Source organism: Heterodontus francisci, chromosome 11 (genome assembly GCF_036365525.1).
Source record: "Heterodontus francisci isolate sHetFra1 chromosome 11, sHetFra1.hap1, whole genome shotgun sequence".
Taxonomy (NCBI): domain Eukaryota; kingdom Metazoa; phylum Chordata; class Chondrichthyes; order Heterodontiformes; family Heterodontidae; genus Heterodontus; species Heterodontus francisci.
Genome location: NC_090381.1, coordinates 45,176,694 through 45,320,872, shown reverse-complemented (window position 1 = coordinate 45,320,872; position 144,179 = coordinate 45,176,694). Strand labels below are relative to the sequence as shown.

Sequence of the window (144,179 nt, the reverse complement as noted above, 5' to 3'; positions counted from 1 at the left end):
ACCCCACTATTCACTGCCTGCTATTCGGAAAAAGACCCATTTATCCCTACTCTTTGTTTCCTGTGTGCCAACCAATTTTCTATCCATCGCAGTACACTACCCCCAATCACATGCGCTTTAATTTTACATGTTAATCTCTTATGTGAGACTTTCTCGGAAGCCTTCTGAAAGTCCAAATAAACCACATCCACTGGCTGTCCCTCATCAACTCTACCAGTTACATCCTCAAAGAATTCTAGTAGATTTGTCAAGCATGATTTCCCTTTCATAAATCCATGTTGACTCTGTCCGATTCTACCACTGTTCTCCAAGTGCTCTGCTATAAAATCTTTGATAATGGACTCTAATCAACGGACAAAACTAAAGGCTCTGTATCTGAATGCACGTAGCATTTGAAACAGAACAGATGAACTGAAAGCACAAATAGTACGAGTACGATCTGATAGCCTTCACAGCGACATGGCTGCAGGAATACATAGATTGGAACCTGAATATTGAAGGATACATGACACTTAGGAAGGACAGGAAGCTCGGAAAAGGTGGAGGGATGGCTCTGTTAATTAATGATGGTATTAGCACAAGAGAGGGATGACCTAAGTTAAGGAAAACAGAATGTAGAAGTAGTTTGGGTCGAAATGAGAAATGATAAAGGCAAGAAGTCACTTGTGGGAGTGGTGTACAGGCCACCTAACAGTAACCACATGGTAGGACGGGGTATAAAAGAAGAAATAATGGGAGCTCGTCAGAAAGGTACAGCAATAATCATGGGGATTTTAATCTACATATGGACTGGTAAAATCAGATGGGTAAAGGTAGCCTAGATGAGGAGTTCATAGAATGTTTTCGGGATAGTTTCTTATAACAGCTCCTTTTGGAGCCAACCAGAGAGCAGGCTATACTAGACCTGGTATTGTGCAATGAGATAGGAGTAATTCATGACCTCATAGTGAAGGCGCCCCTAGACAGAAGTGATCATAATATGATTGAACTTTACATTCAGTTTGAGGGAGAGAAGAGTGGGTCTGAGACTAGTATTTTAAACTTAAATAAGGGCAATTATGAGGGCATGAAAGCAGAGCTAGCAAAAGTGAACTGGCAAAGTAGGTTAAGGGATAGGTCAATAGAGATAGACATTTCAGGGGATATTTCAGAATACACAGAATCGATACATTCCAATGGGAAAGAAAAATTCCAAAGGGAGGACCTACCATCCATGGTGAACTAAAAAAGTTAGAGATAGTATCAAACATAGGTTGAGTATGTTTAAAGTAGAGATTGACAGATTTCTAAATACCATTGACATAAAGGGATATGGGGATAGTGTGGGAAAAAGGCATTGGAGTGGATGATCAGCCATGATGGTATTGAATGGCGGAGCAGGCTCGATGGGCTGAATGGCCGACTCCTGCTCCTGTGTTTCTAAAGAAAAAGCACATAATTGTGCAAAGTTGCAGGTCAGAAGATTGGACAGAATATAAAAAGCAGCAAAGAACGACTAAAAGATTAATAAGGAGGGAAAAATTGGGTACGAGAGAAAGCTGGCTAGGAATATAAAAACAGATAGTAAGATTTTCTATATATATTTAAAAAAGAAAACAGTTAACAATGTGAGCGCTGGTCCTATAGAAAGTTAGTCTGGAGAATTAATAAGGGAAAATAAAGAGAAGGCAGATGAATTGAACAGGTATTTTACATTGGTCTTCACCATAGAGGAGACAAGTAACATCGCAGAAATATCTGTAAATCAGGAAATGGAAGGGAGGGAGGAACTCAATAAAATTACAATCACCAGGGAAGTCGTACTGAACAAATTGTTGGCGCTGCGGGCTGACAAGTCCCCAGGTGCTGATAGACTTCATCCTAGGGTCTTAAAAGAAGTGGCAAGTTGATGTGTTGATTTTAATTTTCCAAAGTCCCTTAGATTCGGGGAAGGTTCCATTAGATTGGAAAATAGCGAATGTAACTGCTTTATTCAAAAAGGCAGGGAGACAGAAAGCAGGAAACTACAGGCCAGTTAGCTTAACATCTGTCTTAGGGAAAATGGTAAAAGCTATTATTGAAGATGTTATAGCGAGGCACTTAGAAAAATTCAAGGTAATTAGGCAGAGTTAACAAGTTTTTGTGAAAAGGAAATCGTGTTTAACCAATTTTTTGGCGTTGTTTGAAGAAGTAATATGTGCTGTGGATAAAGGGGAACCAGTCGATGTACGGTACTTAGATTTCCATAAGGCATTTGATAAGATGTCACATCAAAGGCTATTGCGTAAAATAAAAACTCATGGTGTAGGGGGTAACATATTGGCATGGATAGAAGATTGGCTTACTAACAGCCAACAGAGAATAGGCATAAATGGGTCATTTTCTGGTTGGCAAGATGTAACCAGTGGTGTGCCGCAGGGATCAGTGTTGGGCCTCAACATTTTAAAATTTATATAAATGAATTAGATGAAGGGACTGAAGGTATGGTTGCTAAATTTGCTGATGACACAAGATAGGTAGGAAAGTAAGTTGTGAAGAGGACATAGGAGGCTACAAAAGGATATAGATAGGTTAAGTGAGTGGGCAAAGATCTGGAAAATGGAGTATAATGTGGTAAAATGTGGAATTGTCCATTTTAGTAGGAAGAGTAAAAAAGAAGTATATTATCTAAATGGTAAGAGATTGCAGAGCTCGGGGATGCAGAGAGATCTAGGTGTCCTAGTTTTTTTTAATTCGATCATGGGATGTGGGTGTAGCTGGCTAGGCCAGCATTTATTACCCATCCCTCATTGCCTTTGAGAATATGGTGGTGAGCTATCTTCTTGAACCGCTGCAGTCCATGTGGGGTAGGTACACCAACAGTGCTGTTAGGAAGGGAGTTCTAGGATTTTGATCCAGTGACAGTGAAGGAACAGCGATGTAGTTCCAAGTCAGGATGGTGTGTGGCTTGGAGGGGAACTTGCAGGTGGTGGTATTCCCATGCATCTGCTGTCCTTGTCCTTCTAGGTAGTAGAGGTTGCAAATTTAGAAGGTACTGTCTAAGTAGCCTTGGTATGTTGCTGCAGTGCATCTTGTAGATGGTACATACTGTTGCCACTGTGCGTTGGTGATGGAGGGAGCGAATGTTTATGGATGGGGTGCAAATCAAGTGGGCTACTTTGTCCTGGATGGTGTCTTTCTTGGAGTGTTGTTGGAGCTGCACCCATCCAGGCAAGTGGAAAGTATTCCATCACACTCCTGAATTGTGCCCTGTTGATGGTGGACAGGCTTTGGGGAGTCAAGAGGTGAGTTACTCGCCGCAGGACTCCGAGCCTCTGACCTGCTCTTGTAGCCACGGTATTTATATGGCTACTCCAGTTCAGTTTCTGGTCAATGGTAACCCCCAGGATGTTGATAGTGGGGAATTCAGCGATCGTAATGCCATTGAATGTCAAGGGGAGATGGTTAGATTCTCCCTTGTTGGAGATGGTCATTGCCTGGCACTTGTGTGGCGCGAATGTTACTTGCCACTTATCAGCCCAAGCCTGGATATTGTTCAGGTCTTGCTGCATTTCTACCTGGACTGCTTCAGTATCTGAGGAGTCGTGAATCGTGCTGAACATTGTGCAATCATCAGCGAACAGCCCCACTTCTGACCTTATGATTGAAGGAAGGTCATTGATGAAGCAGCTGAAGATGGTTGGACCTAGGACAGTACCCTGAGGAACGCCTGCAGGTGATGTCCTGGAGCTCAGATGATTGACCTCCAACAATTAAAACCATCTTCCTTTGCGCTAGGTATGACTTCAACCAGCGGAGAGTTTTCCCTCCAATTCCCATTGACTCCAGTTTTGCCAGGGCTCCTTGATGCCATACTCGGTCAAATGCTGCCTTGATGTGAAGGGCAGTCACTCTCACCTCACCTCTTGAGTTCAGCTCTTTTGTCCATGTTTGAACCAAGGCTGTAATGCAGTCAGGAGCTTAGTAGCCCTGGCAGAACTCAAACTGAGCATCTTTGAGCAGGTTATTGCTAAGCAATTGCCGTTTGATAGCACTGTTGATAACCCCTTCCATCACTTTGCTGATGATTGAGAGTAGACTGATGGGGGAGTAATTGGCTGGGTTGGACTTGTCCTGCTTTTTGTGTGCAGCACATACCTGGGCAATTTTCCACATTGCCGGGTAGATGCCAGTGTTGTAACTGTACTGGAACAGCTTGGCTAGAAATGTGGCAAGTTTTGGAGCACAGGTCTTCAGTACTATTGCCAGAATATTGTCAGGACCCATAGCCTTTGCAGTATCCAGTGCCTTCAGTCATTTCTTGAAATCATGTGGAGTGAATTGAATTGACTGATGACTGGAATCTGTGATGTTGGGGACTTCAGGAGGAGACCGGGATGGATCATCCACTTGGCACTTCTGGCTGAAGATTGTTGCAAATTCTTCAGCCTTGTCTTTTGCACTGATGTGCTGGGCTCCCTCATCATTGAAGATGGGGATATTTGTGGAGCTATCTCCTCCTGTTAATTGTTTAATTGTCCACCACCATTCATGGCTGGATGTGGCAGGACTGCAGAGCTTAGATCTGATCCGTTGGTTATGGGATTGCTTAGCTCTGTCTATCGAATGCTGCCTACACTGTTTGGCACACAAGTAGTCCTAGGCTGTAGCTTCACCAGGTTGACACCTCATTTTGAGATATGCCTGGTGCTGCTTGTGGCATGCCCTCCTGCACTCTTCATTGAACCAGAGTTGGTCCCCTGGCTTGATTGTAATAGTAGAGTGGGGAATATGCCAGGCCATAAGGTTACAGATTGTGGTTGAGCACAATTCTGCTCCTGCTGATGGCCCACAGCGCCTCATAGATGCCCAGTCTTCCATTGCTAGATCTGTTCAAAATCTATCCCATTTATCACAGTGGTAGTGCCACACAACACGATGGAGGGTATCCTCAATGTGAAGACAGTCATTGACAGATGCATCTGTGGCAGGCAGATTGTTGAGGACGAGGTCAAGTATGTTTTTCCTTCGTGTTGGTTCCCTCACCACCTGCCGCAGACCCAGTCCAGCAGCTATGTCCTTTAGGACTCGGCCAGCTCGGTCAGTAGTGGTGCTACCAAGCCACTCTTGGTGATGGACATGGTCCTAGTGCATGAATCACAGAAGGTTAGTACGCAGGTACAGCAAGTAATTAGGGAAGCTAATAGAATGTTATCATTTATTGCGAGGGGAATTGAATACAAAAGTAGAGAGGTTATGTTTCAGTTACGCAGGGCATTGGTGAGACCACATCTGGAGTACTGTGTACAGTGTTGCCTCCTTACTTAAGGAAGGATGTAAATGTGTTGGAAGCTGTTAAGAGAAGGTTTACAAGACTAATACCTGGAATGGGCAGGTTGCCTTGTGAGGAAAATTTCGACAGGCTAGGCTTACATCTGCTGGAGTTTAAGAAGATAAGAACATAAGAAATAGGAGCAGGAGTAGTCCATGTAGTCCATTCAGCCCCTCAAGCCTGCCCCGCCATTCAATAAGATCATGGCTGATCTGTCCCAGGCCTCAACTCCTCTTTTGGGCCTGCTCCGCATAACCCTCGACTCCCCGAGATTTCAAAAATGTATCTACCTCCTCCTTAAATACATTTAGTGGCCTAGCTTTCACAACTCTCTGAGGTAGAGAATTCCAGAGATTCACCACCCTCTGAGAGAAGAAATTCCTTTGCATCTCAGTTTTAAATGTGTGCCCCCTTATTCTGTCACAATGTCCCCTAGTTCGAGATTCCCCCACCAGTGGAAACATATTCTCAACATCTACCCTGTCAAGCCCCCTTAGAATCTTATATGTTTCAATAAGTTCACCTCTCATTCTTCTGAACTCCCATGAATAAAGTCCTAACCTGTTTAGCCGTTCTTGATAAGACAACCCCTTCATCCCAGGAATCAGCCTAGTGAACCTTTTCTGAACTGCCTCCAATGCTAGTATATCCTTCCTTAAATATGGGGACCAAAACTGTATGCAGTACTCCAGGTGTGGCCTCACCAACACCCTGTACAGTTGTAACAAAACTTCCCTCTTTTTAAACTCTCACCCCCTAGCAATAAAAGCCAAAATTCCATAGGCTTTCCTAATTACCTGCTGCACCTGCATGCTAACTTTTTGTGTTTCATCTACAAGAACCCTCTGTACTGCAGTATTTTGTAGTTGTCCTCCATCTAAATAATAATCTGCCTTTTTATTCTTCCTACCAAAGTGGATGACCTCACACTTTCCCACATTGAACTCCAACTGCCAAGTTTTTGCCCACTCACTAAACCTATCTATGCCCCTTTGCAGATTCTTTAGAAGAGGAAGAGGTGATTTGATTGAAACATATAAGACTCTGAGGGGTCTTGACAAAGGATATGTGGAAAGGATGTTTCCTCTTGTGGGAGAATCTGGAACTAGGGGTCAATGTTTAAAAATAAGGGCTCGCCCATTTAAGACAGAGATGAGGAGAAATTTCTTCTCTCAGGAGGCCGTGAGTCTTTGCAACTCTCTTCAAAAGGCAGTAGAAGCAGAGTCTTTGAATATTATTAAGGCAAAGGTAGAGAGAATCTTGATAAGCAAGGGGGTGTAAGGTTATTGGGGGTAGGTGGGAATGTGGAGTTGAGGTTACTGTCATGCTAGTTCCCCCACCTGCCAAGAATGAGGCACATTAATTTTCTCATGAACATTGATTTTAAACTATTGCTGAATCAAGGAAATTATTTGTTAAACAGAGGTGGTGGAAGCAGGTACGATAGAGACGTTTAAGAGGCATCTTGACAAATACATAAATAGGATGGGAGTAGAGGGATACGATCCCCAGAAGTGCAGAAGGTTTTAGTTTAGGCAGGCATCAAGATTGGCGCAGGCTTGGAGGGCCGAATGGCCTGTTCCTGTGCTGTACTGTTCTTTGTTCTTGTTCTAGATCAGCCGTGGCTGGAAAAGACATTTGCATATTAACAGACAGTGCTTGGAAGGACAAAGGACCATTCCCTGACACATTCAACCCACAATGGACCTTGATCACCAGGTATTGTTTGTAAGAGGAGCATTCCAGAGACTGCTAAAGTGATACAATCCAGGACTAGTTAGGCCAGCTGGTCACATGACTAACTGGCTGCTCCAGGGTCTTTTGAACTAGCCACAGAGTTTGGACTGAGAAAGACTGTTTGCTCCTGGACTGAGAAGATCTCTCCTGTCTACTCCCATCTCTTTCTCACAAGCCTCTGAATCCACTCAAGACACATGAACCCCAAGAGAGAAAAGTCTCCAACAGCAAACAAGGTTTAAAGAAGAATACTGGGCCCCAATGAAAAGCAAGATCTACCTACAATCGTGATTCTATAATGAGCTCGAAGAACCATAACAAAAACTCTTCAGATATTGCCTCAAACTTTTCCACTTTTTTTCTTCTGATGTTTTCAGTCTCTATTTGCATGTGTGTATCGCATATGCACACGTGGGTGTGTCGTGTATCCTTAGGCGTTAACCAAATTGGAGTTCAAGTTTAAGTTGGATAAATTTCAACTTTTCTACTTTAAACCTAAGAAAGCCTATTTGTGCTGGTTTCTTTGCTTTATAATTGGAAAGCGGTGAACAAAGATTCACCAAGGAGGAGCTAAAAACACGGTGTGTTTAAAATTAAACCCTGTTACGGTAAGACCAGGTGAAGGCTGAGAGGGACCCCTAGGCACCTTTCTGACCTGGTTGTAACATTACAGTCAGATCAACCATGATCTTGTTGAATGGCTGAGCCGGCTCGAGGGGCCGAGTGGCCTACTCTGCCTCCTAATTCGTACATTCATATGTAATGAGCAAAAGAATCAGATGCATGATGAGAATTTTCTATGTGCAGTGCGTTGTTATCTTCAATGTGCTGCCGAAAGGATGGTGAAACCAGATTCAATAATAACTTTGAAAAGGGGAGTGGATAAATACTTGAATGGAAAATATTTCCAGGACTATGGGGAAAGAGCAGGGGAGTGTGATCTAGTGCAGGCACAATGGGCTGAATAACCTCCTTCTGTACTGTATCATCCTCGGTGATTTCAATCTCCATCTCAATTCATCATGCTCTCTTCTGAGTTCACTGCCTTCTTATCCTCATAAATTTCACTTTCCATGTAAATTCCCCAACCCATATTCATGGCCATCCCTTTGACCTTGCCCTCTCACATAGTCTTGCGACTCCCATTGTTTCAAATCATAGATAAGGCCTTCTCTGACTTCTTCCTTGTATCACTCTCCATCCACATTCCCCCTTCCCCTCCCAACCTTACTTTCTTTTCTGTCCACCTCTGGAAAAAACTCTCACCTACTTCATTTACATCTGCACTTTCATAATCCCAACTTTCTTGCCTTTGGCCCTTTGTTTGCCACAAATTTTCTACAACTACTGATCTGCACAACCTCACCCTTACCTGAACCTTTAATGCCATAGTCCCATTAAAACTATTAAGCTTTTTCATGCTGGCCATTCCCTCTGGTACGGCCATCATCTCCGTTCCCTTAAGTCCAAGTGGCGCAGGCTTGAACAGATATGGTGGACAACTAGTTTAGCCATCCACTGCCAGATCTGGCTGGACCACATAAAGCACTGTCACATCCTGTTCTTGTCTGCTAAACAGTTCACTATTCCAGGATCATCCTGGAAAGTAAAGATAACCTCCGGACTTCATTTCTCCACTGCAAACCGTCTTTTTAAACACCTCTCCCCTGTCTCCTCCACGCTCACCTCCAACAACAAGTGGAAGGAGCTCATGGACTTCTTTGTCACTGAGAATGAGACCATCTAATAAGCTGCCTTTGCCAGGTCCCCTCCTCTCACATTCTGGGTCAAACTTCCTCTAAAGTTCCCCCTCACCACCCCCCCTTCCCGTCCTGCCCTGGTATTGAAGTCGCATCTTTCTCTAGTTTCTCTCCTATCTCCTCTCATGCTCTCTCAGAGCTCATTTTGTCCATTACCTGCCTCCTATTCCCTCGACCGTACTGCTGATGACCCAACTTCCATTCCTGGCTTCCATGTTAACTGATATTTTACTGGTTCTCTGTTTAGGTACTGTCATCCTCTCCTTCAAATCTGCCGTCATCATTTCTCTCCTCAAAAGTTTGAACCTTGACTCCTGCGTCCTTGCAACAACTGTCGCATCTCCAACTTCCCTTTCCTCTTCAAAATCCTTGAATATGTTGCCATCTCCCAAATTCATGCCCGTCTTTCCCAGAACACCATTTCTGAATCCCTCCAAGCAGGTTTCTGCCCCTTCTGCAGTACTAGAACAGCTCTTATCACAGTCACGCATGACATCCTATGTGACTATGACAAAGGTAAACTATCCCTGCTCATCCTTCTCAACCTGCCTGCAGCTTTTCACACAGCTGACCATACCATCCTCCTCCAATGCCGCTCCACCTTCGTCCAGTTAAGTGGAACTGTAAACACTTGATACCATTCTTATCTATTTAATCGTAGCCAGAGAATCATCAGCAATGACTTCTCTTCCCACCCTGCTACCGCTGGTGTCCCCCAAGGACCTATCTTAGTCCCTTCCTATTTCTCATCCACAGTCAGCCCCTCAGCAACATCATTCGAAAGCACAGTTTCCACATGTATGCTGACGACACCCCGCTCTAGCTTACCACCACTTGTTTCAACCCCTCCACTGATTCTAAATTGTCAGACTCCTTGTCCAACATCCAGTACTGGATGAGCAGATTTTTTTAATTTGTTCATGGTATGTGGGTGCCACTGGCAAGGCCAGTTTTATTGCCTCTGACCTGCTCTTGTAGCCACTCATCCAGTTAAGTTTCTGGTCAATAGTAACCCCTAAGATGTTGATGGTGTGGGATTCAGGTCAATTGATTGTCAAGGGGAGGTGGTCAGATTCTCTCTTGTTGTAGAGGTCATTGCCTGGCACAAATGTTGCTTGCACTTATCATCCCAAGCTGAATGTCATCCAGGTCTTGCTACCTATGGGTACAAACATCTTCATTATGAGGAGTTACAAATGGAACCGAACACTGTGCAATCATCAGTGAACATCCACGCTTCTGCCCTGATGCAGAAGGTGGAAGGTCATTGATGAAGCAGCTGAAGATGGTTGGGCCGAGGACAGTACCCTGAGGAAATCCTGCAGTGATGTCCTGGGGCTGAGATGGTTGTCCCCCTGCAACCACAACCATCTTCCTTTGTGTGAGGGAGGACTCCAGCCAGTGGAAAGTCCTTGATTCCCATTGACTTCAATTTTTATCGGGCTCCTTGATGCCACATTTGATTAAACACTGCCTTGTTATCAAGGATAGTCACTCTCACCTCAGCTCAGGAATCCATGTTTGGACCAAGACTGTAGTGACATCAAGAGCCAAGTGGTCCTGACCGAACCCAAACTGACTATCGGTGAGCAGGTTATAGGTATGTAGGTGCTGCTAGATAACACTGTTGATGACACCTTCTATCACTTTGCTGATGACTGAGAGTAGACTGATGTAATTGACTGCATTGTATTAATCCTGCTTTTTGTGAACAGGACATACCAGTGCAATTTTTCATTTTGTCCGGTTGATACCAGTGTTGCAGTTGTACTGTAACAGCTTGGCTAGAGGTATAGCTAGTTCTGGAGCACAAGTCTTCAGCACTATTGCCGGGATGTTTTCGGGACACATAGCCTTTGCACTATCCAGTTTGTTCAGCATTTCTTGATTTCACTGCATGTGATTTGATTTGGCTTAAGACTGGCTTCTGTGATGCTGGGAACCTCAGAAAGAGGCTGAGATGGACCATCCAATCGGCACTTCTGTCTGAACATGGTTGCAAATGCTTCAGCCCTGTCTTTTGCACTCATGTCCTGGGCTCTGCCATCATTGTGGATGAGGATGTTCATACAGCCTCTTCCACCACCATTCACGACTGGACTACAGAGCTTTGATCTGGTCCATTGGATGTGGGATCACTTAGCTCTGTCTAAAGCATGCTGCTTCCACTGTTTATTTTGCATGTAGTTCTGATTCCCAATTAAATATTGGGAAGACCGAATCCATTGTCTTCAGTCCCACTACAAACTCTGTTCCCGAGCCACTGACTCTATCTCTGTCCCTGACAACTGTCTGAGGCTGAACCAGACTGCTCGCAACTTTGGTGTCATACTTGACCCTAAGATGAGCTTACGACTACATATTCATGCAATCACAAAGACTGCCTATTTTCACCTCCATAACATTGCCGGCTCCCCCACTTCCTCAGCTCATCTGCTGCTGAAACCCTAATCCATGCCTTTGTTAACTATTTCAAATCTCTCCTGGCTGGTCTCCAAGTTTTTACCTTCCATAAACTTGAAGTCATCCAAAACTCTGCTGCCCGTGTTCTAACTCGCACCAAATCCAGTTTGCCTATCACCCTTGTGCTCGTTGACCTGCATTGGCTCCAGTTAAGTAACACCTTGATTTTTGAAACTCAAATCCCTCCATGGCTTTGTCCCTCCCGACCTATGTAGTCTCCTCCAGCTGCACAACACTCAGAGATATCTGTGCACTCTAATCCTGACCTTTTGAACACACTGATTTTAATTTCTCCACCACTGGTGGCTGTCCTTCAACTGCCAAGGCCCTAAGTTCTGGAATTCCCTCCATAAACCTCTCTGCCTCTCTACCAATCTTTTTTCCTTGAAGGCACTCCTTCAAAACTACTTCTTTGATCAAGGATTTGGTCATCTGCCCTGATATCTCCTTATCTGACTCAGTGTCAAATTTTGCTTTATAATGCTCCTGTGCAGCACCTTGGGACGTTTTACTAAGTGAAAGGCAGCATATAAATACACATTGTTGTTGTTGTTGATTCTATGATTGAGAGAACAATCTTCTTTCCTTGGAATATTGCCAGGGCATTATCAGTGAACAGAACACTCAGAACAGAATGTTCCAAACCCTCAGGTATGGCGAACTGAAACATCTAAAACCAACAGTATAAGCAAAAATTAGCACAAATGAAATAGAGTGGATTACATTAGGACGAATCACATGGGTTCACACGTCAGAGCCAGAACACAAATGTCCCCGGGCCAAAATTTGAAGAGCCCATGCATACATTGCCAGAGAAAATACATGTTTATTTGTTCCCACTTTGATACACTACTCTCTATAAGAACAAGGGTGACCGCGGTGACTGCAACAACTACCGTGGAATCTCCCTGCTCACCATAGTGGGGAAAGTCTTCGCTCGAGTCGCTTTAAACAGGCTCCAGAAGCTGGCTGAGCGTGTCTACCCTGAGGCACAGTGTGGCTTTCGAGCAGAGAGATCTACCATTGACATGCTGTTCTCCCTTCGCCAGCAACAGGAGAAATGCCGTGAACAACAGATGCCCCTCTACGTTGCTTTCATTGATCTCACCAAAGCCTTTGACCTCGTCAGCAGACGTGGTCTCTTCAGACTACGAGAAAAGATTGGAAGTCCACCAAAGCTACTAAGTATCATCACCTCATTCCATGACAATATGAAAGGCACAATTCAGCATAGCGGCGCCTCATCAGACCCCTTTCCTATCCTGAGTGGCGTGCAACAGGGCTGTGTTCTCGCACCTACAATGTTTGGGATCTTCTTCTCCCTGCTGCTCTCACATGCGTTCAAGTCTTCACAAGAAGGAATTTTCCTCCACACAAGATCAGGTGGCAGGTTGTTCAACCTTGCCCATCTTAGAGCGAAGTCCAAAGTACGGAAAGTCCCCCTCATGGAACTCCTCTTTGCTGACGATGCTGCATTAACATCTCACACTGAAGAGTGTCTGCAGAGACTCATCGACAAGTTTGCGGCTGCCTGCAATGAATTTGTCCTAACCATCAGTCTCAAGAAAACGAACATCATGGGACAGGACGTCAGAAATGCTCCATCCATCAATATTGGCGACCAGGCTCTGGAAGTGGTTCAAGAATTCACCTACCTAGGCTCAACAATCACCAGTAACCTGTCTCTAGATGCAGAATTCAACAAGCGCATGGGAAAGGCTTCCTCTGCTATGTCCAGACTGGCCAAGACAGTGTAGGCAAATGGCGCACTGACACAGAACACAAAAGTCCAAGTGTATCACGCCTGTGTCCTCAGTGCCTTGCTCTACGGCAGCGAGGCCTGGACAACGTATCAGTCAAGAGCGACGTCTCAATTCATTCCATCTTCGCTGCCTCCGGAGAATCCTTGGCATAAGGTGGCAGGACCGTATCTCCAACACAGAAGTCCTCGAGGCAGCCAACATCCCCAGCATATACACCCTACTAAGCCAGCGGCGCCTGAGATGGCTTGGCCATGTGAGCCGCATGGAAGATGGCAGAATCCCCAAGGACACATTGTTCAGCGAGCTCGTTACTGGTATCAGACCCAACGGCCGTCCTTGTCTCCGCTTTAAAGACGTCTGCAAACGCGACATGAAGTCCTGTGACATTGATCACGTCGTGGGAGTCAGTTGCCAGCAATCGCCAGAGCTGGCGGGCAACCATAAAGGCGGGGCGAAAGCGTGGCGAGTCGAAGAGACTTAGCAGTTGGCAGGAAAAAAGACAGAAGCGCAAGGGGAGAGCCAACTGTAACAGCCCAGACAACCAATTTTATCTGTAGCACCTGTGGAAGAGTCTGTCACTCTAGAATTGGTCTTTATAGCCACTCCAGGCGCTGCTTCACAAACCACTGACCACCTCCAGGCGCTTACCCATTGTCTCTCGAGACAAGGAGGCCAAAGATATTGTACAATAGCATAGGTACCAACTAACAAACCTTGAAAAAGCTGAACAACAGCTTCAAAAAAACTGAAATAAACCCAAAAAATGTAGAACTGTAAACTGGCCCTGAATAAAGACTTACGGCAAGGTCCCTACCTCTAGGCAACTGCGCAAGTTAAATTTCATTGAATTTCAGGATTTTATGTTTTGGGACTGTATTGCATAAAGGATGGTTCTAGCTGACTAAGAAGTGGGCTCGTGCTCTATACTGGTAAGCTACTTGGCTTTATCTAATTCTATCTATACTCCAGTAATATCCCTGCACAAACTTGTGGGGATTTTAAGCCTGTGCTCTATTAATCTGTGCCTAAGCTCTCTGGATTTAGGTAAGTGGAATGTGTCCTGTATCAGGCAAACAGAAATTTTAGCAAGACTAGAATTTCTCAATTGCTTTGTTCAGCTTCTGAAACAGGTTAATGCATTTCCACACTTAGGAGATATTCGATGGACTCCCAAAAATTATTCCATCTAACAAAACTGTCTTGGCACTACATTTCACAGGTAGGAGTGGAGTATGTATATATATACATTTATATAGAACAGATATATATCATCTGAGCCACTCAATATATTACTGCCTTGTGGCATATCCTAGCTGACACTGTCTTGAAACGCATTCTGGGTATCTATTCTGTACATAAAATTATTTGTTTACTTCTGACAGTCTTTACTAATGAACTGACACACGTGCTGAGTTACAAGTCAAGCCGATATATTATTAAAACTCATATAATTGATATTTCTATCCCAGATGAGGGCCGATGTTATGGAGAGTAAATTTTACTACACTTTACAGGAGCACAGGGATCATGATTTTCTGAGGATTCATTTTAGTTAATTGATTTGGTTCTATTAATCTTAATCACCAGAAAATTGAGAGTGTTGTGAATTGGATGTAATGTGTGGAGCAGAGCCTTGCAGAATTTATCCTTAATAACTCACAAAGAAGTCACTCGTAATTTTGTCGTGCTTAAAAGATTAAACATACAATCACATGGCAAACGCCTAGGCTAAGAGAACAAAATGTTAAAAATAGAACAATGCAACCTTTTCCCATTACAGATTACTTGAAAACCTGCTCATTAACATCCAAGAAGCATCTTGGATCTATGTTCAACATGAAGCTGTAATTTGCTTTGACTTGATGGTTTAATTACATCATTGAGCCACTCTATGTTATTGCCTTATGGCACATCATAACTAACATGCTTTGTAATGCATTCTAGATATCTATTCTGTACATAAAATTGTTTGTACAGTGATATTTCCATAAGAACACAAGAATTAGGCCCCTCAAGCCTGCTCTGCCTTCAATAAGATCACATCTGATCTGATTGTGGCCTCAACTCCACTTTCCTGTCTGCACCCACCACCCCCCCCCCCCCCCCCCCATAACCCTTGACTCCTTTGTTGATCAATAATCTGTCTAACTCAGCCTTGAATATATTCAATGACCCAGCTTCCACTGCTCTCTGGGGAAGAGAATTCCATAGACTAATGACCCTTTGAGAGAAAAAAATTCTCATCTCAGCCTTAAATGGGACACCCCTAATTTTTAAACTGTGTCCCCTAGTTCCAGGCTCCCCCACAAGCAGAAACAACCTCTCAGCATCCACCCTGTCAAGTCCTCTCAGGATCTTATATGTTTCAATAAGATCACCTCTCATTCTTCTAAACTTCAATGGGTATAGGCTCAACCTGCTCAACCTTTCCTCATAACACCTTCATCCCAGGAATCAGTCAAGTGAACCTTCTCTGAACTGCTTCCAATGCAATTCTATCCCTTCTTAATTAAGGAGACCAAAACTGTTCACAGTATTCCAGATGTGGTCTAACTAAGGTACTATACAGCTACAGCAACACTTCCCTATTTTTATAGTCGATTCCCCTTGCAATAAACGCCAACATTCCATTTGCTTTCCCAATCACTTGCTCTACCTGCATGCTAACTTTTGTGATTCATGTACCAGGACACCCAGATCCCTCTGTACCGTAGAATTCTACAATCTCTCTCCATTTAAATAATATGCTGCTTTTCTATTCTTCCTGCCAAACTGGACAAATTCACATTTTCCCACATTATAATCCAAATTTTTGCCCACTCATTTAACCTATGTAAATCTCTTTGTAGACTATTTACGTCCTCTTGACAGCTTACTTTCCTTCCTATCTTTGTGTCATCAGTAAATTTAGCTACCATACATCCGGTCCCTTCATCCAAGTCATTGATATAGATTGTAAATAGTTGAGGCCCCAGCACTGATTCCCAGTGGCACTCCACTAGTAACAGCTTACCAACCCAAAAATGACCAATTTATCCCGAGTCTCTGCTTCCTGTTAGCTAATATGTTACCCCCTGCGCCATGAGTTCTTATTTTGAGGAGTAACCTCTGATGTGGCACCTTATCGAATGCCTTTTGGAAATACCTGCATCTGTGCAGGGGCAGACTTGACCATACTCAGTAGTGGCTGAATGATCAGGGCGGGGGTTCGGGACCGGTGGGAGGCAGCTGCAATGGATGAGAAGTTAGAGCCCTTTGACAAGAGTTTCACTTTCATGTCCCTTTTCACATCATTCCTCTCCATGGCCAGTGTCATATCATTCCTACCACTCTGCTTCAGACCAGCTTGATGAAGATCAGTGATGGGTTGTAAGGCCACAGATAAGGTATGTGTAATTTTGTCTCAGGCAGCAGACAAAGTCTTGAATGCCTGTGGACCCATTTGAGAATGTTGCTTGAAACTTCATGGAGGTCACCACTCTCTCAATGACAGCTATTCTTACAATTCCCTGTTCTGCCAATCCACCCGCAATCAAGTTGGTCTCCTCAAGCTTCTGCCCTAATAGAAACATAGATACACTTTCAGCACAGAAGAGGCCATTTTACCCATCACATCCATGCTAGCCGAAAAAGAGCTATTCAGCCTAACCCCACCTTCCAGCTCTTAGTCCGTAGCCCTCTAGATTACTGCACCTCAAGTGTATATCCGAGTTCTTTCAGAGTGATGAGGGTTTCTACCTCTACCACCCTTTCAGGCAGTGCATTCCGCACCATCACCACCCTCAAGGTGAAAACATTACTTTTGACTTCTCCTCTAATCCTTCTACCAATTACTTTAAATCCATGCCTCCTGGTTACTGACCTTTCTGCTAACGGAAATAAGTCCTTCCTATCCACTCAATCTAGGCCCTCATAATTCTAGATGTTGTGTTATTGAGTTCTCAACACAAATATACCAAACACCATGAGGATGAACTGTAAGTTGAATGAAGGGTTCTTTATTGCAGAATAACAGAATTACAGGAGAGCTCTGAGATACACATGCTGACTAACACTGCTCCAACACTGTATCACAAATTGGGTTGCATCACTTCCTGTGATGATGCATACTAATCTATTTATCCAGCAGTATGTTAACTAGTATTCAAACAGTTAAAGCAATATCACATCCCCTTACCTGAAATGGAAATTTACATGAATTATAAGCTATGTACATAATGGAATAGGGTAATTGTGAAAAATACTTACACATGTATTGACTCTCGTATTCATTAATCAAGTGTCTCTGAAATGTACAGGTGGTCTGCTGATTTGGCCTGATCTAGTAACTGTGAAACCTTGCAGAGATATGGAGTTGTCAATTCTTTTCTCTTGACTCGTAAGTTCAGACTGACAATTATCTTGTACTTATCTTGTATTATCTGTATGTGTCGTTTTTCTTAACTCCTCTCTCAGAATTTGAATGTGACCATGTTCTTCACGCTACAGGAGTATTAGGTACGATGCTGTTGGATAATTCTCTCAGCTGACATCTATTCCTTTTCAATGTCGCTCCATTCAGGGTGGTTACCTTGTCTGACTGTGGCTCATTACAGATCTTTGGCACTTTCGCAGGGAACCATGTCTTCTCTTGACCTGATCAGGTGATGACGAGTTATCCTGTCTTGCCTTCTGAACACGATATCTGATGGGGATGGTAATCCTCTATCGAGGGGTGTAGCTTGCTGGTGCAACGTTGCCATTTGAATGTCTTGGTTAGTTTCTTTACATTTCAGAATTAGTGACTACAATGTCTGTATTGTCCTTTCTACTAGTCCATTTGACCTTAGATAGCGTGGGGATGATGTAATGTGATTTACAGCAAACTTTGAACACATGCGTTGGAATGGTTTACTGGTGTACTGTGGACCATTATCCAACACTATCTCCTCTCGGGAACTGAAAATTGCACTCATCATGTTTGCTACCGATTGCACTTGATGTATCCCTCAATTGGCGAAGTATAGGAAATTTGGAGAAGTAATCAGTGATGAGTAGAAAGTCATCATTAAGTCAGTAGCTATTCTTGACCGTGGATGTGATGGAACATCATGAGGATGAAGTGGCTGTCTGTGCTGACATGCACATCCTCACTGCTCACTCTATGTCACTATTGATTCCTGGCCAATAAACTGACTTACAATGATCTTTCAATGCTCATGTGATCTTGATGTAATTGCATAAGGAAGAAGCATTTTGGGTATCACCTGTCTACCTTTAAAAATGCACACCGGTTTCATTCCTTATTGACTTCATAGCGGTTAGATGTAGGCCAGATCAGGTAAGAACAGCAGATTTCCTTCCCTGAAGGACATCAGTAAACCAGATGGGTTTTTACAACAATCGACAATGGTTTCATGGCTATCATTAAACTAGCTTTTAATTCTAGATTTATTAATTGAATTCAAATCCCACCTTCTGATATCTCTAATTAGTCACGATATGGCTAAAAGGTTCTGAGGTCAGTGGGAACCTCTTGCAATGCACCTGGTAATCCACTGATGATAAAGGGGAGGCGGTGGCGTAATGGTATTGTCACTGGACTAGTAACCCAGAGATCCAGGCTCTGGGGACATGGGTTCAAATCCCACCACAACAGAAGGTGGGATTTGAATTCAATTAATAAATCTAGAATTAAAAGCTAGTCTAATGATGGCCATGAAACCATTGTCGATTGTTGTAAAAACCCATCTGGTTTACTGATGTCCTTCAGGGAAGGAAATCTGCTGTCCTTACCTGATCTGGCCTACATCTAACCGCTATGAAGTCAATAAGGAATGAAACCGGATTGACCTAGGCACCGGAAACGACAATGACCCAGCCCTGCAAAGTCTTCCTTATTAACATCTGCGGGCTTGTGCCAAAGTTGGGAGAGCTGTCCCTCAAACTAGTCAAGCAACAGCCTGACATAGTCACACTCACGGAATCATACCTTACAGACAATGTCGCAGGCACCGCCATCAGTATCCCCGGGTATGTCTTGTCCCATGGGCAGAACAGACCCAGCAGAGGTGGTGGCACAATGGTATACAGTTGGGAGGGAGTTGCCCTGGGAGTCCTCAACATCGACTCCAGACCCCATGAGATCTCATGGCATCAGGCCAAACATGGGCAAGGAAACCTCCAGCTGATTACCACCTATCGCCCCCCCCTAAGCTGATGAATCAGTCCTCCTCCATGTTGAACAGCACTCGAGGAAGCACTGAGGGTGGCAAAGGTGCAGAATGTACTCTGGGTGGGGGACTTCAATGTCCATCACCAAGGGTGGCTCGGTAGCACGATTACTGACTCAGCTGGTCGAGTCCTAAAGGACATAGCTGCTAGACTGGGTCTGTGGCAGGTGGTGAGGAAACCAACAAGAGGGAAAAAATACTTGACCTCGTCCTCACTAGACAGATGCATCTGTCCATGACAGTATTGGTAGAAGTGACCAACACACAGTCCTTGTGGAGACAAAGTCCCATCTACACATTGAGGAATACCCTCCATCGTGTTGTGTGGCACTATCACCATGCTAAATGGGATAGGTTTCTAACAGATCTAGCAATGCAAAACTGGGCATCCATGCGGTGCTGTGGGCCATCAGCAGCAGCAGAATTGTACTCAACCACAATCTGTAACCTTATGGCCCAGCATAGCCCCCACTCTAGCATTACCATCAAGCCTCGTTCAATGAAGAGTGCAGGAGGGCCTGCCAGGAACAGCACCAGGTACACCTCAAAATGAGGTGTCAACCTGGTGAAGCTACAACCTCGGACTACTTGCATGCCAAACTGCATAACCAGCATGCGATAGATAGAGCTAAGCGATCCCATAACCAACGGATCAGATCTATACTCTGCAGTCCGGCCACATCCAGTCATGAATGGTGATGGACAATTAAACAACTAACAGGAGGCGGTGGGTCCACAAATATCCCCATCCTCAATGATGGGGGAGCCCAGCACATCAGTGCAAAAGATAAGACTGAAGCATTTGCAACAATCTTCAGCCAGAAGTGCCGAGTTATGATCCATCTTGGCCTCCTCCTGAAGTCCCCAGCATCACAGATGCCAGTCTTCAGCCAATTCAATTCATTCCATGTGATATCAAGAAACAACTGAAGGCAATGGATACTGCAAAGGCTATGGGCCCTGACATTAGTCCAGCAATAGGACTGAAGACCTGTGCTCCAAAACTTGCCGCACCCCTGGCCAAGCTGTTCCAGTCCAGCTACAACACTGGCATCTACCCGGCAATGTGGAAAATTGCCCAGGTATAGCTTGTACACAAAAAGCAGGACAAGTCCAACTCGGCCAATTACCGCCCCATCAGTCTACTCTCGATCATCAGTAAGATTATGGAAGGTGTCATTGACAGTGCTATCAAGCAGCACTTGCTTAGCAATAACCTGCTCAGTGAGGCTCAGTTTGAGTTCCGCCAGGGCCACTCAGCTCCTGACCTCATTACAGCCTTGGTTCAAACATGGACGAAAGAGCTGAACTCAAGAGGTGAGGTGAGAATGACTGCCCTTGACATCAAGGCAGCATTTGACTGAGTATGGCATCAAGGAGCCCTAGCAAAACTGGAGTCAATGGGAATCAGGGGGAAAACTCTCTGCTGGTTGGAGTTATACCTAGCGCAAAGGAAGTGGTTGTTGGAGGTTGATCATCTCAGTTACAGGACATCACTGCAGGAGTTCCTCAGGGTAGTGTCCTAGGCCCAACCATCTTCACCTGCTTCATCAATGACCATCCTTCCATCATAAGGACAGAGGTGGGGATGTTCACTGATGTTTGCACAATGTTCAGCACCATTCGCAACTCCTCAGATACTGAAGTAGTCCATGTAGAAATGCAGCAAGAACTGGACAATATCCAGGCTTGGGCTGATAAGTGGCAAGTAACATTCGCGCCACACACGTGCCAGGCATTGACCATCTCCAACAAGAGAGAATCTAACCATCTCTCCTTGACATTCAATGGCGTTACAATCACTGACTCCCCACTATCAAGATCCTGGGGGTTACCATTGACCAGAAACTGAACTGGAGTAGCCATATAAATACCACGGCTACAACAGCAGGTCAGAGGCTAGGAATCCTGCATCAGAAGGCTAGAACTCATCTCCTGACTCCCCAAAGCCTGTCCACCATCTACAAGGCAGAAGTCAGGAATGTGATGGAATACTCTTCACTTGCCTGGATGGGTGCAGCTCCAACAACACTCAGGAAGCTCGATACCACCCAGGATGAAGCAGCCCGCTTGATTGGCACCCCATCTACAAACATTCACACCCTCCACCACCGACGCACAGTGGCAGCAATGTGTACCATCTACAAAATGCGCTGCAGCAATGCACCAAGGCTCCTTAGACAGCACCTTCCAAACCCACGACCTCTACCTAGAAGGACAAGGGCAGCAGAAGCATGGGAATACCACCACCTGCAAGTTCCCCTCCAAGCCACACACCATCCTGACATGGAACTATATCACCATTTCTTCACTGTCACTGGGTCAAAATTCTGGAACTCTCTTCCTAACAGCACTGTGGATGTACCTACCCCACATGGACAACAGCAGTTCAAGAAGGCAGCTCACCTCCACCTTTTCAAGGGCAATTAGAGATGGACAATAAATGCTGGCCTAGCCAGTGATACCCACATCCCATGAATGAATACAAAAAATAATAAACTGCCATAAAATGCCCTTTCGGACAGGATCTCTGGAAGTATCTTCTTGGAGCTCTTGGCGTTTTTTTCTGTCCAAATCACATTAGGTCAATATTGCACATATCTTCTAGTTCGACATCTATTTCGTCTTCTGGCACATCTAATGGTATATCGTCTTGTTTCTTGGGGTTGGATAGCCTGTTCAATGTGCCAGATGTAACCATGAGTTTTCCAGGTTTAGATCGAACTCAAAATCCTCCCCCGTACCTTATTTAATAGCCTTTGGAGTTGAAGTGGTGCACTGGTGAATATGCTGATGATCTTCATGCCACAAGAATGGCATATCTGAACAGTCCATGATCCCAGATCCATGGAAGTCTCTATCTCAAAGCAGACAAGATCAAAGACAATGGTCCCCGGCAGAGTCTACACATGCCACTTCAATAAAGCCGAGTCTACGTCTGCTCCGGATTACAAGAATTGTCATCCTGGGATGACTCTTCAGTGCTGCCACCGATGTCAACGGCAGGCGACAAAAACGTGTGGGTCGCATGTCGCGGAGCCACTGCAATCGTATAACTAGGGTTGCAGATAGGACTTTAAACTAATTAGTGGGGGAAAGGTTCAATTGAAGGGAAGTTTAAAAAATCAAAAAGAAACAAGAGAGCAGAGGTACACGGTAGTGAAGAGGCGAACGGTAATCAAAGTGTGACAGGAAGGGGCAGAAAATATAAGCAGAAGAGTGCAGCAGAAATTAGAACCAGAATGAGTAATAATGGTAAAAAGTCAAAGCTTAAGGCTCTTTATCTGAATGCACGCAGCATTTGTAACAAGATAGATGAGTTGACGGCACAAATAGAAATAAATGAATATGACTTGATAGCTATTACAGAGATGTGGTTGAAGGTGACCAAGACTGTTCAAGAAGGGTGGGAGTCAAAAAGCAGGAAACTGTAGGCCAGTCAGCCTAACATCAGTCGATGGGAAAATGCTAGAGTCCATTATTAAGGAAGAAATAGCAGGACATTTAGAAAAGTTTAATGCAATCAAACAGAGTCAACATGATTTTGTGAAAGGGAAATCATGTTTGACAAATTTGCTCGAGCTCTTTGAGGATATAATAAGCAGAGTTGATAAAAAAGGAACCAGTAGATGTTGTGCGTTTGGATTTCCAGAAGGCATTCAGTAAGATGCCACATAAAAGATTATTGCACAAGAAAGGAACTCACGGTATTGGGGGTAATGTATTAGCATGGACTGAGGATTGGTTAACACACAGAAGACAGAGAGTCGGTATTAATGGGTCTTTTTCAGGTTGGAAAGACATAACTAGTGGAGTGCCACAAGGATCAGTCCTAGTGCCTCAATTATTTACTATCAATATTAATCACTTGGTGTAGGGGGAAGAGTGTAATATATCCAAATCTGCTGACGATACAAATAGGTGGGAAGGCATGTTGTGATGAGGACATAAGGAATCTGCAAGCGGATATAGATAGGTTGAGTGAGTAGGCAAAAACTTGGCAGATGGAGTTTAATGTAGGAAAGTGTGAGGTCATGTACTTTGGAAGGAAGAATCAAAAGGCAGACTATTATTTAAATGGAGAGAGAATCCAAAAAAGTACAGCACAGAGGGATCTGGGTGTTCTTGTGCATGAAACACAAAAGGTTAGCATGCAGGTTCAGCAAGTAATTAAGAAGGCAAATGGAATTTTGGCCTTTATTGCTAAGGGGTTGGAGTTTAAAAATAGGGAAGTCTTGTTACAACTCTACAGGATGTTGGTGAGGCCGCACCTGGAGTACTGTGTACAGTTTTGGTCCACATATTTTAGAAAGGATATACTGGCATTGGAGGCAGTTCAAAAGAGATTCACGAGGCTGATTCCTGGTATGAGGGGGATGACTTATCAAGAATGGCTAAACAGGTTAGGCCTTTATTTATTAGAGTTTAGAAGAATGAGGGGTGATCTTATTGAAAGGTACAAGATTCTGAGGGGGCTTGACAGGGTAGATGTTGAGAAGATGTTTCCACTAGCGTTATAGAGTCATTGAGTTATACAGCACAGAAACAGGCCCTTTGGCCCATCGTGTCTGTGCCGGCTGTCAAGCACCTATCTATTCTAATCCCATTTTCCAGCACTTGGCCCATAGCCTTGCATACTATGGCGTTCCAAGTGCTCATTTAAGTAATTCTTAAATGTTGTGCGGGTTCCTGTCTCTACCACCCCTTCAGGCAGTGTGTTCCAGATTCCAACCACACTCTGGGTGAAATAATTTTTCCTCAAATCCCCTCTAACATCATGCCCCTTTCCTTAAATCTATGCCCCCTGGTTATCTATCCTTCCGCTAATGGAAAATGTTTCTTCCTATCTATCCTATCAATGTCTCTCATAACTTTGTATACCTCAATCAAGTCCCCCATCAGCCTTCTCTGCTCCAAGGAAAACAACCCTGGCCTTTTCAGTCTCTCTTCCTAGCTGAAATGCTCCAGCCCAGGCAACATCCTGGTGAATCTCCTCTGCACCCTCTCCAGTGCAATCACATCCTTGCTATGGTGCGATGACCAGAACTGTACACAGTACTCCAGCTGTGGACTAACTAACGTTTTATACAGCTCCAACATAACCTCCCTGCTCTTATATTCTATGCCTCAGCTAATAAAGGCAAGTATCCCATATGCCTTCCTAACCACCTTATCAACCTGTGCTGCTGCCTTCAGTGATCTATGGATAAGTACACCAAGGTCCCTCTGACCCTCTGTACTTCCTAGGGTCCTACCATCCATTGTATATTCCCTTGCTTTGTTAGTCCTCCCAAAATGCATCACCTCACAGTTCTCAGGAATAAATTCCATTTGCCACTGCTCTGCCCATCTTACCAGCCCATCTATATCGTCCTGTAATCTCAGGCTTTCTTCCGCACTATTTACAACACCACCAATTTTCCCGTCATCTGCAAACTTACTGAGCATACCACCTATATTCACGTTGAAATCATTAATGTACACTACAAACAGCAAGGGTCCCAGCAATGATCCCTGTGGTACACCACTGGTCACAGGCTTCCACTCGCAAAAACAACCTCGACCATCACCCTCTGCTTCCTGCCATGAAGCCAATTTTGGATCCAATTTGCCAAATTGCCCTAGATCCCATGGGATCCTACCTTCTTAACCAATCTCCCATGCGGGACCTTATCAAAAGCCTTACTGAAGTCCATGTAGATTACATCAACCACCTTAACCTCATCTAAACCTCTAGTCACCTCCTCAAAAAATTCAGTCAAGTTTGTTAGACACGAGCTCCCCCTGACAAAGCCATGCTGATTATCCCTGATTAATCCCTGCCTCTCCAAGTGGAGATTATTCCTGTCCCTCAGAATGTTTTCAAATAGTTTCCCTACCACTGATGTTAGACTCACTGGCCTGTTATTATCTGGTTTATCCCTGCTACCCTTCTTGAATAATGGTACCACATTCACTTCTCTCCAGTCCTCTGGTACCTCTTCTGTAGCCACAGAGGATTTGAAAATTTGTGTCAGAGCCCCTGCTATCTCCTCCCTTGCCTCACATAACAGCCTGGGATACATTTCATTTGGGCCTGGAGATTTATCCACTTTTAGGTCTGCTAAAACAGCTAATACTTCCTCCCTTTCAATGCTAATATGTTCAAGTATATCACAATCCCCCTCCCTGATCTCTAAACCTACATCGCCCTTCTCCATAGTGAACACAGCTGAAAAGTAATCATTTAAAACCTCACCCATGTCCTCTGGCTCCACACGCAAATTGCCACTTTGGTCCCTAATGGGCCCTACTCTTACCCTGGTTATCCTCGCCCTTAATATACTTATAAAACACCTTTGGATTTTCCTTTATCTTGCCCACCAGTGTTTTTTCATGTCCCCTCTTCACTCTCCTAATTACTTTTTTAAGTACCCATCATACACTTTCTATACTCCTCCAGGGCCTCTGCTGTTTTCAGCCCCCTGAATCTGCCATAAGCCTCCTTTTTTTTCCTTATCCAACCCTCTATATCCCTTGACATCCAGGGTTCCCTGGACTTGTTGGTCCTACCCTTCACCTTTATGGGAACATGTTGGCCCTGAACTCTCACTATTTCCTTTTTGAATGACTACCACTGGTCTGATGTAGACTTCCCTACAAGTAGCTGCTCCCATTCCACTTTGGCCAGATCCTGTTTTATCATATTGAAATCGGCCTTCCCCCAATTCAGTACTTTTATTTCCGGTCTATCTTTGTCCTTTTCCATAACTACCTTAAATCTTACAGAGTTATGGTCACTATCCCCCACTGAAATGCTCCCCCACTGACATTTCTACCACTTGTCCAGCTTCATTCCATAGGATTAGGTCCAGTACCACCCTTCTCTTGTAGGACTTTCTACGTGCTGCCTCAAAAAGCTCTCCTGTATGCACTTTAAGAATTCCACCCCCTTGAAGTCTTTTGCACTAAGACTATTACAGTTGATATTGGGGAAGTTGAAATCCCCTACTATTATTACCCTACTATTTTTACACCTCTCTGAGATTTGCCTACATATCTGCTGCTCTAACTCTCCATGACTATTTGGAGGCCTGTAGTACACTCCCAGTCAAGTAATTGCTCCTGTTTTGTTTTTAAGTTCTACCCGTATGGCCTCATTTGAGGATCCTTCTAAGATATCATCCCTCCTTACTGCAGTAATTGACTCCTTGATCAACAGTGCAATACCACCTCCTTTTTTACACCCTCCCCTGTCACGCCTGAAGACTCTATATCCTGAAATATTGAGCTTCTAGTCCTGCCCTTCCCTCAACCATGTCTTTGTGATAGCAATAATATCATATTCCCATGTGTTAATCAATGCCCTCAATTCATCTGCCTTACTTTCAAGACTCCTTGTCAAAAAGAGGGAGGGGAACAGAGAGAAAGAGGGGAAAGGAGAGAGAGAGGGGAAAGGAGAGAGAGAGTGAAAAGGACAGAGAGAGAGAAAGGTGCACAGAGAGAGAGAAAGGGAGGGGGAGAGAGAAAGGAGGGAGACTGAGAGACAGAGCACAGAATAGAGAGCAAAAGGAAAGGGGAAAGAGGGAGAAAGGGGGAGACAGAGAGGGGGAACAAAGAGAGAGTGGGGGGAATGAGAGAGAGACAGAGAGAGAGAGAGAGAAAGGGAGGGGGAGGGGGATAAAGGTAGGAGACAGAGAGAGGGGGACAGAAAGGAGCTGGAGCGAGAAAAGAGGGAGACAGATAGGGGGTGAATGAGAAAGAGAGAGGGACAGAGAGAGAGGGGCACACGGAGAGTAATGGGGGGGCAGAGAGAGAGAGGAGGGGGACAGAGAGAGTGGGGAGCAGGGAACACTAAGCGGGAAACAGGGAAGACAGAGCGGGGAACACTGATTGGGGAGCAGGGAACTCTGGAGACATGGGGGGGTAGAGGGGGGAGGGAGAGGGACAGAGAGAGGGGGAGAGGGAGACAGAGAGGATGAAGAGGGAGACAGAGAGACCGACAGAGAGGGGAGAGAGAGACAGACAGACAGAGAGGGGATAGAAGGGGGAGAGAGAGAGATACAGTCATTTACTTATGGCACAGAAGGAGAACATTCGGCTCGTCGAGTTCTTGCTGGCTCTCCACGGAGCTGTGCAGTCGATCCCCATAGCCCTGCAAGTCTATTTCTCGCAGGTGGTCATCCAACTTCTTCTTGAAGTCATTGATGGTCTCAACCTCCACCATCCTTGTGGGCAGCGTGTTCCAGGTCATTACCAAACACTGTGTAAAAAAGTGCTTCCTCATATTCCCCCTGCATCTTTTGCACAAAACTTTCAATCCGTGTCCCCTAGTCCTAGAGTTGACAGAGCATGGGAGGAAGAGAGACAGAGACACACACAGAGCGCAGGGGGAGGGGTGAAGAGAGATCAAGGTCTCTCCTGACAGATGGAAATCTATCCAGACTACTCTGCATTGCTGCATCAAGTGTGTGGGCAGAGATTGACTACTTATGCAAGCAAACACAATGGCAGGTATGTCACTAAATCAGTTTTCAATATAGCAACGAGAAAGTAAGTCAATGTCAATAAATTAGTCTCCTCATTTAAAGCTTCTTCACAAAAATGCACATTTGTTGTTTTTATTAGCTCACCAGCACCCACCCCGGCTGAGCAAAAATCGTAATGCGGTCCTCCAACTGAAAAGGTTGAACAACTCTGATTTAGGTGCTGATGAGGAAGTGGAGACCTTCTCAAAAAGCTGCGGATGAATAGTGTACAGGGGTTCACCAGATAATGGTGCCGCCAAAGTACCAATGGCTGGACATGTTGGTATATGAAAAACCAAAACCCGCACAAGACTGCATTTTGTCTGGCCAAATCACAAAGATTTGGTGGAGTTCTGTCAAACTTGGCACATGGGCCAGGTTGTTGAAAGGCCCCAACTTGCAATAAAACCTGAACCCCTAATTCCCACACTGACTTTTGGGGAACCCTTCAGCAGAGTGCCGGTGAATTGGGTGGGACCAATGCCGAAAACAAAAGTGGACAGACAAGCACAGGTCTGTCAAACAGTGGGGGAGGAAGGGGACAAACAGGACAGTAAGGACAGGTTAGAGGAGGGCCGGGAGGATTCCCAACTGGAACCCCATAGGGTCCGGTTGCCCAACCCTGAAATGTTGGAAAAATTAGACCCGACAATCTCCTAAAAAATGCAGGCCAAAGAGGCACCCTACCAAGGCTGCTAAGAGCATTTACAGAAACCTGTAGGGACGCAGAAAGTTCCCAAGAAGGCAAATCTACAGTGAGGTGATGCCTCACCTTGTCAAAGTGCACTGGAAGCTGGACAAACACCTGCAAGCAGGAATGTTCCAAGGAACATGGAGCAGATTAGCAAAGAGGCCCTCCCCACTATGAAGGGATAGGGAAGGAAAAATGCCCTAAAGTAAACAGCAGTTGTGTGACTCACCAGAAAACTAAAAGTGAGGTTACTGTGGATCTACCCACAGAAGAACCCAATGATCAAACCCAAAGCTAACCAAACCCAGCAATTTAAATTCAGAATTCGGCAAGGACAAGAGCCCAGAGGAAATCTCAGACGCCTCACAGGGGCGAAAAACCAATTTATTACCCGCTACCATTATAGAGAGAAAAATTATCAAGGTGCTGGAACCTGAATGGTTAAAGCCACATGTTGCAGAAACAGCAGTTGAAGGATTAAAGCTTGTACATATAAGAGAACTTGCCTTAAACAACAATGGAAATTTGCAGACCCCATGCTTCACCAACAACCAAATGTTTGTTGAGATGCACATCCACAGGGTATTACAAATTGATACTAGTGAAATTTTAACCCCATTTGGCAACACATGACCATCCCAGACAAAGCTCCCAAAAAAAGAAAATTAAATCAGCATTGCTGTTGCAGACAAAGCCGGCTGCAGATGTTCTAAGATTAATGAGTGAATTTGGGGAGTGAGTGAGACTGAATGTCTGTTTTCTTCTTTTTCTTTTTTACTCCTTTGATGAAATGCTCCTATCGTCACATTTCATTCCGTGTGTTACGTAAGTGTCAAGAAAACACCATATGCCAAATGAAGTTAATGTTTCTCATCAGTCGGAAACTTACATTAGAGTTTTAATAGAAAAAATCCTACAGTAACTCTTTAAAAACTAGCAGCCAAGTTGGCCACTGCAATTTACATCTGAAATACCAGGAGTCTGAACAGGAGACAGAAGTCTAACAAGAAGCCCAGCCAGGACAATGGCTTGCTCTCTAAAATGACTTCATTAGCATGGCAGTCAAGGCAATCCTCACATATTGACTTTGAAAGAGCAAACCCCCTTCAAGTGTAAATTGACATCCTGGGACATGTGGAACCTTGAATGTCAAGTACCCATGTGACTGTCTGTCCATCTCTGAAGAAACTGGGAATTGTTACATAGACATATGACAAGCAGTAACTGAGTGTGTAGCAGCAGAGAAGGCTGCAGGCCTCCCTTTCTTTCTCTCTACCCAGAAAACCATCTGTGACTGTGACCAAGCCTACAGACGACTACAGACAGTGACCAGGGGAAGAGCGCCAACTATAAATTCTACCTTCAAGAAAACCCTGAGCAAAGCAGGCCAACCACAACGTGTACTTTGACAAGCAAAAGACTTCAAGAATATAGCTTCAGTCAGAGGACTACCAGATCATCCACTTCACAGATTGTGTATTTAAGCTTCATTTATTCTGGACTTTAATCCAACCACCAAATCTATTTTCCCTCTGTAATCTATTTGTGTGTGTGTGTGATTCTCAAGTTAGTGTGTGTGTGTGAATGTGTAGCATTTTTTTTGTATTTTTACATCTTCTTAAACTTTCTGTTTGACCATGAGGAGAGCTTGGGAGAAATTTACAAAACTAAATCCTTCAACAAAATAGTTCAAAACCCATTAACATAGAAATCCTGTGAGGGGAATTTAAGTTATTATTGAGAACTCTGCTGCTGGAACTTCATTGGACAGCAGAGAAATCGGGTGAAGGTGATGAGTAAATCGACACCAGAGAACAAGTCAACATTAAAACTGGATCAACTCTTGTGAAGATCAATCAGTAAAAGCTGAGAACTCTGTGCTCTCGTAGATCATCAGTTCAAGTGGAAATATTGTCTGGAGAAAGCAATCTGTTTAGAACAGATGTTATTGTACTGAATTAACTAGACAAATCCTTGAAGAACAAAGAAATAAAATGGAGCAATTAAATCACAAACAAGAACTCAAGTGAACTGAGAGGCTCAATCACAGAACTGCTAAACAGAGTGAACTGTAAATTGAGTGAGGACTTTAAAATGTGGATTTGTTGAGAGTGGGAATTAGGTTGGACCGGGGTGGTGGCGGCAGTCAGCAGATGGGAGGAGGCAGATCCGGAGCGGGACCGGCATAAGAAAGGGCAAGGCTCGAGGCCTACTCTTACGTTGGACTGAAGCAATAGCGGCAGTCGGCAGGCTCTCCCTCTCTCTCTCTCTTTGTTCTGGTGCGCGCTGAGTTTCAAAGGAGGGAAATCTGTAAGCTGATTGGTTGGGTAAGTTAGAGCTATTAGTGCCTGTAAATAGCTTAAAAAAATCAGGGGAGAGAAAGTTCTCTTTTTGTTAAAACCTCAAAACCTACCTTATAAGTGATAAAGTTCGTAATACTAAAGTGTGTTTTTTGTTTTTAATTAGTGTAATTTATTAATAATTACGTGTAATTATTACTTTTTTTATAGAGTAAGTAGTGGTTTTTCATGAATCAAGGTCCCCAGCGTAAATAATCCAAATTTTTTGAGTAAATTAAGGGTAAGTCATTGCAGGCAGCTCAGCAATGTGGAGTGCTCCTCCTGTGCAATGTGGGAAGTTAGAGACACTTCCAGTGTCCAGGGCGAAAACAAGTGCAGGAAGTGTCTCCAGCTGCAGCTACTCAAAATCCACGTTTCGGATCTGGAGCAGCGGCTGGGGACACTGTGGAGCATCTGCGAGGCTGCGATCATTGTGCATACCATGTACAGGGATGTGGTCACTCCGCAGGTAAAGACTGCTCAGACAGAAAGGGAATAGGTGACCGCCAGGCAGAGTAGAAGAACCAGGCAGGTAGTGCAGGAGTCCCCCGGGTCCATCCCACTTTCCAACAGATATTCTGCTTTGAATACTGTTGGGGGAGATAGCTTCTCAGGGGAATGCAGCAAGAGCTAAGTCTGTGGCACCACAGGTAGCTCAGCTGCACAGGAGGGGAGGAAAAAGAGTGGGAGAGCTATCGTGATAGGGGATTCTATCATAAGGGCTAGAGATATGCATTTCGGTGGCTGCAAACGTGACTCCAGGATGGTATGTTGCGTCCCTGGTGCTCGGATCAAGAATGTCACGGAGCGGCTGCAGGAAATTCTGAAGGGGGAGGGTGAACAGTCAGAGGTCGTGGTTCACATTGATACCAATGACATAGGCAGAAAGAGGGATGAGGTACTGCAAAAAGTATTTAGGGAGCTAGAGAGCAGATTAAAAAGCAGGGCCTTAAAGGTTGTAATTTCTGGATTACTCCCGGTGCCACATGCTAGTGAGCATAGGAATAGGAGGATAAAGCAAATGAATGCTGGGCTGAAGACATGGTACAGGAGGGAGGGCTTTAGTTTCCTGGATCACTGGGACTGTTTCTGGCAAAGGTGGGACCTGTACAAGTTGGACGGGTTGCACCTGAACCGGAACGGGACCAACATCCTTGCTGGGAGGTTTGCTAGTTCTGTTGGGGGGATGGGGGCGTTTAAACTAATTTGGCAGGGGAATGGGATACAGAGTGGAGGTACTTGGAGGGTGATGCACAGCCAAATATAGAAGAGAAATTAAGTCAGTCTGGAAAGCAGAGGATCAAGGAGTCAATTACTGCAGTAAAGAGGGATGATATCTTAGAACGTTCCTCAAATGAGGCCATATGGGTAGAACCTAAAAACAAAAAGGGGGCAATTACTTGGCTGGGAGTGTACTACAGGCCTCCAAATAGTCATGGAGAGTTAGAGCAGCAGATATGTAGGCAAATCTCAGAGAGGTGTAAAAATAATAATGTCATCATAGTAGGGGATTTCAACTTCCCCAATATTAACTGGGATAGTCTTAGTGCAAAAGGCTTAAAGGGGGCAGAATTTTTAAAGTGCATACTGGAGAGCTTTTTGAGCTGGCACGTAGAAAGTCCTACAAGAGAAGGGGCAGTACTGGACCTAATCTGAGGGAATGAAGCCAGACAGGTGGTAGAAGTGTCAGTGGGGGAGCATTTCGGGGATAGTGACTATAACTCTGTAAGATTTAAGGTAGTTATGGAAAAGGACAAAGATAGACCGGAAATAAAAGTACTGAATTGGGGAAAGGCCGATTTCAATATGATAAAACAGGATCTGGCCAAAGTGGACTGGAAGCAGCTACTTGTAGGGAAGTCTACATCAGACCAGTGGTAGTCATTCAAAAAGGAAATAGTGAGAGTTCAGGGCCAACATGTTCCCGTAAAGGTGAAGGGTAGGACCAACAAGTCCAGGGAACCCTGGATGTCAAGGGATATAGAGGATTGGATAAGGGGAAAAAAAGGCAGTTTATGGCAGGTTCAGGGGGCTGAAAACAGCAGAGGCCCTAGAGGAGTACAGAAAATGTAGGGGGGTACTTAAAAAAGTAAGTAGGAGAGCGAAGAGGGGACATGAAAAAACACTGGCGGGCAAGATAAAGGAAAATCCCAAGGCGTTTTATAAGTATGTTAAGGGAAAGAGGATAACCAGGGTAAGAGTAGGGCCCATTAGGGACCAAAGTGGCAATCTGTGTGTGGAGCCGGAGGGTGTCAGTGAGGTTTTAAATGATTACTTTTCATCTGTGTTCACCATGAAGAAGGACGATGTAGGTGTAGAGATCAGGGAGGGGGTTTATGATATACTTGAACAAAATAGCATTGAAAGGGAGGAAGTATTAGCTGTTTTAGCGGGCTTAAAAGTGGATAAATCCCCAGGCCCAGATGAGATGTATCCCAGGCTGTTATGTGAGGCAAAGTAGGAGATTACAGGGGCTTTGACACAAATTTTCAAATTCTTTCTGGCCACAGGAGAGGTACCAGAGGACTGGAGGACAGTGAATGTGGTACCATTATTCAAGAAGGGTAGCAGGGATAAACCAGATAATAACAGGCCAGTGAGTCTAACGTCAGTGGTAGGGAAACGATTGCAAAAAATTCTGAGGGACAGGATTAATCTCCACTTGGAGATGCAGGGATTAATCAAGGATAGTCAACATGGCTTTGTCAGGGGATTATCGTGTCTAACAAATTTGATTGAATTATTTGAGGAGGTGACTTGATGTGTAGATGAGGGTAAAACAGTTGATGTAGTCTACATGGAATTCAGTAAGGCTTTTGATAAGGACCCTCATGGGAGATTAGTTAAGACGGTATCCAGGGCAATTTGGCAAATTGGATCCAAAATTGGCTTCGTGGCAGGAGGCAGAGGGTGATGGTCGTGGGTTGTTTTTGCGAGTGGAAGCCTGTGACCAGTGGTGTACCGCAAGGATCGGTGCTGGGACCCTTGCTGTTTGTAGTGTACATTAATGATTTAGACATGAATACAGGAGGTATGCTCAGTAAGTTTGCAGATGACAGGAAAATTGGTGGTGTCATAAATAGTGCGGAGGAAAGCCTTAGATTACAGGACGATATAGATGGGCTGGTAAGATGGGCAGAGCAGTGGCAAATAGAATTTAATCCTGAGAAGTGTGAAGTGATGCATTTGGGAGGACTAACAAGGCAAGGGAAGATACAATGGGTGGTAGGACCCTGGGAAGTACAGAGGGTCAGAGGGACCTTGGTGTACTTGTCCATAGATCACTGAAGGCAGCAGCACAGGTTGATAAGGTGGTTAGGAAGGCAGATGGGATACTTGCCTTTACCAGCCGAGGCATAGATTATAAGAGCAGGGAGGTTATGATGGAGCTGTATAAAACTCTTGTTAGGCCACAGCTGGAGTACTGTGTACAGTTCTGGGCACCACACTATAGGAAGGATGTGATTGAACCGGAGAGGGTGCAATCACCAGAATGTTGCCTAGGCTGGAGCATTTCAGCTATGAAGAGGGACTGGATAGGCTAGGGTTATTTTCCTTAGAGCAGCGAAGGCTGAGGGGAGACTTGATTAAGGTATATAATATTATGAGGGGTATAGATAGGGTAGACAGGAAGAAACTTTTTCCCTTTGCGGATGGATAGATAACCGGGGGGACATAGATTTAAGGTAAGGGGCAGGAGGGTTAGAGGGGTTTTGAGAAAAAGTTTTTTCACCCAGAGGGTGGTTAGAATCTGGAACACACTGCCTGAAGGGGTGGGAGAGGCAGGAATCCTGGCAACATTTAGGAAGTATCTAGATGAGCAGTTGAAATGCCATAGCATACAAGGCTACGGGCTAAATGCTGGAAAATGGGATTAGAATAGATAGGTGCTTGATGGCCAACACAGACACGATGGACCAAAGGGCCTGTTTCTATGCTGTATAACTCTTTGACTCTATGACTCTAGAATGTTAAGTCTAATAAACTTTCCACTTTTTTGTTTAAACTTAAGAAAACCCGGCCGATTGGTTCTTTCACAATCACAGTAAAGGTAAAAGGTAAAACACTCACTCAAGTGGTAAGCACAACCACTGTTTAAAATGAATAAACCTTGTTGTGGTCAAACAAGAGGAAGGGAAAGAGGGGAGCCAGAGACCCCTTCCTCACCTGGCTGTAACATTGCATTCATGTGGTGTGTGACTGTCACTGTGTGGAAAGCTTGTTCATTGTCCCGCCTTTCCTACCTCATGTACATGCCTGTGCTTAAATATTTTTCTGGTGAACTCTTTGTTAGGCAATGTTTGTTTCTTGTTGAGCTGTGGCTTCTGACCACTTATTCACTTCCAGATTTTCCACACAGACTTGCCCAGTGGACCACAGGCTTTGCAGGTATTTCTGAATGCAGGACAGCTACATGGCTGATGCATGAGACCACATTTGTCGCACATCTTGCCCTCTCAAAGCCCTTGGCTGCCTCACCTATGCTTTTCACTGCTCCACGCACGTATGTATTGCCTGCTCAAAGCTATAGCTTTATATTTTCTGCCATCTTTGAGGAAACTGTCAATATCATATAGTTGTCTCTTGTCAAGCAGGTACTAATGGAATGCCTCTATTGGAATTGATGTGACTACCTGCTCCATTATCCTCTCAGAGAGTTCTGCATCTGAGAAATTAGTCTTTCCTTTTTCCCAGCATCTACTGACAAACTGGTCACAAGTTTCTATGGGCCATTATCTATAGGCCAAGAGTTCAAGTCATGGATCCTGAAGTTGAACTTGACCTTGAGTGGGTCTTCTAGCATTGTCCAGAGTTTAGGTGGTCTTTTCTGGTCTGCTTCTGACAGTCCAGAAGTATTGACTCAATGCAGACCTTCATTGCCAATTGCAATCCTTATTTTAATTGCTTGCTTGTCAGGTTCTGTGACAGCAAGATCTAAAACTCCATACACTGTCCAAAGAGTTGGAATTCGTGAAGGATATCCGAAACCTTCCAATTCATCACTGGGTAATTTGTGGTCATGGTGTCAAAGCTTCTTGCTGATAAGACTTCTTGCCAGAGATTTCCCCTTTAATTCTTTTATTTTTAATAGCTTTCCTTGAAGGAAAAAAAACAATGCAGATCTGCTGTGCCTGCAGCATTGGACCTCTGCCAGACCCTGAGCTCTGTGGCTGCAGAACAGGCTTTTAGCTTCTGCTCAAGGAGCTCCACCCACGAAGCTATATTGGCGGGAATATCACAACACATGATGGCAGAGCACTCTCACAGTCCCACCTCGAACCGACTCCTTCCTTTTTGAGCCCAATTCTATCCGAATATTTTCTTTCGAATAAACTACCTTCTTCATTTACTCACACTCTCCCGAAATACTGATTTTGAGGATGGTCTTTGAAACTGGCCCTATGTCACGCCACCGCCGCTTCCTCTAGTGATTTTCAGTGTTGTCTTAGGCTTTTATGGCTTTACACAGGAGAAGCCACTGTCCATGATGTTGCTCTTGCGAACGCCATCACCGTGTCGAACACAGTTACTAGTAGGTTGAGCACCTCTGCATCGCTGCTACCCTATTGTGTTCCACTGCCACCGCATTGTTTTATTGAATTCTCAACACAAATGTACCAAACACTCTGAGGATGAATGGTAAGTTAAATGAAGGGTTCTTTATTACAGGCGAGTTCTGAGATACATGTGCTGCCTGTTGACTAACATTGCTCCAACACTGTATCACATGTTGGCTTGCATCACTTCCTGTGATGATGTATATAAAACTATTTACATATTCAGCAGTATGTTAACTAGTACTCAAACAGTTAAAGCAATATCACAACACTGTACACCTCAAGTAAATCTCCCGTCAGCTCCTCTAGTCCAAAGAAAGCAATCTCAGCCTATCCAGTGTTACGACCGACCGCTCCTGTCAAAGCCCCCAATCAAAATATACCATTCTGATTGTGGTGGGACTAACACACTGTTAATTCAATCCCGTTGTTCCACAGATCGGCTAACATATCATTTAAAAACTTTCCAAATTAAAGAAAGACCCACCAAATTGTACCATCTATTAACCCCCAAATGAGGCTAACCAAATCAGGTGTCTTCAAATCAACAATTAACTCTTTAATTAAATGAACTAAATTCTTAAACACTATGAACATTTAAAAATAGAAAAATTGGAGTCCTTGCAAATTTACAATCCAATGTTGTTCGAAGTCCTCGCAGAATGTGGTTCGAAGTCCCTCGCAGTTGTCTGATGCGGGAAAAAAGGTTCTTCCACAGTAGAACAGTCCATAGTCTAACTTCAGTCGGTGATGTTTTCCTACTCTAGCGAATTTCAATAATTAACAACTTGCAAACACTTTCAATGGAATCAATCTGACTTTAGAGTTTTTTTAAGAGATAAAAGATTGTCACAGTCTAACTTCCCTTTCTTCAATTTAAAGTACCAGAGATCTCTGTCTTGACTTGACATTTTAGAATTTCGAGAGATAATAATTAAACAGACAAAAATCCTCTTTCCTTCAGGTTAAACGGTTGAGAGCTTTTTCAGTGCTGACACTACAGCTGTTTCTGTGTCTTCTGTCTGTGTTCAAACTGTCTTACTAACTGCTAGTTCAAACTGAATTGTAACAAATGTATGGCATCAGACTCATTCCCAGTGGCTGTTTCCATGGTATCGAGAATGCACTCTTTGAATCACAGTCTCCAAATGGCCGTTTCTAAGGCAACGAAAATGCACCTTCCTATCACTCCTAAGGCTTGCTGGCTCTTAAAGCAATACTGATCCCTTACAAGCCTTAAAGGCAAAACGCATTTTCTGAAAAGAAAGTACAGGATCATGACACCAGTCTTTCCTCATAGCTAAAATTCGTCATTCCTGGCAAATCTCTATACCCTCTCCAGTGCGATCTATTGTGGAGAGTGTGCCTGGCTACATTGCTAATGCACCTCTAGATTCTCCTTCTCAATGATAGTTCCTGGGGTTCAGCATCTGTATCCAGCTGACCAAAGCTGGGAGAGGATTATGTCCTCCAATGCGGAATCTCCACAACTGTCCCTGCCACCAGTGTCCGCTCATGCTCACTTGTATGGTGTGAATCAACAGCTGAAAACCCAACTAACTCCCTAAGTAGACCCACTGAAGTGCAAGCATTTGTTCTGGTGCATGGTTGTACATCCTGTGATGGTACATGCTCAGAAGCAATGAGGTCCTCTGAGGAAAGTCCTGCAATATTTGCTGTGTGCATGCAGGCCCTGGAGGACAAAAGAAAGGGATATGATTTAGTTCTGGAAAAGTCACAATCTTGGCAATCGCAATACTCAGTCTTCTCACAGTTCAGTCATTGATGAAATGAAGTCAGCATATGTATGGTAGAGATATTTGTAACTCTCTCGCCAGCTATCTGCGAGCTTCCCATCTTTCCATCTCAGACCGAGAGGGATGCAAATATGTCACTTACCTCCAAGGCTTCCTCCTCTGCTTCTGTGAGCTGGACTATTAGTGGCAGGCTTATTCCGGTCAACTCCCTTTCCTTTGTGTTTTGTGCTCCCCTGCAAAGGCCAAAGTAACAGACCTATGAGTGAATGAAGGTGAGGGTTTTTCACCTGATGGATGCATTGCATTCAGTGAGGGTAACTATGATGCATCACATTGCATAAGGATTGGGGTGAGTGGCAATGGTGGATGGATAAAAGGGTGTGTGATGAAAATGAAGGCTGAAAGTGAAGCTACAACACAGCACTAACGCATGCTAAACAGCAGAAGCAACATGCTATAGCCAGAGCTAAGTGAGCCTTAAACCAATGGATCAGATCAAAGCTTTGCAGTCCTGTCCATTAAGTCACGAGTATTGGTGGAGGAACAGGCTCAATGAACATCCCCATCCCCATCTTCAATGATGGCAGAGTCCAGCAAGTGAGTACAAAAGACAAGGCTGAATTGTTTGCAATCATCTTCAGCCAGAAGTGCAGAGCAGATGATTCATTTTGGCCTCCTCCTAAAGTCCCATCACAGAAGCCAGTCTTCAGCCAATTTGATTCAATCCATGTGATACAGAAATGGCTGAATGAACTGAACACGGCAAAGGCTATGAGCCCAAACAGCATCTCAGCAGTCGTGCTGAAGACTTGTGCTCTAGAACTAGCTGTGCCTCGTGGCGAACTGTTCCAGTACAGCTACAACACTCGCACCTACCGGACAAACTGCCCAGGTATTTCCTGCCTACCAGCTTTCTCTCAATGATCAGCAAAGTGATGGAAGGCGTAATTTACAGCAAGATCAAGCAGCACTTACCAATAATCTGCTCACCAACGCTTAGTTTGGGTTCCGTCAGAATCACTTGACTCCAGACTTTTGTCCAAACATAGAGAAAGGAGCTGAATTCCCAGGTGATGTGAGAGTCACTGCGCTTCTCATCAAGGCAGCACTTGACCGAGTGTATTATCAATGAGGCTTTGTAAAATTGAAGTCAATGGAAATCAGGAGAAGACTCTCCACTGGTTGGAATTATACCTAACAAAAAAGATGTTTAAGGTTGCAGGATGCCAATCATCTCTATCCCAGAACATTGCTGTAGGAGCTCCTCAGGGCAGTGTCATAGTCCCAGCCATCTTCAACTGCTTCATTAATGAGCTTCCCTCCATCATAAGGTCAGAAGTAGGGAATTTTGCTGATGATTGCACAGTGTTCAGTTCCATTTGTAACTCCTCAGATAATGAAACAGTACTTGCCTGCATGCAGCAAGGCCTGGACAACATTCAAGCTTGGGTTGATAGTGGCAAGTTAGATTTGTACCACACAAATGCCAGGCAATGACCATCTCCAACAAGAGAGTCTAACCACCTTCCTTGACAGTCAACAGAATTACCATTGCTGAATGTCCCATCATCAACATCCTGGAGGTGGGCGGGGTGAGGAGGATGTCACCATTGACCAAAATCTTAACTGAATCAGCCACATAAGTATTGTAGCTACAAGAGTCGGTCAGGGGCTGAGTATTCTGTGATGATTAACTCACCTTCTGACTCCCAAAAGCCTTTCCACCATCTTCAAGTCACAAGTCAGGAATGCAATGGAAGACTCTTCATTTCTCTGGATGAGTGCAGCTTCAACAACACTCAGGAAGTTCGATGCCATCCAGGACGAAGCAACCTGCTTGACTGGCATCCCACTCACCACCTTAAAACATCCACTCCCTCCACCACTGGTGCAATATCACTGCAGTGTATACCATACCACTCCAGAGCTTGAGCACAAAAATCAAGGCTGACATTCCAGTGCAGGACTGAGGGAGTGCTGCACTGTTGGAGGTGCTGCTTTTGGATGAGACATTAAACCGAGGCACCATCTGCTTGTTCAGGGTGATGATACTATTTCAAAGAAAAGCAGGAGAGTTATCCCCAGTGTCCTGAACAATATTTATCGCTCAATTAAATCACAAAAAAAATGATCCAGTCATTATCATATTGCTGTTTGTGGGAGTTTGCTGTGCGCATACTGTTTGCTGCATTTCCTGTGTTACAATTGTGACTACACTTCAAAAAGTACTTCATTGGCTATAAAGTGCTTTGAGACATCAGGTGGTCGTAAATACAAGTCTTTCTTTTCTTTTTATCTACAAGATGCTCTGCAACAACCTGCCAAAGCTTCTTTAACAGCAACTCCCAAACCTGCAACTCCTATTGCCTAGAAGGACAAGGGCAATAGGCGCATGGGAAAACAAGCACCTGCAAGTTCCTCTCCAAATCACACATCATCCAGTCTTATAATTATATCCTTCATGGTCACTGGGTCAAAATCCTGGAACTCCCTACCTAACAGCACTGTAGGAGTACCTTCACCTCACGAACTGCAATAGATCAAGGCGGCGGCTCCCCACCAACATCTCAAGGGTGATTATGGGTGGACAATAAATGTTGGCTTTGCCAATGACACTCATGAATGAATAAAAAGAGAAACTCACTTTTCCGGTAAATCAGTTCCTACATTTCGTCCAAGTTCTGGGAACAATGTTCCTGTGGCTAACCTCCTCAACTCCATCGAACATCTTCTTGATAAGACCTGCAAGTTTTTTCACACATTGCTGGGGAAAAATATTTCCTTCCTGCTCCTAACTACACCTAGCAGTAATTCCAGTGATGTGTTACTGAATCTGTCTGTTTCCCTTGCTCTATGTCCATCATCCATTCAGAAGATCTCCTATTTCCATTTGGGCATTGTACCTTAATGAACTTGTCAACATTAATAGGTAAAATTGAGTTGAGATTGCAGATTCCAACTTCACTGGGTTTTGCCGTAATTCTACCACCCACCCTCGGTCTCTCACTCAGAAGTTGCCATCATATTAATATCAGGGCCTCTGAAGTGGTTAGGTCACTTCCAGTTTTTCTCCAGGTTCTCCAGTCACTATACCTTCAATAATCAAAAGCATAGGGAACCCAATCCCAATTCTTCATTTGTGTTGTCCTTGAAAAAGCTGCAAGGATACATTCAATAGGAATTCAATTAATCATCCCTCTCACCTGCAAGGAGGCATGTGGCCTCCACTTGGTGTTTATCCACAGCTTTGTAGCCGAGGTCAGAAACTTAGCAAAGCATAGACCTTAAAACTACTTTTCACAACCTCAGCATCCTGTTTGACCTGAAGTTGAGCTTTCAACCCCATATCCTAACCATCAAAAAGACCACATACTTCTGTTGCTGTAACATCACCTGCTTCTGCCCCTATTCTGAAATATTTAACTGTGCCTTTGTCACCTCCAGACTCCATTATTCCAATCCTCTCTAGGCCAGCCTCCCATCCTTCATGTTCTGTAAACTTCAACACATCAAAAACTCTGCTGCCTGTATCCTATCCCACTCACTCCTGATTCCTGTTCTTGCTGCCCTACATTGGCTCCTGGTCCCCAATACTTTCAAGATAAAGCTCTCATCACTGTGTTTAAATCCCTTCATTCCTCATTCCCTTCCTGACACTAGAACTTCCAGCCTCACAATTCTACATGGTCATGTGTGTGTCCTTCCCTTTGCCCCACCATTAACAGTCATGCCTTCAGCAGCCTAGGCCCCACACTCTGTAATTCCTTCACTTCATTCGTTCTGTTTTCTGCATCTCCCTCTACTTCTTTTAGACTCATCAATTTGACCAAGTTTTTGGCAACTCCACCTAATATCGCCCTCTCTGGCTTGACATTCATTTTTGTCCAATTACATCTCTGTGATGCACCTTGGAACTTTTTTTTTATACACTAAAGCCTCCCTATAAGTGCAAGTTGATATTGTTGACAAAGTTAACCTGCTTTAATACCCAAATGTTAACCTGTCTTTTATCTTTTTTAATTGTTGACATCTTCAAAAGCACTATATCTAATATTATACCATGCACAGCTCTAGGATCCATCTGTGCTTTGAACATTAGTGTTCATTGACTTTCATGTGCTGTAAAAGTCTGTCCATAACTATTTTAAATTGCCATAAAGCCACCTCACAGAAAAAATGTTGAAAGGAAGTTAGTTCTTTTAGGGACTAAAACATGGTTGGCAAGTGGACTCAATCAGCACTCTCTTCTCATATAAAGCTGTTGCTTTCCCTTACATTGGTATTCTGGCGATTGTTCAGAATAAGTGCAAGACGAAAAGCTTCGGCAACATGTCTCTATTTTCAGCAATACTCAAGTTCTGTACTACCAAACAATTATTTGAAACTGATCTAATTCAAACTAAAATATCATTTCCGATGGTGATGATGCACTTAGTCCCGCTGGTGCCCACTGGTTGTGAAGGCCTCAAGCATACTGGTGGTCACCCCGTGCTCCCTCTCCAAAGACACCCGGGCTTCGACGTAGCCGTGGAAGAGAGGCAGATGGTCAGGCTGGACTGCCCCCTCAACCGCCCCCTGCCTGGACCTATTAATTACCACCTTGGCGAGGAGCACAAGTGAATCCTCAGTTAATGCTCACCACCTGCATACAACTAAATACTCAATTATTACAAAATTAACCACTTGTCCCAATTATTCATCTGACTCACTGACATTGTTTATTCTGCAATGGGATTCACATCTCAACTAATCTCAAGTGCCCAAACTTGATTAACCTAGCTGCCAGCATTATCAACTCAAAACTCCCCATTCATTTAACCTGCAGGCCCCATATTAATAATACTACTACTAGTACTGAACATCTCCTGCTTGCTATCTCACTTCTACTTTAGTAACAGCCTCTTAACTCTCTCCACTATCCCCATGAAAATGTTAATTGTTTGGTGGAACCCATTCATTTGGGCCTTATCTGGTTTCTACAAAAGTCTTAATATCTCCAATCTATTGGGACTCCATTCTTCCCTAAACCCTACAGTGCTGTTTTTCATCTGCTTCACATGTAATAATGTAACTTTAGAATTAACTTTTGTGCAGATGAATGAAATCATTTTGGCTTTCTCCATATAAAAATTAAAAATGAAGTGTGTAAATTCAGTTCTGAAGAAGACGTGCAGGGGATTCTCTCGATTGCCACAACTTTGTCAGAAAAGTCATGAAAGTCCTAGGGAAATGGTGTAAACATCATTTATGCGATTTTCCTAGTGTTTCCGTAACTCTTCCAACAAAGTTATGACAGACAGGTGGGAAAACTTGCACAAATTTCACCAGCTCAACATTTAAGGTTTCACCACTCATAAGATCTCCTACTTAAGGGGCAAACAGCTTGAATGATATACATCATCAGTCCTCTCAACATTCCTGGACTCAGTAAAAGTAAAGTACATAAGATTGCACTCCTCTACTTTCGGTGCAACATTCCCACAACAGTGAATGACCTGCTTTTCCAAAGGTCAAAATGACATATAAATTCCCGATCAATAACATGGGTGAACTTTTTCTGGCCATCATCAGCAGGACTGCACACACAGCAGGTAACTTACTGAAAAATTGCAGGTGCACTGCCAATGGATGAAAAATCATAGCCAGATCACCTGCAATTTTCTGATAAGTTGCTGCCCACCCATGTAATGGGATCTCCAAAAATGTACTCCATTATACTTTTTCTTTCTCTTTTCTAATGAAAGATGATATATAGGAGAGTGTGTTCCAGCCTCCACAGTGGAAGTCAAGATTTCTCTTTCTCTCAAGTGTTTTTCTTCTCTTGCCACGTGTGCAAGCAGCCTTCAGGTTTTCTGCCCCCCTCCACCCACCCCCCCAACACCACCTTTAGGGAAATGCCTGAGCTCCACATTGTACTTCCTCACTGCTGAGATCACAAACCTGGCAGCATGGTGCATTGGTGTGAACCAACATTTCACCACTATATCATATCAAGCGGTGCAGCATTGACCTTAGATTGCATTGTATTTTTGAGGAGTCTGTTAAATAATAGGTAATTTATCCAGTCATTACATGAACTATATTAGCTAGTTTCAAAATTTGTATATTATTAATTTGTCTTTTATGGACATTTTTTCATATTTAATATAAATTGTTTAAATGTGTATCTGTACAGTAAAAGTTGTACTGTGTATTTTCTTATAGGGATTGAGTCACTGATAATCATCCGCCCTCATATCAGCTTCTCCTACACACATCAGTGATTTGGCTAAAACTGAATTCGTAAATTGAGAAATCAGAAAAATGGATTCTGAAGCTTTAAGTTTACTTTAAATTAAATTCCTAGTATTATTTCTCCTTATGCAGATGACATTTTAATCATTAGCACATTTCCTGGAAAACAAGTAGTGACTGAAAAGTATAATTAAGGATCTCCACTTCTGCTGATAAATCAAATATTATGCTTGTTATTTTTAGTTGCAGGTTTTCATTAATTGTCATGAAGACCCCACCTGCCAAGAATGTGGCAAATTAATTTCATCATATGAACATTAATTTTAAACTGTTGCTGGAAGGAAGAGATGACTTGTTTAAAGAGATCAGCGGCGGCTGGAAAACATTTGCATACTAAGAGACAGTGCCTGGAGACAATAGAACGGCCCCCTGATCCAATTAACCCAAATGGATTTTGTTCACCAGACATTGAATGTGTAAGAAAGCCAGCATTCCAGGGTGTCTGCTCAGATGGAGAATCCACAAACCCAGGAGTTTGTTAAAACAGCTCATCACATGACTAACCTGCTGGCCCAAGTTTGGGTTGAACTGCTCACAGCACAGTTTGGGTCAGATTGCAACTGAACTTGGAAGAAGACAGCCTCTTTCCTGGCTAGCTGTCTCTCTCTCTCATGAATTTTCGAATGCACTGAAGTCACTTAAACCTCGATACAGAAAAGACTCCTACATCGAAACAAGTTTTAAAGTGTGCACTGGGCCCAACGAAACGGCAAGACTTACCAGCAATCAATGCGTCGCGCATTCGTGGTTGTTAACCAAATTAGAGTTTAAGGTTAATAAACTTCCATCTTTCTTGTTTAAATCTAAGAAAATCTATCTGGTTGATTTCTTTGCCTTACAATTGGAGAGCGGTGAACAAGGATTCACTGAGGGGGGAGCTAAAACACGGTGTTTTTTTAAAGTTAAAACCTGTTACAGTTAAACCAGGCAAAGGCTGAGAGGAAACCCCTAGACCCCTTTCTTACCTGGTCATAACTAATAAATAAGCCAATGTACCATACATTAAACTTAATTAAAAATGAGAGACATTGAATAATTATTTTAAACTCTGATTACTACCTTAATAAACAAATGCACAGAAGACAAGGAAGCTAAGCTAAAATGGTTGAGTTTCAAAGTTTGAATACCAAATGGCAATTTGTCCTCTTAATGAGGTTTTTCCACTAATATGAATAAAGCTAATGAAATCAATGTTTAATGTAAAAATGCCACTGTAAAAGATAGAGTATTATATATCAGTAAAGATCACTTCTTTGTAATACCGCTTTTTAAATTCAACGGTTATTATTTACTTTGTGATTGAAGCCTGGAAATAAAGAACATATATAATTTCTATAAGAATCAACAAGCTAATGAGCATTCTGGCCAGGGAAGCTTCAGTTCTTGGACCCAGAATGCTAGAAAGGCAATTCATAGGAAGGTGAAAAAAGAAAACACAGATAAATTAACATAAACTGTGCAAGCAATTACAATCTGGTTGAGATTTATGTAAAAAAAAGTGAAAAATGGGGATTTTAATGTTTTTCCATATGGTGTAAATACTTTTTTCTTGTATTCATAAAGCAAAGGCAGTTTCCATTTGTAGATCATGTCCGACAATCTGAAACATGTGCTATGTATGAAACAGAATGTTTGTGATTAACAATTGCCCCTTAATTATGTATATAGTACACCAGAGATCAGTTGAGTTTCCTCTGCATTCTTCTGCTTCTCCCAAAAGGCAGAAAATACCACACCAGGAGAACACTGTGTACCTGCAAAAGATAATTAGTCAGATTTACTTACAGATTAAATGTCAGATAATATGGCAAGCTTTCAAATCACAATACGTTAATACAATGAGACTAGAAGAGATTAAAATACGTTTCTTACAGAAGCTGATAAAAATAGAATGTTTGGATGGAAGTTGAGTTTATCGTTGATAGATCTTGCAGATGCAAGGTTGTACATGAAAATACAGAACTTAATTCAATTCATGGCATTCAGATTTCCTGCCAGAACTAAATCCTGTACAAAATTCTCCAGTATTTAATCAGCCCTGAAGCCTGTAAACTCTGCCCTGTGTTGCAAACTACCTCATTGAATACTGATGATCAGATACTCACACATCTTTTGGTTTTCAAGGACCTGTTAATGCTTTTACCAAGTGCAATTTATCTAGAACCGGAAAAGTGAGCGATGTGCGAGATGGTAAAATAATTGGAAGGACAATCTTGTTTTTCTTTCTATTTATGATTTTTTAAAAAGTGTCTCAGTTTATTTTTGGGTAAAGCAGTTAAGCAGAAAGATTTTTCTTCAACTGAGAAGTAAATTGGTCAATGGGACATCTCGGATCTTGTGAACCACAGAAGCGATAGTCTATCTCCTTAAAAAATTAAGGATTAAAAAACAGAGCAAACGTCAGAAAAGGCAACAGGGCAATTAGGGTCAAATTGAATACAGAGGGAAATAGAGGGAAAGAAAAGAATGTGTGCAGAGAAAATAAAGTCAGAAAAGAAAACTAAGAAGAAAATGCAAAATTTGGGGGGAAAAACCCTCGGAGCAATTTACCAACTGCAGGTTTCAATTGTTATAAAAGCAAAATACTGCGGATGCTGGAAATCTGAAATAAAAACAAGAAATGCTGGAACCATTCAGCAGGTCTGGCAGCATCTGTGGAAAGAGAAGCAGAGTTAACGTTTCGGGTCAGTGACCCTTCTTCAGAACTGGCAAATATTAGAAATGTCACAGGTTCTAAGCAAGTGAGGTGGGGGTGGGGCAAGAGATAACAAAGGAGAAGGTACAGATTGGACAAGGCCACATAGCTGACCAAAAGGTCATGGAGCAAAGGCAAACAATATGTTAGTGGTGTGTTGAAAGACAAAGCATTAGTACAGATAGAGTGTTAACGGACTGAAGATTAAACAGCAGCAAGTACAAACATGAAAAAAACAGTGGGTAAGCAAACTGAACAAACTAAGATGAAATGAAATAAACTTTAAAAAAATTTGTAAAAAATGTAAAAAAGAAAAAAATAACTAAAAATAAAAGTAAAATGGGGGGCCCGTCATGCTCTGAAATTATTGAACTCAATGTTCAGTCCGGCAGGCAGTAGTGTGCCTAATCGGTAAATGAGATGCTGTTCCTCGAGCTTGCATTGATGTTCACTGGAACACTGCAGCAATCCCAGGACAGAGATGTGAGCATTAGAGCAGGGTGGAGTGTTGAAATGGCAAGCAACCGGAAGCTCAGGGTCCTGCTTGCAGACTGAGCGGAGGTGTTCCGCAAAGTGGTCACCCAGTCTGCGCTTGGTCTCCCCAATGTAGAGGAGACCACATAGTGAGCAGCGAATACAGTATACTACTTTGAAAGAAGTACAAGTAAATCGCTGCTTCACCTGAAAGGAGTGTTTGGGGCCTGGGATAGTGAGGAGAGAGGAGGTAAATGGGCAGGTGTTACACCTCCTGCGATTGCAGGGGAAGGTGCCATGGGACGGGGACGAGGTGGTGGAGGTAATGGAGGAGTGGACCAGGGTGTCGCGGAGGGAACGATCCCTTCGGAATGCTGACAGGGGAATGGCATCACGCTGGAGGTGGCGGAAATGGTGGAGGATGATCCTTTGGATATGGAGGCTGATGGGGTGGAAAGTGAGGACAAGGGGAACCCTGTCACGGTTCTGGGAGGGAGGGGAAGGGGTGAGGGTAGAGGTGCGGGAAATGGGCCGGACACGGTTGAGGGCCCTGTCAACAACAGTGGGGGGAATTCTCGGTTGAGGAAAAAGGTCATATCAGAAGCATCGTCATGGAAGGTAGCATCATCAGAGCAGATGCATCGGAGACGGAGAAACTGGGAAAATGGAATGGAGTCCTTACAGGAGGTAGGGTGTGAAGAAGTGTAGTCGAGGTAGCTGTGGGAGTCTGTGGGCTTATAATGGATATTAGTAGACAACCTATCCCCAGAGGTTTCAGTTGTTCCCTTTAACATCTCACACTGAAGAGAGTCTGCAGAGTCTCATCGACAGGTTTGCGGCTGCCTGCAACGAATTTGGTCTCACCGTCAGCCTCAAGAAAACGAACATCATGGGACAGGGATTCAGAAATGCTCCATCCATCAATATTGGCGACCACGCTCTGGAAGTGGTTCAAGAGTTCACCTACCCAGGCTCAACAATCACCAGTAACCTGTCTCACGATGCAGAAATCAACAAGCGCATGGGAAAGGCTTCCACTGCTATGTCCAGACTGGTCAAGAGAGTGTGGGAAAATGGCGCACTGACACAGAACACAAAAGTCCGAGTGTATCAAGCCTGTGTCCTCAGTACCTTGCTCTACAGCAGCGAGGTCTGGACAACATATGTCAGCCAAGAGTGACGTCTCAATTCATTCCATCTTCGCTGCCTCCGGAGAATACTTGGCATCAGGTGGCAGGACCGTATCTCCAACACAAAAGTCCTCAAGGCGGCCAACATCCCCAGCTTATACACACTACTGAGTCAGCGGCGCTTGAGATGGCTTGGCCATGTGAGCCGCATGGAAGATGGCAGGATCCCCAAAGACACATTGTACAGCGAGCTCGCCACTGGTATCAGACCCACTGGCCGTCCATGTCTCCGCTTTAAAGACGTCTGCAAACGTGACATGATGTCCTGTGACATTGATCACAAGTCGTGGGAGTCAATTGTCAGCGATCGCCAGAGCTGGCGGGCAACCATAAAGGTGGCGAGTCGAAGAGACTTAGCAGTTGGCAGGAAAAAAGACAGAAGCGCAAGGGGAGAGCCAACTGTGTAACAGCCCCAACAAACAAATTCTTCTGCAGCACCTGTGGAAGAGTCTGTCACTCTGGAATTGGCCTTTATAGCCACTCCAGGCACTTCTCCCCAAACCACTGACAACCTCCAGGTGCTTACCCATTGTCTCTCGAGACAAGGAGGCTAAAGAAGAATAGACAATCTTTCCCCAGAGGTTTCAATTGTTCCCTTTCTGAGTTTCCAAGGATGAGTGGCATCTCAAGACCTTATAACCAGGGTCTTTATGCCCTGAACTCTATATGGTGAGTTTAATTCGTTTTTACAGCGCAAATGCAGCAGAATCTTGACACTCATGCATAGGTTGGTGGGCGATTTTGCGAGGTCAAGGCCAACACGGTGCTAACTATGGCGATTCCTACTTCACGGTGTATCACTTGCTTGCTACAAATTGCTGGCTGTTTTTCTTTAACAATGCATCAGTAGAAATCGTCATTCTGCTGCAAGTTCAGTTATTGTTTTGCTGTGCAACGGCACCTTTCATGCCACCTGACATAAGCCACACCTTCTGCAAGTCACGCTTGCACAAAGCATGCTATTGCAGAGCCAATGCCACAGCGCCGGAGCAAAATCAATTAGTGCAGATGACGAATCGCCATAGCTTTGGCTCTAACGAGCGCCTTTCTGGCCAGTGAGGCTTTGGAACGCTGCGCAGTCCGAAAACAACACATTGGATTCCACGTGAGTGCTGTATAGCGAGAGTGGCAGATTGACAGGCTGAGAGGCCAATGGTAACGCGCCGACGGCCAGCGTTCGACGTAACAATGGTCTGGCCCACTCGACATGGAGGCTGCCGGCCAATGAGAAAAGAGGGGGGGGTGGCCTGACTTGTCACGTTCCCTGATGTGTGCAGTCGCGCCAACCAAGTGCAATCGGGCAGGCAGTGTGGATTGCTAGTGTTGGCAGCGGTGCAATCGAAGCTGAAAGGGTAAGTTTGTTATATTTTACCTTGGCATGAAGTTCTTCAGAAAGGTAGGGAAAATATTATTAGTTGTTCCTCTTTCCTGCACTCTGGATCGTTGAATTAAACGTGTACCTGATGATTCTGCTTTTGCTTCGGTGCAGCTAGACTGATTTCGGGTGGCTTCAATGTGTTTTATAGAGCAGTTACATAATCCCACCGGTGCCGGGGAAATGTGTTGATGTGGGCCAACGCCAACCGTGTTCCCAAATAAGATTATCTATTCATTGTGAGGTTGCATTTATTCGTCGTGAAGCAGTGCACACGCACCCAGGTAAACAAGCTACAGTGTAGGTAGTTGCAAATGTAATGCTGTATTGACTTGTTTTGATTAGTTTCGTTCCCTAAGTTTTTTTTTAACTAATGTTAAAGTTACGGTTTCGTAATTCCAACCGGTGGCAGAGAGACTGTGTGTTCGGCAAAAATTTCTTTCACTTAATAGAAGAAATACAGGGGACGCTTGTTTACAGTTGTTTAAACCTCATCCTGATTACTGTCACGCAGCTTAATTTTTAACTTCCTGATATACTTTGTTGTGCAGCTGTTAGATTGTAACCAGTGTTTTTTGTTGTTTCTGTGTTCTACTTGGAACCAATGAAATAGAGGAAATGTACAAGTACAGTATTTTTCAGCAAGCTTTCTGAACAGACTCTCAGTTTGACCATTACACAGAATCTAATAGCACAAAAGGCGGCCATTTGGCCCGTTGTGCCTGTGCAGAGCTAGCCAGTAGTCTCACTCCCCTCTCCCCCAATTGGGTGCAAGAACAAGAGTGAATTTGACCAATAACATTTTGGGATCCCTTGTGCTAAAAGTTGATGGGTGGTTTATTTCTGACTACTAGATCACATAGTGGCACATGTGTGATGTGTGTTGATTACATACTTCTGGATAGTTGCAGTCATTGTGGTTATCTATCTTCCTACCACTCTCATACTGTGTAACTAAGGCACTGATGGCTCTATTTTTCACAGTAATGCTAGTGAAAATTTATTTCACTTAATAAAAGAAATACAAGGGACTCTTGTTTACAGTTGTTTAAACCTCATCCTGATTACTGTTACGCAGCTTAATTTTTAACTTCCTGATATACTTTGTTGTGCAGCTCACTTCTCTTAAAACGAGGGTAATTAGAGCTGTATGTGATTATAATCCAATGGATGCTTGTAGGTGGTCATATTCATGGGACTGTTCATGATGGTCATGACCAGAAAGAACTGGCTTTTTTGTCAGCTCTTCCTAATTTTTAATGTGAATGGCAGTACAATTTCAGGTTTTTTTTTAAAAAGTTAAAATTTTGATTTTCTTTTCCATCTGGACTTTATATGAGGTGGTGTTATATCATTGTTAGTGCACATCATTATGCGAGTAAGTTCACCTCTTCCAAATGCCAGCTGACCAATGCTCATTTGCATGTCTTTTACTGCAACTTTGATAGTGGGTCAACACCCAAGTGTTCTATCACCGTAAGAATTATTTTCAGAAATAACAATCTCATTACTGGATAAAGCACTACAGTGATGTGGAAAATCTGAGTGCTCACATTTCCATAATAGAATTGTAATTACAGGTTTGCATCAGCAGCTTTTCTGTTTTAGATTAGAGATACAGCACTGAAACAGGCCCTTCGGCCCACCGAGTCTGTGCCGAACATCAACCACCCATTTATACTAATCCTACACTAATCCCATATTCCTACCAAACATCCCCACCTGTCCCTATATTTCCCTACCACCTACCTATACTAGTGACAATTTATAATGGCCAATTTACCTATCAACCTGCAAGTCTTTTGGCTTGTGGGAGGAAACCGGAGCACCCGGAGAAAACCCACGCAGGCACAGGGAGAACTTGCAAACTCCACACAGGGCAGTACCCGGAATCGAACCCGGGTCCCTGGAGCTGTGAGGCTGCGGTGCTAACCACTGCGCCACTGTGCTCTCCCTTTATTTCTCTTTATATCTGAGGATCAGGGCATCTTGATATATACTATGTTGTATATGTATTGTTTTAGGAACTTCAGAGTGTAACAACTTATTTCTATAAATTGGTTAAATTAAAGATGAGGTATGATTAATAGCAAGATCCACAGCAAAGTGGAAATTAAATTAATTTAACAGGATCAGATAATCTCCTTGGAATAGCTTTTAATCCTTGTGATTGGATGGCTGTGTGTGCTATACTTGGCTTGTTCTATTTTAGTTTGAGTTATACCTATACAGTTGACTGGTATTGTCATGGTAATTTTCTCTGTGGTTATATTATAAATTGCTGTTAGTATTAGAAGTTTCACACAATACACTTTTTTGTTGCCAAAACAGAATATGTCGCTAGGTCTTGTTCACAGTAGCCTTTTTCTGTGTTTCATAAATTAGTCACTGTTAGAAGTTACACATAGTCCAGTTTCCTGTTGACCAAATTTGTGTGTTACATGTTGTCCCAATAGTATTTTTGTGGTTGTATTCTAAACTATCAAGGCCAAAAATTAATGTTGATCTTGGTGTCTGAAAGTGTTATACCTGTAGAAAATGTTATGTGCAAAAGGGGTCTGCTTTGATTTGTAAAATACTGTGTTTGAATATGACAGCAGTTACTGCCATGTGAGGGGAGTAAAGATTTTGTTGAAACTGATGCTAGACCCAAATTGCCATGTATTTTATTAAAGGCAAAATAATCCCAGGTTACAAAAATACAAAAAAAAAAGACATACGCAACAGGACAGTCTGCATCTGTAAAGAGAAAAGACAGACCATGACATTTCACATGTAATGCTTAATCGAACCATTCGTTCTGATGAAAGGTTACGCATCCAAAATGTCAAACTGTCTTTTATCTTTACAGTTACTGTTACCTACTGTGACTGTCCTGAAGTCTACTGATATACTATGATTTTTCTTTATATTGTTGTAATGTTAATCTTCATCTGTTGCTGGTTAAGCAGTGAAGAATGAATTAATTGAAAATACCACTGGGTCGTTGGGCCAGAAAAAATCCTGCAGCAATGATCAGTTTCAAGATGAAATAATAGACTTGCCAATACATACTGCTTCATAAGTTTGAGAGCTTTAATCATTTGATAACGAATGCTGGAAAATAAGTTTGTTCAGCAAAGGAAAACATCTGGGAATATGTAATTGGTATGATTCGGTATATGTAGCAGTTCTTGTGTGTCATGCGTGCCTCAAACAGCTGTGAGATGAACTTCCCAGCTAATCTGTTTGATTCCTTTTGGATACAGACAAATGGACTCAGAACAGTCGTTTTACAATTTAGATTACATTTAGTTCTTGTGACTAAAATAATTTTAAAGGGAAATTGGTTAAATTTTCTTGTCAAAATATACTTTATTAAAATTTTGCAAAAGTACATTACATAACAGTTCTAATTTGACATTACCTAAAGTGCAGTATGACGTGTGGCACTCTGAGCTTCCTCACTGCACTTACCATTACATGTTATATTTACAATATACATTTACATTTCATGTCAAACATTCTCTGGTTCATACTGCCCAAGGGGGCTTTACATGTATTCCAATCCCTCGGAGTTCTATGGCGGGATGGCCTTAGACTGTGGCCTTTACCCATTGAGGCTGAATAAATATTTGAAACAGAAGAGTGCAAGCCACAAAGGCAATGGGGTAGAGAAATGCAGATTGAGCAGATAGTTCCACCAGCACAGGTATTATGGACTGAGAGGTACTTCCTGGGTGGTATTTAATGGAGGCGTCGGGGATCTCGCTCACTGGCTGAAGAGCCAGTGGGAGTTGCTGATCACCTCCTTGCGTGATGTAATGCGGCGGCCATCCCAATCAGGCTCATAACTGGGCAGCGGTGTGCCTTCCCTGGATTACGGACCACGGGGGTAGAAGTCCGACCTGCTAAGAGCTGACAGCCAATCAGTGGAGGAGTTGGTTTCGGCTGGTAATGCACCCACCCGCGGACCAGGATCATTGGACCCAGGCCACAGTTGAGTGATCGGGGGAAGATAGCTGTCAGCGGCCCCCCACCCCTTCCCGATGGCGGGTCCTTCAATCCGTCATTAAGTGCCTTTGAATGTGGGACTCCCTTGGGAGCCAGCAAGCAACCCCACATGGATTTGTTCGTTGTGCTTCCTGTGTGGCGACAGGCTTGCCTGCCACTGGGCCAATACCAGTGGTGGTGGGAAGAGGCCCTTAATTGGGCTTTAATTGCCCATGTTGGGCCTCGATTGGCAGCCGGGTGATAAGGTCATCAACGGGCCCTCCCACCACAGACTTAATTGAGATGGAGGTAGGAGGGTAGTGGTGTCCCCACCTGCCACCATCCCACCTGATTAAATTCCCTCCCTGCCTCCCAACCCGCCATGGCGGAGAACATAAAATCCAGCCCCCTGAATGCACTTTCCATGTGGAACACCCTTGTCTTGAATTAATCTGTTGAATTCCAAGAACATTTGCTGCTGGATGTACATTTTAAGTTTTAAAATTGTATTGTGGACTTGCAGTCCTTTCCTTTTATGTTTTACCTATGTTTCTATTAAGTGAAAATCCTGTGCATAGCTGAGATAGGCTGAAAATTCTGTCTGATGTGAAATGTGTTGGGTAGTTTCAAACCTGTTCCGAGCGAGTGAAAATTCGCAACTTGCAAGCTTCCCTAACGTGGTACAAATATTGGCACTTAAACCACAGAGATGGCCAATGTAGGAAATTGGGAAAGTGTCACACTGGTTGAGGAACTAGGCACACCTCTGCAGTTGGAGTTGAAGCATAGTGTTGAGGTAGAGTAGAAGGCATTTTCTCTGATCTGGTCATGTTTGACACCGGATACCCAGGTTATTCCATTGCCCACTATTGATTGACATGTTCTCACTTCATTGAGCACAAGTGCTATCCCATTCCAGGCTGATGTCACAGAACTGGAAATGGGTTTCTCCCCATTCACCACTATTACTGTTTCCAGACTTGGTGTCTAAAACTCTACCTATTCTGAAATTAATAAAACTAATTACTTCAGAAAGCAGAAGAACATGATTTTGGTTCTAAGGGGGGTTTACTTTGATGAATGAAAAGCTGCAGAATATACAGATTTCTTTGGGAATGGATTAAAATTGGGGTAATGTGGTTTGAAGGTTGATTTTGTGGTCAAGTATAGATCATTTTCTGTCTTAAAAGTAATCTTTGGTTCTTCCTATTTTTACTCCTGGAGAAGAATGTACACTGAACTTTTGTTAAGTCTCCAAGAGAACAGGATTGAACAGTATATTTTCTGATCTCCACCTTGGTTACCGTAACAAGATGTTTTGTTCTTCCTCCTTAGACTGACATCAGAAAATGGCCACTTTTTCTGAATCTGGGTTCCAGGAGGCTGAGTTGGTCCTGCATTCAAGTAGTGGCAATATTCAGAATCAAGCACAAGATGGGGAAGTGCAGCAGTTGCATGATGATGTGGAGATGAAAAGCAATGGATCAAGTGGAACTGATTCAAATGTGAATGAATTTTCAGAGAACTCGAGCAGTAGTGCCAGCCAAAATGGAAAAGATTCAGCTTTACTCTTGGATTCATTAGAGAGCAGTAAAAGGTAGGAGACTGTACAATTGTATTTAAAGCAATAGAAAGTATGATTGCTGCTCGAGTTCTTAAAGAGCTGTGCTACCAGCAGTGGGGGATTTAGTTGTGTTGTGGTACAACATGTTTGCCTGTCAATCCAACTGTAAACCCACTTGATATTGTCACCAGTTTATACTGGGCTTTTATTTTGAAATTAGGCTTGTTGGTTGTTTCATATGTGGAATTACATTTCAAAAAAATGTGATTTGACTAGTGACTTTGACCATTTTGTTTGACACTTTTGTTGATCTCTGAGCTGAACAACTAACATTGAAAGAGTCATAAGTAGTAAGAACTGGTTTTCTGCCACTGGAGTATTTTTCCTTTATTTTATCAATTAGAAGTATCTCGGAGTGTCAAGCCTGGCAACCCGACCCAAACCCAGCTACATGTATCGGGGTCGGGTTGGGTCTGTACTCTGTGTCCAGCATTTGGGCTTGGGTCAGGTCAGGCTGGACTGTGCTGTTTTGTTTCGTATTGTTTTCGTTTTAATCTGATATATTATTTACGCGTGGAGTAGGGCATTTAAAAAAAAAATGAAAGGACTCTGGCCCGGGTCGTGTTCAGGTTGACTGTTCCCGGGTCAGGTTTTAATTTTATGCCCGAGCCAGGCTTTATCGGAGTGTTCTAAAATAAATGTGGGAAAAGTGTTTGAAAAATTTACCCACCACTGTTTCCTTTCTTCTTCCTCATTCTCCTTCTGGTCTCTTGCCCCCCTTAGAAAAAGCTCTAATTTTGAATTAAAACTGGTGACAAGCTACTTTTTTTTTTTTCCTTACTACATTCATTATGGATGGATCAAAATAGGATTCTTATTTGAAGGCAATTGTAAAACTAAGTCTGGCAGAATATCATGGGTAACGATACAGACTGGTAATTGCATTATAATGGAGCAATATCCACATTGAAATTCATGTCTTTTTGGAAATTTCTCTTACTTAGTGTGTTTTTGCTGCATGCATCAAAATATGTGGCCTCGAACCACCTGCAATATTCTGATGCATGCTCAATGTGTTGGACAATAGTAGTGTGCATTTTTATGGCACTTGCCTACTACTCTATGCATAATGTACAATGCAATTATCAAAGCCAATAAATATGAAAATTCAAGTTGTCGCTTGTAAAATCAATATAGATGCACTTTCACACATCAACTATATGATCTGCAAATGACAGTGTTGTCAAGCTCCATCTGATGATGCTTGTTGATCGAATATTTGATGTATTGCTGTAGTTATGTTGCTTTTGAATTTCATAGTGAGCTTGACCAGAGTAGTTGGATGTGGCTTTTCACTACTCTAGCTTTCCCACCTCCCCTTCCTGACGAACATGCAGTTGCCTGATGAGCTTTTGATCTATGCTGATGGAGGTCATGCACTTTCCCACCTCAAGGAAAACTGTAAGGTAGAGCCAGTCCAATTGATAGTGCATACTTCCGAATGGCAGGTTTCATAGCAGCATTGTTGGAGAAGGAGGAAGTATAGGTGGTCCACCAGCTCGACAGCATGTGATGTAAGGGAGACAAAGGAAGAAAGAAACTCTTCTTACTCTTAACCTACTCCTTGTGCTGTTTGACTATTTTATGTTGCATCACTGTAGTTTTTAACTTGAGTTCAGTGCTGAAATATTGATCATCCAGTACTTTCTATTAGTCACTTGGAACCAAGTTGTATTTTTTTTTTAATGTTTCAGATGTGTAAATCCAAGTAGTTTGGAGCACAATCTTTAACTGTCTTTTCCAATATTGCTTGAGCAATAAAATTAACATGTTTGGTAGTGTTGAACATGTTGCATGTATCGGAGATAAATGTGAATTGAATTGTCATTTGAAAAATCCATATTCATAACTTGAGGAAATAACTTGTACAAACTAAATGTTTAACCTTGTTTTAATTTTCTATAAACTGACTGGTGCATGACTATGCTGAAGTTATCAAATTATAGTTAATATGATTTGTTTTATGTATCACATTATAAAATATGACATTCTTATGTTTGCTGTGTAATTTTTGAAGTACTAATACAAAGAAAAGAAAACGAAGATTTGATGAAGTATATATCCGAAATAAGAGGCTTCCTTTCATGCCTCTCTCATTTGAAAAATTTAAACCTACTACCAGGTTGGTTCCAAGTAATTTCTCCTCTTGTATTTAAAGTAATATGGTGTACAGTATTGAGGTTTGGCATTTCCTTTTTCAGCTGATACATTCTTATCAGCATTTAAGATGTTAACACCAATAATGAGGGGCAATTGTAGGAGATTAAGTTTTGGGAAAACATTTTTCAGTTCCGATAAAATGCACATGTTCTAAGGAGTTACCTATTTGACTCAGCATTATAATTTTATTATAAATATGCCATTTGATTTATTTGCTTTAGTGATTGGTACCTTTTTTAGAGACTTGTATAGTGACATCTAGTAGCTCACTATTCCTCTTTAGGTTATTGAGCCATGTCTTCAATTCTAGATTTGTATGCAAAATTAATTGTTTTTACAAGATACATGCACTTAAAAACATAATTTTTAATATTCTCCCTTCCTTGTCTGAAACTATTTGATTAGTTTTGGGGGTGGGGAAGGGGACCTTTTCCTCATGTGTACCCAGCACCTCATCCAAGTGGCTGTGCACCCATGAGTCTCAATAAAGAGTGTCAGCAAGCTATTCAGTTGCAGGGCAAGGATCACAATCGAGCCTCATTTAACATCCCCCACAAACATTAGTTAATGGATGAAGATTAGGAGCAAGAACCCTGACTGACCTTCTACTCCCTAACCCGCTGATGAGCTCTTCAACCACTGCCTGCTGTATTCCTAAGTGAGCATAGATTGTGAACTGAAAGTGGGACCTTCCTGGTGTGGATGGCTACTTTCACCCGCCTTTTTTAATTGTAGTTTTAAAATAGGTATTCTGAAATAAGACTCAATCCTTTCATTAATACCTGTATAGAGGATCTCAAACAGGAACCAAATGGCTAACTAATTAGACATTGTTGTATAGTGAATCAGCGTATTGCAGTGAAGCTGACTATCCTGGAGGAAAGTAGGGAGTGGGATGCTATAGGTCTTGCATAGATGACAATTACCCTCTTGCTTAATTTTTTCTTTAGAAAATGTTGTTGAATTTTCTTCTGCTTTGCAAAGTGCTACTGCTTTAAAATGGCCCATCAAGTGGAAAACTGTTACAGGCTTTGTGTCTTTGTGCCTTCTAAAGTCTGTTAGATTGACGAAGTATTGGTCTTGAAACATTCAAAAGATCACACAACTGATTGTATAACACAGACTGCTGCTCATATGTGCTTATGTGGTTTCAAGGCTGGATATGTACTGCAGCAATATTACATAACTGCTGGAAGAGTCTGCAGTCACAACCACTTCAAGAATATTTTAAGTGTTTTGAGAGTAGAAATTGCTGTTAGTAATTGGTGCACAAAAGTTGATATGATATGCTTGTACCTGATTCCTCTGCCACTATTTACTGGAGGTAAATCATCTAAAATAAATGAGCTAATGCTGCTTTTAAAATAAGTGGGCAGTTTGGTACCAGCACGTTTAAAATGCTGAGTGGATAATGTTGCTTACAGTGATCCTATCCTGCATACTTCAGGTGTTCTTAGAATATGCATACACAATTCCTGGATAAATATACAGTTCTAATGCTGTAGAAAGTACCTTCCCTGGAGTATTTTCCATAGCATTCGAACTTTGTATTCCAGTGCACATTCCCTACATGGCAGAAAGATATTTTCCATTGGCATTCCCAGACCCATCGCCCTGTCCTAATGGGATTTACTGCTTTGGTTTTTGCAGAAGGATGTTCTAAATGAGTGGTGGGGGAAAAAGCTCATGAAAGAAGATAACAATGGCTAACTATACAAGACCACAAAATAAATGACAAAATATTGGGAGATAGAAATAAACCTGAGGAAAACTCCTCTGCTCTTTGAAGCAAGATCATGAATTTCCAGAAGCCTCCTCACCACTTCATTGCAAGTAGTGCACAGAAAGGATCTATCCCAAAATGGGTATTTTGTTTTATCCCCTGCTTTTAGGATAAGGATGGATGGATTTTTAAGTTCAGCAAAGCTATTCCCTGAACTACTTAGCAGGCAGTTCATAATGTAGCATTTTAAAACAAAATCTCACGGTGCTCTTAAGGCATTCTGGTGAGGGCCCCTTTTAAGTTCTGTTATATCTTTTTTTTTAGTAGGTATTGTTTGCTCTGTATGCTTATTAGTCTTGAATGAACTAGATCCCAATTAAGGAACAACCACTTGCTTCTATTGTATTGTGTTTCTGGATATGTTTGCAAAATTTGTATTGACAGCCCTAATGTAACTCAAGGTGATGGTGATTTATACTGGGTCCCTGAGTTGTCCTATATTTTGACTTACAAGATAGAAAATGTGTGGAAACTCCTATGTTGAACGTAGACAGCATCAATATGTATGATGTATATATGTATAGAGAGTAGGCTCAACTTCTGGCTTTACTTCACCACTAGTGGCATGTTCTAGAACAGCAAAGTCAATTTCCATCATGTTAATACTATCACTTGATGAAACAAAAGGTCCAGTTTTAGCTCCCTCCTCTCAGTGAATCAGGAAATAGTGGAGTTAAAATCGTAGCAGTGGACTTGGTGCCTTGGTTCCATTCAGCTGCCATATTTTCTGGGCTTTTGCCTCATGACTTGGTGCAAATGAGGGTTTGATGATACATGTAGGTCCTAGATGCCTTTTTAATGATGCTTTGCTCAGTGAAACCTGGCAGTACAGCGGAACAGGCCTAAAAAGGTAAATGTTGAAATTATTTTTGTGGGGCCCAGAGGAGCGGGAGTGCTTCTTTGTGCTCTACATGAATATGGGCCACTCCTGCCTGAGGTCACTCCTCACCCCCACCTACCTTTTTCCCAGCTGGGTCAGCTCTGGGCCATGCGATTATTCTGCTGGTCTGGAACTGGTGAATTGCACCGATATGCCCCTTGAGAGTGTGCAGTTCACTCACTACATATTAATGAGGTTAAGGAATTGCGCCTCCCACCACAGCTCTATAGCAGTTAGTCCATGTGTTCCAGGTGCCTGGTAGTTAAAATTATTTCGTCACCCCCCACCCCACCCAACCAGTACATTCCCTTCTGAGCTTTGGACATTGCAACTTGGTCAGTAGTAAGTTAAAGTTAATGCTCAGTGTGAAGCTTGTTAAATGGGTAAAATTAATGAATAGGTTTTAGGATTGCTGTTGATTTGGACATTTATTACAGGGATAATGGCTGTCGGAGAGGATAAAGGTAACACTTTTTTTTTTATTATGCAGTTCCAACTCCCAGAGCCTGTCACTTCGCAGCAGCTCAAATGGATTCAGCCTCATTAGTGCCAGTTCGGAACAAGATAATCCCTCAACAAGTGGTTGTAGGTAGGTGTTCATTTTAACTTGGGAAATTTTTGTGCTCCTCAAAGTGAGGAGTATTCGTCATAGAGTCCTTTACAACACAGATGGAGGCCATTCAGCCCATCATATCCATGCCAGCTCTCCACTGAGCTATGCTGTCAGTCTCACTCCACAGCTTGATCCCCGTAGCCCTGCAAGTTCATTTCGCTCAGGTTGCCATCCAACTTCCTCTTGAAGTCATTGATCGTCTTCATGTCCACCACCCTTGTGGGCAGCGAGTTCCATGTCATTACCACCCGTTGTGTAACAAAGTGCTTCCTCATATTCCCCCTGCATCTTTTGCTCAAAATTTCAGTCTGTGTCCCCTAGTCCTTTACTGTTAGTTATGGTAAATGGGAACAGATGTTCCTTGTCTAACTTATCTAAGCTTGTCATAATCTTATACACTTCTATTAAATCTCCCCTCAATCTCCTTTGTTCTAAGGAGAACAAATGCAGCTTTTCCAACCTAACCTTCCAACTAAAATTCTCCATCCCTGGAACCATCCTGGTAAATCACTGCACCCTCTCAAGGGCTCTCACATCCTTCCTGAACTATGGTGACCAGAGCTGGATGCGGTACTCCAAGCTGGGGCCTAACCAGAGCTTTATAAAGGTTCAGCGTAACTTCCTTGCTTTTGTACTCCATGCCTCTATTTATGAATCCCAAGATCCCATATGCTTTACTAAACCCAACTGTCTACCATCCTCCAATTTGAAAAGCAACCATTTACTATGACTCACTGTTGTCTGTCCATAAACCAATTTTTTATCCAATTGGACACTGACCCTCCTATTCCATGAGCTTCAATTTTCTTAACCAGCCTTTTATGTAGGACCTTATCAAATACTTCCTTAAAATCCATACAAACAACATCCACTGCATTCCCTTCATCAACTTTCTCTCTCTGTTACTTCATTAAAAAAATTCAATTAGGTTTGTCAAGCATGATCTGTCTTTACAAATCCATGCTGACTATCCTTTATTAACTCGAACCTAAGTGTCTGTTAATATTTTTCCTGATAGTTTCTAAAACAATACCCACCACTGTAGTTGCTAGGACTGTCCTTACACCCTTTCTTGAATGAGGGGGTCACATTTGCTGCCCTCCAATCCTCTGGCACCTCCCGTATATCCAGGGAAAATTGGAAGATTATGGGAAGCCCTTCTGATATCTCCACCACCACTTCCTTGAGCAACCTGGGATGCAAGCCATCGGACCAGGTGACTTGTCTACCCTAAGCATCTTCTTTCTTCTTCTTCTTTGGCCTCCTTGGCTCGTGAGACAATGGGTAAGCACCTGGAGGTGGTCAGTGGTTTGTGAAGCAACGCTTGGAGTGGCTATAAAGGCCAATTCTAGAGTGACAGACTTTTCCACAGGTGCTGCAGATAAAATTGGTTGTCGGGGCTGTTACACAGTTGGCTCTCCCCTTGTGCTTCTGTCTTTTTTCCTGCCAACTGCTAAGTCTCTTCGACACGCCACACTTTAGCCCCACCTTTATGGCTGCCCGCCAGCTCTGGCGATCATTGGCAACTGACTCCCACGACTAGTGATCAATGTCACAGGACTTCATGTCGCGTTTGCAGACGTCTTTAAAGCGGAGACATGGACGGCCGGTGGGTCTAATACCAGTTGCGAGCTCGCTGTACAATGTATCCTTGGGGATCCTGCCATCTTCCATGCGGCTCACATGGCCAAGCCATCTCAAGCGCCGCTGGCTCAGTAGGATGTATATGCTGGGGATGTTGTTCCGCCTCGAGGACTCCTGCATTGGAGATATGGTCCTTCCAGCTGATGCCAAGGATTCTCCGGAGGCAGCGAAGGTGGAACGAATTGAGACGTCGCTCTTGGCTGACATACGTTGTCCAGGCCTCGCTGCCGTAGTGCAAGGTTCTGAGGACACAGGCTTTATACACTCGGACTTTTGTGTTCCATGTCAGTGCACCATTTTTCCACACTCTCTTGGCCAGTCTGGACAAAGCAGTGGAAGCCTTTCCCATGCGCTTGTTGATTTTCTGCATCGAGAGACAGGTTACTGGTTGGCCATGTGCAATGCCAATATTATCACCCTCTATAAGAACAAGGGTGACCGCGGTGACTGCAACAACTACCGTGGAATCTCCCTGCTCAGCATTGTGGGGAAAGTCTTCGCTCGAGTCGCTTTAAACAGGCTGCAGAAGCTGGCTGAGCATGTCTACCCTGAGGCACAGTGTGGCTTTAGAGCAGAGCGATCCACCATTGACATGCTGTTCTCCCATTTGCCAGCTACAGGAGAAATGCCGCGAACAACCGATGCCCCTCTACATTGCTTTCATTGATCTCACCAAAGCCTTTGACCTCGTCAGCAGACGTGGTCTCTTCAGACTACTAGCAAAGATCGATGTCCACCAAAGCTACTAAGTATCATCACCTCATTCCATGACAATATGAAAGGCACAATTCAGCATAGCGGCACCTCATCAGAGCCCTTTCCTATCCTGAGTGGTGTGAAACAGGGCTGTGTTCTCGCACCTACACTGTTTGGGATCTTCTCCCTGCTGCTCTCACATGCGTTCAAGTCTTCAGAAGAAGGAATTTTCCTCCACACAAGATCAGATGGCAGATTGTTCAACCTTGCCCGTCTAAGAGCAAAGACCAAAGTACAGAAAGTCCTCATCAGGGATCTCCTCTTTGCTGACGATGCTGCATTAACAACCCACACAGAAGAGTGTCTGCAGAGACTCATCGACAGGTTTGCAGCTGCCTGCAACAAATTTGGCCTCGCCATCAGCCTCAAGAAAATGAACATCATGGAACAGGAAGTCAGAAATGCTCTATCCATCAAATATAGTGGTTCAAGAGTTCACCTACCTAGGCTCAACTATCACCAGTAACCTGTCACCCTAAGCATAGCCTGCCTTTTTAGTACCATACTCACTAAGTATATTAGCCTTACCCTGTGCCTCTAAGCATATATTGCCATCTCTGTCCCTAATGGGCCCCACTCCTCCCCTTACTACTTGCTTACTATCTATATGCTGGTGGAAGATCTTTGTGTTCCCTTTTATGTTGACAGCCAGTCTTATTTTCCACTTCACCTCCCTCTCAACTTATTTTATTTGGCCTGGTTCTTGCCTGATGCATTCACCTGACATACATGGGCGGCACAGTGGCGCAGTGGTTAGCACTGCAGCCTCACAGCTCCAGCGACCCGGGTTCAATTCTGGGTACGGCCTGTGAGGAGTTTGCAAGTTCTCCCTGTGTCTGCGTGGGTTTTCTCCGGGTGCTCCGGTTTCCTCCCACAAGCCAAAAGACTTGCAGGTTGGTAGGTAAATTGGCCATTATAAATTGCCACTAGTATAGGTAGGTGGTAGGGAAATATAGGAAGAGGTGGGGATGTTTGGTAGGAATATGGGATTAGTGTAGGATTAGTATAAATGGGTGGTTGATGGTCGGCACAGACTCGGTGGGCCGAAGGGCCTGTTTCAGTGCTGTATCTCTAAACTAAACATCACACACCCTCTTTTTGTTTTGTTTCATCATAATCTCCCTCGTCAACCAAGGAGCCCTGTTCTTGCTTCCCCAGCTTTCACCCTTGTTGGAATGTACCTAGCCTGCACCTGAAGCATTTCTTCCTTAAAGATAACCCATTGTTCTGATGCAGCTCTTCCTGCCAGTCTTTGTTTCCATTACACCCTGGCTAGATCCCTTATGTTGAAATGAGCCCTTTTCCAATCTAGACATTCTACCTTATTTTGTTCCTTGATTTTCTGTATTATGAGTTTAAACCTTATGACATAATGATTACCCTTACCCAAGTGCTCCCCCACAGACGCTTGGCTCACCTCTGGCTGGATTTTGTTCCCAGCCTGACATCGGGTTCTGTGGTCGGGGTGGGGGCCGGGAAATCGGGGCAGCAGCGGTCCCGATGGAACCCGATGCTGGGATTGTCGGGCTAAATGTTCCCAGAAGCTCCATGGTGGCTCCTCCGCTGCCCTGTGACAGGACCTGACTTAACTATATTTAAATAACATATTTTGCATGAATTAAAATATAAACCAATCTTGCCTTCTGTTCCAGATCTTCAGCACGATGAATGGCACTTGCGCTTTCACCTTTCCTGTCCAGGGAGGGCTGACGCCACCGAGGTGGGGAAGGGTGAACTCTGCACTTTGTGTATAGGGAAGGACAGGGATAGGGGCAACTCTGTACTTTGTTGAACTGTCTGCAGGGCTGGCAGCCTTTTAAAAATGATGCCAGCACCTGCTTCAGCATCAGTGACCCTGTGAACAGCGTTGCCAATGCCGTCCTGGCTATGTGACTTGGGGGGCGGCCTTCATGTATATGTAAAGTGGCCGCCCGCCTCAAAATCGCAGAGGTGTCGGTCCCGTGGGCGACAGCTGCCATTTTACACATCCGGTGCTGCTTCCTGTGGCAGGACTAAAAAGTCCAGCCCCTCATTTTCTAGTACCAGATCCAGCAATGCTTCTTTTCTAGTTGGGCTGAGAACATACTGATCAAGGAAGTTCTCCTGAACATATTTCAGAAATTCCTCCCCCTCCTTACCCTTCGCTCTAAAATTATCCCAGTTGTTATTTGGGTAATTAAAGTCCCCCAATATCACCACTCTAGTTCTTGCACATCTGTATGATTTCTCTGCAGATTTGCTCTTCTATCCTCTCTCACTATTTGGGGACCTATAGCGTAATCATACCCTCTTTGCACCTCAAATCTAACCAAATGGATTCTGTCATAGGAACATAGGAGCAGTAGGCCATTCAGCCCTTCGAGCCTGCTTCGCCATTCTAGATCATGGCTGATTGTCTACCTCAATGCCAATGCCTGTACTGTCCCCATTTCCCTTGATGTCACTGGCAACTAGAAATATAGATCTCTGTCTTGAACTTACTCAGTGACTGAGCTTCCACCACCATCTGGGGAAGAGAATTCCAAAGATTCACCACCACCACCTGAGTTCTTCCTTATCTCAGTCCTAAATGGCTTGCACTTTATTCTGAGATTGTATCCCCTGGTTCTAACCCCCACAGCCAGGGGAAACATCCTTTCTGCATCGATCCTGTCTATCCCTTTAAGAATTTTGTAATTTTCTATGAGATCACCTCTCGTTTTTCTAAACTCCAGAGAATATAGGCCCAGTCTCTTCATTCTCTCCTCCTGGGACAATCCCACCATCCCAAGAATCAGTCTGGTGAACCTCTGCTGCACTCACTCTATGACAAGTATATCCTTCCTTGGGCATGGGAACCAGAACTGCACACAATATTCCAGGTGTGGCCTCACCGATGCTCTATACAAATGCTTGATGCCAACAGAGTAGCTAAAATGGAAAAAGTGCTACTGGGGAGGGTTTAAACTAACTTGACAGGGGTGTGGGAACCAGGAGATAATATAAGAGGGGTACACAAGAGCTGGAAGGGATAGATAGCACTAAGTAGGAAATAAGGTATTACGTGGGGTCAGAGTAAGAGTGTTAGACAGTACTAGAGAAGGGAGTAGTTCTGTATTAGATGGGAGTGGACTGAGAAGGACTATGAGGAATGCAAAGACAGAATTACAATGCATGTGTGTAAATGCATAAAGCCAATGGGGAATAAAGGTAAGTGAGCTACAAGCACAAATAGCAGTATGGGAATATGATGTAGTGGCAATAACAGAAATGTGGCTTAAAAATAGCAAGGACTGGGCGCTTAATATACAAGGATATAAAGTTTTCAGAAAAGATAGGAGGAAAAATAAAAGGAGGTGGGATTGCAGTCCTGAATTGGGAAGGCATTACAGTGCTGGAAAGGGAGGATGTCCTTGAAGGGACAGGGGTCTAGTGAGAATGAGGAACTGAAAGAAATTAGGATTAGTTAAAAATTAGTATTGGAGAAATTAATGGGACTGAAAGTTGATAAATCCCCAGGACCCTCACGGTGTTGAAAGAGATGGCTAGAGAGATAGTGGATGCACTGATCATCTTTCAAAATTCTGAAAATTCTGCAATGGTGCCTGCAGATTGGAAGGTTGCAAATGTAACCCCACTGTTTAAGAAAGGAGGGGGAGAGAAAACAGGGAACTGCAGACCTGTTAGCCTGACATCAGTAGCAGGGAAAAGAGAATCTATTATAACAGATGTAGTTACTGGACATGCAGAAAATGTGATTTTTTTTTTTTGGAGGATGTTACTAGAAGAGTGGATAAGGGGGAAACCAGTGGATGTGGTGTATTTGACTTTCAGAAGGCTTTTGATAAAGTCCCATATAGGAGGTTGCTAAGCAAAATTAAAGTGCATGGGATTGGGGGCAATATACTAGCATGGATTGAGTAACAGGCTGAAATTGAGAGTAGGAATAAATGGGTCATTCTCAGGTTGGCAGGCTGTGACTAGTGGGGTACCGCAAGGGTCAGTGCTTGGGCCCCCAGCTGTTCACAATCTGTATCAATTATTTAAATATGGGGACCAACTATAAGATTCCCAAGTTTGCAGAGGACATAAAACTCGGTGGGAATGTGTGCCATGGCAGGCTGTTGGAAGCAGTTTGTGTCAGTCACTTTTTTTTTCCTACTCATCCCTTTCCTGAAGATCTTTACCTGTTGCTAGATATGGTTTTACAACCTCCAATTCTTCTATAGGAACTCATCCAAATGTCTACTTTTCATAGTGAGCCTTGATACTGAGTGTAAACTGCATAATCGTGCATGTGGACTGATATGGTCACCTGATACCCACACTTCCAGCAAATGTCACTAGATAGTGATGAGGAGTGGGAGCCCCAGCCTTCCTTACACCCCACCATCCCCCCCACCCATCACCTTTCAAACCCGCTGGAACTATGCTGAGCTGTAGTGCTAGTGCTGCCTGGCTTCAGTTTACTCAGACAGGGGAACAAAAGTGAGACATTAGAAGGCTTAGGTTGGATATGGAAAAGGACAAAGAACAATCTAGAGCAAGAATAATTAACTGGGGGAAAGTCAACTTCAATGGGGTAAGAATGGATTTGGTCTGAATAAATTGGAATCAAAGGTTGGAAGGAAAAACAGTAGCTGAACAATGGGCTACCTTCAAAGAAGAGATAGTTTGGGTACAGTCATGATGTTCCCTTGAAGGGGAAAGGTGGGGCAAATAAATCCAGAGCTCCCTGGATGACAAAAGAGATCAAGATGACGATGAAGAAAAAGTGTGCTTATGACATATGTCTGGTAGATAATACAATGGAGAACCAGGCTGAATATAGAAGGTTGAGAGGGGAAGTGAAAAGGCAAGAAAGAGTATGAAGAGAGTCTGGCAGCTAACATAAAAGGGAATCCCAATGTTTACTATAGGCATATAAATAGTAGAAGGGTGGCAAAAGGTGGAGTAGGGCCGATTTAGGGACCAAAAGGGAGATTTACGCATGGAGGCAGGGGAAATATCTGAGGTATTAAATGAATACTTTGCATCTGTCTTTACTAAGGAAGAAGATGCTACCCAGGCCACAGTGAAAGAGGAGGTAATTCATACAGTAGAAGGATTTAAAACTGATGAGGAGGAGGTTTTAGATAGGCTAACTACATTTAAAGTTGATAAAGAACCAGGGTCGGATGAGATACATCCAAGGATACTGAGGGAAGTGAGAGTGGAAATTGCAGAGGCACTGGCCATGATTTTCCAGTCTTCGTTAGACTCCGGGATGGTGCCAGAGGAATGTAGAACTGCAAATGTTACACCCTTCAAAAAAAGATGTAAAGATAAGCCCAGCAACTACAGGCCAGTCAGTTTAACTTCAGTGGTACAGTATATAAAATGGTCCATTTTATGCAGTAAATGGAAAAGTCCTGGGGAAAATTGATGTACAGAGAGATTTGGGTGTTCAGGTCCATTGTTCCCTGAAGGTGGCAACACAGGTCAATAGAGTGGTCAAGAAGGCATACGGCATGCTTTCCTTCATCGGACGGGGTATTGAGTACAAGAGTTGGCAGGTCATGTTACAGTTGTATAGGACTTTGGTTCGGCCACATTTGGAATACTGCGTGCAGTTCTGGTCGCCACATTACCAAAAGGATGTGGATGCTTTGGAGAGGGTGCAGAGGAGGTTCACCAGGATGTTGCCTGGTATGGAGGGCACTAGCTATGAAGAGAGGTTGAGTAGATTAGGATTATTTTCATTAGAAGGACGGAGGTTGAGGGGGGACCTGATTGAGGTGTACAAAATCATGAGAGGTATAGACAGGGTGGATAGCAAGAAGCTTTTTCCCAGAGTGGGGGATTCAATTACAAGGGGATACGAGTTCAAAGTGAAAGGGGAAAAGTTTAGGGGGGGATATCCGTGGAAAGTTCTTTACGCAGAGGGTGGTGGGTGCATGGAACGCATTGCCAGCGGAGGTGGTAGACGCGGGCACAATAGCGTCTTTTAAGATGTATCTAGACAGATACATGAATGGGCAGGAAGTAAAGAGATACAGACCCTTAGAAAATAGGCGACAGGTTTAGATAGAGGATTTGGATCGGCGTAGGCTTGGAGGGCCGAAGGGCCTGTTCCTGTGCTGTAATTTTCTTTGTTCTTTGTTTTGTTCTTTGTTGGGGAACTTGTGGAAACAATAATTCAGAACCAAATTGATAGTCAATTGGACAAATGCAGGTTAATTAAGGAAAGTCAGCATAGATTTGTCAAGGGAAAATCATGTGTATCTAACTTTCTGGAGTCTTTTGAAGAGGCAACACAGAGGGTTGATAAAGGCAATGCTGTTGATGTGATGTACATGGACTTCCCTAAAGGCATTTGATAGTGCCGCACAACAGACTTGTGAGCAAAATTATAGCTCATAGAGTAAAAGGGACAGTAACAACATGGGTACAGAATTGGCTGAGTCACTGGATACAGAGTAGTAGTTAATGGATTTTCCTCGGGGCCGGAGGAGGGTTTGTAGTGGAGTTCCCCAGGGTTCAGTGTTGGGATCCTTGCTGTTCCTGATATATATTAATGACCTAGACCTTAGTGTACAGGACACAATTTCAAAATTTGCAGATGATACGAAACTTGGAACAATTGTAAACTATATAGTGCAGAACTTCAAAAGGATATAGACAAGTTGCTGGAATGGGCAAACAAATGGCAAATGAAGTTCAATGCAGACAAATGTGAATTCGTTCATTTTGGTAGGAAAAACATGGAGAGACGATATAACATAAAGGGTGCAACTCTAAAGGGGGTGCAGGAGCAGAGGGACCTGGGAGTATATGTGCATAAGTCATTGAAGGTGGTAGGACAGATTGAGAGAGTGTTTAATAAAGCATACATTATCCTGGGCTTTATTAATACGAGTATAGAGTACAGGAGCAAGGAGGTTATGTTAAACTTGTATAAGACACTAGTTCAGCCTCAGCTGGAGTATTGCGTCTAATTCTGGGAGCTGCACTTTAGGCAGGATGTAAAGGCATTGGAGAGAAAAGATTCACGAGAATGGTTCCAGGGGTGAGAAACTTCAGTTATAAAGACAGATTGGAGAAATTAGGACTGTTTTCCTTGTCGAAGGGAAGAGATCTGAAAGAGTTATTCAAAATCTTGAGGGGCCTGGACAGAGTGTCTAGGGAGAAACTGTTCGACTTGTGAAAGGATCGAGTACAAAGGGGCACAGATTTAAAGTGATGGGCAAAAGCAACATGAAAAACTTCTTCATGCAGCAAGTGATTAGGATCTGGAATGCACTGCCTGAGAGCGTGGTGAAGTCGGGTTCAATCGAAGCATTCAAAAGGGAATTAGACTATTACCCGAAAAGGAACAATGTGCAGGGTTACAGGGAAAAGGCGAGGGCATTAGGCGAATTGTTTATTTGGAGAGTCGGTGCAGACACGATGGGCCAAATGGCCTCCCTCTTCGCTGTGACGATTCTGTGCATTTGAGGGGAAGCTAGATAAATACATGAGTGAAAAGGCAGAGAAGGATATGTTAATAGGGTGAGATGAAGAACGATGGGAGGAGGCTTGTGTGGAGCATAAACAATGGACCGGTTTTGCCCAATGGCCTGATTCTGTGCTGTATATTTTATGTAATTCTGGTCTCCCCTCATAACTAAAACCTCTCATCCCAGTTATCATCTCCGTGAATATATTCCATGTTGTCTAGAACTGAACACTGTTCTCTCACTGCAGCCTAACCAATGATTTGTAAAGAATCATATGTCCTCTTTTCCTTTGTAATTCATGGCTCTGTTTATAAAACCTGTTGTTTCTTTTTATTGCTTGATCAGTTTGTCCTCCAGCTTTTAAAGATTTGATTCTTACTTGCTAAGTCATTGTTCTTCTGTCATTTAGTATGTACATCCTCTCTTCCTCATTTCTTTCCATAAAGTTCCATCTGACATCTGTATGCCCTGTCTTACGGCTTTCGGAAGTTTCTTATAGTCCTTTGCATAGTTAACCGTATTCCCTATTTTGTGTCATTTGCGAATTGGGACCTTTTGCCTCTTTTACCAAGTCCAGCTCGTTTATTCTTCAAAATATTTTATATAAATATAATGGTCCTTGGGGAGCACCATTGTTCACATCTCTCCAGCCTGAAAAATATCCATCAACCACTAGGCTGGGGAATGGGACTGACTACATAGCTCCGTGGAGAGCCAGCATAGACTCTCTGGGCTGAATGGCTGCTTGTGTTTTAAGTAACTGAGTGGGGGTTAGACTAGAGTACTGTAAATTTCTCATTTCATCCATTTTATATTTAATGTACTGAAGCAGCTTATGAAATGACCACCTCAAGAAGAATTGATGAAGTCATTTTTCTTTTTGCTTTCAGATTGCTTACTTCAATCCACAAAACTTACTTGGTTATAGCTTGTGATGGTGATGAGCATTGTCTATAATTATATCTTTAAATATGGGGTTAAAGCTGTGAATTTGTATTTGCATTGCAGTAGCGATCAATCTGCGAAAGCAAAGACACAGAAAGAGTTGATAAAAGCATTCAGTGTCTTAAAAAGGCACCTGCCATCTGAGAAGATGACTAAAGGAAAATCCAGGACGCTTTCCACACTGAAGTATGCACTGCGATGTGTAAAACAAGTCAGAGGTAGGTTTGCAGTGCTATATTAAGAGACTAACATTTTTGAGCATGGTCAATAGAGAAGTACTTCCATCAATATCATACCTCCGTAGACTGACAAGAATATGAGGATATATGGAATAAGAAAAGCTGGTTGTCACTATATGGAGAGAGGTTTTGGGGGTGGAAAATCAAACCAGTGACTTCCTGGACCTCAGGCTGGCGAGTTAAAATTGTAGCCCACTCCCAATGATGCAAGCTGATTTGATTTGCGTATATTAAGGCGGCCAATTTTGGCTGCGTTTTCCTGCTGCCTGCTTAGTAGAGCAGATTGAAGGCAGGTCATCTCCCAACAGCCTGAGGGTGGGTTAGTAACCTGGGCGAATTTTAACTGCATGCTTGCCTGCTTTCCGTTGTGCAGATAGGGTTCCATTCTCTTATCAGCTGTTGCATCCCTAAAAGAAAGCATTGACATGACAATAATTGTAGTTACAGTTTTCATTTCACGATCATAATTTGACTAGATTCTCCTATATGTCCAGCAGTTTTGTTTTAAAATTTTTAGGGACCTTTTTATGCTGAATCAGTAAGCGCAAGACACCTTTGTCTTGCGGCATTTTGAGATGTAACTGGTCGTTTAAAATAGTTTGAGTATTACACTTTTAATTTTGTAAGTGTTTAAATGTAACTAATGTTTTACTGTTTACTTTTGCTGCAGCTAATGAAGAATACTACAAGTTCCTAATGAAGGATGACTCTGAACCAAGTAGCTTAAATATGAACTCCTTTACAGTTGAAGAGGTAGAGAGCATCACTTCTGAGTACACCTTGAAAAATGCTGTAAGTACTGAAAACTATCAAAATATTGTATATAAATGTTCGTGATCGCTTTGCACAGGAAGGACTTCATATGAACATTGAGTCAAATGCTAGTCTTGTCAAATATTTGTATTCCTTAAAAGAAAACCAAGCAACTTCCAGTTTGTCCAAAGTTAGCATATTGAGCGATTATGGAACTAAGATGTATAATTGGAGATGCGATTTATAGATCAGCTATGATCTAATTGGCAGTACTGAATAGCATACTGCTGTTCCAGTGTAACACTTCATTCTCTACCGTTGGCAGGTGCTCTGGTAAGTTGTGCCTCTTCAGTTTAACATCAAGAATTTATTACATTTCATAAGTTAGCCCTTTTTTGTACCTAGTAGCTATTGCTTGCTGTTGATGGTTTTGAAACCCAGAAGAGCTTCAAAGCTGTGCACACAAGACTCTTGTCACACCATTTTGACCTGAGTAGAGTCATTTACAGCACAGAAGGTGGCTATTCAGCCCATTGATCAGTCCAGTCAGTCCCACTCTCCCGCTTGATTCCTGTAGCCCTGCAGGTTTGTTTCCTTCAAGTGCCCAGCCAATTTCTTTTTGGAATCATTGATTGTTTCAGCTTCCATCTTTCTCATGCGCAGTGAGTTCCAGGCCATTACCACTTCTTGTGTTTTTAAAAAAAAAAAGTTCTTCCTCACATTCCCCCAGCATTTCTTGCCTAAAACCTTCAATCTGTTTTCCCTTGTCCTTGTACCATCAATTAATTGGGAATAGTTTTTCATTGTCTACTGTATCTCATCCTGAGTCGTGCTTTCTATTCTGTTGTTGTACCCTTTGGTACAAGCATATGTTCTCAGCTTCCTTATGGTACTGTATTGTAGTCCAAAATTTTATAAAATTATAGTAACTTATCCATGCAGAACAGGTAAAACTTGCATTACAACCAACAGATGAAAGCATATGCCTCTTCCTTTGAAATGTTCTTTTTCCAGTGCTATGCTTATAATGAGTAAACTAACCAAAGTTATCAAAACAGATTGTAAGAACTTATGCAAGTATGTAAAAAGGAAGAGAGTAGTGAAAGTATACGTGGGACCCTTAGAGGCCAAGACAGGAGATATTGTAGAGGGGAATAAGGAAATGGTAGAGACATGAAATACATATGTTGTCTGTCTTCATAGTGCAAGACACAAAAACATACCAGAAATATGGAGGAACCAAGGGCTGAATTTTACCAGCTGCAGGACGACCACATAGGAGGTGTAACACATTGGAACGGAACCCCGCTGCCAGCCAGTTTTTCCAAATGCAGTCGGGCAGCAGGGTTGAGAGTACACATTGTGATGGTGTGCAGGCAATTCAATCTATTGAGCCAATTGAAAGCTATTTTGAGGAGGTTTTTAAGTTTTACCGGGGTCTCATGGGAGCCACAGAGCTTCAGCAGCTTGCCAGCTATAAGGAGGCAAGAGCTTTGTGGCAAGTGAGTGGTGGCTGGAGGTGGAAGCCATTGAGACCAGCAGCATTTCAAAACATGAAGGGTGAGCAGCTTTAAAGAACTGGAGGGAGAAGCTGGAGGTACTGCTGAGTGGGCGCACACGTTGGAGGCAGATTATTGGAATGTTGTCTCTTGTGCAACTTATGCATGCAGAATTAGGGATTGAGAGAAAATAAAAACAAAGAAAATTCTGGAAATACTTGGCAGCTCAGGCAGCATCTGTGGAAAGGAAAAAAAGAGTTAACATTTCAGGTCTGCAATCTTTCATCAGAACTGGTAAAAGTTGGAAATGTAAAGGTTTTGAGCAAGTGCGAGTTTTGATAGTTACCTAATCAAACATAAGAAGGGAGATAGAAAGCAAGGTGAACAAGGTAGAAGAGACAAATGAAAATCTCACTTGAGAGAAGAGCAGAACTTCAAGGTTGTAGGGGATTGAGAGGCTTTGCGCCATGAGCGCATCAGTTAGCATTGGGTCTTGTGCACTTAGATTTTTAACTTGTCCAGTGAAGAGGAGAGCGAGGCAGGTGCTGACACAGGGAGCAGGGCTGCAACACCCAGAGGATCAGCAGGCTCCAGAGGGCGAAAAGAGACGTGCGCCAAGGCGGTGGAGACGGCCATTGTTGAAGGCGCATGGGAGTTTACCCACAGAGACTCGGCTACATGGAGATATCTTTTGATATCTGTGTTGAGTTTTTTGAGAATGTAACTAGTAGGGTAGGTAAAAGGGAGACAATGGATGTAGTGTGTTTGGATTTTCAAAAAGCGTTGGATAAGGTTACCACACAAGATTGTTGCACAAGATAAAGGGTTCATGGAGTTAGGAGTAATATCTTAGCATGGATAGAGAATTGGTTAAAGGGCAGAAAACAGACTGGAAATGAACAGCAAATTTTCAGGGTGTCACAAGGATCCATGCTGGGGCCTTAGCTATTTACAACCTATATGAATGATTTAGATGAAGGGACTGAGTGTAATGTGCACAAGTTTGCTGACAGAATAAAGCTTGGTGGGAAAGTAAGCTGTGAAGTGGACAAAGGGATGTAGATAGGAAGAGTGAGTGGGCAACAAAGTGGCAGATGGAATATAGTGTTGGGAAATGTGAGGTTATTCAGTTTGGTAGGAAGCATAGAAAACAAAATATTTTTTACATAAGTGCGAAAGCTTAAATGTTGGTGTTCAGACAGATTTGGGTGTCCTTGTACATAAACCATAGAAAATTAACATGCAGGTACAGCAAGCAATTATGAAGACAAATGTCATGTTGGCCTTTATTGCAAGGGGGTTGGAGTGCAAGAGTAAAGAAGTCTTGCTGCAATTGTACAGGGTTTTTGCAAGACCACAGCTGGAATACTGTGTGCAGTTTTGGTCTCTGTACCTAAGGAAGGATGTATTTGCCTTAGAGGGAGTGCAACAAAGGTTCACTGGTTTGACTGCTGGAATGAGAGGGTTATCCTTTTGATGAGAGGCTGAGTAGGTTGAGTCTGTACTCTCTGGAGTTTAGAAGAATGGGGAGTGATCTCATTGAATGTTGCAAGATTCTGAAGGGGCTTGACTGATAGAAACTGAGAGGTTGTTTCCCCTGTCTAGGGAATCTAGAACGTGGGGGCAGAGTCTCAGGATAAGGGGTCGAGCATTTAGGACTGAGATGAGGAGATACTTCTTCACTCAAAGGGTTGTGAATCCTTGGAATTCTCTTGCTGAGTTCTTGTTTTTTAACTGGATGTATTTTTGTTGAACATTTTGAATTGTTTCTTTAAATGTTTCCCACTGTTTATTTACCACCATACCTTTTGGTCTATTTACCCAATGGATAAGGGAGTTGGGTGAGAAGATGTTGTTGAGGTTGTGGATCAGCCATGATCTTGTTAAATGGTGAAGCAGGTTGTGGGGTCACATGGCCCACTCCTGCTCCTATTTCTTGCGTTCTTAAAGGTAGGATTTCTTTTTTAAGCTGTTAATCTTGACAAATTTATTTGATGCTTTTCCTCTTCCATCTCCATATCAGCGGCAGAAATTAGTTACATGTGAATGGGCTTTCCAATGAAATTCAGCTGAAATTATGGTGGAGTGGGAAAAGCTCTGAGGAAGTTGACCCCTCAAGGCCATTGTGAAACTATATTGAATTCTACAGTTTTATAATTCACCGTTGCAACACAAAGGTTGACGAAGGGAAAGCGATAGAGGTTGTCTATATGGATTTTAAGAAAACCTTTGACAAAGTACCACGTAAGAGGCTGGTTAACAAAATTGAGGCTCATGGAATAGGAGGGTTAATGTCCAATTGGATTAAAAGTTGGCTTAAGAACTGAAAACAGCGGGCAAATGGTTGTTATTCAGACTGGTAGATAGTGGTATTCCCCAAGGGTCAGTGCTGGGACCACTGCTTTTTTTTGCTATATATAAATGACTTGGATCTTGGAATACAGTAGAATTTCAAAATTCATTGGTACCAAACTTGGAGAGTGACAAACAATGAGGATAATACAAATAGCCTGTGTCCTGTTGTAGGTGATCAGAATGGGCAGGCAAGTAGCAGATGGAATTTAACACCGTGTGAAGTGATGCATTTTGGCAGAATGGATAGGGTGAGGCAATATAGACTTAATGGCACAGTTCTAAAGAGTATGAGGGGCAGGGACCCGGGTGCATGTGCATTGCTGTTTGAAGGTGGGAGGACATATTGAGAGAGCGGTTAGCAAAGCGTATGGGATATTGGGCTTCATAAATAGAGGTATTGAGTACAAAAGCAGGAAGTTATGCTGAACCTTTTATAAAGCTCTGGTTAGGCCTCAACTAGAATACTGCGTCTAGTTCTGGTCACTACACTTCAGGAAGGATGTGGGGGGGTGCACAGGAGATTTACCAGAATGGTTCTGGGGATGAGGGATTTTAATTACAAGGTTAGGTTGGAAAAGCCAGGGTTGTTTTCCATGGAGCAAAGGAGATTGAGGGGAGATTTGATAGACTTAGATAAGTTAGACAAAGAAAAACTTTTCACATTAACTGTTGGTACATGGACTAGGGGATACAGATTGACGGTTTGGGGGAATGTGGGGAAGAACTTTTTTTATGTAGCAGTGAGTGATAATGACCTGGAACTCGCTGCCCATGAGGGTGATGGAAGTGGAAGCAATCAATGATTTCAAAGAGATTGAATGGGTACTTGAAGGAAATAAACTTGTAAGGCTGTGATGATGGAGCAGGGGAGTGGGACTGACTGGATTGCTCTGTGGAGAACCAGCATGGACTCGATGGGCTGAATGACTTCTTGTGTTGTAAATGACTCTGTGACTTCAGTTTCTTTACAACTTAGTGTTGTCTCCAAATTGTAAATTGAGACTTCATAAGAGTTACCTGGTTTTGTATATGTACCTACTGAATGTCGTAATACCTATTTGCTTTGACTTATATGACCCTCAACTTGCTGGTTTCGGTCTTTTCCAGGATATCTTTGCTGTAACAGTTTCTCTGATCACGGGGCAGATTGTATACATCTCTGACCAAGCCTCCTCCATTCTTAATTGTAATAAGGATGTCTTCAAAAATGTAAAGTTCACAGAGCTCCTTGCCCCACAAGATGTTGGTGTTTTCTACAGCTTTACAAAGCCGTCTCAACTGCCTCTTTGGAGTGTGTGCACAGCTGCTGGTGAGTGTGCATTATTATATTAACAGATCCTTTTGCAGCTCTTGAGATATAGTTTGTTATATAATGGTTGCCGTTGACAAATGCTACTCTTCTAGCAGCTGCTTGGTACACAGATTTGGAAACCACAGCTGTCCAATTATGTAATCCAGCAATCAGTTTTTCAAATGACCTTACAACATAAAACACAATCAGAACGGGTCATTCAGCACCACACTTTTTCCTTAGAAATACAGTGTGGACTTTATCTTAGCCATTTATTCTCCTCAGAGAATTCATGTACAAGTTCTCCCCTGTTCCCAAAAGTAATTCAGCAGAGTTCCAAATTAATTATCAATCTTCCCATCTCCACTATTCAGTCATGGTAATCTGTCTACCCTCTACAGACAACACGTATTTTCTTCCTCTCACGCAACTCCCCCTCCCCAAGCAACCCATGTTAGCAGCATAGGAACCACTGTGTCCTATGAAGTATCAAATTACAAGATAACAAACTTGCAGAATAGGTCTGTAATTGGTAGACTAATTTCGATATAGGCTAAGTGCGAGGTGGTACATTTTGGTAGGAAGAATAAGGAGACCACAGACATCTAAATTGGGTTTAATTAAATCCAGTAGGGAATTCAATACATCTAGTGGGGAATTTGGGAGTAACCTCTCCACCCAGAGGGTGGTTAGAACGTGGAATTTCCTGCCACTTGAAGTAGTTGAGGTCAATAGCTTAGATATATTTAAGGAGAAACTAGGTAAGTACATGAGGGAGAAATGCTAGAAGGCTATGCTGATAGGGTTAGATGAAGAGTGGTGGGTGGAGATTCATGTGGAGCATGGACCAGTTGGGCCCATTGGCCTGTTTCTGTGCTGTACATCCTAAGTGATTCTATCTATTTCAGATGTCCTTGCTCTTGTAATCTTCAACGTCATTCCCAAAAGACTATGTTTATCCACTTTTTATTAAGGAGTTACTCTTAAAGCTGCTAATGCTAAATTTATGTTCTGTGTATTCACTTGTATGGGGAGGGGGAGGTTCCTTCTAATCACTTGTCTTGCTTGATTATTTTTAACCCCTGTCTTCTAAATGCTGTACTGACGCAGATACATAGGCTGCTTTTGTCTGCTTTAGCTGTAATCATGCCCTAAATTTCCTTGGCTTAGATTCCTAAATCTGATAATCCTAGTCACCCTTTGAATCTTATCCATGCCTTCTTGCAGGTGGGTGCCCAAAATTGCGCACACTTTTATTCCAAATATAATACCATCCAAGGTCCAACTGTATAAATTAGAGTTATGCGTGATTAATTCATGCTTGCGTCATTCAATAAGATCCACTTAATGCTTTATACTTGAGGCCTGAGTTGTTCTGTCTAATGCAGTTCATTTCTCTGGAGACTGGACATAACTGCACCCGGTAGAGTAGATTTTCAATTGACAGCTTCCATCAAGCAGGAGATAGGCAGAGTACGCCTGCTGCCCACTCAACATAAGCAATCTGAGGCCAAACCATTATCACAGTCAGGCCTTGTTAGTATTCCTCTGGCTAGCTGATTTCACAACTTGTCCGATTGGCAGTCTGGCAGCTTCACTGTGCAGACTAGCCACTGCAGGTTTGTTGGAAGGGTGGGTCGGCCATCTGGGGCAGGCTCCTTCTGGCCCCACAATAATTGTTTGCATACTTCTGTTTTGCATGTCTTTTGAGTGGCCTGCGTTGGTCCCTTCAAGAATAGTTGGTCAATGCCAAATACCAACAGGGGTTTGTGTGTTGTGCACAGTCGTCCAATAGTTTTTTAAAAATAGCAATGAGGTCCTTTTTGTTGGCATATGGTACTAATTTTAATAAGTTGAGGCTCTGACCTATTTCCATTGAGCGCTTGGGCTCCCATTTCAAGATCCTCGCTGAAATGGCGGAGACCCAGATGCTAGCGGGAACGGGCGGTATGTGCTGGACTGCTATTTAGATTTCATGACTGCCCCATTAGCATCAGCCAGTGGGGATGAATTTTAGCCCCTATATTTCGTAACAGTGAATGGTATTAGCCTCTGATGTTTCACCTGCTCATCATCTGATAGAGTATCACTGTCCCACACATGCCTCATCTCTACAGCCATGGAACTTTTCAGGGAATTTGTTCCTGTAAAAGAAATTCTTTGCAGCAAAACAGGAAGAAAATGTGATATGGGTTGTGAAATTTTGATGACTGGAGTAGGAGAGGCAGTGGCACTATTGCATTTAGCTTAATACAGAAATCTTGTTCCTAGTCTTGTATTACTCCCATATTAACTAAAAGATGCAATGTAACAGTGCCAGTGTTTTTGTCTCTCCATTCCTATAAACTGTGGGATCTCTGCACTCTTAGCTCAACTGGAAAATGTTCGTTTTCCTTTTTTTATTTGGAAGTTTTTTTTTTATTCATTCGTGGGATGTGGGCGTGGCTGGCTAGGCCGTCATTTATTACCCATCCCTAATTGCCCTTGAGAAGGTGATGGTGAGCTGCCTTCTTGAACCGCTACAGTCCTTGGGCTGAAGGTACACCCACAGTGCTGTTAGGAAGGGAAGTCATTAGCAACGTGTTATTTTTCAAATTTGGAAAACTTGGTTCTATGAAAAAAATACACAGGAACAATATTGTATTCGTTGATAATTATTGCCAAATGTGACTATTTTAGATGTGATTTTATTTTATTGTGCTGGGTCATTGAAACCTTCACAAAAGACTTCATTGCAATGAACATTATGTGCAGCTTCATTATACCAGCACAGTTTTCACATTTCCTTCCTGTCTCCCCTTCCAATATTCTGTAATTTATTACTATAACTGTCTTTCAGATTCATTAGCTCCAGACTGTATGCAAGAGAAGTCCTTCTTCTGCCGTATTAGGTGAGTACTGGAAGGACGGGGGTTTTGTGAACTGAGGAATGTGTGCAAAGGAAGAGTAGGAATAAATTGGAGAGACAATGATGTGATTTGAGTGGAGAAAGGGAAAATCAAATTTATCATAAACCTGTGAGAATATTCCAGGATGATGCTTTTGGAAACATTCTTTCGATTTGCTTTTTAAATACTCACTATGCTGATGTGTGGCTTTTTGGGTTTGAGGAGTTTGAAATTGGTAGGTCACAATGGTTCAGTGCTAAAACTCCCTCTGCTACCTGCTGACAAGTACAAGTGCCTTTACCCACAACGTTTTCTAAAACACTTGTATGCTGAAGCACTTGCATTTATAATACTAGAGCACCTTGAACCTGAAAGATTAGGAATCCTCACTAAGGTGGAGGTGGTGTTTTATTATCTTGTATTCACAAGAAGTGGATCATCCATTAAGCAGAACACTTCAGTGACCTTGCAGTAGTAAATGAGCAATGTGATCTTTTTTCAGTTCTTTGTGCTGTTAGCAGTTCATTCATCTCAAAATTAACAATAAACTTAATTAAGGGATTCTTTTGTTCGTGTTCGTTCTTTGAGCGCTGAATATACTCTGGAGTCATCTAATTCATTTATACAAATTCTACACATTTTGTGTTTCTAACACTTAGTTAAAATTAAGAAGTGCATGAGTGTCTGCTTTTTTATTTTATTTTGAACCTGATGAGGTAGGCTTCAGGGTTTAGTAGATGAGTCAAAGTTCTGTATTCATTCTCTTCTGTCCTTGGTCCCTCTGCCTCACCCCCAGGTGTTGTATTGTCCTGCTGGACTGTAACCCCATTGCCCATTTATTGCAGTGGTACGTTCATTTACCAGACCTGTGGACTATTTTTTTTTTTAGTCAGCGGGAACAGTTCAACCAGTGTTTGTCATGGCTCAGTTGGTAGCACACTTGCCTCTGAGTCAGAAGGTTGTAGTCCAGTCCCATTCCAGAGCCTTGAGCACAAAAATCTAGGCTGACACTCTGATGCATTAGAAGGGAGTGCTGCATTAGAAGGGAGTGCTGCATTATGAGAAATGTTGTCTTTTGGATGACACATTAAACTGAAGTCCCGTCTGCTCCCTCAGGTGGACGTAAAAGATCTCATGGAACTATTTTGAAGAACAGCAAGGGAGTTATCCCCAGTGTCATGGCCAATATTTATCTTTTGAATCAAAATCACAAAAAACAGATTATTGGTCATTATCACATTGATGTTTGAGAGTTTGCTGTGTGTAATTTGGCTGCTGTGTTTCCTACAACAGTGACTGCACTTCAAAAGTACTGCACTGGCTGTAAAGCACTCTGAGACATCGTGAGGTCATGAAGTGCGCGATGTAAATTATTTTTTTCCTTTTTCAATTGCCTTTCTAGATCAACATAAGTACTATTACGATATATTTTTCAAGTTGCAGTACAGCCATATTGGTGCCAAAAAAGTATTTGGCTAGTGACATAATACAGTGAGGATTTGCAACGAGATAACCATTCAACATTAGTGTAAATTAAGTAAAACTGTTTTAGGTATATATTATTGGACTATATGTACAAGAGAATTGTTGCAATGAAAATTGAAAGACACTGTTTTGCAATTGAGATGGCAAGCCACTTGAACTTTGTTTTTATAGGTTTTAAACATGTTTCAACCCCTTGTCACTCTTAAGCATATGCTCAGAAGTTGGTGGGAGTGATTTGTTTCCCCTTTTTCTCTGTCTCACTGATCTGGTTATAATCTCGTTCAAAGGCTAGGTGTTGACCAAGGTACACCATGTAGTTGGTTTATCATGTAACATGATATCTGCATTAAAAGTGACCTGACATAAATCAAATTAATCCACAGTTCACTAGCAATAATATGATGTGTATGATGGTACATATTTTAACATTAATACTGTAGTCTGCTGATGAAGAAGAACCTGGCTTCCATGCATACTCGAGTATGTTACACCATTGAGAAATTGTTTTGTGCTACATATATTTTGTATTGGTATTGGTTGCCTCGCTTTGTATTTATTACTGGCGTCTGTTTCACAGTGGAGACCTGCAGCGAGACCGTGGCATCCACTACTACCCTTTTCGTATGACTACTTATCTCACAAAGGTGCGATCGTCTGAAGATGATGATGACCAACTGTGCTGTCTATTGCTTGCTGAAAGAGTGCACTCAGGATATGAAGGTAAGAACTTTCTGATCTAATGTAACATGCTGTACATAAGAGCCAGTTTCCCCCCCTCCTAATTAATTTCCTGAGATAAGTGAATATTTAGTAGCTATCAGTTTACATTTTATAACTTCTTTTGTTCAATTTGGACCAGTTACTTTTCACATGGCATATACATATCTGACTTGTGCTCTTAGGGTTATGTCATGTAGTATTTGTCATGTAGCTACATTCATCATCTCACTGTTGGCTCTGTACCACATGCAATTTGAACATTCATAGCTTTGTTTACAAGTATGTGGAACAGGGTGGAAAAACATCTTTTCTATATAAAAAAAGGTATCTACAGTATGTATTTGCAATATATTAAAGTCCATGGAAACACCAATTTTGTATTGAGATATCTACTCTCTGCCTGGTCTCCTACAACCCATGCTCGCCACATTGTTACTCTCTTATTGATGAATAAACCCATCAGTAAGTGACCCTTTTTGGAATCTGATCTTTTGTATGCTGCTGGGCATATCTTTTTCCAGTCAACTACCTCGTGATAGTTAAGAACATTGCTCGCTGTTCTGACTCCCACATTGACCATCTGCCACTGACTTGAGAGTCAGTAAGTAGCAGACCAGAGTTGGTGAGTAATAAGGGAGACAACCACCGAACTCTGAGTCAGACCAGTTTTAAATACAATACAGATATGTGCAGCAATCTAGAACATTAGGGAGATCAACTAGATACCCCAAGAGAATGGGATCAGCTGAGAAGCAGAGCAGTGCAGTTGAGTGAAGCCACGAATGACTTGGATATATTGAGGTTTTACTTCGACATATCAGTAAAATTCAGTGCAATTATATTCTAGAAACTGGGACTAGGCCGCAACTTGGCTTTATAGCAAGATCATTGATCTCTAAGTTCGATATTAGCAAGACTGTATAATGTAAATATACCTGTTACCGGTCAGGATTGTAGAGAACATTATTCTATTCAAAATGATAGGTAAACCTCTATAATTTGTAAATATTTGTCAGAGATTATTTTTAATTCAAAGTAAATTAATAATATTTTGGATTTTAAGGAGTTTTAGTCGGATCTGGTTCTAAATGGGTGGCGCAGTGGTTAGCACCGCAGCCTCACAGCTCCAGTGACCCGGGTTCGGTTCTGAGTACTGCCTGTGCGGAGTTTGCAAGTTCTCCCTGTGACCGTGTGTGTTTCCTCCGGGTGCTCCGGTTTCCTCCCAAAGACTTGCAGGTTGATGGGTAAATTGGCCATTGTAAATTGCCCCTAGTGTAGGTAGGTGGTATGATAATTGAGGGAAGGTGGGGATGTGAGAGGGAAATGGGATTAATGTAGGATTAGTATAAATGGGTGGTTGATGGTCGGCACAGACTCGTTGGGCCGAAGGGCCTGTTTCAGTGCTCTATCTCTCTCTGACTCTAAATTTTGTATGAAAATTTTTTTTATACATGAGATTCATTTGATATGTCTGTTAACTATGAATTAAGGGGGTTTGAGTAAAACCTTGGAGATGTGAATTGTTGGATTGAGCGTTTTTTTTTAAAGTTTTATTTCATAGATGCCATTTGAAAGCTGTTTTACAATAATGAAGTTCTGATTCCAGGCTAATTTCATCGCTCTAAAATAAGAAAATTTGTGTACTTTTTTACAGTTAGTGTTTTTATGTCTGCTAATTTCATTGAAAAAAATCTTTTTTTCAGCACCAAGAATTCCTCATGATAAGAGAGTTTTTACCACGACTCACACACCCAGCTGTGTGTTCCAGGATGTTGATGAGAGGTGAGAGTCTACTATTGTAGATTTTTTTAATATGCATATTCATTGGAAAACCATTCACAGCAACTTAAGGAGAGCTTTTTGCTTTCTTTTACTGAAATTCCAACTTTTTTAAAGTGCCAATGAACTATTTGAAATTTAGTTCCACCTAAGTAGACATTCTGTGACCAAAAGATTTTCTGAAAACCTACATTTGTATAAGGTTTGTAATGCCCCCTACTGGCCAAATGGTGTATGTGCAATGTTTACATTTTTCATGAAAATTGTACAGAACACAAGTTTGAATAATTCAGATGTAAAGTTGTCATCTTTAAGATGCCTTCTCTGACTTCCTTCAGTTTTACAATCAAGTACACCACTCTGACCAATAGGAAGGACAAGCCAGTGGTGAGAATTAAGGTGGCAAATATCCAACTAGGAAAACAAAATGTTAGCATAAGAACCTAATTGATTTTTTTTTTGCTATTAGCTACCATTAGTGGGTTTTGGATTACAGTTCCGTTCATCCAGTTTGTGTGAGTTTGTTCGTTTTGCACAGATTTAAAGTAATTGGCAAAAGAAGCAATGGTGGCATGAGGAAAAACCTTTTCACATAGCACGTGCTTTGGATCTGGAATGCACTGCCTGAGTGTGTGGTGGAGCCAGGTTCAATCGAAGCCTTCAGGAGGGAATTGGATTTTTATCTGAAAAGAAAGAATGTGCAGGGCTGCAAGGAGAAGGGGGAGTGGCACTAGATGAATTGCTGCTTCAGAGAGTCAGCACAGAAGCGATGTGCCGAATGGCCTCCTTCTCTGCTGCAACCATTCTGTGATTCATGTCTCAAAGCACAGGACATGACATTTATACTTTTAAAAATATTATTGTATACATACATTGTGCAGAGTATCAGAATCTTCCATTTTCTTTTACAGGGCTGTCCCTCTATTGGGTTATTTGCCTCAGGACCTCATAGGAATGCCTATGCTGATGCATCTGCACCCTGATGATCAACCTTTGATGCTAGGCATTCATAAGAAAAGTAAGTTTGTTGATGCTAATTTAAAAAAATTGGCAAGCATGATTTTTTTTCTTGCTTAAGAATGGACTGACAATCTAATATTGATGTCAACAGTGTTTCCTAAAGAACAGATCGTACATACCTACTGCTGTGTGAGCTGTGCTGATGTTATTTCAATTGGATCTGGCTGGTGTATTGATTTTTTTTAAGGGTGTAGAAGACCTGTATTAAGGGTTGGGTTGACATTTTTCCATCTGTGAAAGATGATGAACACGCAGAAAACAATCCATTTAATTGGGGTGTCTTCTCTTGGTGCACATTTGCTGATGGCTGTGAAGGCCAATCCTTGAGAGGCAGGTTCTGCCACAAGTGCTGCAAGTGAAGCTGCCAAGCAATGCTGTGAGTTGTTTTTGTCATTCGCGCCTGTTGCCAAGCTGCTATAGCAGCTGGTCTTCGTGGTAGTGCACACCAGTCCACAGGATGTGGTGCCATTTCCCTCTTTCATCAGTTGTTGACTCCCAGGTGCGATGGTTGACATTTAGGGTCTTCGTCATGCTTGCAAACATCCTTGAAGCTGAGCTTTGGCTGTCCCATGGTCGTCTGGTCCCGACCCACCTCACCATTCACAAGGGACTTGGGTATGCCACCGTCTTCCATCCTGCAGATGTGTTCGATCCACTGATGCCACCTCTGATTAGTGCCAACACACATGGGAGCTCTGCCTTTGAGAGGACTGCCACATTTGTGATTTTGTCCTGCCAGGATGTACCCATAACAGCAAAGATGGAAATTATTGAGCTTCTTTTCCTGGTAGCTGTAAGTCACCAATGTTTCACAGCCATACAGCAAGGTGCTGAGACTGCAGGCCTAATAAACCATGAGCTTGGTCCTAAGGGTCAGCTTTGCGCATTTCGCAAATTGGCCAAAGATGATAGCTGCTCTCCTATGCATGTATCAAGCTCTGCATCAAAGGACAGATTGTCACAGTGGACCCAAAGTAGCAGAATTTGCTAACCACTTCCAGTAGGGCAGTGTTTAGTGTGATCAGGGGTGGAGAATCAACACCTTGTCCCATGATCACGGTTTTCTTGGCGCTTATAGTCAAGGAGAACAAGTTACAGGCACGGGAGAGACAGTCCATGAGTCTTTGTAGCTGAGTTTCTGTATGAGTGACTGGTGCAGCATCATCAGCTTAGAGAAGATCTCTGATCAGGACAGTGATGTGTTTTTTGCCTTCGCTTTCAGCCTTGGTAGATTTTAGAGCTTGCTGTCTGACCTTGTGTGCAAGTAGACTCCTATATCTGCAGAGAAGGTGAAGGTTAGGAGCGTAGAGAAGAAGATGCCAAACACAGTGGGGGCTGGGACACAACCCTGTTGCACTCTATTCTCACTCAAACTGTTGGAAGTGGAGCCATCAAACTGTACAGTGCAGTACATGTTGTCATGGAAGGAGCGGATGAGACTGAGGAGCTTCAGTGGGCAGCCAATTTTTCCCAAAATCTTGTAGAGCCCTGCTCTGCTGACAGTGTCGAATACCATAGTGAGATCTTCAAAAGTAAGATAAAGGGGTATACTCTGTTCCCTACACTTCTGTTGTAGTTGGCAATGGAGAATATCATATCCACCGTAGATCAAGTAAATGGAGTCTTAATTATGACCCTAGCAAAGACCTTCCCCATGATGCTAACGAGTGAGATGCCCCTGTTGCCTTTGTTTTTGTATAGTGTTATGATTTTGGCATCACGCATCTCCTGTGGAACAGAGCCGACTTTCCAGCAGAGAAGGTCAAAAAGGCGTGGCAATAGATGGGATTTCCATGCTTGAGCAGTTCAGCTGAGATTCCATCTATGCCTGGTGCCCTTCTGTTCACTAGGCAGTCTATGGCCTTCTCGAGCTCCAGTGATGAGGGTTCTTCATCTAACTCATCCATGACAGGAAGTTGTGGGAGAGCATCAAACGCAGACTGGGAGATGTCTGACTCGCAGGAGTACAGCTGTCAGTAGTGTTCAGCCCAGCAGGACATCTCTTTGCTTCTGTCAGTGAGTATTTCACCATCTGCTGACTTCAGGGGAGCAACTTTGGTGATGGCAGGGCCAATCATCCTCTTGATCCCTTTGTATGTAGCTTGTAGATTTCCTTTGTCACATGCAGTTTGGATTTCTTGGCATAACCTGAACTAGTGTTTGTATGCACAGTATCTCCCTCTCCTTTGCATGACTGACTTGTGTACTTTCACGTCATGTACTGTCTTAGCTGTTGGGTTTATGTTGTGCAAAATGTAGGCTTTTTTGTTTGCACTAGTGACAGATATCATCTCAGCTGAGTAGGTCTCAAACCAGCCATTTTTGGGGATTCCGCATTTACCAATTGATGCTTCTGCTGCTTCATAGATGATTGAGCTTAGTGATTTCCAAGCTTCATCAATGCCAGCATCGGTGCTTCCTGTTAAGGCTTTGCTGGATAGCAAGCGTTCCAGCAACAGTGCAAAGTGCTGGTATTTGGCATCATTGCTTATGCGAGGGATGTTGGTGGGTGGCAGCTGTCATGTTTGGAGCTGTGGAACTTTCAGGGGTGCACCTTTACTCTGTTGCTGATAAGAGAGTAGTTGGTGTCGCAATCTGCACTATGGTAGGTGTGGGTGTGAAGAACACTGGGCAGATTGCGCCTCGTGATGACTAGGTCTAGTTGGTGCCAATGTCCAGACCTTGGATGATGCCATGGTACCCTGTGGTGATGTCTGCCCTGGAGGAAGATGTTGGTGATGCAGAGGTCATTCGGGCCACAAAGCTCAAGAAGGCATTGTCCATTATCGTTGATCTTGCCCACCCCATGATGACCGAGGCACATTGGCCATGAATCACTGTCTGTGAAGTCATCCAGGATGAATAAACAACCTCTTGCTATTTGAGATGTTCCTCAGAACATCACCTGGGGAATCATAGAAATGCTCTCTATTTGAGATACTGGGGTTCAGAGTTGGTGCATAGACGTGTGTGATGTTGATACAGTATTGAGGACAGGACTGCAATTTTATATAAATGAAGCGAGGGCCAAGATGTTAAATTACCTTGGGGAAGATGGACTAAATTTCAAACATTTCATGTGTCAGCTGGTGATGTCTGTTCCTTTTCTAAAATTGGATGGTGGGTTGGGTTAGGTAAACCCCCCCTCCCCCAACACTTCCCATTTTGGGGATGTGTGCTGACTACTTTTTATTGGTGCTAATGTAATTGGAGTTTGTTCGCAGCCAGAGGCTGGAAAGTTGAGCTGCTGCTGGCAGTAGTTGTGCCCACAGAGTTTTAAGAAACATGTGAAAACACCATTCAATTCATCAAGTCCCTTCTTTCCAAATTTTATATATGGTCATGATGTAGTTTTCTCCCTTCTCAACTGTTGGACTCATTTGCTACCAGCAAAAATGCTAGTCTTTCTAATGGTGAGAATTAATAATATGGCTCTTTTTGAAATTCAAGTTGAGATGTATGATGTAAAACTCCAGTTGATATTTTGCTTCAGATCATCAGCCAAGATCGAATCGAATGGCAGAACAGGCTCAAGGGCCTGAAAGGCCTGTTGCTGGTCCTATTCCTACTCCTATGAGTGATCATAAATTTAGTATTTAAAGAATGGATAATTGTATTGACAAAATATGCCACATCCATTTTAATCATTACGCTACATGTGTGTTTTGCAGTCTGTGTAGACAGTCAAATCTTAATTTTGCATTAGCCTCTTGAGCCATGTTTTTTTGATTTTTTTTTTAAACGTTTGAATAATACCTTGGTAAGAATTAAATTGCTGAATTCATGTTTTTAATGCTGCAAAAATATGCAGTCACCCCATGATTTAAGCATTGTGGTTTGAGTAGTTGATAGTTTGTTGGTTATTACATTATCAGACATAAAATCAGTTTAATTTTTTTTAATGTGTTCTTTATTCTTTCAGTACTGAAACATGCTGGGCAACCTTTTGAACATTCACCTGTTCGATTCTGCTCTCAGAATGGTGAATACATCACAATTGACACCAGTTGGTCAAGCTTTATTAATCCTTGGAGCAGAAAGGTATCCTTCATAATTGGAAGGCACAAAGTCAGAACGTAAGTAGTTTTATTTTAAGTGAAATGATTTGATTGAACTTGTGTTTGGACACTTCTTTTTGGAAAAAATGGTAGAATTATATCTTGGGAAAAAATTGATTAGGCTGGTGATTAGGTGCAGGCTTTGCAATGCATGAATTGTAGCAGTGTGGGCAGCATGCAAACTTTGTGCAGCCTTCTAATTTAAATGATAGTGGTGTGCAGCTGCGGAGTGGCTGCATGCCTCAGCAGGGGACCCAAGTTCATGCGAGACCAGCACTTTAAGCAAGTCTGCCTGCACCTCTTAAAGTGGGGATTTGGGGCTGTGTTCACTGGAATTATAGTCAAATGAGGAGATTGTGGACAGCCCAATCGAATGGCGGATATGCCGGCTACCGCCTCCGAGCATCTCACCTTATGTCTGGTGACAAAGTCTGTGCCCACATGATGGCCAAATTGTGGTGGATATAGGCAGATACATGCTCCAGCAAGTACTAGAGAGCTCCTCCAGAGTGGCCAGGGAAACAGCAGACCTGTTGCTTCAGCACTCCAATGGTCTGCTTTGAATGGCAGTATGGCTCTCATTGTATGCATGCTGGCCATGTGTGGTTGGGTTGCGGTGAGGATTCATCACCCAAGTTTAAAGCAGATTGCCCAGCAGCTGCCCTCTGGTTTGACGTGGCTGAAAGACTGACAACAGTGTACTGCTGCACAATGAAAGTATCGTGACTGCTGCCGGGATAGCAGGCATTCATCAGCATGATGTGTTGAGCATGTTCGCACACCAACTGCGCATTCAGGGAGTGTGATCTTTGCAGTAGTAGCACATCTCTGCATTTAGATATGGCGTCCATAAAGCTACGTGTGTGCAGTCATTGGCACCCTGTATTGTGGGGCCGCCCGCTTTCTGGCAAAGCCACCTGCACACTCCACCTGCTTCTATCTGTTCGAAGGAAGCATAGCGAACTCCCCTTTCCTGGTGTAAGATGCGTCTGTCAGTTCTCTGCATCAATCAATGGTGAACTTGGAAGTGTTACATATGTCACCTGCTCCAGCCTGGAAGGCGAAAAAAATTCAGGGCCACGGTCATGTTTGCAGCCACTGGTAGCACTGTCCTTGCTCTGCTGAGCCTGCAGGACTAGTTGCAAGAGGTGGCAGAGTTCTGTGAGCACCTCCTTTGTAAAGTGCAGACAACACACACACTGCTCCTGGTTAAGGTGGAGGCAAGAGAAGTGCTCTTGGAAGACCCTAGGTGGATAAGGCCTCCTGCTGAGCGCCTTTCTACTCCACTCCTCCTTTGTTGCCTCTACTCCTATTTCTCATGGTGCAGACTAAGGGGGATTGCAGCTATATCACCCATGAATAGGAGTAAATGATCTGACCAGATCCCTTGCAGTCACAACCAAGGCCTTCTCCATGTCCAGCACAACTTCCTCTCGACTTCACCAGCTTTGACCAACTCTTCAAACTACCAGGCACTTCCACAAACTCGAACAAAGCCAGTAGAGATTAATCAACAACTAACCTGACTATAGTTGATAATCCCTTTAAAGAGCACTGGTGGGGATACCTTCCTGCTGCTGAACACCTGTTAAGTTGTGTTTTTGAGAGGGCGTTGGCTGGAGCAGTGGAATCAAAATTGACAACGCTGGCATCAAGTCAGTCTTGCGCGCTGACTGCCGTCACGATCTGCCAACTTTGTGCACCCTCCTGATGCCTTTCCAAGATGACGTTCGGTGTGGGTCGCACTGGAGGTCTGCATGCACGGCGCAGATGCCATTTTGGTACCAAAATGACACTCTTAGTGCCAACTAGAGGGGAAAACATACTCTACCTCGTCCTCACCAAACTGCCTGCCGCAGATGCGCCTATCCATGACAGTATTGGTAGGAGTGACCACCGCACAGTTGTTGTGGAGAGGAAGTCCTGCCTTCACATTGAGGATACCCTCCATCGTGTTGTATGTCACTATCACTGTGCTAAATGGGATAGATTTCGAACAGATCTAGCAATGCAAATCTGGGCATCCATGAGGCGCTGTGGGCCATCAGCAGCAGCAGCAGCAGAATCGTACTCAACCACAATCTGTAACCTCATGGCCCGGCATATCCCCCACTCTACCATTACCATCAAGCCAGGAGACCAACCCTGGTTCAATGAAGAGTGCAGGAGGGCATGCCAGGAGCAGCACCAGGCATACCTCAAAATGAGGTGTCAACCTGGTGAAGCTACAACACAGGACTATCTGCATGCCAAACTGTGTACGCAGCATGCGATAGAGCTAAGCGATCCAATAACCAACGGATCAGATCTAAGCTCTGCAGTCCTGCCACATCCAGCCATGGATGGTGGTGGACAATTAAACAACTAACTGGAGGAGGTGGCTCCACAAATATCCCCATCCTTAATGATGGGGGAGCCCAGCACATCAGTGCGAAAGATATGGCTGAAGCATTTGCAACAATCTTCAGCCAGAAGTGCTGAGTTGATGATCCCTCTCGGCCTCCTCCTGAAGTCCCCAACATCACAGATGCCACACTTCAGCCAATTCGATTCACTCCGCGTGATATCAAGAAACGACTGAAGGCACTGGGTACTGCAAAGGCTATGGGCCCTGACAATATTCTGGCAATAGTACTGAAGACCTGTGCTCCAGAACCTGCCGCTCCCCGAGTCAAGCTGATCCAGTACAGCTACAACACTGGCATCTACCCTGTAATGTGGCAAATTGCCCAGGTATGTCCTGTACACAAAAAGCAGGACAAGTCCAATCCAGCCAATTACTGCCCCATCAGCCTACTCTCAATCATCAGTAAAGTGATGGAAGGTATCATCAACAGTGCCATCAAGCGTCACTTGCTTAGCAATAACCTGCTCAGTTTGGGTTCCGCCAGGGCCACTCAGCTCCTGACCTCATTACAGCCTTGGTTCAAACATGGACAAAAGAGGTGAGGTGAGAGTGACTGCCCTTGACATCAAGGCAGCATTTGACCGAGAATGGCATCAAGGAGCCCTAGCAAAACTAAGGTCAATGGGAATCAGGGGGAAATCCCTCCGCTGGCTGGAGTCATACCTAGCGCAAAGGAAGATGGTTGTGGTTGTTAGAGGGCAACCATATCAGCTCCAGGACATCACTGCAGGAGTTCTTTAGGGTAGTGTCCTAGGCCCAACCATCTTCAGCTTCTTCATCAATGACCTTCCTTCAATCATAAGGTCAAGTGGGGATGTTCGCACAATGTTCAGCACCATTTGCGACTCCTCAAATACTGAAGCAGTCCGTGTAGAAATGCAGCAAGACCTGGACAATATCCAGGCTTGGGCTGATAAGTGACAAGTAACATTCACGCCACACAAGTGCCAAGCAATGACCATCTCCAACAAGAGAGAATCTAACCATCTCCCTTTGACATTCAGTGGCATTACCATCGCTGCATCCCCCACTATCAACATCCTAGGGGCTACCATTGACCAGAAACTGAACTGGAGTAGCCATATAAATACCGTGGCTACAAGAGCGGGTCAGAGGCTATGAATCCTGAGGCGAGTAACTCACCTCCTGACTCGCCAAAGCCTGTCCACCATCTACAAGGCACAAGTCAGGAATGTGTTGAAATACTCTCCACTTTTGTCTGGATGGGTGCAGCTCCAACAACACTGAAGAAGCTCGACACCATCCAGGACAAAGCAGCCCGCTTGATTGGCACTCCATCTACAAACATTCACTCCCTCCACCACCGACGCACAGTGGCAGCAGTGTGTACCATCTACAAGATGCACTGCAGCAATGCACCAAGGCTCCTTCGACAGCATCTTCCAAACCCGCGACCTCTACCAACTAGAAAGATAAGGGCAGCAAATGCATGGGAACACCACCACCTGCAAGTTCCCCTCCAAGTCACACACCATCCTGACTTGGAACTATATTGCCATTCCTTCACTGTCGCTGGGTCAAAATCCTGGAACTCCCTTCCTAACAGCACTGTGGGTGTACCAACCCCACATGGACTGCAGCGGTTCAAGAAGGCAGCTCGCCACCACCTCCTTGAGGGCAATTAGGGATGGTCAATAAATGCTGGCCTGGCTGGCGACGCCCACATCCCATGAATGAATAAAAGAAAAAGTATGGGTGCTAAAGAGCTGATTTTGCAGCTAAAGTGTTTTTTGTGTATCCTGCTTCCATGTAAAAAGTGTCCTTGTCCCTGCATTATTGTTTTTAACTAGGTTATGAGCAATTTATAGCATATACATGTTGGTCAGATACTCCACAGGTTGCAGAAATTGTAAGGTGGGTGCGAGAGGAGGTGGTGAGAGAATATGGAAGGAAAATTTCATCTATATGTTCCCAAAATGCTCTGAACTAGTGATCCTGTATCACAACTGATAATCAGCTTATTTTTTAAACTAAAAATAAATGAACTTCTGGAGTATAGTTTTTCTGATTGATCAGGGTTTCTTCTTTTTGGGATGAAGTTAAGGACAGAAATCATGAAGCGAATATTGTTACTGACCACTGTTGCTCAGACTGGAGTTATTGTCCTCGTGTCCAAGGAGCCAAATTAAAAGTGATCAATTTTTTCTGAATGCCTAACTCTCAAACGATGACAAAATAACTTATAAAATCTTAAATATTCAAAATCACATGAATTAGAAATCTACAGAAAAGTATTTTTAAATGATGCAAAAGATACTCACTGCACAAAATCTCTACTTAATCTCCAATATATATAGGGGTCCTTTGAATGAAGATGTATTTGCTACGCCCAGATTTACTGAAATGAAAATGCTCAATCCTGAAATACAAACTATGACTGAGCAGATTCGTCAGCTGTTGCTACAGGTAAAGCTAATTCACATTGTTCATGGTGTATTCTAATGTGAACATAATTTGCGTCTGATTAGTACATAGCCTATTAAAACTTTTATCCTTTCCATTTTAGCCAGTTTACAACAATGGTTCCAGTGGGTACGGAAGTTTGGGAAGTAGCGGATCTCATGCACGATTCATGAGTGTAGCCTCTTCTAGTGATAGCAATGGCAACATCAATGAAGAGAGCCAGTGGGACAAGCCTGTGAGTTTGATCTCTGTTGTGACCTAATCTATATGAGCAAAATTAATTTTCAACTTGCCGCCCAGGCATAAAATTAGTGTTATCGAACAGCCAGCCGTAACTGAACATGTGATTTACATATCCATTGATTTGAATGGAAGTTAAAGCTGGGCAGTTTCTATTACAGCTGACTGATTCACCTGGGTGGCATTGAAAGTCTATCCTAGTGACTAATTGGGCTCTAATTCAACTTTATATATTGCATAAACTGCTTCGGTGAAGAATTGTTGAATGCAAGTATCTTCCTCCCTCAACCCCTGTCCAATTTTCTGCTCCTTGACCTTCCTGATGATGATGACTCTGGCTCGGCTAAGATTGCGTGGATTCTGCCAGCCCTGTCCTCATTTTGAACTCTTGAATATTGGAAGGTTACTTTATGATGTCCGGCATCAGTGCTGAGCCCACTATTGGCCTCAGTCCAGTAACGTGTGTGCTTATCCAGCATGAAACATTTGAGTAATGACCAAGTGTGCCAACTTCCCTGTGCCACCCCCCTGCCTCATCCAACCCACCCACCCCCCCCCCTCCCCCCCCCCCCCCCAAAAAAAAAGAAGCCCAAGAGCCCAGATCCATTGAAACCAGTTTAGAGAATGCAGCTACCTAGCTGAGATCACTGGTTTAGCTCAGACCAGGGGTCAGACATGGGACAATAAAAGCAAAATACTGCAGATGTTGGAAATCTGAAATAAAAACAAGAAATGCTGGAACCACTTAGCAGGTCTGGCAGCATCTGTGGAAAGAGAAGCAGAGTTAACGTTTCGGGTCAGTGACCCATCTTCGGGACCTGGGACCTTCTGTTATGGATCAAAGTGCATTATCTGTCTCAACTTCGAGGAAGAACTTGCATGCGAGTTATCAGAGAGGGAAATAAATGCCTGTATCTTTCCTGGTTCCTCATTTATACCATCTATGCAAAATTCAAGAGTTTTAATAGGAAGCTATTTAATTTCTATTTTGTAAGAATTGAATAATTTCTTTGGTGTTATTTACTGTTTGTAAATACTTGCAGTTAAATTTTAAAAAAATTGGTGTCATAGTCCATCTGCAAGCCTGAAACCGTGACTCTCTAAGCAAATAGAACTAAAAGCTAGTCAATGAGAGAGCCAATTAAATGAATGCAGCTTAAGTAGCAATGTAAATATTTGCTGCAGGTGAAACTCTCAAATTACAGAATGTCTAGAGTTTAGGCCCATAGAAGAATGAGCGATCTCATTGAAGCATGCAAAATTCTTACAGGGCTCAACAGGGTTGTGGAGGTGGGGGAGGGGGGCGTGGGAGTCTAGAACCAGGGGACACGGTCTCCGTATAAGAGTGAGGCCATTTAGGACTGAGATGGGGAGGAATTTCTTCATTCAGGGGATGGTGAATATTTGGAATTCTCTATCCCGGAGGAATGTGGAGGCTCAGTCATTTGAGTGTGCTCGAGATAGAGAGCGATAGATTACTAGATGTTTAAGATATCAAGGGATATGGGGATAGTGCAGGAAAATAGCATTGAAATAGATCAGCCATGATCCAGTTGAATGCCGGAGCAGGCTCGAGTGGCCAAATGGCCGACTCCTGCTCCTATTTCCTATGTTCCTATAAGAGGTTGGCAACCCTCATAAAGAGCCAGATCCCGTAGATGCGCGCTGACCTGCACACCATTGGCCATGCACACAGTGCAGCAGGATAAGTGCTGCTGAGACATGGCAGCAGTCATGGCATGGATGGACTCCTCCATCATCCTCCTCATGGCTGCACATGATCTCTGCCAGATTTTGTGCTGTCCCTCTCTGCAACTCCAGCATGCCCTGTACTGTCTACACTGGAGCTCATCGTCCTGAAGCTCAGCATGGGCCTGGCCACTCACAGTGCTCAAACTGTCTGTGAGTGGCCTTGGCTGTGTCAGCCTCTGCCAGCTGCTTGCGCGCATGTGTGGTGCTGTCACCAACTTGTGACCCTGATTCTAAAGCCAATGGTTACCCATCAAGGTGAAAGTTTCTGTGCTGGTGGAAGGTGCAAGAGTCTCATGGGACAGTGCATCTTCTGAGTCGTCGTCCTCCTCCGAGGTGGACAGCTGACCCAAGTGGTTGCGGACCCCTGCGAATGGCTACCTGCATGAGAGAACACAAACGTGTGTGGGTTAGGCTGTGCAGATCTCCTGAGGCCTAACAAGTGTTATGTGGGTCTCCAACATTGATGCAAATGCCAACGGGGAACAATCCTCGTCGTCTTGCGCAGGGATTCCAATGTTCCCCCTTAGCTATTGAACAGCCCGCCCTGTGTACCCACCAGCTCCAAGGCCTCTTCCTTGGCGGAGGTAAGCGGACGTACATCTGGAATTTAACCGCCTGTCTGGGACATCCCGCTATTATTATGGGCCCTCTTGTCCTGCAAGAGGAAGGATGGAGATGGTAGAGATTGCCAGAGATCGACAAGACAGTTCAGCTTATTTCAGCCTCTCATCCCCTACTGGGGAAATCTGATGTGTCTCATTCCGACACTCGCTGTCATGGGTGTTCAGGGGAGGCTGAGCTATGAAGGAAGGTGGTCTGTGGCTGAGAGAGAGCCATGCATCTGTCAGGAAGATACAAAACCCTATCCACTCGGCCACTGCCGCAGTGCTTCTACCCTCCCCATGTCAGGTAACTTCCCACATAGTCACATGCAATCCTCTAGAAAGCGACTGGAATGGAGCACTCGCCTTGGAAGAACTCAGGAGCTCATTGACACTCTTCCTGCACTGGACCCGGTTATGCTGGGTGATCCCGTGACTGCTGACCTCTTCTGCGATCTCCACCTTGCTTCCTTGGTCAGACAGGAGGACCTCTTCTTGCCAGCACTGTGGAAGAGAACTTCCCGCCTTTCCCTTGTAACCTCGAGGAGAATCTGCAGGGAGGCATCACTGAAACGTGGGGCCACCATGTGTCTTTGCTCGGACAACATCTTCTGCCCTCCTCGGGGCAGGGGGGTTGCGAGGGATACGGGACCCAGTCGGACGGAGCTGACAATGTATCCAGAACAGGAGTGAATTCAGGGCAGGCAGGCCCTTAAATATGGCGGCAGCAGCACCTGCCCCAGAGTCATCTGAGGGTGTAATCAATGACTGGCCTCCTGCCCCTGCAACATGATTGGGGGGGAAGGAGACTCTCACCTCCCCTATGCAAAATAGGTGCCCACGCATAATCACAATGAGGCGGGCGCCCGGGTGACCGACAGGCAAGGCACCTTTACCAGGCCTGCTGCCGGGTTCGGCAGGGAACTCATTAATTCAACCCAGTGTGTTTTAATGATTTAATGACTTTGCCATCAAAGCTTTCATTATTTTTTGAGTTTCCAATCAGGTGCTGAATTTTTAAAAGTCTTGTTGTCTCATTCTCTGTGTAGTTTTGTCATATCTCAAAATCAGAATCTGCTACCTAGACAAGACATTCAGTAATTTTAGAGGAAAATTACTGGCCTTCAATCCTTTGTTTCTTCCAGATGACGTTCCAGAAAATCTGTAAGGATGTGCACTTAGTCAAAAATCAAGGGCAAACCGTATTCATTGAGAGCCGAAGCAAGAGTGAATCAAAGCGCAGACACAAAACCGGTAATGGGCTTAATTATTTTGCATTTATTTAGACATGCATGATAAATTGACTTGAAATAACTTGTACGTGTGTTGAGTCTAAACACAGCTGTTGCAGCTATTCATTTCTGGTAGTTACGTTAGCAGTTGATGTGGAGCAACATTATTCTATTTACCTGGGCAAGCTGCAATAGTTTGGGGTCACTTGGAAAATTAGTCAAACAACAAAGTGAAAATACTGCAATTTACTTTTAAATATTCCATAAATATAATTCTATCCAAGTGTAATGTATATTCCTAATGTGTGTAAACATTCAGTTCCTGTCATTTTCGATTTTGTCTAACAACATAAAGCAAGAATGGGAGGAAGGAAATATGTTTGGCGACATGAGGGACTAGTGATTCAGGACTCAAATATTTGCAGGGCTGTCATTTTAAAGAAGAAATTGCATTCTCTAAATTTTTATTAAAAATACCTGAAATAATTTCCGATTTCTCCTTGCCTCTCGACTTGTTTTCTTCAAAATAAAACTATAGGATGAGTTCTTCAGATCTATGAAAATGTGAATGCTATTCCCAAAGCAGATGTGACCTCGAGGAGTGGGTTTCCCGTTATAGAATACTAACCAGGTTGCACATAGTACTTGAAATTATTTAAAAGCAGAATTTTTAAAAATTGTAGCTAAACATCTCGCTCTTCAGTGATTGCATTGTCTGCCATTACTCGCTGACCAAGCTCTTCGCATGAACAGTCAATTTGATAACGTCTTGAAAGGCAGCTGCCATCCCAGGAGCCATACTGCAAACAGGTCACCACCTACACTTTTTCAAATTCATTGCAACACAGCTTCCTCCCCCCCAGCCCCAATCCAAAACTTCAATTTTTGAACTGTGGTATTCCTTTGACATTTCGTCATTTGAAATGATGTGTGCTGTACTGTGCCCACCCCAAGCATGTATCAGAAAGATCACAAATGCTTGCAAATCATGTAGCAGCTGTATTGTGAAAGTGCCAGTGTGCATCTTCAAAGACAATTTAGGGGCACTTTGTAACTTGGAAAGTGATGAAGGGATTCATATTAAATTGTTTACGTTAAACAATTTGTTAAAATGTTTCATAAATCTCTTGCTCTAGCTAATTTAGTTTTATTTCCCCTTTTAACTGAGGGGTATTTTTTTCTTAAAAATAATCCAACTGGACTATGATCCAATTTCTAGGCCAATAGGTCTAGGTCAGTTCATCTTTAAGGTTATATTTTAAGCTTCATGTTGTAAATAGCTTGTCCTAATTCTAAAAGTACATCTATTTTGCAGTAACACAACAGAAAGAGACAAGCAGCCAGATCAAAGACTTTAAAGCCGGCCCAACCAAGGGTACGGCACCCAGCAGTGCCGTAAAGCACATGCTGTTAGATGAATCGAGATGCAAGGAACAGCCAGTATATTGTTATCAGCAAATCAACTGTTTGGACGGTGTAATAAGGTGAGTGAGACCCTGATTGTGTTCCCACAGGTATGCAGGTGGTGACTCCCTTTTAAACGCTTTTTTTGCCAACGTGTACACTTTAAATAACACCCTTTTAGATTTAATGCCCAGGTCAAACAAAGTTGTGTTGTGTAAGTTGCAGAAAAATGTATTAAAAATCATACATATTTTAAATTTTTTTATTCATTTGTGGGATGTGGGCGTCGCTGGCTAGGCCAGCATTTATTGCCCAACGCTGATTGTGTTGAACTGATTGGCTTGTTAGGCCATTTCAGAGGCCATGTAAGAGTCAACCACATCGCTGTAGGTCTGGATTCACATGTAGGCCAGACTAGGTAAGGACAGCAGATTTCCTTCCCTAAAGGACATTAGTGAACCAGATGGGTTTTTACAACAATCGTCAAGTGGTTTCATGGTCACCACTATACTAGCTTTTAATTCCGGATTTATTAACGGAATTCAAATTTCACCATCTGCCATGGTGGGATTCGAGCCCATGTCCCCAGAGCATTAGCCTGGGCTCTAGATTACTAGTCCAGTGACAGCACCACTACACCACTGCCTCCGCTTTGACAAATTGTCAAAGATAATCTCATCACAAATGTGAGTGAAGTGATTTGATATTGTATAGCATTATTGGCCAAAACAAGTTTTTAAAAATCGGCTTAGTTTCATTTTTAAGCTTACTGTTGGAAAAATCTAGTCCCAATTCTTAGCAAAACGTATATGGATTTTTTGGTAATGCAACAAAAGGACAAGTGTATAGAACGAAGATTTTCATGTCTTTTTCCCAACCGTAAGCTTATGGTCACCTTCATTTTTGAAACTATAAAGGAATACAGAATAAAGCTAAAGGAAATTTCATATAAGAGACTTGCTATCATCCTCAAAAGTTTTCATAGATGGTGAATTAGTTACTGTTGACTGATAGCTAAGTTCAGCAGCCCATTTTCTCAGTAATGTACCACCAATGGCGATAAGATGAATGGCCTGTTAATCTGATTTGCTGGCGTTGGCTGAGGAATAATTGTTGGTCTGGGTACTGGAGAGCTCCATGCCCTTTGGGGTTTCTGTTTAGCATTAATACAAAAGGAAAATACTCCAGGTGCTGGAAATCTGAAATAAAAACAGAGAATGCTGGAAATACTCTGGTCAGATAGCAATTGTAGAGACAGAAACAGAGTTAGCATTTCAGCCTGATGACCTTTTTTCAGATACTGCTGGACCTGCTGAGTATTTCCAGCATTCTCTAGATTTACTTCTGTTTAACATCTCTTCTGAAAGACATCATCTCTGGTAATGCAGCACTCCTTCAGTGCTGCACTAAAGCATCAGAGTACATTGTGTATTCAATGGTTGGAATAAGGCTTGTACCTATAAGTTTCTGGCTTGGGTGAGAGTGCTATCATTGAGTTGCACTAACACTTTTGTAGGATCTAAAAACCTTAAAATAGAGTTGTTCCTTTATCAATTAAGCAATCATATAAAATGCTACACTTTTATCATGTACTTTTTTTTTGTAGCTGGGATTGTATAATCGCAATAGACTATTTTAAAGTTGAGGGGGAATTAAGTCAAATTGACCTGTATCTTTACTACTTATAGCATTTTTGTCTCTTTGGCATTTGCAGGTATTTGGACAGCTACAATATTCCAAGCACTGTGAAAAGGAAGTGTGAGTCTTCATCAGCATCTGATGATGATAAAGAAAAAAATCATAACATGCAGGTGTCTAAAGGTATACATAGATGTTTATCTAAACTGACTTTGCAATACTTGCCTCCATTGAAAATAACCCAGCAAGTTACAGTATGTAGAATAATTTGACATTTCTGACTTTGCTGCAAATGAATAATTCAATCAGCAGGGGTCATTGTGCCATGAGGTTTGTGTAGTATTTTATCCCTAAAAGGATCACAATTGCATATTTATCCTAGATGCAACATTTCTCTTGGTGTCTGTATACCAAACCCAAACTGTTCATGGCTTCACAATCAAAATTCAGAGTTTGTTCCACAAGGATGAGAAAAGTGTAAATATGAATACTTGATCTCAGCAGTACTTTCATTGGAGTTAAGAGCTTCTGGAAGCAAAAGTATACATGCAAAATCTGTATTCTTGGCTCAAGATTGTAAATAGACATTTACATTAAAAACTTCAGCTGTTGAATTCTTCACATTGTTACTCAATAATAAAGATGACCGTCAATTAAAAATAAGAATAAATTTAATCAGTTGTATATTGAATCCTCTTAATTTGGCAGAAGCATCGCCATTACCGCATCAGTCTGTCCGAGTTCCATTTAAGTCTACAAAAGAAGTGCCCGCTGGAGCAGCTGTTGGCACTACCCTGGCGCCACTCTCCTTACCAAGAAAGGCTGCAAGTGTCACAAGCCAATGCAGTTACAGCAGCACTATTGTCCATGTGGGAGACAAGAAACTACAAGCAGATGCAGGTACTGCACATCGCTTACTAAAGAGTATCAGTAGAATGTACAACAGAATTGTTTGTTTGAATGGCATACGTCCTAGTAACATTAATGTATGGCTTTTGGTCATCTGTCCTTGTGTGGCTTGGTATTAAATTTTCTTTAACACTCCTGTGAAGTGCCTTGGGACAATTTTCCACATTAAAGGTGCTATATAAGTGCAAATTGTATTCCTTCCACACTCAGTTTTAAAAAAAAACTTTGAAGTATGGAAAGTAAACAAAATTCTCAAATGTTTGGGGTGAGACAATTTAATAATTCCTAATTGAGAATTTTAAAAAAGTGTTACTTTTGAAACAAAAAGAATTTTTGAAACTAAATTAACTTTATAAAGTTAAAGATGTAGCAATGAACTGCTTTAAGCATAATTTTTTGCGTATCAGTTTCAGTTCTACAGTAGCAATTGTCACTTCACAATTTCTTAATTTGTTTGATAATTGCTCCTGCGAAGTGCCTTGGTACGTTTTACTACATTGAAGGTGGTATAAACTGAAGTTGTTGCTGTAATATTAAGTCTAATTTTTATTCCCCAGTTGCTTCCCCTTTCTAAAGGCACAAACTCTTCCTTGAGTGCATTTCCACTCAAGTTGACAGCTGGCCACTCTTCATGTAGTAATGAATGTTTCAGGCTGTTCAACCATTATAAGCCACCATAGTTGTGTTTGTTGCATAGAACGTCCACACACACACACACTTTGTCGCAGGGATGCTTATTTTTCCTCTCAACCCCAGCCCAGGAGTGCTGATACTAATTGTACCAACCCTATGTAACTCTGGCTAGGATCATCTAACAGCATAGTGAAAAGATCATAACCTGCGCCGTTGATACTAATTGAGCTGTTAAATCATTTTTGTATACACGTACCATAATCTAAGATGTTGTGCTTTCTTCAAACTACAATTGTAAACTTGAAATTTGATAGAAATCCTGTTGGAGGATGGACTTGGTATTGCTGATCCTGCAGAGAACATGGCATCTACAACACTGGTCACCACTGTGCCTTCTGTGAACCAGGAAAAGGAACCATACAAGAAACTTGGCCTCACAAAAGAAGTTTTAGCAGCACATACACAAAAAGAAGAGCAGATATTCTTGAGCAAGTTCAAGGAGCTGAGTAAACTAAAAACATTTGAACCTTCTTGCAAATCATATTTACAAGAACAGTGCAAAGGATGTTCAAGAGATTGTGGTAAGAACCTACAAACATGGCTGCCTTTTACTTCCTCCCTGCAGTTGCAAGATTGCAAAGTGTGATATCGTACAAAACCTGTTGAATTTGTTGTAGCATGAGAGAAGGGGAAGGTTGAGGAGCGATGTATTGTTGCACTTGCTGTATGCTTAAATGTTGCATTGATCAAATAAAATATATATCTGCCATTTATGAATTTTTTTTTAAGAGTACTGAAAGTGTAACTAATGACAGAACATGGACAAGTGCTTGAAAACGGCCCCGTAATCATAAAACAATTGGCAGTGTGATATATTGGTAGTTGTGAAGAAAAGTTTGATTCAAATGAATTTGTATCTCTGAGCCCCGCCCCCGTGCTGCTGTTTATAAATTTAGTTATTTTGGTGAAAGGGTAGGAACAGGTGTTAAATGTGTGCTGTGCTAATAAGATCTGCCTGTTTAAAAAAAAAAATCTGATTTTAGCGCACAATTTGGACTTGCTTGCTAATTACTGTAACTTGAATTTGCCGAGAGGTGCTAAATCAGACATCTGCAGGTTTAGCACTCAAGTGCTGATTAAACGCAATTTTTGTGAAGCAGTATAAAGGGACTCCACCCACCCACTTCTGCTGAAGATGTTCAATGGGCTGGCTGACATGCAGCAGCAGTTTCAGAATGATCAGGGATTGGGTGAGAGGGCGTACAGGTTCTCGGATGCAGCATCGGAGGTCCCAGCTGAGGAGAAATGTCCTGTACCCATCCCACCTCGCACTCTCTTCCTTGCAGCAGCTGGTGCTGCTCTGCCTGGCTTCAGGTCCTCTCGTTCCCCCTGCAGACAAAGGGAGCTCCTAGCAAGACGCTGGTAACTGAGCACTCTTCCTCCTGGTGAATCCTATAATGTGTCCAATAAGGTAGAATAGCACAGCACTTACCCTTTTTAGGTGGAATTCTCGATTTCCAGAATAAATGTTGATAGCATTGGTGACGTCTTGACAAACTGTCTGAAAAAGTTTGCCAGTGTGTTTCAAAAGTCGTCTTCAAGCCTCCAGCATCAAGCGGACAGTAAAAGATGATACTCCTTTTAAGTAGTGCTCAAAATGATCTACAATGACTTGTTCACTGCCAATCAGCTGGTCGCTGTTAGGAGAGGGAGTTAGGTCGAGCACTGTTCACTAAAATGCCATGCAGCCTCCTTGATGAGTGCTAGCAAGCAATTTAAGTGGCAATCGCCCCTTAACAATCCTCTGGGCGACTGTTCCTAGCACAAGCTTCAACTCCTTTACTAAGGTGAGGTCTTGTGCCAAATGTAGGTGAAACCATTCAACTAAAGACTCCACTTGGCCTCTTCAGTGCCTAACATATGGAAAATTTTGGCCAGTTTTTATCAGAATCCCATCCTTCATGAATAAAACTTCTGAAAACTAAATCCAACAACCCCAGTATTCAAATTGAGAAACCAATACGAAGGCATGTTCATGTTGTTGGTGGTATTTTTCTCTTTTACCCCAAGGTGACGTGGAACAATAATTCACCTGGATTAACAAGTTATTTTCCCTTTGCTTTTATTATGACACTCTAGTGATGCTATGATGCCTTGGCTGTTAGCGCTACTCTTCCAAACGTTACACTAGTAAAATAAGCTTATAAAATAATTCTTTAGGATCTTTCAGTCTCCTGTCCCTGTCTTTGTAAGGAACAAAGAAAGGCTGGGATTTTACATGGCCTCAAGGAGTGGCCTGAGGGTGGGGGCTGTTGTTTCTGTCGTCTTCCTGCTGTCCACAGCATTTTGCCAGTGGCAGGGAAGGTGGTGGATGGCCTTTCTGCCCAGAGGCCACTTGAGGCCCTTGGGTTCTCGGGGGTCTTCCTGAACTGGCACCTTTTGGCCTACGGAGGGCTCCCGCCCCACCCCTCCCGGGCAGGAATGGCTGCCGGGTGACCCCAACCCCACTTACCTTAGTCCAAGGGTAGCAGACATGCTGCTTCTCTAGGCTGGTTGTAGTCCCAGCAGTGGCCACTGCTCCTGGTGGCACTGCTGGGACTGAAGAGCTGCTGGCCCTCCGATTGGCACGCCGCTCTTGGAGGCCGGCTCTCATATTTTAAAGGGACAGAAATCCCGACAGCAGCTCATTAGCTGCCTAATGGATGTAAAATCTGGTCGGGGCTCCCAGAAACGACCAAGACGGAGTTGCCCCCGTCTTTCCGGCCCATTGTCAGGGCCACCGCCACAAATACTGGCCAAAGAGTTGGGTTATAAGGCCAATTTAAAAATTGCCACTTCAACAGCAGTGTGGCATCAATATTTGAGTCAATCCCTCTGTCTCACTTTAGTCATGTATTTTTGACTGTCAAAACAAAATTTGAAATGAGTCCTTACAAACGTTCTATTTCCTCATACTACAGGCTCTCAAGGATTTAAACCTGGATGGAATCATGCAGCACCTGTGTACAAAAAAGGCGGGAAGAATAAGAAGCTTAAATCAAAACGCATCAAGCAGCAGCAGGAATTGTCTGACTGTACTGCATCTCACACCAACCATCATAAACTTCCCTCTTGGTCCCCATCTGCTGTCTCTCAGAGTAGATATTCAGCTATGCCGTTTACAACAGTTATGCCACCCTATCAACTGCCAGTATTTTCTGCCCATGGAGGTATGCCACCTGTCACTAATCCATCTCTGTCCAACTTTGAAAATGTTCAGGGTGTTCACTTCACCACTCAGCCTCCACTGTACTCTGCACCCCTGGTAACTCCTATGGTGGCATTCATGCTTCCTAATTATGTGCTGCCTCAGATGAATGACACTGTGCACCAGCCATTTTTTGCAGGTCAGTCACCTTTCCCTTCACAAACAGCTTTTCTGCCTCAAACACCATTTTCTGCGCAGACTTCATTCCAGTCTCAGCCACAGTTTCCATCGCAACATTATGATCTTCCAGCAGAAGGTGAGAAGGCACCTGCTCCAGAATCTCGAGGTGCCTCATCGTGTTGCTGTACTCCGCAGTCTGTAGGACCACAGGGCCACACTTCGCCGCCATTATTCCAGTCTAGGTGCAGTTCGCCTTTGCAGCTGAATCTGTTACAGTTGGAAGAAATGCCCAAATCATCAGAAGGAATTGCATTTGTTGGAATTGTAGGTGGAAATGAATCAATGGCTGATGGAGGAGGAATGAGCAACAGTGCCAACAACATTACAAATGTGGACATCATTGCAAAGAATGAAGCAGAACTTGTAAGTGGCTTGTACATTAAAAACATACAACATTTTAACTTACAATTCACAAGGGTTCCTTGAGATGTTTTTAAGGCACAGAATTTCACTACTTTTTTCATTTTATAGGCATTGAATATTTTGTAGCGTGAAGTTCAAAATTTTAAAGGAAAAGCTCGGTGACTTAAAAAACCAACAGAACAAAAAGTGTAATTCTTCTTTCAGAAATTTTATTTAAATTGGAGCAGGTGATTTTGTCTTGGGGCGAGAGATAGGAGGAGAAAAAAGTAAAAACTGGCTGTATTGGTCAAAAGTTCCACTGGTCCAAAGTCTTAAGATATCTTTAGCACCAGGATGAGGGAAAATAATGGGGTGATAAAGGTTTGGAGGCTTTGATTCTTATTAAATCTGACCAAGATTTTAAGATTACTGATCTTAAAAACTGAAAAAGATTTGATAATGTATCATTAGATGAACAAGTTTTTTTTTAACTCCTATAGCTAGAATAGTTTATAGAGCCTAACCTGAGGGAGCTGAAGTTTTCTTGTAAAATGTTTGTATTTAGCAAGACCCACAGGAAGCTCTGGATACATCCTCCTTCAGCAGAACTGTTGGAGGTATTATTTCACTGTGTTTGGTATTAATAAACACAATCCTTTGGCTTTGCCTTTTCCTTCAATTCTGTTCTGCTCCATGCCTATCTTCGCAAAGTCCCGACGAACTGGAATTTCCTGATGATGTCTTTGTCACTCCCTGTTTAAATATAAACCAACTAAAATGAGATGGTGGGGCTGAAGTGGACGAATAAATACCAAAAAGGGGCAATGTCGTCAAAAAACAATGCTTTGTAAAATTTTATAATTCTGTGAATATAATTAATGTATTGCATTTTAGTGGGATGGGGGGGAAAGAAAAACACAGAAAATAATTATACCTCAAGACCTTTAAAATTAGTTTAATTGCCAATTTAGAAAACTTTTTTCAGATTTTATATTTAGTATAAAAAGGAAAAAGACAAATGGATGACCTCACACTTCCACACTTGAATTTTTGCCTTCCACAGTTTATCCACTCTCTGTCTTAATCTGCCTATGTCCCTTTGTAACTTCCTGCTTCCACTATAAAATTTACTGTGCCTCCTAATTTTTGTGTCATCTGCAAACTTGGATATACAACTCTCTTCCTTTATCCAGGTCACTGATCATTTCTGGTGAAATGCTGAGGTCCCAATTTAGATGTGTGGGTGACATCACTTGTCACATTCTGCCAATCAGTACATTTCCTTTAACAGCTGTGCTCTGTCTCCTACCTCCCACCCTACATTTCAAAGGTGCCTTCAGTTCTTTGTGTTTTTATTTTTTCTAATGATCTCTTGTACAGGACCTTATCAAATGCCTTCCTGGACGTCCATATAGACGACATGCAGAGACAATCCCCTGTCCATCATCAGCACCTCCTGAGTACCTAAATTAGTCAGTCATGGACTATCTTTCACAAAGCCCTGCTGTCACTGAGTAGCTTATATTTGGCCAAGTGCTCAGTTGCACAGTCTCTGCTGATGGATTCCAGTAATTTCCCCACAATTGACATTTAACTGATAGACCCCTGGAGATTTGTCTACCTTGCATCCCTTTCTTTTCTATGTTACCATTTTTTCATTTATTAAATCCAGTGTGTTCTTCCTCTTGATTTATTTTTAGATTCCCCTCATATTTTGTCCTCTGCCTGTGTTGTAAAAATAGATACAAAGTGTTCACTTAACAGATCTATGCCAAATTGGCAATCCTAATTATCCATTATAGTATTACCTACATCTGTCTTTAATGGGCCTACATCCCCCTTTACCAGTTTCTTTCTCTTGACATATTAATACAGACTTTCACTGTCAGCTTTATTGTCTACTTTTTTAAAAAATCTCATTACTATCTTTGTATCCCTTTTTTTATTATATAGCCCTCCCAGGCTGCTGGATGTCCCCTTTTCCTTGCAAAGATGAGAGATTTGGAAAAATGAGGACTGTATTCACTGGTGCAGAACAAGTTAAAGAAGGGGATCTAATAACTGCAGAATTATGAAAGGATTTGAGAGGCCAAATAGCAAAATTATGGGTAAATGGATGTAAAGTTGGGATTAGTGCAAAAAGCATAAAGGGAGAAATTAAAAGGCAACTTGCTTGGAAAGGGTTATTAGGGTATGTGGCTATTGAAATTGAGTTTATGGTGACATTTAAGAAGGAGTTGAGATAAATATATAAAGTTAAATATTGAAGAATGCAGCATTAGAACAAGAAAATTGGGTTTGAGTAGTTTGCGATGCAGTAGAGTGAGCACCAGCTCAGGCACAACAGACTGTTATATAAAACTGTGCCTTCAGTGCTGAAGTTGCTATAATACCTTTTGACATTCTTGTTTGAGGACAGGGAAAAGACAGTGATTTTCATCATTATGTACAAACTAGTGGAGAATCTCATTTTGTTTGACAAATTGTTTTTGTATTTTTCTTTACGATTTCACTGCCCTTTTAAAAAAAAATTAATTGTTTTGGCATTTAAATTAATGTAAATGAAGAGATTCCTCTTCTTGGAAAATTATATTTCTGAAGTGTCTGAGAGGGAAAATATATTCAAATTCTGCATTATCACTGTAGTCTCCGCAGCTGCTACTAGATCCAAGAGATCAGCAGTGTTTGCTCTGTATGCTAGCAGTGGTCACAGAACTGAATGGATCTCAGCATTTTCCATGTGTTGGGTCTTGACTAACATTTTCTGTCTTTGTTTGGTTTTTTTTTGGTCTTTCTCTTCTCTTTCTCTCACCCCCCCCCCCCCCCCCCCCCAAATAAAAACTGCTATTCCTGATGAGTGGCCTAAACCCAGACTTCTGCTAATATTCTACTGTGTTCCAGAAGGATGACTTACAAGAGGGCAAAACTAGGTTGCAGAATTTACATTGTGGGATTGCAAATGTTCTACCTGTGTCTGCCCATTACTTGGTGTAGCATGTTGGTTTACGAATGCTGTGCAATATTGTGCCATTCAATCCAAAGCATCTCTTAATGAATACTCTGGTCATTGCAGCAGTTTGAAATTGTAATTTGTAAAATGATTGGCTGCCAGTACACCAAACATTTCTGAACTAATTTGCTTTGTTTTCTAAAGGCTGTATCACCTGCCGAAGCCCAGCATAGTGATGCTCACTCCACTTCTACTGACCTACTGGACCTATTACTTCAGGATTCTGTATCAGGCACTGGCTCTGCAGGCTCGGGGAGTGCCAGATCAACAGCCTCAGGCTCTTCAGGCTCTCCATCTAATGGCTGTGGAATGTCAGGAACTGACACAGGTAACTTCATATGGGTAATGGTTTCTGCTAACGCAGAGTTTGACATCTGCTTTCTTTGACCAAAGACTAAAAATGGTCACAAACGTAAATACTTCCTTTCCACCACTGCCCTCTCTTTCCCCCCAACCCGCCATGCTAGAAAATCAAAATTAATATATATGAAGACATGGATTCACTAATAAATTACAACAGTGACTAAATTTGAAAGGCACTTCATTGGCTGTAAAGTGTTTTGGGATATCCTGTGGTCGTGAAAGGTGCTATGTCAATACAAGGTTATTTTTCAACTTCTGGGTGATAAGAGTAGTGCTGTGTATTCCTTTATGATAGAGAAACTTGACATTTTAAATGTTTTTTACACAGTTGTCAAAGTTTGCTTTGTGAGCTGTCAAGTTAGTTTCAGCTGATTTGAGTGGTTAGTTCGATTTCCGAAACACAAATTTATCTTTATTATCCTGGTGAGTTCTCCCTACTTTTCCTGATTTGTTCACGTAGGATGCTTGAGCTGTAGAGTGGATCTACTTTTGGGAGCCCAAGTTAGCCTCAAAGCTGTCTGTTTTCTGACTGCTGCTCACAGTTGGAAACTGTGGGGTAGATCTTGACTTAATGCAATAGTGTAAATAGGCAAAAGCGAGTTGGCAGCCCCTATTACATCTCTCCTAATTTTTATTTCCACTGATGTGAAATTCGCTTTCGCCCTTTTAGCTTTATCACAAAGTCAAGATCTGTCTTTGTTTGGGACGTTCACACTGTTCTGTCCACTCACATGATCTGTTCCTGTCCCTTTGTAACTTCCTGCTCCCATCTCCACAACATAGTCCCTCACAACTTAGTGTCATCTGCAAACTTGATCACATCCTGTTTATCAAATTACATTCACTTTATTCCTACTGTCCTGTTTCCTATCACTCAACTACTTAGCAACCCATGTCACAGCCAGGTCCTTCACGAGCATATTCAGGCCACCTAACTGCAGTTTTAGGCAGGCCCTCTGAAGTCACAACAGCCAATTTGTTAGAAGGCATACTTCTGGGGGCAATCAGGTGCAAGAGTTATGCCTGGAAATTGGACCCTTCCTGCCAAACCCCCCCCCCCCCCCAAATGTCCAGAGACTAGGCATGGCGGATCAATTTTCGTTGCATAGCCAATGGAACAAAACCTTTAACTTAAAATATTGAATAAGTACTCTATTCAGCACATTGGTTTCTGTGCTAATGGGCACATGGAAGGTTACTGGTTGGGCTTGATTGTCTTGGATTGTCCAGGGAAGTTATATAGAACTTGACCTTGGGTGATGAAATCGGATAAATTCCATTTTAAGGCAGATTACATATTCCTGTCGAAAGAGCAAGCCTGATCAACAGAATAGCCTTTATTCATTCATGTTTTTGTTATTTTTGTTCTTTAATCTAGCCACTCACTGTTTTCTTCCTCCTAAATTGATTTTTTTTTTTAAATTATTCTTAGGAAGTAGCCATCTCAGCAACACCAGCAAATATTTTGGAAGCATTGACTCCTCTGAGAATGACCACAAGTCAAAAATACGAAGCACGAAGAAGATTGACCAGTTCACTAATTGTGTACTCCAGGATCCTCTCTGGCTGTCGATGGCAAATACAGATGAGAGAACCATGATGACCTACCAACTTCCATCGAGGTGAGTACTGAAAATCCAAGTGGAGATTTTGTGGAGCTGTGTTTCAAAAGCTCTCCATTCTGTGTGCCTGGCACAGTCTGCATTTGTGTTAAAATTGTAAGGGGAAGCTTATTTTGCTCATTTTTCCATAATACTAAATGTTAAACGCATTAATCCATGCGTTTTTAATGTTACTTACTCTTGTGGTTGTAAGCTTATTTGGAGACTGCCTCAATTCTGACATTTTGTATTGAAATTCCTTGCTGTGATCATCTGAAAGTCTGCCCACTTGACCCACTGAACAGGAATGGTGGGTTCTGCGCAGTACTCTACTTAATGATGTCACATCAGAGAAGGTTCTACTTATGGAATGGTTATAGCACAGAAGGAGGTCACTCGTGTCCGTGCCGGTTCTCTACAAAAGCAACCCACATACTCCCACTCCCCTCCTTTTCCCTGCAGCCCTGTGTTTTTTTTTTGCTTGCAATAATTATCCAATTCTTTTTCCAAGGCCTTGATTGAATCTGCCTTCACCACACTCTCAGGCAGAGCATTCTAGATCCTAACCACTGGCTGCACAAAAACGTTTTTCCTCATGTCGCCACTGCTTTTGTCAATCACCTTAAATCAGTGTCCTCTGGTTCTGGATCATTCAGCCGATGGAACAGTTTCTCCCTATCTATTCTATTCATACCCCTCATGATTTTGAACACCTCTATCAAATCTCCTCTTAATCTTTTCTAAGATGAACAGCCCCAGCTTCTTCAGTCTTTCCACATAACTGAAGCTCCACACCCCTAGAGCCATTATTGTGCATCTTTTCTGCACACATCCTTCCTAAAGTATGATGCCCAGAACTGGACACAATACTCTAGTTGAGGCCGAGCCTTTATTGTAACTTCCTTGTTTTTTCACTCCGTACCCCTATTTATAAAATCCAGGAGAAAAGGAAATCTCAAACAACTGTACTCTGATGGAGAGAGAAATATCAGGACGGTCAATTTCGATACCGATGGCATGAGAAATTAGATTAACTTATTTGAACAATTTTTGAAGCATGGGATAGATTTTCAACTTGCCACCCAGATCTGAACTGGTGTTGACAAATTGGCTGCATAATGTAGAAAAACACCGTGTTTTTATTTCGGGTGACTTCCTAAAAATGAAAAACAGGCAGTTTCTGTAGCAGACGACTGATCCACAAGGGCAGTTTTATACTTGGTGGCAAGGTAAAAATCTACCCCATGGTCCTTAACTCTGTTCAAACAATGTTTCAGTAATGGAGGGAGAAATATCGGCAAGACCCATTTTCATCTGAGGGCATGAGAAATTGGAATCATATATGTTTGACAGAAATTTTACCATCATGGTCTCTATCAGATGCCTCATTATACTAAACAGTGTTCCTTATACTCCAGTATTTTTATTTCCTGTTTTTCACCTCTCTTGCTGATTCTTACTGTGATATAATTCCATAGTCATTGATGGTTCTTTTCATCAAAATGGCTCCCCGTGTGCACATAGACTAGGTAGTGATTGAGTGGCATTCTAGTCAACAATGGAGGACATCAGACACGTGCCTGATCTCATCTTCACGCGACATTACCATGTATCAGGCCAGGCTCCCCAGATGGCAATCGGGAGTTGTAACCCCCGGCTGATTTTTATTTTACTTTTCTTTCCCCCCCCCGCCACACCCACACACAACCTTTGTCTCCCCATTTATTCCCACCAGTCTGGGCCCTGGGCAGATTTTGTAGTGCTCCAGCCTTTGCAATGGGTGAGATCAACTAATTCTGCACAGACTAAGGTACAAAATTGCCAGGAGAGTGTACAGCATTTCTATTCCTGGCATTGGTTAAATATTTGATCTCTGAATGCAATTCTCTGAAGAATAAAAGATAATCTAGTGGTGAGTGCAAAGTAGTAATCTAATCTTTGGTTTCAGTTAATATCAAAGAGCAGTTTATAACCCTCTGAACTCCAGAGACAAGCGAACCATTTTCCAATCGTTCCCTGCTATCTTTTTAAAAAGTAAATTATATGTACTGTACATGGGTTCCTGATTTATGATCTGCTTTTGTGCTAACATTGGCTGTTGGCGTTGATGCCATTGATCTGTCCTCCATGATCTGAAATAATTCTTACACAAAAAGATAAGCAATTTGATAATTACAGCAGGTGTTTGGAAATAATCTGTAATGAACACAGTTAACTCCTGTTCCAGTAAGCACGTTTTTTTTTATAAAGTGCCTTGATGTATTCCAACCATGAAACAGCAATCCAGCAGATTTTAGGCTTGGTTTCAGTTGCTAAAAGTTTTAGTTATTTGATAGTTGGCTGGGACTTATTCTTAACCTCCACATTTAGGTTTCTGACATTACAGCACTGCATTTGTGTGTTGCGTACAAGTCATATGGTGGAATTTACATTTCAAGATGTAAAATTATCCACATAGTCTAATTATAATCCCCGTGATAGTAGGATGAAATTGTAGAAAATTTATATAAGATTATGGTCGCTCAGTTGGACAGGACCGGAAAACTGGCTCAGTGATTGCGATGCAGGATTTCCCCATGCTTGATGCTTCCAGTGCAGGCAACATTCAGACTTTGTGCTGCTTGCTAATTTAAATGATTGTTGCTTGCAGTCACTCAGCAGTGTGCTTAAAGGGGAGGTGTGCTGTGGCTGGAGTAAATGCTGGAAATTATTCTAAAGAGATTTTAATGTGGGTAACGCTCAATAATGGCACAACATGGCAGAGAGCGGGGCTCCAAGATTTTCCGACATTGCACTTGAGGTCTTGGTACAGGAAGTTGAAAGAAAGAGAAATATCATCTATCTACAGGGGACCAGGAAACCCTCCAGACAAACTTAGCAAAGGAAATGGGAGCAGATAGCCATGATGGTCAGTGCCAGGAGTCTAGCCTTGAGGACCTGGATGCAGTGCCGCAAAAGGCTCAGTGAAAGTCAGTGATTACATTTTCAAAAGCCATATCCCACCAACTGCACAACAAGCCTGAGACACTACTCAATGCACAACACACCAACAATACCTATTAATCACGACTCGTGCCTAATATTCACATGATTCACTTCACCCTCACGCACTTAGCACTGCTGCAAGCCTCATACCCACACCTCACACTGTGCACATGCTGCCTGCTATTCAACCTGCACAGGCACATCACCCAAACACATTGCACCACGCTCACTGACACACTCTCCTCTCGCTTGCAGGACAGGGTACCACACAACTGGAGGAAGCAGGTCCTAACCAGTGGGGGACATGCATTGCTGCCTGTCCTCAGCCCTCTGGAGGAGACACTACTACTCGTCATTGGAGTGACCATAACTGAGGCCATGGCCAGTGGCCAGGCTGAAATCACGAAGTTGATGGTATCCTCAGACCTAATCCTCTTTCTCACAACCAATCCCCCTCATCCCACAATCTCTTCCAATTTGCAAGCTGCAGATGTGTAAGCATGCACCTATTGCTTTCCCTCCTTCCCTGACCACAACCCTACCATTGTGTCTTTCTCCTTTCAGATATCCAATAACTGCAAACCTGGCCAGGTAGTGGTGGAAGAGCAGGAAAACAATGAATGAAAAGAAACACTGTCACTCGCTGTCACGCTTGCAACCACCAGCTCAGATACTGACACGTTCAAGGTTAAGAGCAGGCATTAGCTGGAGAATTGCACTTCAAAATGGCAGGACTTGTACGCTGATTGGCGTCACAATCTGTCTACACTGCATACTTCTAGCAGACGCTTCCTGCGTGCATGCTAACTTGCTCGCCAAAATGGTGTCTAGCGCGGCTCAGACCAGAAATGTGCATGCACCATAGACGTCATTTTGGGGGCTAAACAACACTCGTAGTACCAAAAAAAAATCTGCACTAAGCAGTCAAAGTTTGCATCCTGTAGTTTTCACTGGGTGCTTCATATATTGGGAAATAAAGGGGGATATTCATTCTGAATAATATTCTCTCCGGTTATGTGCGACAAACTGATTTGTAAGTAGTCCAAAGCCAATGAATCTATCACTGCCTGCATGTTACTACATCAAAGTCTCATGGTTGAGTTGAGATATGCTGACAGAGTATGACTTAACATTTCAAACCTACTGTATTATTAGCGTATAAACAGTCAATATCTTCATTTGAATTTATTCTTTTTACCTGGAGTGTTAACATAATTATTTAATTGGGTTATCCCTTCACTAAGATGACTTGAGTTCTCAACTGACAGGTGAAGTATCTTCTGCGAGGATTGAACAGAGAAATTTCAGTGCTGAAGTGTGACTGGGTTTTTTCCCCCATTGACATATGGCATTTTGTAGTGGTCACCTTGTTAAGAGACTGCTATGATTTATATGTTAAGTGTAATTATGGCTGGCAGGCTTGCTTTTAATATTTTGTGATGCAGTTTTATATAGAAGTACAGTGTAATCAGCATGCTAATCATGATTGTTATATTTCAGGGACATTGAAGCAGTTCTAAAGGAGGACAGAGAGAAGCTGAAAATGATGCAGAGAAACCAACCCAAATTCACTGAGGAGCAAAAAAAAGAACTCTCTGACATCTTTACCTGGTTTAAGACAAGTATACTTCTGAAGACCACCAACTTAACAGTAAATATTGTTTATTTTCCCAAATTTCCTTACTTTATTTTGGAAGTAGGAGTGAACTATGTTCTCATGAAATTCTCATTTTCTCTCAAGCCCATCTTTAGTATTCTCAGATAAAGCATAGTACAGCCAGTGTTTATAGTAAAGTTTCTTGTTCTATCCCAACAATATTCCTTAAATCCAATCTCTCTAACACAATTGACTATTGTGAATTTTAACAACTATTGAATTAGCTATTGGGCTCTACAGTGAGTTTTCCAGTTTCAGGGGTAAATGTGTAAGGCCAGTTTTTGTGCTGTAGGACCTTTGGTACTATGTTGAGGCTGTCCAAACTTCACATTAAAATTTTAATAGCTGTCAGACAAAAGACTTTCATTCCATTAGTCTAGGCTGAATTTTAACTCTGATAGTCTAATCTGCCACCTCATCTCCCACATCTTTTAATTATTGTGCCAACTTCTAATTTTAATATTTCGTCAATACTCAGACCTGGGGATGGCATTTCAGAAATTGTTAAGTTTCTTGACCAGGCAGTTTTATTTTATAGTACTACCTACCCTGAAAAGGGGTTACTTTCCCATACTAAAGTGTTTAAGATTAAAAATTAACCTGTTACTTTCCCTATCCCCTTCCAGCTGAGTAACTGTAAATGAGGCACAAAACTTGTAGCTTGTACCTTCTTGAAGTGATTTGTATGTAAGGCATGAAAATGTTCAATGTTTTTTGCATGACCTTTTTTATTACCTTTTGCACACTTTCACAAAAGCAAAATACTGCAGATCTAGTGGGCACAAAATTCGGCTCCATACCTAATGCTGGAATTGCTGCTACAGATGCTGGAGGCCCTCAAAATGATGCAATCAGCACTTCCAGCTGCTTCCGTTGTAGCGCATAATGCTGGGAAGATCATGACGCCAACCAGCCTCTCATGCTGATTCGATGCACATTCTGCTATCTTGGACCACGCAGGTCCAATGATTGCCCTATGCTAACCATTCACAGCTGAATCTGTTCAGCTGCATGAGGGACTCAGCACCTGCCCCTGCTCCCCCCGCCCCCAACTTCCACTAATGCTATTTAAAGGCCCAGTCATCCAACTGAGGAGAGGAGAGTTTGCTTTCTCTCTAACCAGAAAGAAGCAGGATGCGCAGGCACGTAGCTTTGACAGGGTAGTGGGATTCCTAATGGCGCAGGGAGCCATCGACTGCAGTCAAGTGGCTCTGCAGGCCCCATATGTAGAGGGAGAGAGGTACAGAACTGCAAAGCGTTCCACTGCATTAAAGTGCAGTTGGGATGTAACCATGTCCAAACCATCATGCCAATGAATGTTCGCTATCCTGTCAGCAGCCACGATGCGTTTATCCTGAGATGGTCTGCTGTTCCTGCCGGCTTCGGGCCACCCCAAAGAACCAGACGCTGGCTGCTTGGAGACAAGTGATACAATTTGTACACATGGCTCATGACTCCGCTCTGTCACCTAACTACATGAGGGCAATGGGTCGACAATGCCACCACTAGAAACATCAGAGAGCAGACCATCAGCATTCTTGAGCAACGTTCCGCTGTCTGACCAGCTCGGGGAAGCTGTAGTGTACTGTCAGAGCATGTCTTCAAGTTCGCAATGAGCTGTTGCGTTCTCCGTAACCTCGCTGTGGGGGAGGCATCAGGGACCCCTTTGCTGCAGACAGGCTGTCTGTGAGCAGCTACTGAGACTCCGGTTCCCTTGGGTTGTCTTCCCATCATTGATTCACCATTCCTCACCTTCCCATCCATCTGCAGATCCCCATTATAGCGTCCACGGCCAAAAACTGCAATAAAAGCCACCAAGAAAAGCTTTTCCATAACAACTTTATCCAACAACCCATCCAATAAACCAAAATAAAACTGGTCCATTCACCCTTGTGCATCCCTTTAATGCCTGTCTTGTAGGTGCTTTTGTGTGTCTTAGTGCATCTACACAGTACTGCCCCTGTGTCTGCAGCATGGCTGGTGGAAGGCAGCTGACTTTCACTGGAGGAGACTGCAGTGGCCTTGCAGGACTGGCCTGCAGCACCTCGTCATGGACAGCAGCAATCTGGGCTGGCTGGCTGATGAGCAACAACAAAAGCACTGGCGGAATGGTAATGATGAGAGTACGAATGCTGTCGCCCTGAGCGAGGACAGCAGATTTGTGCTCCACGAAACCACTGGGCAGATTGCTGGGCGCTGTATGAGCCTGCATGGCAACAAGCATGGATCTTATGACGTCCATCTGAGCTTCCATTGCAGCAGTGAGAGGGTGGATGTCTGCTGCCTGTGCTGCAGTGGAAGCTGAGATAGTGGCTACCAAATGCTGGGTCCACAAGTGCTGGCCACCACCTTGACACTGGAAAGGATGGGCTCCGAGCTGTGCATGATGCCCTGTCCCACCTTGGAGCCTCTTGACAAGAGACTGTCAGGCAAGCTTGCCAATACACTAAACATCTTGTGCATGCTCATGAGCATTCTCCTGTAGACCATTGCATCAAAGTCCTCATCTGAATCTTCTGTGGCAGAGTTTGCCTGCGACCTCACCTTCCCGTTTCACCCCCCCCCCCCCACCCCCCCCCCCCAAACGGGCCTAGCGGCCAGCCATTCAGCCTGATGACTCGCCACATGCAGTTCTTGGCTGAACCCTACCCGCTAAGGTACACGCAGTGCCAGTATCTGAGCTGGTGGCTGCGGGTGTCCAGTCAAGTGGCATTGTTCTTCTTCTGATGTCTGCAGCAGCTCTTGCCCTTCCTCATGATGCTGTACTGGCTGACCCAGCAACAGTTCTTTGTCTCCTTTCAGATGTCCATCAGAAGGGGACAGTTGGAGTCAGTGACTGGGGCTGGGGTGAAAAACCAGAGCTCCATGGTCACATGATCTGTAGCTTGCGCTTCATGCCAGGTAGCAGGATGAGGATGTGGTGGGAGGTGAGAAGGAAAATAAGGCAGAAACATAACCATTATCCTGAATGTTCTTGGTGCCGGATGCAACGAATAGTCACAGCCAGCCTAGTGATGCTGAGCGCAGTTTCTTCCAGTGGGCTTAGGTGATGCACGTGTACTTGTCCACCTCTGCTCCCTGCAGTTATTGGCCACCTTGATCAGCAAGAGAGGGGGAATGATTGTCAGTAAGCATGTTGCACTGTATTTGGGTGATGTGCCTGCCACAGCTGACTAGTTGGAGACATGTGGAAGCAGCAAGAGGTGGGTGTGAGGCTGACATCATTGGTGGGTGTGTGAGGGTGAGGTGGAGCATCTGAATGGTAGGCTTGAGTCCTGATTGCTAGGGGCTGAAAATGGGGGTGTGGTGCAGTGAGCAGTGTGAGAGGTTGATTGTGTGGTGGGTAGGAGAAATTATGCGAAGGTGCATTCACTGACATTGACAACCGATGTGAGGTTGTTGAAAATTAATCTGGCACAGCTGTCATGTCCTTTAGGCCAGACTCCTTGCACTGACCTCCCTGGCCACCTGCTCCCATTCCCTTCGGACACCATTGCTTGAGGGTTTTCTGCCATGCCATTTTCCCCCCCCCCACATCCTCCCCATTGTGGAAACATGGCCTTTCTCCTGCTGTTGACCTCTATCACAAAGGCCTCCTGTACTGCATCTGAGAACCTGGGAACTGTCTACCTTCCCTGTTGCTCTATTCGGGAGTGCTTCTCTTTACAGCCAATTCTTGCAGAGACAGTAGCAGCTTCCTTACAATGAGTGTAGCTCCCCTTTAAGGGGTGCATGCTTGCTGGAACATATGCTGGCCATGCAAGCTGCTGGGCCCCTCGAGCATTCAGCCAGCCAGCAGCATGTATCCTGCTCAGCTGAATGCTACAATGAGGAGACAGCACAAAGTTTGAGTGCTGGCTGCCCCAATAGAACTGGGTGCAGGCTGATTGCAAATCGTGACCTCTGTGCCCAAAAATTCTGGCAATAGTCTGGTCAGGCAGCACCTGTGAAGAGAGAGAGGGGCAGAGTTAATGTTTCAGCTCGATGACCTTTTCAACTGACTGAAAGAAGTTAGAGATTTCATACCCCTGCCCTCTACCCTATCATAGGCCTTTTTCCACCTGTTCTTTTGTCTCCCATCCCAATTTTCCTTGGCTCTGCACTTGCTTAAAAACTGTTAAATCTTCTCTTCCGTTCTGATGAAAGGTCATCGACCTGAAATGTTTCTCTCTCCACAGATGCTGTCTGATCTGTTTCCAGCATTTTCTGTTTTTGTTTTACTTAGAGATTTGTATTTTGTTAGGTTCTAAAACATATCAAACTACAAATGGGTAAAAACGTTACCAACATTATATGGATATTTGGATCTGATTTCGTGAAATCTTCTAGCTGATTTTTTTTTTTAAACCTTCAATTTGAAAACTTCAGCATTTTGTACGACAAGTATGATCATCTCCATTTCTCCTAATCCGTAAAAATGCTGCAGGCCTGGTTCCGCAATTGCTAAAATTTCACAACCTTCAGATTTGTTTTATATGAAAATAGCCTTAAAGTGTTGTTTTTAAAAAGAAATTGAGATTTTCCAGGACTACTTGTGAATCATCGTTGCTGGCCCAAATCCTGGAACACCCTCCCTAACAGCACTGTAGGATTGCCTTCACCATGTGAACTGCAACAGTTCAAGAAGGCTGCTCACCAGCACCTTCTTGAGGGAAATTAGAGAGGGGCAATAAATGCTAGCTTTGGCAGTGATGCCCATAAATTGTAAATAAATACAATAGATCAATCTGGAGTAATTAACAAACTTGCCATAAAATTACAGTTTCACCTGATTTATTATCGAGTGCAATTGTTCATGCTTCATGTAGTTAGTATGGAATACTGAGTGCACAAAATAACACCTCTGTTTAAGCATTGAGAATTGGGTCTGCTCCTGATTGACAAATCAAGGGGGAAAATTAAATTATGATAGGAAAAATGAAAAATAAATTGGCTGATACCAGAACTAACTTCATTGGTTATTGACAAATAATGGAATATAAGAATGATGAACAGGTTTATTGTACATATCTGTATGTAAGGAGAATGGTGGTGATCAAATGGAACTGTATATGGTTCAGACATGCATAGAATTTTTCTCCAGTGATAGAGCACAGCCATTGCAATTTCCTGTTGAATCATTTTGCTGTTTGGTAATGTTCATTCCAACACCACACAGCTTGTAGGGATAAATAACCATCAGGTCTGCAACATTTTTTAAACCGACAAGAAAGTTAAATATCAACATGAGCAAAGAGGATTCATTTTTGAACTGAATACGATCTTACTGACTTTTTTTGATTCCTGATTATGAAACTAATTTTGGGGTTAGTCAAAAATAGTTTATCAAATTTAGGGAGCATGTTCCCTTTGAACAATTAAAAATGTGCGATGACTTTAAAAAGAAAAAGACAAAATATTTTAAAAGGATCTACTTGTAATCTTTTATTCCATAATATGATTTTGGTTGACTGTAAGGGTTGGCAAAATGTGGAATTGCATCAGCCTGTTTTGAGTTTATGTTGGGTTCTAACTTTTCTTGTTAATTTAGGATTTGGTTTGCTGTGAGAAAAATGCATCACAAAGCAACGCGACGACATTTGATGTAGAAATCCATAATCTAGAGTTGAATGGATTGATGGAGCCAAGCCACGATATTGGCTATCAGCACTTGAACTTTGCAACAGAAGAGCAAAAACATGCAGAAATAGCAACCTCTGATCTGGAAATAGCAACAAGTGCTTTTGGAAACTCTGCAAGTTGAAAGTGTTTAGACTTTGCAAATGGACTTCTGCTTAATATAGGTATGAATGCACAAAACTCCTTTTTGGGAGTTTCAAGAAATTGCATCTCACCTTAAATGAAATGTTCACACTGAAGAAAAGTGCAAGATTTTATGGAATTTTTTTTTTAAACTGAGGTATTTAAAAGCATAAATTGTGTTGCTTCAAAATGTAACTGCAGTTTTTAATATATATATTCATGGAGTCTGGTATTGTACCTGACAAACCATTAAGTATCTATGCCTGTTGTAAATGAGACACTAGCATTTCTGAATGTATCTAGTTTTTTGCTGTTGTAGTCATAAACTTCAATTGACAGTCATTATTTTTATGTATTCATTTCACTATATGGATAAATATCCTTGTGGAGTTTTGTAATCCCTTTTACAAAATATATGATCTCGTTGTATTAATTTTGTAGCGATGGGAGGGGAAGCTAAAATCAAATATTTTAACAATGTTATACTGGTTGGAAACGTACACTGATTTGACTAGATACTTGGCAATGAGCAATAAGAGTAATTGTGGTTTCAGATAGTGTACATGCAGATCCCTGAATCTGGACATTCAACTGTGTAGGCATTAACTCAGTCATTCTCATTTCTAGATATTAATTGGAATATATACTAAAAGTGGTATTTTCAGTTTTGGACCTCTGGGATGGACCAGCAAAACGCACAACAGGAAACATTTGGAGAAGTGAAATTAACAGCGACACGCTCTAATTCTGGACCAAAGAAATGAATAGTGATCCCAAGAAAGGCTAAAGTAAACCAAAATGAAACTTGTAGATACTTTTTCCAATCTTAAAATCCACATAACCAGCAATAGTCCAGTGTTTCATTAAATTCCTGACTAAATATCATGCTCTAGTTGTTGTGAAAGATATGCAGCCATGTAGCAGTTATGTATTTGAGGCAGCGTAATGTAGGACGTAACTTTACAGTGTCACGTGCCAACACGTCAACAGCGTTTTACCAATTTATAAACTTTGTTGCATAGATTTTAAAAAGTCCTGTTTTCATAAAACATCTTATTTCCTTATGGAAATTAAAACTATATACATAACTTGTCCATAAATGCTAAGTATTTTAAAAGTTAACACAAATAATGGGATGTGAAATGTAATAATTTTATAAAATGGTGTTCTACTATTTGCCTTATTTGACATAGGGTAGTACAATTAAGATATTAGATTTTAATTTATGTTCCCATGTCTGGGAATTTCAGGCAAAAATACAGAATAAGGAAGGAATTCCAGATGCCCATTGATCTGTTTGTTTCTAGTGTCCAATAAAACTAGAGGTTTTACTTCGGTGTGAGCATTATCTTTTTTTTTTGTGTCACACCCTCTTGGTCAGTTTGCTCACCTCTCCTTTCTCTCCTGCCTCTCTTGAGAGAGTTTATTTTTCATTTGAGAAATGGAGTTTGCCAGTCTCCTCAAATTACAAAGTCCTCTGTTATTTTCAATGGCTCGACAGACAACGGTGCAATTGTGATGCAGAAGATGGGAATGAGTGTGACTGCAGAATGAGTTTAGAGGAGTAGGCATGGCACAGAATTCAACAGTCAAGAAATGGCTTGCTACATAAATGTGCTTTATCTTGGCTCTGGTTCTAAACCCTATATGGATTAGGTCAAACTACATGAAAGAAAGTGTGGAAATATATATACTTTTTTCCCTCTTCCTCTCATGTACAGGTATATAGAGAAAAGAGATAAAAATACTAGGAACGATGAAAGAGCATATTGTGTAGCAAATCTGAGATTTGGGAACATTCTGTAAACCAGGTCATTCCTATTTTCTCATACAGAATATTTTAATTTAGAAATTTAGTAGTTGCATTGATGTTCCACTGTCCACACCAGCAGCTTTGCCCCAGAATATTAAAAATTTTGTTCCCCGTGCCAAATGCTGCTCCCTAATTGAAAAGATTGAACTATCTTTACCTGACTGAAGGCTGTTTCCTGCCTTTGCAAGTGCTGATCAATAAAAATAGTGCAGTTTGATTTTTCTCTTCCCTTTCTGCCCAGACTCCTAGCATGCGTACACCCTTGTTATGTGGCAGTGCCTTATTTCTATTTGGAGTCTCTCCTGATCTTTTTATGATCAGAAGTTTATATAGAGAAATGTAGCCACAAAACCTATGCCCCAACACATTGCAGTATAGCATAGTTGTTCATGCAATTTCTGAAGTGGATTTGATTATTGAAATTTTCACTAATATTTGAAAGATTTGGTTAGCATTGCACAATTTCATTTAATTGTGATTTCAAATTATGCTTTCAGTACTCTGCTACTTCACTATGAATGGCAAACAGTATCCTGATTTTCTGCTGAGAGAATGGAGGTGCTACAGAGATCTAATCTCATCCATGTCAGTTGTGTAGCAGATCCTTTTCCAAGGGTCCAGTTTTATTTCGAAATGCTCAATTTTCATATTTCTATATGGGATGTCACCTTCACACTCTATTGTTACCATTCACTGAATAAATTTGGCACTGAGTGCTGATGGCTTCATTGGAATGCTGGCTTGAAGGAGATGCTGAGCATGATGGTACAAGATAGGGTTGACATCAATAGAGTTAATCTTGCACCCAAGAGTTAGTCAACAAAAATTGTACATTTTCCATGGCATAGCTGAGCTCGGTAACTCTTCCAAGCCAATACCCACACAATATCAGCCCACTGTTTAACAAAGGCTACTCACAAAACTCAAAAGCATCTTAATAACTACGATTAATTTGTTTATTTAAAAAAGCCCCAATATTGAGTTGTTTTTAATATATCTTTAATTTAGCTTTTTGTAGAATTGAATTATTTGTTCTGAGTTAATCTTGCCTTGGCATTGTTTTTAGATGGAGAAAAAAATGGAAATTTTGAATTTGTATTATCCTTAATCCATGGAATCTTGAGAAATAAGACAAATTCTTTCCTGGTAGCCATCCTTAAATTCTGGAGCAGGCTCCCAATTCAAGGTTTCGTCTTCTAATGGGGATTTCTTTTTTATTTCTAGCTCTTCATGTAAAGTGGAGTGAGAGATTGCATTTTTTTCAATGATGAACTTGAATGGATTTGTGAAATGTTTACCTTGGTATATTGGTTACTGCCATCCAAACCTGTAGCACCATTCCCCTCAGTCTGTTTGAGGAATTCATAAAGAATCAAAAGGTTATATATTTTGGTCACTTTTATATCTATTAAATAGTCAAATTCTATGTTGCACCATCTTTTGTTCATTAGGTTTTATATTGCAAACACCAGAATGAGTTTTTTTTTAAATAAACTGCTTCACTTTGATCTTAGACTGCTCTGCTTTTGTCTTAATGTATCGTAGTGTCAGAATCTGTAGTTTGGAAGTTCACAAGTGTAGAAAAAATGTATACTGTAAACTAAATCTGCTTCAGCAGATCTTGCCCAGTGATTTTCTAACAGCTAAATAATTTAGCAACGTGTCTTGCCATCAACTTCATGAAGTTTCAAAGACATACTGTTAACCTTAATTGCTTTTACTAAATGTTCATGATATTTTTAGATCATCAAACTATTAAGTTTGTTATCCATAGTAGTTGAAGGTTAGTTATTTTGTTTGACAAGACTTTCTGAAGGCTTCAAAAAACTCCAAACACCTGTGATCAGTGCCTTTTGCACCTTTTTTTTTAAACTTGTTCGATGCAGCACTAAAGAGAGCCCAAAACTATTTTGAAACCCCATCATTCTCTTGCTGTAACATTCTCTTCTTTTAAAATGCGAGCATTGTTCCCAAATTTGCTATGACTGTATCCACCCCTTCCTCATCCCCTCCATTTCTTTTTCTTATCTCCACATGACCGAGGCAGGAGTCAATGTAACTTTCTCCCCTTGGCAAGGGGTAAATCCTGAAAATAATTGGGTTCAAACTTGAGGAAAAAGTCCTACTTTCTGCCCCTCCCTATACCATAGTTTTACCCTTTTACCTTTCTCCTTTCCAACAACTGCAACCTGGCCAGGCAGTGGAGGAACAGCAAGAAGATCGTGACAAAGACACACCATCACTCGATTTCACACTCGACCACCAGATCAGATATTGACATTGTGCATAATTTAAAGGATAGCATTGAAGTGGGATTTGCATGTGGTGAGACCCAGGGTCAGAGTGGCCTGCAGCTAGGGCAGGCGGCAAGGATAGTGCAGCTGCCAGCTCCCTAGAAGATGAGGTTGTACACAAGTTCTGATGCAGACTTCTCAGATGAGGATTTTGATGGGGCAGCCTGCAAAAGATACAAAGGGTGTATATATAACAAAATGTTTGGTGCATTGGGAGGCCTGCCAGAAAACCATTTGTCAATATCCCAGGAGCATAAAGGAGTCTGACACCAACTTGGCACAGGGCTTTGTGCAGAGCTTGAAGCCCAGCCTTTCCAGCAAGGAAATGGTGGCCCACAGTGTGTGCACACTTGTGGACCCAGCCACAATGCAGCGTCTTGATGGCCAATGTCCCAATTTCCATTGCAACACAAGCAGCAGCATCCCAACATCTGAGTGCTGCAGCAGAAGCTCAGACTGCTGTCATGCAAGGTCAGCTTGCTACTTTTCAGACTCAGACTGCTGCCATCATGACTATCGATTACAGTGTGTAAAGGGGCTTGTAGGGTGTCGCAGCAGTCCAGCAATATGTCCTCCAGCTGACTGCTAGGATTGTTGAGGCACCAACTGGGGGAAGCACAGTGACTCAATTGGGGCACAAAACTGCTGTCCTCTCTCAAGAAAACAACATTTGTCCTCCCACCTCTGCCACTCCACTATTGCCATTACTGTTGCCCGTCAGCCAGCCAATCTAGGCAGCTGTCACACGTTATGCAACAGCATGCTCAAAGAATTTGGAGAGGAAAGGGAGAGTGATATCGGGGCAAAGATAGAGGGGTCAAGAGTTGTTTTAATGAGAGGGGTGATGATGCCAGATATAAAGGGGAGGGGGCCAATAGCTGAGGAGAGGGAACCATTAACAATACCTGCTAACATGGGGGCCAGAAAGGGCAATTAGGTGGTCACCAGTTTAGTGGAAATAGGGTCAAGGGAGCAGGAGGTGGATCTCGTGGACAAGGTCAGCTCAGAGAGGGCAAAAGAGAAGATGGGGGTGTTACAACCAAGGTCACAACATATATTTAAATCTTTACCCAGTTATCGATACAGTCAATCATAGACTCTATCCCAGAATAAAATACACCAACCAGGTTTCTTTAACAAATAAAATTCAGTTTATTCTAAAACAAGACAGAACCAGTAACAAAGCAAAGCATTAACACAAAGTGAAATATGAAAGTTCCCTTTTACCTGAACCCCTCACACGCGCACACACACATACATCAGTTAACTGAAAAAATAAAGATGTTCTCTTTAGAGTTCTCTTGCAAAAAAAGACAAAAAAGGATATTTGGGCCAAATCCTTGCTAATTCTTGAAGAAAAAAAGAGAAGATATAGAAAGATGTCAGTTGTCCCTTTTTGGTTTGGCGTTCTAAATATGCATAGACGGCTGTCACTGGAGTCTTTCAAGAACAGTTCTTTTCAGGCAACGTTGAAGATCAATTTGGCAGGCTTTTCAGGAGAAATGCAGCTTTCACTGCTCTGATCTATCCATCACTCCCTCTCTGCCCCTCTCCCTCTCTGTGTGTCTCAGTATGTGTCTCTCTGCATGCCTCTCTCTCTGGGCTGGATTTTGAATTCCCCCATGGGAACCGTGTCTCCACACTGATGCAATCACACGGCAGGCGGACATTTTACATATTGATGGTGGCCGCCCGCCCCCGATCAAGAGACGGGGGTGGCCTTGACAACACCATTCATGGCATCACTTGTTGAAGGAGCAGGTGCTGGTGCCATTTTTGAAAGGCTGCCTGCCCTGCAAACAACACACCAAAACACAGAGGTCACCTCTTTCCCTCCCAAACCCATCAGAGTGCAGAGCTCACCCCTTCCCCACCTGGACGGGAAGGTGCAGGCACCTGAGTGCCACTTGTCATCCTGAGAATCTGAAACTGCAGGCAAGATTGCTGCGGTTTATATTTTAATTCATGCAAATGTGTTATTTAAATATGCTACGTTGGGTCCCATCGCAGAGCGTGGAGGGGCCTCCACGGAGCTTCCCTGCCGCCGGGGAAGATCTGGCCCAACAATCCCGGTGTCGGGTTCCATGGCAGCCGCTGCCGCTCCGATTTTCCAGTTCACCCACCCTAGCCACGGAACCTGACGTCGGGCTGGGAACAAAATCCAGCCCTCTGTCTCTGTGTGTGTGTGTCTCTCTCTATAGGCTGGATTTTAAGGAGCATTCAATGTCGGAATCCGTGGCGGGGTGGGGCCTAAAGATGGCCCCGAATCAGGCCCACCATAGACCTCGACGCCGGCAGGGTCCAGCCCAATATTACTGGTGGTGGCGAGGCCTTGTGGCGGAACCCCCGCCCCCCCCACCCCCCCGCAGCTTGGCGACGGGATGGCAATTTAAATATTTAAATAAGTGAATTAATTAATCTCCCGTCACCTCCTGATGTCCCGCTGCAATCTTCAGCCCAGCCGCTGGCACTGCTGTGCCTTCGGATCCCCGTCCGGGGAAACAAGGTGAAACACTGGTGGTGGGGTGGGGGCGAGATAAGTTTATCAGTGCAGGAGGGATGGGGTTAACAGGGTCAAATTACCGTCATGGGTGTAGGGGATGGTGGGTAGGGTTGTACTTTAAATTTTGTGCAGTTTTGGGGGGAAAGGTGAGATGGTAAAGGTAAGTACTTTGAGGGGTGTGACGGAAAATAAGAACATAAGAACTAGGAGCAGGAGTAGGCAGTTCAGCCCCTCGAGCCTGCCCCGCCATTCAACACGATAATGGCTGATCTTATCTTGGCCTCAACTCCACTTTCCTGTCCGTTCTCCATAACCCATCAAGCCATTATTAATTAAAAATTCGGCATATTAATTTTGTCATATGGAACATTATTAGTTGAACATTTACTGGACATTGAAATAACTTGTTTAATAAGACCACAGAACAGTGGCTGAAAACATGGCTGCAGATTTGGATTCTAAAGGACAGTTGCATGAAGAGACAATAGGAGCACTCCCTGATCCAATTAGCCAGATGGGTTTTGTCAATAGAGATGACCAAGAGATATTAAGGGTCATTGGATGTGTAACAGCCAGCATTCCACCTCCCCCCTCCCCCCCCACTGCCCCCCACTGCGAGTGTTTGGTAAGCTGTGAGGAATCCACAAACCTCGCAGGCAAGGCTTTCTCAAGAAAAAAGCTAGTCACATGACTAACCTGCTGGCCAACCTTTAGTCAATTGAATTGTGCTCACAGAACAGTTTTTGGGAGCGATGGCAATTGAATTTCAAGAAGCGAGCACTCCCTCTCTCTGTCTCTCTCTCTCTCTCTCTCACGCAAAATTCCAAGGATCCACGGAAGTAACTCAAGCCTCAAGACAGAAGACTCCTGCAGCCTTCTGGTACCAGCTAAACAAGTTTGAAAGTGTGCACTTGGCCCCAACGAGAACTGCAAAACTTAATTTCAATCAAAGACTTTACATCCAACCCAGAACCAGTAACTGAACTCCATCTATTACTTAAAATGTGCCCCTCCCCCATAATTATTTCTCTTCCTCTGTCTCTATTTGTGTGCCTGTTTGTTGCATATGCATGCTAGCATGGTCACGTTGCATATTCTTAATAGTTTTAACTGAGTTAGAGTTTTAAGATTAATAAACTTACACCTTTCTTGTTTAAATCTGAGAAAATCTGTCTGGTTGATTTCTTTGCAATTACAATTAGAGAGCAGTGAGCAAGGACTCACTGAGGGGAAGCTAAAATCACAGTGTTTTAAAAATTAAACCCAAACCAGGAAAAGGCTGAGGGGGAGCCCTAGACCCCTGCTTCACCTGGTTGTAACAGCGGGAAAGGGCAAAAAAAAAATTGTTGTTTTTGGGGGGTGACAGAGGGGCAAAAGAGATGTATTTATTTATTTTAATTCCATTTCCCTTTAAATATTTAAATTTCCCGGTGTGCACCTGCACACAGGCAGCTGACGCCATTGCCGGAGATGGACAGCCCACCCTCTCCACATGATTTGGGGGGGCACCGCCCCAGCCATTTAAATGAGCCACTGCTCTTGGAATCATGGTGGCACTTTGGCATGTGGCCCGTGCAGGTGGGCCACCACCTTTTCACCATAAAATTCAGCCCTATGTCTCTTTCTCTCTCTGTGTCTTTCTGTCCCTTTCTCTGTCTCTGTGTGTCTCTGTCTCTGTCTGTCTTTCTCTGTTTCCGTATCTTTGTCTCTCTCTGTCAGTCTCTACCTGTCTCCATGTTTCTCTCTCTGTATCTATGCGGCTTTCTCTGCCCCTTCCCTCTGTGACTCCCTTCCTCTCTGTGTCACCCACCACACCCCCCAAGGCCCATTTACCCTGGCACCCTGCCCCAGGGCCTGGGCCTGGGCCCTGCCGGCTCCTCCTCAGTAACAGTGGTGGCCGGATTCTAGCCCACGGGCCGTATATTGGACAATCCTGATCTAGAGAAATGTGTGAGTTCAGGGCTAGGGCAGGGGGAATCTTAGAGAAAATTCTGCCCAGTGGGCTAAGGAAAGAGAAGGAAGTAGCAGAGGCAACTCAACGGATGGTCTCAATTTTCGTGACAAAGATGCCAAAATTCTGTTCCCTAGCTACCAACTCCATTCCTCTCCCTGGCAACATTCTGAGATTAAGCCAGTCAGTTTGCAACCTTGGTGTCACATTTGACCCCAAGATGAGCTTCTGACCTCATATTTGTGCCATCACGAAGACCGCCCATTTCCACCTCCGTAACATTGCCCTACTTCGCCCTGTCTCAGCTTATCTGCTGCTGAACCTCTCGTTCATGCCTTTGTTATCTCTAGACTTGACTATTCCAATGCACTCCTGGTTGGTCTACCACATTCTACTGTCTGTAAACTTGAGGTCATCCAAAACTCTGCTGCCCATGTCTTATCTTGCACCAAGTCCTGTTCCCCTATTACCCATGTGCTCGCTGACCTACATTGGCTCATTGTCAAGCAAGGTCATGATTTTAAGATGCTCATCTTTCTTTTCAAATCCTCCATGGCCTCACCCTCCATATCTCTGTAATCTCCTCCAACCTACAACTCTCCTAGATATCTGCGCTCCTCTAATCTGGCCTCTTGTGCGTCCCTGATATTAATCGCTCCACCATTGGTGGCTACGTCATCAGTTGCTGAGGCCCCAAGCTCTGGAATTCCCTCCCTACACTTCTCTGCCTCTCTAACTCGCTTTCCTCCTTTAAGACACTCCTTAACTCCTACCTCTTTGACCAAGCTTTTGGTCGTCTGACCTAATATCTCCTTTGATGGCTCAGTGTCACACTTCATTTTATAATGCTCCTGTTAGCGACTTGGGACGTTTTATTATGCTAAAGGTGCTAAATAAATATGTTGTTGTTGTCAACGATGTTGAAGAAGACTACACAGGAGAATTCAGTTAAGTTTCAAGTACCTGTCTGCTCCATCACAACTTTGACTAGATTTTTTTTGTTTGTGTTTTATGGCATCTCATTTCCTTAGACAATGCTGACCTCCATCCACCTCCCCACCAAAAAAATGTTCCATCGGCCACAATAAACAGTGTTCATCTGTATCACAGATATATATAATTGATTTTTAATTCATTCCTAAGACCGCAGGTTTAAATCTGAGCACACAATCATGGAATTTGATCAGAAATGATCAACGTAGTAAGCCCAAATACCAGAAAAATAGACATTCTATTTAGTCAATAGGTTGACAAGCTAACTGGATATGAATTTTAAAGCATTTTAAAGCAGTTTTTGTTTGTTCTGAATCATCAGTACACAATTTTTTTAAAGAAAATGTGAATAAATGTTTGGATCTACATCTGAGGGATGGCTGTATTATTAAGACTATCAATGCAGCCTGTTTGTGCTGAGAACCACTAGATAATAGGCTTGGCTATGTGTGCGGGCTCCCATAAATTTTTATAACAGACTTCGTTAGTCTGATTTCAGTGTGAATAGGGCCTCTTTCGCTCGGTACTTCTTTCCTGATTAATGTGGCAATTAGCCAAACTATCAGGTTTTCCTCGTTAGACTGATGTCAGCGTCTTTGTTACTAACTCTTCAGGACTGTCACGGGTCAATAGCGCCAAAAGCCTCCAAATGTTCAGGAAGTCACTGACCAAAGTTGCATGGAAGAATGGCCATTGAGGCCGTTTTTGTGCTTCCCAAAATTACTTTATTTTTTGAAAGAATTTATTTTTCAGTAGTTATCATTTTGTTTAATTTTTTTATACTTCACTCGCGATGTGACTAGCACAATGATATTAAGCATGCATTTTGGCAAATCATAATATTGTACTTCAATAAATTTAAAGTTAAATATTACAGAGAAAAACAGCTTTAAGGGTTGTACTACTTATTTGTCATGAAAATGTAATTTTTCTGTGCAAGAAACATTTATTGTAATGTGGGAGTACAAAGCCAGGTTATTGGGGGTTTTATAACAATTTTCATACATGTAAAATTGGAAAAAAGCAGAATCCATAGAAATTTTATTTTATTTTATGGCCAATTTATGCTTTACTATATATTGTGATGCTGGTGTCTTTTAAAATGGTGAATCTGAGTGGCAGAATGCAAGACACCCTATCATGTTGCTTTGGTATCTTTTGAATTGGATTTAATTTTTTAACACATACAAGTTGTAAGCTAAATTGTTCAAAACAAAAATCACTTTAAAAAATTGCTGTTACATTTTATTGTACTACATTTACATCCAAGTCTGGTTATTCTAAATAAATAGTGACTGTACACATAAATTTCTTACACATTGTGTAAGGTCCATCCAAACAATACTGCACATTTGTGGAAAGAACAGGGAAAAGCACACCACAGAATAGAAAAAATGACAATCCCAACACAGGGCTACTGTTGTATCTGTGGCAATATCCTTTCACCCCAGTATTTACAGAGTATGGTATTATCTTTGTACAAAATTATTTAACCTTCGTTCCACGAAAACATTTACCTAATTAATCATTAAGTCAATCAATAATGTACGTGAAACTGCATTAAGGGCTGCTACAAAGGGGCGGTTTTATCTCCCAGGCATTCTTTATCTGTACAAAATTTATTTAACTAAAAGTGCTTTGGATTTAGCAGGCAGCAAGTTTATTTTTTTCTTACAGACTGCTTCAGAAAGGAAGATTTTAGTTAGAAAACAATTGCTACTTCAAAGGCATACAGTGACTTTTTTTAGACAGTAGTCTCCTTTAACTGCCACATGAATTAATGGATCCTCACTTTGCCTCTTGTGAAATTTTCACCTCTTCCAGTCCTTTGAAAGAAAGTGAGACTCCTAACACAGGTGGTAAAGAAACAATCACTTGAATCGACAGGAAAATGCTAAATCCTGGTTATTATCAAAATGGCAATAAGGAGACGTAAACTGGTCTGTGAAGACAGGATCTTTTGAAATAAATGTTCTAAATATCTAAACAGGGCAGGCAAAGTTCCAGGCTTTAATGTTCAACAGCATACTGTATCATTTTTTATCTGACAAAGGCTCCAGCCATGACAAAGATACTGTAGATATCCCCGACAGGTTAAACTCCTACCTCAGAGACCCCAGATGGAGCAATTGGGGGCAGATGAACTGAGAATCTTACGATCTCATAAAATTGAGCAACAAAACAAAACTACTATGTTCTGTTGTTAATATGCAGTCTTTATATTTAAGTTACACGTATTTCCAAAACCCATCTGAACTCATCTGAAATTACACCCCTGTGGAAAATCACCCTTGTTAACTCCTGTGAAAGTGAAAAGCTGATAATATTCATTGTTCACTTTCAGATTATCACTTGACTGGTCTCCTTGAGGAAGAGGTCAACAGGATCTCTGAGGTCAGAATGGTTCTGAGGTGATATACCTAGTGATGGGAGATCAGAACTGTTGATGTTCTGTGCCACTCTTGGTGATCAGATACTTAAGCCAGGCAGGTCAATAGAATTCTAATTCATCAGCCAGTGTGACTCACTAATGGAAACAAGAGGCATAGATCTCTCCCTGTGGACTGGGATTCTTCCCGATCAGTTCCAGATAACTCTCCAATTCCCTAATAGATGGGATGGCTACAGCCAGATAAACAGTGCAAGGTTTTGTAGTGTTATGTGCTGGTAAGGTATATAATTTTAGCTGCTCAAATTTTAAGAGTATCCCTGCAGACAATCAGAGTGACTTGTGGTGTTTTTGAAAGGATGAATAGGGAAAATTATTTCCACTGGTTGGCAAATCAGTAACTCGAGGTCTGAGGGCTTAAATTTAAAATAATTCCCCAGAAAAATCAAACGAGAGATTCGGGGAGTATTTTTTATGCAAAGGGATGTTAGGACATGAAATGGCTACCGAAAACAGTGATGGAAGCAGATTCCATAATAGTTTTTAAAAGGAAAGCAGATTAATATCTGGAAAATAATGTTTTAATGGGTATGGAGAAACAACTGGAAATTGGACTAATTAGATAGTTCTTTCAGAGAGCCAGATTAGGTACAATGGTTTAAATGGTCTCCACTGTGCTGTAAAATTATAATTACATAATTCTAAGCTTTGGCTTTTGCCAATCTGTGTCAAAGTTCTCTGCGGATGGGTAAGTGAGATGTTGCCCAAAGGGGAAATAAGTGTTTACTCCATATCAGGTGAACAGGGTCCATATGTGTGCAGGTTTCTCAGTAGTTTTGGTCGGAAATTCTTAAGCTTGTTGTTCAGATTTCATACGTGTCAGAAACACAGATGACAAAAACCTTATGTGGATTTAGTATCACACTTCCGGAACTCTCCACTTGTTATCATTTGGTAATGTCATTTTTTACTTCAATGACCTAGTGCATTGCCAGATATGGTCTGAGTTACACAGACCAGGAAGGTCTTCAATTTGTGCTGTGTGTACAGTTAGTGGAGCTGCAGTTTCCTTTAGTTGATTGTGATTCATTGATTCATTGACTCCTGTTGGAAAGTGAGTGTATCCGTGTATGTGTGTATCTTGGATAACAACAGGATGAGGAAAATTGTGGTCCTTCAAACCTTGATAAGCATTCTCTTTTCAAATGAGGAATAGAGATTTGGGTGAATGTCATGGAATTATATTCCAATTTGTGGCAGTACCTTCAGGAATGAAAAGGTGAAAATGGAGGAAACTGGAACAAAAAACTCAAATGTTGTCTATAGAATCCTTTCACCTATATTGCAGGTCAGTTACAGAGAATACTCAGACAGTAATATTTTTACAAGAGCAGATGTACAGTTACTCCAGCTGGTATTGACCTAAGCTGAAATATATCAATTGTCCCTTTTACTCTTAATTTTCATTTATTGACTCACAAGACAAATAGAAGTTCCAGTAATGTATAACCAAAAGCTTCTCCAAATTCCAGTAACATTTACTTTAAAACGTAATGAAGTGAGTTATAACATTATAAAATGTTTAAATAGTGTGGATCATTATATTAAAATATCACTGAAAGCAAGTATGTTTTTTCATCAGTTTACTCACTTTGTCTCCTCTCCTGGAAGTGTTAACTCCTTGTTAAAGTAGTTCCATCATCACCAGCTATGACACACCCATAACCATATCACAGGCAAGTGCAGTCATGTCCTCACCCAATGTCCTCTCATGTATACTTTCAGCAGCTGGAACCTGGGTTGATTAACCCTCTCCTTAACTGAGGGATACTGACATCAATTGTCAGCCTCAGCTGATCTCAGGTAACTCAGCACAACTGGGGATTGTCCATAGAACTCACTGCATAAACTCACTGAGCCATTGTTGGAGCTATGGCTCATTTTGGAATCCTGTTAATTAATTATTATAAATGCTTAAATTGTCCCATCCAGGTTTAAGATCATCAAAGCCATAAGATTGATTTACTGCCTTGTAATTCAGTGCCAGCTAACTATTAACCAAAATGTAATGTATACTGAACACTTAATTCTTGGTAACGATGTTGCCTGTAAATCATTTCTTGATAATTCTACAGTCATGATTTCACAAATCTTATTTCAATATCAATACAAATGGAAATGAAGAACACTGATAGTAAGAGTCTATACAGGCAGTGCAGCAAGTATTCAAATTGACAAAAAAAACTCCTATGTAGGATTGAAACAGAACATACAGTGAATGATCTAATTCGGGGGTGCGGGGAGGTGCGGGGTGGAATGATAAACCATTTGTGTTCTGTTTCTGTAGATCACAATTTCTGCTGTGTAATGGGTTGCAGGTATTCTTTACCCTATTATCACTTTTTACTGGCAAATTGAAAGTGGCAATAACAGGAAGCTGATGCATCCTGTATTTACCATCACTTTCTGTTTTAAACCCTGCTAATATGTTCAACATACATTTAGAAGAGAAATCTTTCACCAGATTAGTCAATCAATCTCAGCAACCCAGTATAAATAAATTAAATATGTACAACAACAATTTGCACGAATACAAAATCTTTAACAGAGAAAACATACAAGGTTGAGGGGAAGAAAAAAATAAAATCAAGGAATGGATACTAAGCCATGATGGAAGTGTTGAAACATGACTGAAAAATTGGTTTCTGAGAATGTTTTTAAAGGTGGAGAAAGAAATGTAGAGGCAGAAGGGCTTAGGGACTAAAGTCTCATCTACCAATGGTATGATAAAGGGAGCGTGAAATGTGCAAAAGCCAAGAATTGGACTATCAAAGGGTTTCAGGTAATGGGGTGGGTTATAAGACTGATGGAGGTTTCAGAGATATGATGGGACAAAGGTGTGGAAAGGAATGCATACATTATGTAATATAAATTAACAGTTGTGAAGTATTTTAATCAAATTAAGTTAACTGAGATTTTTTTCTGCCAATAAATATTTTACCAGAAAATAAATAATTATCAGCTCCCCCAATGACTCAGTCGCCTTGCACATTGCACAGTAAGATCCCATGTTCTTTGCTGAGTTAACTGGTCTCAATGGGGAAAGTGGTAGATAGAAAGGATACAATTGGATTCAACAACAACAAATTATATTAAAAACGAACTTTAACATAATAAAACATCCCAAGGTGCTTCACAGGAGCATTACAAAACAAAATATGTCACCGAGCCACATAAGGAGATATGAGATCAGATTACCAAAAGCTTGGTCAAAAAGATAGGTTTTAAGGAGTGTCTTAAAGGAGGAAAGTGAGATGCTGAGACAGCGACGTGTAGGGAGGGTATTCCAGAGCTTAGGGTCTAGGCAACTGAAGGTGCAGCCACCAATGGTGGAGGAATAAAAAATCAGGGATGCGCAAGAGGCCAGAATTAGAAGAGCACAGATATCTCAGATGGTTGTGGAGCTGGAGGAGATTACACAGCTAGGAAGAGGTAAGGCCATGGAGGGATTTGAAAACAAGGATGAGAATTTTTAAATTACCATGTTGCTTGACAGAGCCAATGTAGGTCAGTGAGCACAGGGGGGATAGGTGAATGGGACTTTGTGCTAGTTAAGACATGGGCAGCAGAGTTTTGGATGACCTCAGGTTTACGGAGTGTAGGATGTGGGAGACCAGCCAAGAGTACATTGGAGTAGTCAAGTCCAGAGGTAACGAAGACATGAGTGAGAGCTTCAACAGCAGATGAGCTGAGGCAGGGCAATGTTACAGAAGTGGAAATGGATGGTCTTAGTGATGGCATGAATATGTGGTCGGTAGCTCATCTCTGGGAATTGGTAGTTAGGGAACAGAGTTTTGAACGGGGACCGAAAGAGATGGCTTCAGTTTTCCAATATTTAATTGGAGGCAATTTCTGATCATCCAGTACCGGATGTTGGATAAGCAGTCTGATAGTTTCGCAACAGTGAAGGAGTCGAGGGAGGTGGTGGTGAGGTAGAGCTGAGAGTCTTCAGTGTCATGTGAAAACTATTGCTGTGCTTTCAGATGATGTCACCGAGAGGCAGCATGTCGATGAGAAATAGGAGAGGGCCAAGGATAGATCCTTGGGGGACACCAGAAGTAATGGTGCAGGAGCGGGAAGAGAAGCCATTGCAAGTGATTCTCTGGCTCTGATTAGATAGCTTAGAATGGAACCAGGTGAGAGCAGTCCCACCCAGCTGAATGACAGTGGAGGATGGTGTGATCAATTATGTCAAAGGCTGCAGACAGGTCGAGAAGGATGTGGAGGGAATGTTTACCTTTGTCACAGTCACACTGGATGTTATTTGTGATTTTGATGAGTTGTTTCGGTACTGTGGCAGGGGCAGAAACCTGATTGGAGGGATTCAAACATGGAGTTCCAGGAAAGATGGGAATAGATTTGGGAGGTGCCAACACATTCAAGGACTTTGGAGAGAGAAGGGAGGTTGGAAATGGGATGATAGTTTGTAACAAAGTTTGTGTCAAAGGTTGGCTTTTTGAGGAGAGGGGTGATGATGGCAGATTTAAAAGAGAAAGGGACAACACAGTTAACAATATCAGCTAACATGGGGACCAGGAGGGGAAGTTGGGTGGTCTGCAGTTTAGTGCAAAAAGATCGAAGGAACAGGCGGTGGATCTCATGGACAAGATGAGCTCAGAAAGGGCATGAGGGGAGGTGGGACAGAAGCTAGGGAAAGATGTGAGTTTAGGACTAAGGCAGGGGAGCATTAGTGGAAGTTTGGCCTAGTGGTCTAGTGGAAGGGAGGGACGCAGAAAAGGCAGATGATCAGATTGTCTCAATCTTAGTGACAAAGAAGTCCGTGAGCTCCTTGCACTTATTGTTGGAGGTGAGGCTGGAGTGGACAGGGGAGAGGGGTTTAAGAAGATGGTTTGCAGTAGATAAAAGAAGCCGGGGGTTATCTTCGCATTCCAACATGATCCTGGATTAGTGAGCAGTATTCACGGACAAGAGCAGGACCCAATAGTGTTTTAAGGGGTCCAGCCAGAACTGGCGGTGGATGGCTAAACCAGTTGTCTGACATATCCTTCCGAGTCTATGTCCCATGGACTTCAGGAAGCAGAGATGAAGGTGACACCAGGAGGAATGGCCAGGGTGAGAGAGAGTAGTAGTTTTATTGGGAACTAGGGCATCAAAGGTGCAGGTGAGGGTGCAGTTGAGCAAATCAGTGGCTGCAGAAATGAAGCAAACAGAGGGCCAGAAGCTAGATAGTTGGGATTTTGAAAGTACAGTTGTAAGTGAATTGGGGTTATTTTTTTTCCACGGATAGATACAGAAGGAGGTAGGGTTGGGATGTGGAAGGCAGATATGGGTAGTGAGTGATACAAGGAATGATCAGAGATACCTTATCTGTAATTGTACGATGAGACTAGCAAGACCACATGAGTCGGCATGGTCAAGGGGTTGACCGTGAATTTGGGTGGGGAGTTTACATGCAGGGACAGATTTAGGGAGGATCAGAAAAGAGAGAACATGATGCGTTGAGATGGAGGTTAAAATCACTGACAATGAGAAGTCGTTAGGTGCAGAGGCTGAGGGAGGGAGCAGTGAAGATATCTTGATGAGAACATTTTTATTGTACTTGGGAGGGCGATAGAGAATGATGATTTTGAAAGAGGTGAAAGTACCAAAGGAGTAGGGGGTCAGGTCAAGGTGTTACCTGGTGATAAGAGTCACACTGCCAACATGACGGTCTTGGCAGAGCAAAATGTAGCCAGGCAGGGAGGCTTCATTAAGTGGCAAGGTGTCATTACCACTCAGCCAAGTTTCCATTAAGGCCATGATGTTGATGCAATCATCCACAATAAGTGCATGGATGGCAAGGGCCTTGTTCACAGTGAACGGACAGTCTGGAGGGAAATGCGTAAAGGGGTGGTGAGAGCTGATCCACTGGCAGACTCCACAGGGTCACCAGTGGGATGATTAATTTTGACAGGAAGAAGATTGGCAAGATTCGCCCCAGCGGGTGCACTGGGTGGGAAAGTCGACAAGAGAGTGCAATGGGGCAGTTGGGGTTCAGTGCAACTTGATTAAAAGAGATAAAATCAGTTTGGATTTCCACTCCAAACAGCTATCCAGTGAGTTTTTCTGGAAGCACATATGTGTGAACATCACATGCCTAGTCTGTGGGCATGAGAATGAAAATATGATACATACTTGTCGTTCATTGTGTCCCAAAACCATCTCTTCCCCATTGTTATATGCCAGTTTTGCCTTAAAAACTAACAGCAAAGAGAATTGTGACAGGACTGAAGGAAGATCCTTCCTGCAATATATTCCATTTCTCATCATAGGATGTCTACTATTTTACTTGTTATATCTTTGATAACATTTATTTGTGCTGTCACAGTGGTTGCTTTTGTATATGCAGTATTCCTAATAATTGTTACATTTCTTTGTGCGTCAATACATCCTTTGCCAGTATTTTATAGTTCCATTTGTGTCTTACATTTGTGCTCTTCTGTGTTGCCACCAATTTCAGACCTCCCATATTTTCTGAGTTTTTGGCACACCTCACTGAATGTATTACTGGTGACATCTCACCACCCCTCTACGCATCTTCATCCAAATTTGAGGAATGCCTTCAACCACCACTACCAGCTCCAGACAGATACTGCCAACATTGGCAGGGTCTCATCAGTAAATCTGTTTTTATGAATTTTGTACTGTGTTTTTTTCCCTCCAAATTGACACATTCCACAGCTGGGCTGGTGATGTTTTCGACAAAACAAACAGTTAAGTGGCTAGAGTAAAATTAAATTATGCTTATTGCCAGTGCTCTTTCCATAAATGCTGACAAAAGCATACTCTCAGGAACTGCATGTTGCCAAAATTTCATTTGCAGGCCTTGCATTTTTAGATAAGAGAGAACATTCTAGCCTTCGACTGGATGATAGTTTATGAAATCATGCTAAAATAAAACTTCAGTAAGTAGACAGCAGGGAGAGATTCTTTTGATATATCAGCTATTATAATATAGTGTAGAATGGCCTTAGAAAACTATAGTGCCTCTTCTCTATCCATTCTCGCAAATTTATGGTCTACCCAACACAAAAGGGACATCTGTTTACTGCAGTCAAATTGAAATGACTTTGAGGGAAATGGGTGGAATAAAAATAACAGAATTTCACTCTTTTTATAGATGGCGAGAAAAATGGGGAGAGGGCTGTCTAAGGCTCCTCTTGTGAAACGAACTCTAAAAGCATCCCATTAATTCCTAATAAATGGCGTTAAAGCAAAATCATTCCCTTACTCAATTTCAGCGAACTGTCCAGAAAGCCGCCCTGTGAAGAATGATTAGTGTCTCTATTTATTGTCTCAGGAAAAAGTGAGTTTGAAACAGGAAAGCTTTTCTATTCCTCAAATTATTTAAGTAACTATTTCCCCATGGTGAAACGGAGAATTGTGCTAACGTGCATCATGCAGTAAGGCCCTTGTCTATTCAACAGAGTCCTGGCAGGAGAATCTATAGATTCCCCGTTGCCTCTTAACAGTTGTTACTTCAGAATCGGTGTTAATTTTGGCACGTTGTTTCAAGGACCAGACAAGGTGACGGTTTTACAAAGGGTAGGGTGAAGAGGTTCTTTCATGTAACGAAACAGAGAAGGGGCTTTGATGTAAAAACAGCAATTCGTCTAAATGGGGAGCTGACCTTTCACAGATCCTGTTCAACTTGTCTTGCGTTCGTACACAGCTCTAAAAAACTGATTTCTAAGGAATTTCTTGAAACCTTACCTTAATGTTGCTCTATTTAAAATCTCCTTTAAATCATTCTGTGGCGCAGCTGAACGGTTTTGTGGCAATGGATATAATAAAAGCAAAATACTGCGGATAGTTACCATCAGAGTAGTTAATGTATTTCTGATGTGTTTGCTCGTTGGATTGTCCCAAATATCAAGCAGCAAGACTAAATTTCACCCTCTGTTGATATGGTATCGGGTTGCGTATTTGCTCGGCGATCTTGTATTTATGTATTTTCATTTTCAACATACCTTTAGGCTGGTCAACATTTAATGGTTAAATTGGAAATAATCCCTATTATTGAAATATATTTTAAATGGGAATTAGTACTGCCAAATATAAGAAAAAGGCCTTCAGTCAAAATAATACAAGACTAATTATGAAAACACCATGATTTTAATATTACAATAATATAAATGTGATTTTTAAGTAACGATAGTTCAATTATCAAAATGAATACAACCTTTTGGGAATGAATGAGCACATTAACGCATTACTAGGAATATGGATTTAGAACAGAAATCTCAAGTTAATAAAAATTTGAGATATTTTATATAGTGGTTATCACAAGATAAAAGCTTACCTGCGCAGCCAGCAGATACAAGAGAAAACTGGGAGGTTGGGTGCTCTGCAATGAGTGGTTCATCTCCTCACCTCACAATGCCTCTCCAGCATCTACAAAGCTCAAGTCAGTATTCTGATGGAATACTCACCACTTCATCTCAATGGTTTCAGCCACAACAACGCTGAAGAAGCTTGACATCATCCAAGATAAAGCATTCTGCTTGATCAGCAACCCTGCCACTGAGCTCGTTAACCACTTCCTCCACCATTGTGTTCTGTAACTATGTACACGATGCACTGCTGCATCTCGTCAAGCTTATTTTGAGAGTGACTCCCAGCCTGAAACCTCTATCACTGGAAAGAACACTATCACCTCCAAGTCGCATGCCATTTTAACTTGAATATGTTCCTTCAGTGTTGCAGAATGCAGTGGTCAAAACAATTTTGCTAACATTAATGGAAGGGAATAATATCACCTAGTCTCCGTTACCCATGAGCCCTGTGCTCGCTGACTTACATTGGCTCCCGGTCTGACGATGTCTTGATTTAAAACTCACATCATTGTTTTTAAATCCCTCCACGGCCTTGCCTCTCCCTATCTCTAACCTTCTCCAGCCCTACATCCCTCTGAGATCTCTGCATTCCTCCCATTCTAATCTCTTATGGATTCCCGATTTTCATCATTCCACCGTCAGCAGCCGTGCCTGAATTAGCTGTTCAGCTGTTCTAGAATTACCTTCCTCAAACTCTCTACCTCCTTATAACCAAGCTTTTGGTTATCTTTCTTAATATCTCCTATGTGGTTCCATGTCAAATTTTGTTTTATAACACTCCTGTGAAGCACTATGGGACATTGTACTACTTTCATGCAAGCCAGACAGATGTTTTATCTGGGACAAAGGGAATAAGAACCATTGCCCAAGCATATTTGATGTGTAAATGTGTTGTTCATATAGAATCTGGTGGAGATTAATCACAGCATCAAAAAGGTTCTTTTGCCTGCATTGAGTAACTTATAGCTTTCATTTAGTTACATTCTTTAGTAACTAGGCCCTCTTTTAAAACCGTCTGTTTTTCCCAATCATTTAGAAAGAAAATGACAACACTGACATGGCTGTTAAAGCTAATAGCTGGTTGAATCAATATGAAAATGTCAAATCCTGGTCATTAGGAATAGAAACCCCAAAGAGTCCTTGCTTCAGAGGAATCTCTTGCTGGAGTTCTTTCAGCCTTTCAAATAATTTGTCACAATTATCTATTAACTAGTCAATCTCCTGTGGCATTACATATTAGGCTAGTGGGCAAGGCATAATTGGATTAGGGCATGCGGACATAATTGAATCCCTATTTTAAAGTCATACATTTTGTCCATTTTATATTTCCTTATAAATTCCGAAGTCCACAGTTATACCATAATTTGTCACATTGTAATTACATCCTTCTGCCACTGGCAGGGTTGCAGCAATTGTAATGGAAAAGCTGACAGAAAATGTGTGCAG

The 144,179-nt window shown here is 42.6% G+C and overlaps 1 protein-coding gene across 4 annotated transcripts; it reads left to right on the top strand.

The window, feature by feature from the left end:
• The first annotated feature begins 50,009 nt into the window (after window positions 1–50,009).
• per2 (period circadian clock 2) lies at window positions 50,010–125,674 on the top strand. 4 transcript variants are annotated; one of them, XR_010975959.1, is made up of 25 exons: window positions 50,010–50,082; window positions 55,413–55,674; window positions 57,719–57,823; window positions 61,015–61,113; window positions 72,003–72,157; window positions 72,849–72,970; window positions 77,893–78,094; window positions 80,916–80,967; window positions 83,027–83,169; window positions 84,873–84,951; window positions 85,860–85,966; window positions 89,891–90,044; window positions 94,752–94,860; window positions 94,961–95,092; window positions 98,597–98,705; window positions 99,999–100,167; window positions 101,802–101,908; window positions 102,434–102,625; window positions 103,582–103,848; window positions 106,228–107,057; window positions 110,191–110,374; window positions 111,842–112,031; window positions 116,496–116,646; window positions 122,183–123,182; window positions 125,432–125,674. XR_010975959.1 is itself a non-coding variant. In XM_068042098.1 (25 exons), exons 2-24 carry the CDS (start codon window positions 55,427–55,429, stop codon window positions 122,393–122,395), a joined length of 4,119 nt encoding a protein of 1,372 aa, XP_067898199.1. In that variant the 5' UTR covers window positions 50,010–50,082; window positions 55,413–55,426; the 3' UTR covers window positions 122,396–122,435; window positions 123,022–125,674. The 4 variants fall into 4 exon arrangements, 3 of the variants coding, with proteins under 3 accessions (XP_067898199.1, XP_067898197.1, XP_067898200.1); XM_068042098.1 differs by having other exon boundaries at window positions 122,183–122,435; window positions 123,022–125,674; XM_068042096.1 differs by having other exon boundaries at window positions 122,183–125,674.
• Window positions 125,675–144,179: the final 18,505 nt, after the last annotated feature.

Excerpts from the sequence above, each read along its gene's own strand:
- per2 (XM_068042098.1), top strand. The coding sequence starts at position 55,427 with ATGGCCACTTTTTCTGAATCTGGGTTCCAGGAGGCTGAGTTGGTCCTG. Across the intron at positions 78,095-80,915 it reads GAGTGTGTGCACAGCTGCTG|ATTCATTAGCTCCAGACTGT; the intron begins GTGAGTGTGCAT and ends ACTGTCTTTCAG. Across the intron at positions 112,032-116,495 it reads ACCTACCAACTTCCATCGAG|GGACATTGAAGCAGTTCTAA; the intron begins GTGAGTACTGAA and ends GTTATATTTCAG.